Here is a 119,303-nt window from a genome sequence, read left to right as displayed (position 1 = left end):
AGAAAATATTCCACCCATACTGATCATATTTTCTTCCATCTGGATGCTCCAATGTTTGCAATGGTAAGTAACTATTAGCATTTCTTGGAACCCTTGATCTTGAATGAATTAAAAACAAATTGTCCTCTTATCAGGCATTGTAATTTAAATCACATTACGGAACTTAATAAATATTACACAGAGAAGCACATTATTAGAATATCCCAACACAACCAGTATTATATGGCATGCACATATAAACTTAAGATTTTAACATAAATTACTGTTTTGAACATTTTTGAATTATGTTTGAAATTTTCCATGTTTGTTGATAATATGTCTCAACATCATTGAATTCTGGTCTCCTTCGGTTTAACTCGACTATTTTCGTTTCCAGTGGCCATCCATACTAAATTACATTAATCCCAACCGGGCTGACGCTAAAATATTTTAAACTTACTAAATTTAGTGGTAGTTGAAACCTCCCCTAGAGGAAGTGCTAGTGGTCACTAGATTTTTAATACATGTGCATTCTAGACTAGGAGACTCGAACTGCGATCATATCTTTGTTCTTGTTATGCAATCGGTTTTGAAGTTTCTTGTTTTTTAAATTGTAAATGCTGAGTGTACGTTGAATGCGAATTGTTTAGATTCGTAAATCACTATTAACGTAACACGCATTCAGCCAGTAGCACTTGTAGTGAATTAGGATTTTTTTTAAAAATTAATATGTGTTCTTTGGAGGTAGTTTTAAACAATCGCAACAAAAAATTTCCCTTACTAGTGACATGTGACTATCAGTGACATTTTCGTGCCGAAATGTGCGATCGTGTGATTAATAGGAGTAATTCGTGTAAAATGTGAAATAAACATGGCTCAAATGAGTGTTTTGCTGCAAATAACATGTTTTATTATATTTTCTTTGCTGTTCAAATGTATTGGATGTGCGGAAACCGATATTGCTCTTGATGCAAGGGCTCAACTGACGCATCGCCTTGACAGTTTAAACTTATTGCTGTACACGTTCCTGCTAATACTTACAGTATTGACGATATGGTTGTTCAAACATCGTCGGTTGAGGTTCCTGCACGAAACTGGTCTTGCAGTTATATATGGTAAATAATTGGATACTTTGTTATGTAATCTCGTAAGTGGCACTGAGTTAATGTTGCGGCGTAGACCTCTGCAAAAATGATCTGGCCCCGTAGGCCCTGTTCCTAGCCATGTTATAGTGGCTCTATTGCGATGGTTCAGGACCTGTGTACCCTGCTAGGCTATGTACCTATTTGTAAAGCAAATCTAACTAGCATAATGACACTTAGTTTCAATGAAGTTTTTTGTGTATCTTTAAGTTAGTGTAGTTCCTGACATTTCGTGCATGTTTGTTATTTGCTTATAAACTTGGTGCACTAAGCTGATCTGACAGTTTATCCTTTGATGCATTTTCTCTCCAGCTGTAGATTTAGACAATCACAGGAATATGGGGGTTTTGGGTGGAGAACATTTACATGGTTTTATTTTTCTTTCACAAATTTGTTTATTAAGGAAATTCCAGTTTGAGTATCACAAGTACCTATACTTTAATCCTACCTTTCTAATACAAAACATGAAAATGCAGTATTTTCCTTCTAAGACTGACTTTTTTACACTTTCATCCAACTTACACCACCATTTTACTATTTTACTGCTGTTGTCTCATTAATAATATAAACGTCTTATAGACTATGTGTAACTATACTATCACCGAATCACGATATACACTAATAACATTGTGATGCTATGTTAACTCGTTCTAATACTTTCCTACATTTTTTTTACAATACCCACTACAATTTAGTACCGCATCAATCAAGTATACATATCTCATATCTCTTTTCCCTTTAGAGCATTTGTTATATTATTACATATTTAAAGCAAAAAATATGTTGTTATATTATAACAACATATTTAAAGCAAAAAATTAGCCTTATCGTATAATTTTGAGAATCAGTTTATTACATTATTTACAGATTCAGCTTGCTTGCCTTTAACTAATACTTCTGCACCATTCAAAGAAATTCTAAACTACTTTACCTCATATTGATGTATTAAGAGTCCTGTACTACATACCCTAAATTATTTTAATTGCAATAAAGTCACGTTTTATTGAACAGTCCTTTCTCATCACGTATAAGTTGTAATTTCATTTATACCATTCCTGCTTTACACATTCTTTGAAGTAAATTACATTATAATTTAAACACCAGAACACTATGGCTAACATTGTCAACAACTCGTAAAATTATATGCTTTTAATTTTAATACCTTTTAAACATGCTTGTTGCTTTGCTTTGAAAGCACTAGGTAAATGGAACGATTTCTACAATATGACTATTAGTATTCCTATTATGGTATTAACCAATCAAACAATCACATTTTTTCCCTAAAATCTTATTTTCCTTGGCCAACATCCCTGACAGTAATACTGCCCATACTTATTTTCCCACCAAAACAAATATCAGTGATGCATTGTATCGAGATAATAGACAACCCTTACAGCTCTACAAATTTTGGGGTTCCAGTTATTACAACCTAGCGTAGACTAAATTAAAACATAAGGTCATTATGAAGTATACCTTTAGGTACTCATCTAGAAAAATTGCTGGATGGTTAAATGATTGGTTTTACAAATAATGCTTAAGGGGCCCACTTAGTCAGGGGCGTGTCTGTGTCAGTGAGGCGGGATGATAAGTGCGACGCTTGCTACTGTATCTAGCGTGGTGTCGCCTCTAAGCGAAAGGCTCTACTAATGCACAGTCTTTTTGTCATATATGCCAACCATGAAATATGAGCAGTAACCATAACAGATGGTGGAGAAATAAAGATACAGGTGTAATGCAAGGCCCTTGAGTGCTTTTAAAAATCTGAACTGGGCATTTATGTCTAAAAATTATTGTGAAACATGTGTTTTAGCCCTTTTCACTCACCTTAAAAATACATTTTAAAAGTTAAATATGGAAACAGTACTACTCATTTCACCATCAGTACATTCTAAATGCTTTTTGCAAACTTACATCACTTGAATATCTTGAGAATTTTTTTTAAATTGCTTGGTTTCTACTGAAGCTCTGAACACCATATGTGTGCCCGGGTAGGCAGGGGCCTTAAGAGATCCCAAGTTAGTATTTTTTATTCTTTCTGAATCCGTACATGATGACTACAAAAATCAGACAAATGGTGGTTACAAAGGCTGTTAACAATTGTTATGCAAAATCACTGTTTTTACAGCATTCTAGGTACACTTTTAACTACTTTAATCAAATACGAAACTAGAAACATACTAATAGGATGAAACTATTCAACATAAGGCTATTGTTAAATATTAAAATTGAATTTTGCTAAAAACTAAGTTATTCAAAAATTTTGTTTTTAAGGCTTTGTCTCATTGACGGTGAGGTCATTAAAGACACACACGCAGCTAACAACATACAGGGTAATTGAAGAAATAGACCAGGGGTTTCCAAAGTGTGCATCGCATCACCAAGTGTCGCAGTGGCTTTTTTGTATCACTGGCTCAATTGACTGACTGCGTGAATATCGTAACTAGCAATGCAAGAGAGCATAAGCTTACAATGCTTAACAGTACTGTTATGTTAATGTTGTTTATTTATAAAATAGTTGTATTACGTACTAAAGATTGCCAATGCTCAATTAAAATTACAAATTTAAATTTTATAAAACAATTTAAATTTAAGTTAGACATTATAGTTTGTGTATTTGGGGGTATGAAAATTGTTTTAACAATATTTGAGACAAACATCATATCGGTTTGTTTTGGAGGCACTGGTTGAAATAATATGTAGATTAAGGGATTCGTGGGTGTAGAAAGTTTATGCAAATATAAAATAAACAATGGTCTATTGTAATGAACTGGTTATAAGGTTGGCTGGACCAAATGTATATCCAATATTATAATTGTTGTTACATCCTCGAACATTTTAATCATGGCTTTGTTTCTCTTGAATTTGTTTTGATATCTATGGCAAGAAATTAAATGTCCTGTAGATGCCTTAATTTTTAAAAGTGAGAATTGTTTTAAAATTTTTTTCTTCAACAGGTTGATTTCAGTCTTTTGTTTTATGTGAAGAACTCTTATTTGTAATTTTAATTGTGGTGTTTTATTTAGCATTTCCTCAAATTACAATAACACGTGACGTGATTAAGTGCAAGTATGCAAATTTTACTATTTTGTTAGTTTTAAATCAACTAATTACATAATAAACCTTCAAGACATAAGAGGCTTGGCATAACATTTTTGCAACTAATTGAATGTGATTGGTAAATTTAAAATTAATATTGATCTCTAAGAATTATATTGTACAGACCAGTGAAACAGCATTTTCAATAATTTCTATGTTATCAGCATTTACCAAGTTATTTTTATTTCTAAATTTAATCTAATATAATAAAAAAGTTATGTGGTTTTCAGGACAAGTTTGTTTGTAAAGCAATTTTTATTCTGAACAATGGCTATAATAGTTTCTCGTGAATGGGTCCTGTGGTTTCTCCTTTTAGTTCAATTGATGTGGCATCTGCAAATAGAATACGCTTACTTTTGTCAGTTTGCAGAGTTATGTCATTGATATGTATTTAGAACAGTAGTGGGGCCAAAAGTGTTGCCCTGTGGTACCCCATTTTTGATAGTTGGCCAGTCTTAGTACTTCTTGTCGTTGGCAGAGTTTATTTATACCCTCTGCCTTCTTTCCTTGGGATAAAGAGAATTGTATGATAACTACATTGAAGGCTCTGGATAAGTCACAGAAAATAACATATTCGACCAAGTAAAGCGAGGTCTCTAAATCAACTTGAGAGATACTGCATGTATGTATTTATTTGACTGTCCGCCAATAACTTTTGAACCATTAATTGGATCTTCGTAAAATTTGGTAGACAGGTATGTAGGTAGGGGCCAATAGAATTTTTAAGTTTGTATATGAGCTATATTGGTCGAAAGTTAATGGATATATTGCGGACCCGGGGGGGGGGGGGGGGGAGAGAATTTTAATTGAGTTAATCAGATCAAGTGGGGTATGCAATGAAAGTTCTTTGTATATTTCAGAACTATATATGGGGTATCATTTAAAAGGTTTTATGTTATAGGGTTAAAAAGGCTATTTTTATACATATTTATTTTGAAAACTTCTAATGAAAATAAAAATAAAAAGGTTCTTTGTATTACAATATCCACAACTAGGTGTCACTAGAGAAATGTGTCAAATGCTGAAGTGCGCTGACGAAAACACACGCCGAAGTTGCGTTAACTTTGAAAATTTTGCACAATTATGTACATTTTGTATTATTTTGTGAGCTGTTTGTTGCTTGCTATGTAAATATTACTTTTGGGTTAAAATTTAAGTACTTAGTCAAATAGAAATCAGGTTATAAGGTATCCCTTTAAAAGGTTTATGCTTCAAATAGTTCGGAAAAATCACATATGACGGATGGTTTCATTGAAAAACATAGCAGGAGTTCTGATAATAAGTATGTACTATCTTTGGTCAGAAGTTACTGACACTAAAAGAAAAGAGGGACATCATGATATCTCAGTTCAGGGCGAACTACTAGTGATATGTAATATTTCAAACTGAAATTATGAAGTCATTTATAGTAGCCTAGCTAATGTTATATTATTTTGAAAACTGTACGGATGGTAGCTTAATATTGGGTTCTGAGTAAAGAATGAAATAAGACATTTATACAGTACCCGTCAGTAGTTTAATACCATTATGAATTTTGTACAAAACGTGTCATGACTTTAGTGAAACATTTTTTTGCCATTGTAGCCATCAGCACACGTTTTTATAAATTTAAATTATTTAAATTGGTTTATTAGTATGCACGTGATAAAATTATACAAATTTTAGAAAAGTATAATTTTGGCACGTAAAAAAATCTAAACACAATTTTTCGGGTATCTAATTATTCAGTTTCTTTAAAATTACCTCTAGTATGTATTTAAGAAAAATTAAAACAAGGAAGAAAATAGATTTGTATCCTGGTTTTTTAAAAGTTTTAAAATTAACATTTTACAAAATAAAATCAATTTAAAATTCACCAAAATGAAATATGCAATCAAACTGTAATAGCATTGTTGGTGATGTTATACAAGAAAAGGTACGAGAAATGAGAGAAGTGATGGAGATGGTAGAGAGTAATGGTGAGAAACAGTAAGCCTTAAAGGAGCTTGTCAAGTCAGTCGATATATATATATACTATCGGCACACACACACACACACACAGACACAGATATATATGTATATACACACATATATATATATATATATAAATTTTGGCAAATTTAAGGCAAATTTTTTTAAAATGTTAATTTCAAAATTATTTTTAAAAAGCTGTATGCCTGTGAATTTTCTTTTTTGTTCAATTTTTTTTTAAATTTATACTAGGGGTAATTAAAAATAGATACCACAAAAAATAATTTTGTGTAAATTTTTTTCCACATAATGAAATTTACAGAAATTGAACTTATTTAAGTTTATAAAAGTATATGTTGATGGCTACAATTTTGGAAATGTTTTACAAAAGATTGCACCAAATGTTAAGAACAGGAACATATTAGTGCAAAAAATTTTTAGTTACTATGGGAAATATCAAATATATACTTCCTTGCTTATATTTCTCTGCATTTATGGGGTTACCTTTGTCTACTTTTATCTAGTCAAACCATTTAATATCTAGGTCTATGCTTACCTTTAATGTAATAAATGCAGTAAACTACAGAACTGCACAAAAAAAGTATACAAAATTTAAGAAACAACGCAAGAAAACAATCACAATGATTGCTAGCATGGCTTATGCATACATTGTTAGAAAAGTTATATGATGCACGATGGATTTGTTTAATATTTAAATAATTTGTTCAGTATCATGGCGATGAGTAAGTAAATTTAGTATAAAATGCACTTTTATGAATTTAGCAATAAATCTTTTTAAAATAATTTTGCATGAAATAAACTTTAAACAACACATATTTTGTAATAAATAGTAGAACTAATTCTTTTATAAATCCCATAATATCTTTAACCGGACCGAGTCTCACAAACATGTTTTCTGCAATATTCTGGCATGTGCAGAAGTTGCTAATATTAAGCTTCACATCTATATTCAGACAAGAATATGGCAAAAAGGTTACGATAACCAAACAAACAAGCAGAAAATGAAATCATTTACTTGTAATAAACTGTTTGTAATATCTCAATGCCCTGCAGAAACATAACAATGTCTTAATCGTAAATGCTGGAATAAATTATTTTGTTGGTTGATACCATCTTTGGTAAAAACCCCTATCTGGGAAAATTACTCACATTTAAAAAGAGGAGATACAGTATTATGGTGGGCAGCCATCCATGAGTATGTGTTAGGCAGCACGTGAGATACATGTCAATTGCAACAGAAATGTGGTGGTGGAGTTGATCACTTTTTTGGATCACTCTTGTACCACGACTCTAATAGTCACATGAGCCATTTCCTCAATTGTAAGAAGACATTCTCTTCAGTATTCTTCATAGTATGTGGCAGCAACATGATTGTGCACCTGTATACTTTGCAAGGAATGAACAAAGGCACTGGTCGGATAATTTTCTGCTTCCTGTATTGGTGCAGAAGGTTCTGTGCCACCGATACTGCAGACGTTTTTGTGTGGGGCCATTGAGCCATTGTGTATATTCGTAAGTTGACTCGCAGGATCTTATCTTTCAGGGGCTATGTGCTACTGCTTTACAGCATTCAAGCAATTTCTACTGTATTGAAACTCATGCATCAGTGTCAAGGTGATGCAATGCTTACAGTTTTTTCAGTGGTCGTACTTTGAACAGTTTTGTCAAACAGTGAGAATAGCTTATTGCCGAACAGCATTGTGTCTGTGTTGTTGATTATGATGATGATGATGAAGCGAGTTAAGTTTTTTTTCAGGTCATGTTTATTGTCATATTTTCTTCAAAAATAGGTGGATTTACAAGTTTTTTTTTTAAAGTATTGTTATCAAGCAAGGAGATAATAAAATTAAATATTTTCAAACTTTTTACAAACTTAGAACATACAATTTTTTTGAGCGGGCATGAAGTGTCGGATCATGATAACTGTCCAAAGCTATGTAGGCAAATGGTGATAAAATTTGTATATATGTAATTTTTCTTAGTGTGTATATATAGTACAACACAAGTTTTATATACTCAAAATCTTCACCAGAAAAAAAAAACTTTATTTGATCAACTCCTGCCTGGTCAAAAGCTATTTATCAAATAATCTAAAAAGTGCATTCTAATATACACTTGAAGTGAAAAACTAAAGAAAACTATGCTGAATACAATTAACAAAAAGACCTTGCTGTTAGGCAACGACAGGAAATTATAGCCTTACAAGATTCATTGATAATGTTTTATTTTCGACAAAGGAAGTTCAAATTAGTCTTTTGCAGACAAAATATTATATGTGAGAACTGTTGGAAAAAATGTACCTGGTAGCACATGTAGCAGTCAGTAAGAACTAGCAACAGCAGCAATACACTAATGCAACCTAAGCACACACAAAAGCCCACTCATCCAAGCATTAGCCTAAACAAAGACATTTACAATGGTAAAATCTTTTAAGAAAAATACCACATAAAATCAAAACTGTTCAGCTGTTAGTGAAAATTCAAGGTTCAAATTGGAGTATGCAACAACTCTTCACTGAAACTATATAAAAAAAATTATAGCTTAAAGCATTTTTGTAACTAGGTTTAACTAACAAAGTCTCAGTTGACAACTTTGAATAACATATTCACCTGCTGGATGTTTACTAAATAAATTTTGAAGGAGATTAAATGAGTAATAAATATTAGGACATACCACAAACTACTTCTCCACAAAAAAAAATTGTAGAAAATTCTCATTAAACACAACAGCGGGTATTTTTCTCAGTTGCCATGATCATGGCTTCAATTCCAACATCCCGGCATCACTCAAATTTTCGAACAACTAATTGGATGAATGAATTGTGTCATTGGGTCATCAGAGATGAGAAGGTGTGATGAGATAAGAATGTAGCAATGACGGAATGAACTAGGAGTGATTACCCCGAGAAAACTGTCTGTCTGCAACGTCCATCAAGTGTACAACTTGTGAGAAATCGCTCTTGGTGGTAGGCTCAAACACCCAAGTGATTCGGAGTCTACTGTAATCTCAGGGGTCCCATTGATTTATTTTATTTATTATTTATTAATGTTGTAACATGCCCACCAACAGCCGAAGGCTTTAGCGGTGTGCACGGCACATATATAAAGGACAACATATAAACAATACAAACAAAATACAAACAAACAAATAAAGTTTAAATTATAACTATTAAAATAAACATCAAAATATAAAACGCATAAAAAGAAATACAAAACATAGACATTATAATGAAATTACTCATTACCGACATTGTAATAAATTTGATAAGAAAATAACAGCTACACTTTTACAGATTAAGATTATCAGCCTCTGTGTGTAACCCTGTGATGTAAAACTCTGTCGAACAAACCTAACAACACCTAATCTCTATTCACTAGTGCACATACAGTGGGTTGCTCCTCAAGCCGGCTGTCTTTTTCTCCACGCAATATGTAATCCGGCATTTGCGTTTGTTTGGGGGATTCTGACCTTTGAAATCCAATAAAAAATGAAATAAATAGCTTGAAAATTGACTGACCATATTTTTGCTAGCTAACCATGATCGATCATAGGTTTTTTTTTGTCGCTACCCTTAATTCATATGCCCCGTATGTTAAAGAATAATTTAATTAAAATTTTACCAATTGAAAAACTGCATTCATGGTTTAGAACATCTTGGGTAACACTATTCATTTTGCCACCTGCCTAGACGGCAAAACCATGCACGCTACATCGCAGTACAAAAGTTTCTTTGTTCTACACTCGCCCCTTTCTTCCCTTTGCAGTAAATATGACCAGCTGCTGACAGTCTCTCTAAACTGGCTCACAGATCACTAATTCACACACACAAAACTACCCGAGTTGCAGATAACCATGCCAAACACTCTCAAAATTCATTGCTACACTCAGGAAGTGGTCAAGCATATTTTTTTTTACACTTGAGGTTTTTATTGTTCTATTGCGGTGTGATTTTATTCTTAAGATTTCGATCTATTGAAACAAATTGTTATCTTCATAAAATATTCTTGAACTTTACTTCAAGAAATCAAGGAAAATAAACTTTGCATGCACATAGCTAAATTGTATGCATTACTCTGTGATGAAGATGAGATGTTTTCGTGATAGAGACACGTCACTAACTGAATTATTTTAATTTATGATAGTAAAACTTTGTGTACTGTAGCAAATGAGCTACAGAGAATGGATTATGTGCTGGCCACTTGCTAACAGTTGGGCGTTATTCTTTTTTATGCTTCTTCTTTTGGTCACCACTTAGTCGTCTTAGCCCTTGTATAGGATTTATTTATTTGGGAGATGTATGTCTATTCAAATAAGTATATATTTAAACATGACTTTGATCACAGTTTCTCTTAAAAGCCTCTGAAAATGTTTCCACTGTTTTCCTCATCACCACTTCCTTCGATAGGTCTTGAATCAAGCATGTTCGGGACCACGGTGCATATGCTTAGAGTAGGTGATTGCTTTTTGTTTGGAAGGCATGTGGCTAGTGAAATAAATTATATAAAAAATTACTTATTTCATTGCAACAGGCTATTTGAATAGACTTTGCGCTGACTGCTCGCTACAAGTTTGGCACTAATCTGTTGTGTTTATGCTTCCTTTTGCTATGAAAGATATGATTGTATCTATATAGAATGTTCCAGAACTAAATGTGAAACCAAGAACAGTTGATAAACCAGTTAATTATGGTTTTAAATAAAAAAATATATTAAAAGTGTTTTAATGTTTGAAAATCCCTACCCTGCACTAAATTATTTGATACTAGGACTGCAAATTTTTGTTACCCCATCATGAATAACCCTACTATTGATAAAAATTCAAAATAAAATCAAACATGCTATACTTTTAAGGGGAAAAAGTATTTGCATGACTTAAGCAGCAAATATTTTTAATGTGGTAATTTTGACTATTTATACCAAAAATATTTACTTTGTTAACATACCTATTCTCCGTTCACTCTTAGCTGAGTTCTGAAATAAACAAACACCGCCGTATCACTGCGCCGCGTCAGCAAGTGATAGGCTGAATTCTTCTGGCACGCCAAGCACTAGTTGCAACACACACACTTCAGTACAGTCGGTGCTAATAAAATAACGGAGACGTAATATAACAGGAAGCACCGTAGCACTTTGTTCAGCGTAGGGGGATCATTTGCGAAGAAAAAACTATGCACTTTACGCCTAATAACCGTCTTCACAAAATCATCACAAGTTTTTATAACAGGATACTCAAGTTTCCTTTTCTTCCCGGAAGATGTTAATGTCCCGGTGTCCTGTAATTCTTTCCTTGCACGAAGCACACTGCTCTTCGAAACACGCCTAAATTCCGCAGTTAAACTCGTGATATCGTTCACACGACAATCCGGATATTTGTCTGAAAATGTTTTAAAAACATTCAACACAATAGTTTTCTTTGCACTTTTCAAAGGCTTTCTCGTTCTGTGTTTTACAAAACTCGGTCCGACGTCAGCCATAACAAACCGTGCGCTCGCGAATCCGAAATGCAACTGTTGCGCCGGGCATCAACTGTACACTGTACAGTACCTTTTGTCTATGCCACCGTACACACGGCGTCTGCTAACATAATTGTAAGTACATACTTGCTGACACATTAAACTGTATTGGAAATTAATGATGAATCGCTATAATGCTATATATCAACAATTGTTATAAAAAAGACAGTGTAAAAATACTTACAAATGGTACGTAACCAAGGGACTATTTCTTGCGCACGAATAATGTGCGCGGAGGCCGGCAGCCAATGAAAATGTTTGTTTACAAGAGGCTTTGTTTATTCCAAAACTCAGGTAAGAGTGAACGGAGAATAGTTATTTACTGAAATGAGCCATCTTTTTAAATAACTTGCAAAGTTAGCCTCCAAATGTTTGGGGGGGGGGGGGATGTTACAAATGTACAAATATAATAAAGAAATAGTCAAAGTTACTGGATTAAAAAGTTTTGCCACCTAAAGTAGATTGTTTTTATTTAGAATTGTTATCAATAGTAAGGTTATTCGTGATTGTATAACAAAAATTTGTGGTCACAGTATGTAATAATTTGGTGCAGGATGGAGATTTCAAAACTTAAAAAAAATATAACTCAAAAATGACACTTTTAAAATTTTTTTAAAAAAATTTGGCATTGTTAATAATTGGCTTATTAACTATTTGTGACTTGATGTTGAGTTCTGGGACACTATGTATATGCCCTTCTAAAGTTTTGACTTATTTGTAAGAAGTACTCTATATAAATAAAGTTATCTTTCACTACTAGTCCAACATTTCTATAAGAAACCAAAAAATGATCTTAATAAATGTTTCAACATAGTAAGATTGAATAATTTTTACACCTAGCCATGGATGTTAACTTTATGGATTATCAGCGGTATTCCAATTTACTATATTGACATTACTTGCTACAGTTTTTTAAAGGTAAATGCATTTGAAAACATTTTTATTACAGATTGCTCAATAATATGTCTCAATGAGACATGGCTCACAGAAACTAGTGTTAACAATCACTAGGTACATTCTAGTTTAAGTGGAATCTACCTTAACGTTTGATTATCATTGTTTATGAATTTTTGGTTTTGTAATTCCTGATGTATTTTTTTTTTGTTTCCATTTGTAGCTAATGTATCTTGTATGCCTACAATTTCATTACTGTGTGATTTAGTGTTTGAAGAAATACTGGTGTCTTTAGTAGTGATTTGGTCATTGTTTCGCAGGGTTGATAGTGGGTGCATTGATTCGATACTTAGGCAGCACGAGTACAGTGCTGCACATGTCTGTTGTACCAGAAGGAGGCACTCAGTACAACCAGTCTCTCCCACCGGAAACCTTGTGGCTGCGATTTCCCAACAAGGACACTGTACCTCTTGTTCCTAATAAGACTTATGCTTACACTTTTCGTGGCATTGAAGACAATGAAATTGACTTGAAGGCAAGTATGTGGCCTGATATATTAGGATCACCTTTTTAAAGATTATCTTTTATTGGGTTAAAAAAAGCTTTAACTGCCTTAAAAATAGGGGTTATTTTGTAAATTTTTTTGGAGAATTATTTAAAACCTTATCATCCAATTTGTGGATTAACCACACTAGGGAGTTGTCAGTTTTACTTGAAATTGATTAAGTTGTTCCATTTTAGGTAGCAAACTTGAATATATATTCTAGTGTCTTGTTTGTTAACCCCTTGGAAAGTTAAACAATATGTACTCATCTTTAAGAAGTAATAAAATAAAAAAAATCTTTTTTACATAATGGCAGCATCTTTAAAAATCCTTTCTTGTTTCGGAGAAAAACATGATCAAATTATTTTTTTACATTTTTTAATTAAGTTTTGTTTATCCCTAATGAAGTAGATATCTTAGTATATAGAAAATGTTATATATTGTATAATAAACAATATTTTTACACAAATATTCACCTGACATTACTGTGTGGAAAGAATAGAGAACTATAGTTAGCTAGGTAATATAATTAATTACATAAAAGTAATTATATACTTGTCAAAAGAAAATTTGTTTCTGGTTTTACTATAGTACTATTTTTTCCTTGTAGTTAGATGTTTATCACTTATGCTCAATAAAATTTTTTAGACTTCATATTTGTGAATGGTGAGTAGCAAGTTATACAGGGCAAATGACTGTTAGAAATGGTTTAGTGTAGTGAAACGACAGTGAAAAAGTTTGAGTTGAAATATTGTTTATTCCGTTTTCTTCAGTTATGCTGACACACTCAGTATCCAAATATTTAATTGTAGTTTTATTACTTGTGGTTTTTTGTGTGTTATTATTGTTAATGCATAGATAATATTCTACAAGGTTACCTACCATTACGTAAAGTATATAACTCACCATTAGTTAAAATATAGGGTAGGATTTTATGTTTTACACTAACGCAAGTAACTTTACCAATTTTTTTTAAATATCAGTTTTCTATTTGCCAAATGTTTATAAAAATTTTAGAAGTCAAAAAAAAATTGTTCCTAGCCTCCAATAGTGAGCATTCAGGCATTCTTGTCAACAGTTTGAAATACAATTTTCTCACCTTAAGGACTTTATTTGTTGTACTAGTAATTTTTTTCCATTAACCTTGAGAATACTGTATGTTGAATTTATTTTATGGATTTGCAAGATTTGTCTTAACAGTAAAACTCTTGATTTCAGGCTACATTTGATCCAGAAATATTTTTCAACATTATACTACCACCAATTATTTTTCATGCAGGATACAGTCTGAAGAGGGTAAGCAGATTATTAAGTTCCTTTGTGCTTCTGTTGGATATTCTGGAACAGTGGAACAGTGTGTTTTGTTGCAATCATTATTATATTTTTGTTGTTTTATATTTTAATAATTTATCTTTTTTTTTAATAAGTGGTATTTTGAAATAACTCTTTCTGGTAATGTTTCAGAAATATTTTTTCCGGAATTTGGGAGCCATACTTACTTTTGCTCTCATTGGTACCACTATTTCATCATTTGTTGTTGGGTAAGATATTTCACTTTAATTAGTGCAGAACCGAATTATTGAAGATAAAATACAATCATTCTTTATTGCGGTATTTTGTAGTATGTTGGTCTTGATTGTTTCTTTTCTTCTTTCTAGTGCTCTGATGTATGGTTTCCTCAAGCAAATGTCATACTTGAAAAACAGTTTCACTTTCTTGGACACTCTTTATTTTGGAGCTTTGATTTCCTCAACGGATCCTCTTACGATATTGGCAATTTTCAATGATCTCCATGTTGATGTAAACTTATACGCATTAGTATTTGGAGAAAGCGTACTGAATGATGCTGTTGCAATTGTTCTCAGTGGGTAAGTAAAGTTTATTCTTTGAATATTAATAATTATTATAAAATTCATTGAATAGTTTTTGTTGTATAGTTGGTACTGAATTTTTCTGTCAACATGTATTATGTATACAGGGGTGAGACCCGATACTGTGTGTTCCAATTTTAGAGGTGCCTCATGAGAAATGTAATTAACAATTTAGCTATGATTTTATTACAAAGTGAATGTTAGGGGAGCTTTAGATACTAGAAGAACAATTATATGTACAGTTAAACCTTGTTTATCCAGACTAACTGGCACCAAAGGCAATCCAGACAATCGAAAATCTGGATAATTCAGGTAATATGTGTAATAAGCAAAATAAAATTTTGAAATAAGCAAACTTACCGTTTAGTACGATAAAAAAACTACATTTTGTAACAAAATTTCATAGTATGTATATATATATATATATGTCCTATATTATTTACAAGTCATTAAATAATGTAAAATTAAAATTTCACGTAATTTCTTAACAAAGTATTCTTCAACTTTCTTCTTTTGCAAAAGGGTATGGCATTTGAATGTAGCATAGGCAGGTAAATTACCTTGTGCTAACTGTATTTATTTTGCATATATGTGGAATACAATTGTAATTTTTTATGTGAACATTAAATAAAATGTCTACTAATGTGATCCGGATTATCTGGAGATCCGGAGCAACGAAGGCAGGAAAAACTAGGTTTTACTGTAGTTTTATTTCTTAAAAAAACTAAACTACTTGAAACTAGGCAACATAATTGTGAACATAGTTTTAATAAAATTAAGAATTAAAGTTTACATTTATTTGATTAGTAGTGTTGAGTTCACATTCTCTTTTAGCCTGTAATTAGACAAAACCTTCCTGAAATCCATTTTTCACTTCACAGTATTAATCTTCAAGTGAAAATCAGGAAAACGTCTGCTTTTCAAAAATTTCTAAAGTAAGCCTTTTGCAAAATTAATCACATATTATTTGAAAGATGTTTTCTTCACTACTGAACTTTTATTCTATTTGTAACGCAAAATAATTTCATCTTACTTGCAGGTAGTGTATCCTTCCTTTAACCAAATTAATCCATAACCCACCTTTTTTTCTTTCACTGCAGCAACTCTGTACCAATGTGTGAGTTATTGTATAGAAAACAAGGCAAACCAACCAAAGTCAAGCAATTTCGACGTTTTAAGAAGTTTGTCATTAAATCGCGTGACATTATAAAGAGTTTATACTGTATTAGTTTTGAGGGCAAATGTACTGTAATCAGTGATTAAATGCATAAGTTTTCACTGTATCATAGTTGTTGGAAACAGAAGTGAGTTCATGTCATAAAACGTTCTATACAAGCTGTGTAATTTTTTATAGCTTATGGATCTCACTGAAAAAAAAAAAGGTAAATGTTTTGTTTTCAGGGCCATCCAAAACTATGGAGAGCGATACCAGTCGGGTTCTGGAGGATTTGAAACTGATGCATTTTTTAGAGCCTTGGGTGATTTCATTGGGATTTTTTCCCTTTCATTGCTGATTGGTGCTCTAATGGGCTGTTTCACATCTATAATATCCTTTTGTAACATCATGTTAACTACTTTGTAATTTGGTGATAACATAATGTTATTTGTTAAGGGGCGTGCCTGCTTTGTTTGAAACCTAGAATGGATATGAAATTAATGAACTTTATTTGTGTAAGAAATGAAAAAAATGCATTCAAAATGTTGTTGGATAATAACTTTCATTTGTTGCACGACACAGCCTAAAACACTATTTTCAGGTCTGCTGTGTGCAAGTGTATTCACTGAATACACTCATGCTCAATGGATGGACATAAAGTGGCTTGTTAACAATTTTATAGTATTGAATATGAAACCACAATGCCTACCATAAAATCAACATAATCCAAGAAAAGTTTAAATTACATATAGCAACCAATGGATTTAGCAGCAAACTAGAAAAATTATTTTTAAAATTATTACTAAACTAGGGTCACAGGAGGAGATAAGAAAGATATTTAGTTGCCATATGTGGTGGTACAAGGAAAAATTAATGGTATGAGAGTGATGACAGAAAAGGGTATATCTGTTATAGTCATTAAGAGGACAGATGTCATGATCATGTTAAATAATATATTTGTAAAATTTATTCCTATTCTAAACACAAAAAAATAAGAAACTGTGAAAAATTATTAATTATTGTAATAAATGTGTAAAATGTTAAAGTTTGGTAGTGGTTCTAAGATTGTAAACCATTCAAAGTATGGGTTGCTTGCATTTAAATGTCTACTTATTTGTACATGTATTATACAATACACATTGTGCATTGCTTTGGACCTCTGAGTTAGTAAGCCTTGCTACCTTTCTCAGCAGACCAGCAATTAGTGCTTGGGCATCATTAAATGCTTGTAAGATCACCAGTGTTAGTATATGCGTTCTAGCTCGTATCAGGTCAGGACATAGGCTACTTATATGACTCTGCCCTAAAATTATGTTGGCTACAATTTTTTTCGTAAGCCATTGATTTGTGTTGAGTGCTAACCCAGCATGATGCAACTGTCCTACAACTTCTTTGCTGATTAAATAAAGAAATGTACATTTCTGTTTTTGTTAATTAGATATATAACATTATCACTTAGTTTACTGCATTCAGGGGACCTTTTTTTATCCATACAAAGATATTTAAAAAGTTGTGTAGAATAAAAATTCAATGATATAATGACATTAAATCAAATAAAAACAAATTTCTTTTAGCTTTTCGCACTGCTACTGGCTCTGTAATGAGAATAGCCGATCAGCTATCTCCATTCGGAAAAAAAAATATAACGAGAAAAGAAAAATATGCCCTGGACATTAAATTTAAAATTACCTTTGTATATTTAGTGGTTATAATACAAATATTCATTGAAAGAATAGAGAAAATTGAAAATTAAGAAATCCTTTTATTTTTAAAGAGCTCTGTTTTGAATATGCATGATTCTTATTGGGTTCTGTACTGTTGTTATAGTTGTTGGAGGTAGGTACCAACATGGTTTTAAAAAATGATATTGTGTTTATATATATAGTATTTTAACTTAAATTAACTAATATTCGTTTAAATAATATATTGTCTTTGCCAATCCTATAAGATTTGTTTCATAACTTTCCTGTAATTATATAAATATAGGGAAAAAGTAAATACAATAAAGATTTTTAGAAAACAAAAAAAAATGGATAGGAATATCTCTTGCTTCATACATTTCAATTTTTGCTTATGCATGTGATATTTAAATAACTCTAATTTTGTAAATATATCAGTAGGTACTATTAGAAATGTTTCATTCTCTTTACAAAATGTGCCCCTTAACTTTTTTTTACCTGACCAAGTTCACACGTGTGCGGGATTTCCCTCTTCTGGAGTCAGCATTGTTTGTGTTGATGTCGTATAGCACATTCTTGATTGCAGAGGCATCAGAACTAACAGGTTTGTGTCTTTCATTATCTTGTATATATAATTTGTGTGCGTATGTTTGGGTGTTTCTCCTCTCATTCACATTCCTTACATAACTGAGCTTTATGTAGTCAGCATATGGGTTGTTGGGAGAACTGTAAAGTCTCTATTGATTTGAACATCGGTGACATTAAGCCTTTTGAGCGGAAAAAACTTGCGTTTACTATTATTTACTTTATATCAAATATTTCAGTAGAACAATATAGGAAACTAGTGTCTTTTAACATGTTGAAGGCTGGCGACACCCGACTGCAATGATCCTAGCGGCTTGGCCTGAAGACCGCCCGCGAAATTCAAATTTCCTTGTATTACAATGGGTGATATCGGCTCAGATTTTCTCTCGTCGCTCGAAGTATTGTAGAGTAATGAATTCAAACTCCATACATTTGTATGAAAACAATGTACCGGTATTCATAATCAAAACGAGTTTTCACAATTTAAAAAATATATATATATTGACTTAAAGGTTGTGAAAAATGATCTAACTTTAAACATGATGACAAAAGTGCAATGATCATACAACTTTTAACAATGACACATACTTAACTTTAAAATTGAATTTTTGAAAATAGTTTATTTTGTAAATAATTCCGTGAAACATGATAAAACAGTTTATCTCCTAGAATAGGTGCTCATCTGGAAAAAAAAAATCAAACTCCTAAAAATTTTATTTTTGATAACTTCTGTCCCGAGAAACACAGTTAAGTGTTAATAATGTTGCCAACTTAAATTAACCAACCATTTACAACAATTTACAGCATTTTAAGTGTAGCTAACAATTTTATGTCATATTTTTATAAAAGCACTTATCCTAGAAAAATAAAATTTAAATATTTACAGAAATGCTTTTAAAAACAATAAATTTATAAAAAGAATATTTTAAAAGCATTAATTGTTGCAGATATGTAACTTCTTTACTTCCTACTCATTGAGATTTCTTTCCATAAAGGTTGTAGACATGTAAGGGTAAATACATAAAATATGTTTTATTTGATGTAAAAATAGGCTATATTCCTCTTAATAATAAGAGTGATTTAAAATATCTATTTTTATAAAAAATCTTCAGCTTCTAGAATTAATTTTTGTGAAATGAGGTTTAACATTCTATTAAAAATATTTTTACAAAATTCACTAAAATTGTAATTTCATACTTTTGCAATAATTATTTGTGAAAACAATTTTGTAAGTGTTACTTATTAAAATAAATCATAAACATCAGGAGCTGAAATGTAATTTTTGGTTTCTTAAGGAGTGCCAAAATTTGTGAAAGAACCTAGGATTTGGTTTATATCATCTCAATTAGTTTGCAAACATTCATTTACTGGCAAATTCTGGTTTGAAGAATTTGGTTATGTGAAGTTTTACAAGGCAACCCACCAATATTTATACATTGATGTGTTGCTAAACAATGGACTAGGCCTGTTTTATTGTAATGATATTATTCCGTGTTTGACTTTCTTCTCTTGTTTCAGGTGTTGTGGCTGTTCTTTTTTGTGGGATCTGTCAAGCACATTACACCTACAACAACTTGTCGGTTGACTCAAGAGCACGTACGAAGAAGCTCTTTGAGCTTCTCAACTTCTTAGCAGAGAATTTTATATTTTCATACATTGGAGTTTCCATGTTTACATTTCCCAAACATCATTTTGATCCATGGTTTATCATCGTTGGCTTTGTATCCTTTTTTGTATATGTATTAAACTCCTGACATTTGATGTAAGAACCAGTGAACCTACTGGAGAAATTCATTTTGTAAAACTTACCATAGTTTGGTTATTGATAAATTTGAACTTTTGCTGTCAACTACCAATTTACCCGAATAAGCAGTGCCCTTGAATATCCCTTATTTAAGACCGTAACCAAAAATATTTTTTGTTTAGACTTTTTAAAAACATTACTTGTGAAGTATTTTCAAATTTATATTAAATTTTTATTTGGTACTTTACTAATATTTTAAAAATTAAATTTGCCTTTAAGGTTTTTTGTAAAATTAATTGCAAACTCAGTAGATACCAGTGTTTACATTTGCTTTTTATTATTTTCATACACTTTATTCTTGCCGGATGAGAACTATTAAATTTATGAATAGTTCCAGTAAAAATTGTATGTAAATACACATCACTAGAAATATTGGGAAGTTAATATTTTGTTTATGGGTTAGTGTGAATGATAACATGTTTACAGTGATGCAAGGAAAAAAAGTGTCATGAATGTAAAATGACAAACGACCAAAGCTGTTTTGTTTGCTGCAGTGTAGCACCATTAATATCTCGGCCATAAATGACCAAAATTAATGCTTTTTGCAAATATTATAAACAAAATAAATTGAAAAAGCGCTGAAGGAGTACACACTAGGAATTCTCACATTTCAAATAAAATTTTTATTGCATTACCATTATCACACAAAAAATTTGGTTGTCTGTAAAGTCGGTTTACGGACGATAGTTTAACGTGACGTCATAACAAAACATTGATGAAATGATTGCATACTTTTATGAATAAAATTGAATCATTTTTATTGAATTATCACTATTTTGTATGGATACAAAGAAGGAGTGAAATGAAATCTACAATTTAATTGATAAATTTACTTTTATTTGCATTCATTAATTAAAATATGTTTATTACTTTAACGAAGAGATTATTAACTGTAACTTGTATACATGTTTGCTATTTAACTTCCTCCAATCTGTGTGTTATTCTGTTAAGGATAGGACGATGATAGAAAAAGTAGGAAACGAATGGGAGTGTTTCAAGTTTAATGTGCCTCGAAAAAGTCAAATCGATGGTTGTTCCAATCGAGTGGAAGAGAGATAGATGCTGCGCAAGCGTACAATGAGCGTAATGGGACACAGCGTAACAGGACAATGTGCATTACGGGACACTTTCTTGCATGCAGCCGGCGTTAATCGATTTATTAGACGTTGTCACGCCAAAAAATCTTATATTTTTCCTCCAGTCATGCATACAACTTTTAGTGATAACATGCAATTTATAATTTTTTGTTTTTTCAGCACCCGTAGATGATTGTCACAAACCCTTGGTAACCACAATTTCTTTCTCACAAACAAAAAAAAACTTGCAAATCATGTGCATGATGTCTGTAATCAAATAGCAGGTTCACCAACCTTGCAGCTTTATGGAAATTATGCTATGCAGCGTTGCCATGTGGCATTGTCAATTTTTGAATAAGCTGAGCATTGTGCTTTTTCACCACTTATTCCATGAAAAATTGTGGACGGTTTATTCCGATAAGTACAGCATGTTGGAAAGGCCAAAAGTTTGTTATAAAATATATGTGGTCATCTTGAACTTAAAATATCATCGTCATCAATCAGGGTGATTTAGAAAGTGTTTGCAATGAATGTTTTGAAACAGTCATGATACGTAATTGAAAAGGACATGATTTTTACCAAAGAATGCCCTTCTATTCTTCAAAGTATGATTGTGATATTTAATTAACTTATAAATTTATAGGGAAATGAAAATTTCTTATTTTTATCAGCTATGGTTTTTTTTATATTTACAGTTCAGTAACGGCACTTAATGTTTCAATTTTTTTTTTATCAATAATTGATTTTATTTTTAATATTGGTCTGCAGTGGAGTGAGAGGGACTGTTGTAAGTACAGTGCTGCAAACTCTTGTTGCTTGCTGAATGCACAGCACTTGCTTGGGGCTTGTGAGCTACAGCGTGTTCAGACGATATGCTTACATAAACCAATAGGGAGGTGAGCGCACGACAGCGAAACTAGCTCTCTAGACACTGGCAGTGTTTCAAGTTGCTCTTGATGCCTCATACGTAGCCTTTTGGCAGACTTGTCCGAGTTGGTTGCCAACCACCAGGTTAAGCGATAATTCTCCTATTTCTGTTGTGTTCCAGATCGTTTTCTGTTTCATTTAGCACTCGACTCACCGCAGCCTTGTCCTACTAGGCCTTTCGCAACCTGTCCCATGTGCACATCTTATGTCTAGTCGTTTTATGAACGCTTAACTCAAAATACGGTCTAACAAATAATGCTATTAATAGCAGTTGTAATTTGAAACGCGCACTATGTTATTGGGTGTTATTTCTACAAACCTTCTTTATGAAATATTGCTCTGACGACTGACCACGGAACGAGGTAGCTTCTACTGACACCTGCTCTGTCTCACGCCGGGGTGTTTATTTTATTTTCTTGTCGTTACTGTTAATAAAGGGATTTCCCTGTGAATAGCGCTCTTGCATTTGTTGTTGAATCACGAATATCCTCACCAGACATTTACTAAATGTAATTTTTGAGCTATAAAAGGTCATGCAAGCAACCATAATCAAGAACAACTTGCAGAACTTTTTTTTTTACCGTTGTTAGATAATATTTTATAAATATCTGTGTGAATTTGAGGCCAAAAATAAAATGCAAGAGATCTATCGTGATAAATTTACAGGTAAATCCCTCATATCAGAGTAATGACATGAAAATGAATCGTGACGTGTGGGACCGGGTCATAAGGCCACAATGCTGACAGCACAGGTGGATGGCAGCTACAGCTACCGTGCAATGAAACTTTTCAAATTAAATATTTTGAAATTTACTTTAAGTTGCAACAAATGTATAGTAAAGAGCGTAGTATTTTTTTCACCATCGTGTATTCACAGTCAATTATTTTTCAAGTCATCTGAATTAGAATTATCTTCTCAAATAGTATTTGAAATACCTATCTTTCATTGTCACCTATTTTATTTTATAAATTCTTTTACTTTTATAATCTATATATAAGCTACTTTAACTGTCACCTTAAACAAGTATTCTTCCTAGAGTAAAGCTTGTGTTAATTTGTACAATTGGTGTAAACTAGTGGATGACACTTGGTTATTGCTATGCTCATTGTCGTTTCTCACATAATATACCCTGCCTGCAGATAAATTTCCTGATATTTTGAATTTTTTTTATTTTATATAATTCATTCCTTTATTTGATCAATTTTTAAATTTTTTCTTTATTTTTAACTTTTATTCCATGTTTGCATAGGTAATATTAACCACTGACATTTTAAGTCAGTTTTTATCAACATTTAAGATGACACATAATTTGCTATCATCATTAACATAAAATACTTATAAAAACAATAACATTGCATCTGTTCCTACTTGTTATCACACACACACACACACACACTCTCTCTCTCTCTCTCTCTCTCTCTCTCTCACTCACTCACTCACTCACTCACTCACTCACTCACTCACTCACTCACTCACTCACTCACTCACTCACTCACTCACTCACTCAGTTTACATACTGCCTGAATTTTAATTTTTCTATGACTAGTTTTGCTGCACAATAATGTAGACACTATTTAAAGAAACTGTATGCTAACTAGTTACTGATTTATTTTCTGCTCTCTGTTTTGATATGTTGTGTTCTAGCACTATATCCAAATAAACTTGCATCAGATTTTAGTTTAATTAAAATTATTTGTGTTTCTTAATGTAAGCTTAGGTAACATTGGAAGCACTTCACTTTGCTTGATACACAGAGGAATCTTTGCATGGCCAAACACTTTTTTTCTTCAAATCTTTGATTTTGTTATCAATATTAAGGGTTACTATTTTTTTTTCAAAGTTGAGTTGCTTTAATGCAGTACTTTATTTTTTCTTAATATTTCTTCACAAATGAACAGTCTCACCCCACGTAAACAAGTGTCTCTGTAGGTATGACTAAAATTGTTGTGATCAACATTGAAGATATTTTAAATAATTGGTAACAGCAATAAAATGCTAATTGTAGACAACAAAGTGGAACACAAACTTGCATGAGAATGACTTGTGAAAATTAGTTATGCACCTTTGATGCTCAAATCTTTTTACAGATTTTTAGATTTCATATGTGTTTCTATAACAGACTTTATGTAACAGACTGGTATTTGATTTTCACTGTAAAAATTTTGCAAATGCATTATAATTTATGATTTTGGCATTATCCTTTAATTTATTTTGTTGACCTAAACCTAACAAAGCTAACTGTAACTTCACTCTACAATTGTAATTTTGAATTTCATAAAATTGTTTAATTCAATACACATCTGTTACAGAGAGTTTTTGTAACAGAGATTGTGCAGCATTACCTTCTTCTTGTAACCTTATATTTCTTCAGTCTATTTTCTGTCTTAAGTTCTGCATGAATTTTGTTTGTAAATTTTTTATCTTTTCATTAACATAAATTTACAGATATGTGCTATGCTTGGCCGAGCAGTGAATGTCTACCCTCTTGCTTTTCTGCTGAATTTGGGTAGGAAACCCAAAATACCCTTCAACTTTCAGCATATGCTGTTTTTTGCAGGTTAGTTTTATACGTTTGTTTTGTTTTAATTTATAAGTTTTACTTTCCTAGTCTAGTTATTCAAGTTAGGGTTAGTTAAGTTTTTAATTTGAAAATGCTGGTTTCCCAATCATTAATTTATGTGCAACTTTGTAAGTAGAGTGAAATTGTTTGATAAAGTATTTTTTTTTTAGTTTTGCGTTCGTTCAAATTCAGTTATAGTTAAATCAGTTTGGTACGAATAATTATTGCTGCCCATTTATTAGCACAACTGATTAAAGGCCAAATCTTAATCCAAGGTCTCTGGTAGTAGAATTTAAATAGTCAGTCTGTAATAAAAAAAATAAGAGTGAAGTGTAGTTTCAAATTACTTCTGATCATCCGGTTCTGTTCAGCACACATACTCCTGTTTTTTTTTTCTTATGTAAATAATGAAACTTCCAATAGATGCATGGTGTTAGCACAAAACATGCTGACACAGTTTTCTGTGAGCTTCACCATGTCTTTGCTTAATAATTATACCACGGTGTTTGTGGAGGATTCGAAGTGCTACTGGAAAAGGCATTCTAGTGATTTGGGATATCACATCGAAGCTGACCAAAATATGTGTGAGAGAAAAAAAAGGTTTTCAGAGAAATGTGTAGAAATGAAACCACTTAACAAATATTCTCTTTCACTGCTAAACATTGTTTTGCTTTCTAATACTCAAAAGAAGAGCGAGGAATTCAATGTTAAGTTAAATAATGCTGAACTTTTGGTTAAATTTGACGTTTTCACTAGTTTTATCTGTATAGTTGGTTGTCGTTTTACTCAGTACTTGATAAAGTTTGAGGTAAAACAATATCTGAGACATGCATCCATTTGACAATAATGTAATTTTACCGTCACATTGCAACATCATGTTTTTAAGCGGGTTTTAAAATTTAATTTAAGTAAATAACATACATACTTAAAAACATGAACTAATGAGAAGAGCTCATTGCTAACATATGACTATCTCTGAAACATATAATTGGCTTTTATTTTTATTGAAACCAAAAGCCTAACCAATTATTGAAAAGATCCAAAAAACATAATAAAATTATTTATGTCAATGTTTTATATCTAGAGAGGGTAAGGGCTTGCAATGCTATACTTTATTTATCTCTATACATCTAAAATGGATGGTTTGTATTTAATCTAGAATCTATAAAGCATTTTAAATGGTATTCCATTTTAACTCACCCACCAAATACTTATCACTGTCATGATCACTATTTGTTGTTATTGAATATTAAGGACAATCAAAATCAGAATATATCAATTTTCATGGTGATCAGTTGAATGGTATAGAAGTTGCTGAGTTATTGCTAAATGCATAGCATAAGAATATTCTTCGGGTTCAAATACCTATATAGTCATATTTTTATGGCAATCGGTGGAACTGTGTAGAAGTTGATGCGCTGCAGCGTCATCTAGTGGCAAGTTATAGCAAAATGGATATCGCGAAAATATTCTCTGTGTTCATATATTTACGTATACCAATTTCCATGGCAATCAGTTTGAACAGTATAGAAGTTGATGTGCAGCAGTGCCATCTAGTGGCAAGTTTTAGAAAAATGAAATCTACATAAAAAAAAACTTTGATGTGCCAACTTTCATGGTGATCGGTCAAATGGTGTCGGAGTTTATCAACGTCATGTATACTGACATTCACTTTCATACTTAGATAATATTGAGAGTAATAATGTATATAATATAATAAATGATAAAGAAAAAATAAAATTTAATTTGAGAAACTTTCAAGTATTAAATTTGACTGGAATTGTAAATCAGAAGCATAAAGAAGTTAAATATGGAGGGATGGGGATTTACAAAGAATTATATGAATGTTATCTAATGAGCCATTTTTCTTAGGAAACTAATAACACTGGTTACTACTCGCTACCAAAGTTGGTAAACACTGGGAGTAGCGTTTATGTGTTTAAACACTTTCTTACAGTATATTAAATAATTCTTAAATACGCATGCAATCACAACCATGCTGTCCCACCAAAGGGATGTCCAAAAATAAAATATGTTAAAAATATAAAACAAATTTGAAGAAGGGTCAAAATCAGGTTAGCAGAATTAAAGTATCCAATTTTAATTTTAACAACAAATTCAAATAAACTGTTTACATTAAACGTACAATGGCTTTATAATAAATTTGACTTACTCTATCAAAAAAAGGCTAAATAAAAATACAGTTAAATTACGAGCATACATGCTTACTAAAGTACTTCAAATTGACACTTTAGTTAGAACATGTAAATGCCAATAAAACTGTGATAGCATTGAAAAGCCTGCAACATAAATGCTATTTCAAGTAAAATACTTTAATAACAAATAATAAGTTCTTTTTATTCCTAACCCCCACTGTGAGTAGGAAGACCAAAAGTGAAATCCTAAAATGCAAAATATTTAAGCGACCTGAAATCATTCAAAAATATAATCTAGTTAAGGTTAAGAAGGTAACAAAGAGCAATATATATTAGTTAGGGACATCATAAAAAAGTACCACTGCTTCGTACTGTTTCTACACAAAATATTTATCCCGTTTAATATGCTTCCACCTAGTGTGGTTTCTGTGAGCACTAACAAGAGGGTGTTATTCTATTGTTTTCTTTCAGTAGACAAAAATAATTATTCGTTAAGCATTTAGTGTTTGACACTCAAAACTTTGGTGACGTTTCAGCGAGTCTTGACGAAACTTTCGTTCAACTGCAAAACTAAATTCAAGCATAAATCACTAGTCTGTGGAAGTAACTAAAAGTTAATGAAGTCAGTGCTTTAAAATGGTTTCATACACAGCAGGAACGCGCCGATATACCCGCGGTGTTTGCAAGTCCTGCTTACCCCAGCCGTGCAACTGCAGAGGTCAAATGTCCTTGCGAGCGGAGAGAATTTTGCGTGCAAGTCTTGTCCTGGCCCAAATCGTAACGTAAAGATTTATGCAACAGACATGTCAGTCCCGCCAACTAATTAACAATGTTCATACCGCTTGCAAATGAGATGATAACTCGTCTACAGTGGCTGACAGTTTAGTGACCAGAATGTTTGAACTGTTCTATGCATACGTCACTGTCTGTGGCGAAAATCCCTAAATGGGCCAAGATGACTTGATGCAGGAAATACGTGGGAGGTGGTCTTACTTGATAGTCTGTGGCTTTGGCCGGACGTGCTCCACATGTGACTCGAACTGGCGGGGGGCTGCAGCCACATCCCGCTGCTTATCTAGGCCCCTGGTCCACACCTTCCTCCGAGCACCGAGGTGATAGTCGCAGGAACTGACTCGAACGCACCTCTGCACTTCACGCAGGAACTCGTGCCGATGCAACACACCAAAATTGCCGCAATAGTTTAAGGACACCTGACGCCAAGATTTTGGTACACACCACAGCCAAAAACCCGCATAATTATGGAACTCCCCTCGTAAGTGCGTGAGCCAAAAAATTAAACTAAAAATAAGAATACTAAAAATTTTACAAGTCAAACCACACACAAGCCCACCGCTAAGTAATAAAACATAATTTACATAATATGAAATAATTCAATTTAAATATAAGCAAAAACCCACGATGGTACGTAGAGTAGGTGTCTAATTAGAAGAGCAGCAAAAGTTAACTGTTTAAAGGAACAAATTCACTAGCTCGAGGTGGAACAATGCCTCATATTTATGCCCAGGCTTCTGAGTCCAATTGCTAACGTCGTTTCCGTTTGGCACATGCATATTATATTTCATTAAAATTTCTTGTTTCTTGCAGCATAGCTAAAGTTCCGCCTAAGGGTTTCTGAAAACGTCTCGTACTCTCTCAAAAAGATTTCCGCCAATTTTGGGTCCTCGGTAGCAGTTTTAAAATTACTTGCAAATAAATACTTTGTGCACCGATAATGGCTTTTGCTAAATTTGATGTTACGTTCAGCCAGACTGACACTGGGTAAAATGGATGACGCAAACGCTGCGGGCCGTAATTCTTCAGCGGGGGCTAAAAATAGAAGACAGACGTCACTTGTAGTCTCGTAGTAGGCAGCGTGCAAATTGTGTCTCATCCTGGCATACGCAAACCAAAAGGCTTGCCCTTGGAACATCGCCAATAGCCGACCAAATATGCATGTCGATGGAGACATTTTCAAAAAGTACTAGCCCTACGCTCCCACATTTTGGTTACACTTGTGGACTTGATTCACGTGACCGCAACCAGTCTGTTGACCCTAGACGACTTCACCTCCTTGCGTCATATAGGCCACCTGCTGTTCTGATGTCACTCTCGCTCACTATTCTACCTCTATGTCTTTAAAACGAGTACATTTCTCACCTAATTTTATGATGCCATTTAATCCATATTTATATTTCAATAACAAAACTTTAAAATCATATAAAAATACATATATTTAAAATATACCTTTATTAGTAACCAGTACTTAACAGTTTACCAACTTAAGAAATATAAATCTTAAAAATATTAAGTTTAAAATTAATTAACTTAAATAAAAAAACTTTTTTAGAAATGACGTTATAGTTACATTTCAAATAAAATAAATAAAATAATATTCTTTCAAAGCCAGAAATCATTAAAGGTCAGTATGCACTGGTGACCAGGAGTCACAGCACCTAAGTATACTCATGTACTTATTACATTTGTTTTTTTAGTTAAGTTTTAAGTATAATTTTAACAGACTGTTTGCAGACTTGTATTTTTTTTTTTTTTTGTGTATTCTTAATATTACAAGATTTCATTTTCATAATCTAAATAATTTTAAGAGTTTGTTTTGAAAGTTGCTGACGTTATGACCTTACGGAAAAATAAAGTGAAATGAAACTTTTTCTCTAATATTTTTTTTATTGTTAATATGTTAAAAAATTGGTGGTAATCAGTTGATAATTTTGCTAACCATATTGGAAGAATTAAAAATATAATTCAAGTTATAGCCTCATCAAAATTTTAAAAATTATTTAATATAATATTAAACTTATTGTTTTAGACTTGCTTGCACAGTTGTAACTCTATGCAAAAGATTACTCAAATTGAGCAACCTGCAAAGATTTTGCATAGTTTTTCCTTACCTGACTGCAAGCGGGTGAGCTATAATATTACTGTGCGTAGCTAACTTGAAAGTGGTAATGTTCAATAAGGTTATTTGTTGTAGGTTTGCGAGGTGCCATGTCGTTTGCGTTGGCCATCAGAAACACAGTTTCGGAAGCCCGCCAAGCCATGCTGACCACCACCTCGCTCATTGTGATAATCACAGTGATTGTTCAAGGGGGAGCAACGATGCAACTCTTGACCTGGTTCAAAATACCGTAAGTTTGATCCACCGTCAGTTTTAATTTCGAACTGAAAATTTGCCACCGTGTTCGTGATTTGCTTGAAAGGTTTTTTTTTTTCTTCCAGAGTGGGCGTGGAAGAAGAAGTGGAACTGCTGCCTTACACGGGAGTAAGAAGTGTGAGTACTGCACTTTGATGAATACTAGTTTTGCCAAGTTTATATTTTTGAAACTTCTTTTTGCTGGTTGCTTGGTTTTATGTGAATTTTCCCACATTGCCCATATGGTAAAAATAAAACAATGTATTATCTGTAAAATGTTTACTTCTTTACATTATTTTTGACAGTAAATTTTTATACTAGGTACTGTGTAAGTCCGGAAGTTGATCATAACAATTGAAATAATTTTAACTATCAACATATATTTTGTTAAACTTATTCTAATGAATTCTTTAATATTTCAGTATTATAATTTTGAAATTAGTAAGCAAATTTTGGCTAAAAATACTTATCGTATAGCTAAGTAAACACTGAAAACATCTGTGTGCAATTAAGGCCATGCACTGTACATACATGAAGAAATAATATAAAAATACCACGTGACCAGACACGCCACAGTGAAAGCCATGCCCGTTCTATATTTTGTATTATTTCTTGGCTTTATAGAGTTCAGAAAAGCTATTTAAGTGAGGATTTATGTTTGTATAATAATTTTATGTTTGGTTTGCAAAATAAAAATACTTATTACAAGTAATCCACAGTTCATTGCAACACTTGACAGTTTTGTTTTGGAAAGAGTTTTTTTTTTGTTATGTAAGTAAAATAATGTAATTATAAAAGTTAGTTTCATGTCTTATCAAAACATGTATGATTCAGTACCACACTTGTTTCTTTGTAGCAGTGCCAGTTGGGAGGTTTGTGTGGAGCGCTAAAGTGCAGTCTAGTGCAGCTAACATTGTGTCACCACGACCCTCAAGGCATGGAACTGGTGTGGTCTAATCCTTGTGCATTAAGACTTGCAGGGTACTATTCTAGTTTTCTATGTATCCTAGTAGTGTTTTTGAGATAGAGCAGTTTTAAAAAAAGTAATGTTTAAGGGTAGAAAAATTTTATGATTCTAATTTACTTAGTCTTGAAAGCACTGTTTCTAAGCCACTGAACTGTGTGTTTTTATAGAATATTATTTTGCAGCTACTCTACTTTCTTTAATTGGGAAAATTTTTTTCAATCTTGTTGTTACACAGTTAAAAACACCCAGTAGATCTTAGGAACAATGTATCAGAAATATGCTATCTCTGATATAAATCTTCTAAAAACTATTCAGTATTGGTTCCGTCATTTTATCTTTTATGTTCTTGAAAGCATGGAGTTTGCCAATTCCCAGTAGGGTATGAGAAGTAGGTGGAAGAACAAGGCACAGTCCTGACTCTTGCAACATTACATTTTGAAAGAAGCAGCCATGTTCTAATGTGACACAGAATTTCTTAATGTATATTACTTAACAGAACCTAAGATTTATTAGTGACAATTACAAGTATACATCATAATTTTACTGCATTTAACTATGAAATATATTAATAATTTTTTTACAGTATAACAAATGATTTTTTAACCATTATTTTTTGCAAATTTAATACATTTATTGGAGATGATGACCTGACTGTCTTGAAAATCATATTGCTGCAGAATCTGAAATTTTTTTATATATGGTGATTTGATTTTCTGCCCAATTGATATATGTTGATACTCTATGTTGTTAACAAAATCAATATTTCAGACAGAAATGCCCACTCATCGAAGTTACGAGAAGCAGTGCGACATTTCCTGTGGTTGTTATTTCATGAATTCTTCTTCCAATGACTATTTAATTTCACCAACACGTGGTGGTTGCCAAAATAAGTGTGTCTGAACTCACTGTTTAGAGGAAACATGTGTTGTTCTTACTTACTCAACAGGATGCCAGTGTCTTTCTAGTGTAAGATTCTGCTAGATGTTTTGGTATAAGCATGCAGAGTTTTGAGATAGTTGCTCAAGTAAAGAAAATGGTGGAAACAATGTTTGCTAGCCATCGAACCAGTCGTGAGCTAAGAGGGAAATTATTAGACAGACACAGTGATACTGTGCAAGGTAATCAATACCCGAGATCCTTATGTTGTGGGTGTATGGGAAGGAAATGGATGTGTTTTGTCAGGTTATTTAAATATTTAATGAAACAAACACTTCGCAAATAGTGGCAAGTTCTTTAAGAATAATTATGTTACAGATGAGGGTTTTGTCCACACTGAAAATATATTAAATGGCTACCTAATTGACCTTGAAATAGTCTATCAAAAACTCTAATGTCCTAATTTTTTTAAGGTAGCTAATTCCAATTAAAAGCTCTTTGTATCTAGTTTGTTTATTTTCTTTGAGCAGGTGTAAAACCTTGAAGTGTGGAATACATCCAAAGAAATGTGAAACAAGTTTTCAGTTGATGAATTATAACCTTCAACTCCTTACAGCCTTGAAAGATTAAAATACTGAAAATCTATGCAAGGATTCGTAGTAAACTAGGATATGGAGGCATATGAAAATTTTTTCAGAAATTAGGTCTTGTTCATCACATATGAATTTATTGTATTCAAATTAAATATGTATGGGTGTGCTGAACATGTTTGTAGCCCATTGCCTTCAATAAATACATCATGCAGGTACATGTAATTCGCTTTGTAGCATGAGGCACACACAGCTACCTGCAGCAAGGGAAGGTTTACTTTTTGCTTTTTGAAAATAACCTGGAACCTTGTAAAGACCTGTTTTCTGATACACATGTAAACTGGGCTGTTTTTTTGTTGTTCCCTCTGCAGCAGTGGTTGAGCTCAAATAAGTATGTTGCAAAGCAGTGCCATGGTATGAGACAGCCATATTTCTCACTGGCTCTCAACCGAATCTTTGTCATCGTAACCTCGTATCTTGGACCCAGAATGCTTACTTCACCCATCACCCACATCATGTCTAAACACTTGATATTCATAATAAAGTATCAAAATAAATCAAAATGCCTTACTGCCCAATTTTTACAAAAGCTATCAATAAGACAGTCTCTTATGATTCTAAGAAAATTTGTTCATTCTTCTGAAATATTCATTTTAGATTGTTTTTGTTAATATATTTGTATAAGTATAGCTAAAATAAAATTTTTTTTATTTTACTACATAACCCTTTTTTATTAAAAAAAAAAAACAGAGCTTCAGGCTGTTTGATTCTGTTTCAAGAGGAAAATGGCAACCACTGTAGTGCTACTAGACTTGTTTGTAAACTTTACTTGTAAACAGTAGTTGGAGAGATGTCTGTGAAATTGTCACTGTAGCGTATTTTGCTAATAAGTACAGCTAAGCATTTTTTTAGAGTAATCTAACTGGTTAGGGGGGAAGGGGTTGGAAATTATAAAAAAAAACACTATTCATTTCAAATTATGTATGTTCAATGAAGCTTTAGAGTCAACTTATATTTCCGAGTGTAAATTGTCCTTTGAACAACATTCATTGAATTTGAATTTAAAGAAAACAAATTAGGCAACAACTAATTCTTTAAGTCAAAGTGCTTGACAAAAGTTTAAGGTAATTAAATTTAATGTTGGTTGTTGGTGTTATGTAAAAAATATGGTTCATGAAAAAGTCTTTCTAATTATGATTTTTTCAGAGGTGGCAGGTATGACATTACATTCACAACATGCAATAAAGAAAAAATAATAATATAAGATAGTAACAATATCTGGCTGAAAAATACAGCATGTCTCTAAAGTCTGCTCGAGGTTTTGGTGAATTGTGTTGAAAAACTAATTGAGCTAGCTACATGTTGCCTCTCTTGGTAACACGGAGATAGTCCAGACGATATTTCAGCCCTTGCTAAGTTCTGTGGAATGTGTCTGCTGACATAGTTGAGATCACGTTCCTGATAATGGTCTTCAGGCTTGGAAAACATTGCTCTTGACATAACCCCTCTGGGAAAACTATGATGTCAGGTGGACATGGAGGCCAATGTTAGGGCTGTCTTTGCCGATCCATCTGTCTGGAAATGTGCTGTCTAGGTACCCTCTTGTTGCAGAATCATGTTGGGCTGAAAGTGCTCAATTCAATCCACTTCTGTACGATCGTGTATGTGCTAGCTTACAACATGTGGGTTTTAGGTGCCCCATATGCACACATTATGCCTTTAGACTTAACAGGATAAATGAAGTATCTCATCTATAAAATAAACTTTTTTAAGAAGGCACCATCAATTCAGTGTGATTCACATTTTTTTTGTGAATTGTTTATTTATATCATTGTTTCATTTTTTGCACTAACTTATTCTTGTACACACATAATCTCAGTCTATTATGCAGCACTCTGTGTGCATTAGCACATGGTAAATCCCATTTTCACAAAGCTATGTGTGTGGATTTTGTAGAGCTTTGCGCAAAGTCTCATTATTTCAAAATTTTTAGCACCAACATCCGGTTGGCCACTTATTTAGTGTTCATGGATGCTACTGGTTTCTGGAAAATGCTGTTGCCAGCCTGTCAGAATCTCTCAATACATAGTCTCACCAAGGTTGCTTATTTAACTGTGTGTGGTAATTTTGTGGAGTCTAGGTGACTGACTTTTTAAAGTAATATCACACAATGTGCAAACTTTTGCACAGTTGCCATTTAACAAAAAAATTGACTGATAAATTATATTTGCTACGCCATCTGCTGATGGCAATAAACTTCTAGAATTTTACATCTGTATGCCAAAAAAACAGTATGTTGCTAGCTGTTAGTTTTTCCACCATACTGTTTCAAAAACCTAGCCTACTTTATGACACACTGTGCAACTAAATTAACATCCAGCCACTGTAAGTAAGTAGTAATAAATTTACCAATAGCTCAAATGTACACTTATAAATAAAAATGCTTTCAAAAAGTTAGAGCTATTGTTTATCATCATCTTTGACAACTTGCATTTATTTTTGAATCCATACAGAATGGTTTCAATAGCTTCTGCCAAAACATTGTGTTGGGTGTGAAACAGTAAGGGTTAAGCCTGGAGCTGGATAAACGGAAACAACAGTTTTTATCCAATCTTTTCTATTTATTAACACTTATTTTACAAAATAATTGTTTTCCACAACAACTGCTGCATAAGAATGTTACAGAACATGCAGCGGATACCTCCATGACACGTCACCACCTTTTAACAAACATTTACAAGGATTTAAGATTATACTAATAAACAACATAATATGGTTATAAAGTGCATTGGGCTGAAATTATTCCAACCTTTAATGCAACAACAGTGGCTCATCACAGAGACACTACATTAAACTCATCCCACATGCTAACTAAGCAGGATTACACATATGAAATCAACATTTTACTCACTAAATTTGCGTACCTCTGAATACTGCAAACATAACCTATTTAGGGCACAAAATTATCAAAACTCTGTTCATTAACTTGAGGTCACGAAGAAAATGCTAATGTTCTGCCGCTAAACTCGCTCCGTCATGTTGAGTTTGTGTATTGCATCGCCACCAAGCGACGTAACCAAGGGACTTGCCTCGGTTGTGAATGTCCATCAACTCGCTCAGGGTGTACTGTCACCGAGTTGCGTGTTGAGTCCGGCTTCTTGGTGCAGTCATCCGTCGTCGTACCAGCTCGCTGCCCAGCGAACTAGCAGTCGGATAGCTTCATTAGCAAACCGCACTCCACTCTCTGGGGACTCGCTGAGCCGTGTCTCTGCGCCGACAGCCCAACACACCTGACCAATGTACTCACTGCTCCGTGACTCGCCGCTAGGATGGCACCCATCCTCTCGCTCGCTCTCCGAGTAGAAGCCCCTCTCTTGCTCGGAAACGTACTGAAATCTGGAAATGATGATAGCGATGTGTAGACAAGGTTTTAGGAAGTGGTGTCAACCCTGAAAGTTGTTCGCATCTACTCACTACGGTTCCGGGTTCCATTGGTAACTTCCTCCCTTCACTCCTGAGCTGCTGACCATACCTCTAGCGGTCTGACTCCGCCGCCCACGGTAGAAATGTCTGATTTGTTCTCGGGAAGGCTGGGTTTGTATACTCCCCCAGAGTCTCTGATGTCACTTGTTTTGGCCAATATGTGGTGCATATTGCCAAACAGGTCAGGTGGTGCCACTTACACTAGGCAAATCTTGGCACGATTTCACCGTTTAGGGTGATTAAGAAAACATTTGCCAGTAGCTAGATAGCACTGGGTGTAATGGACGTATGCCCTATTAAAATTGTAATGTTTTGGTTTGTCATTTATAGGCAAAACATACAGGAGAAATAGTTTGTAATACAGCTTCTTTATTAATTTTTTTGTCTGTGCAGCCGCCACTCTTAGCGTTTGGTTGGTTAGATCGAACCCCCACGATGTGGAAAACAAACCCTTTGGCAAAACGTACCAGAAACCTTCTTTATTAAAAAAAAAAAAATATGCCAATGAAAATCTTAGAAGCTACACCTTATTCTTTTCTTCTTCCTACCAAGATTCTAAATCAGCGTGTGCCCAACTAGTAAAGCAATTTATTAAATGTAAAAACTAAATAAACTGATATACTCTATGCAGTTACTACTGTCAACTTGAGATGTAACCTTTTTACAATACTACCTAACTTCAATACGGTACCTTAGATACCAAAATACTGTATAAATACATAAAAAATTAAGTTTCATAAATTATACATAATTTCCTTAACAAAATTTTGTACATTGGTTTTAATTGCTTCTTGCAGCCTGGATTCCATGAAAAAGGTGTGTGAATCTCTCTGAGGACTCAGCTTCCATAAAAAGAAGTCACTATTAAATAAATAATGGTTTACCTAAATTATTTCAAATGCAAACTCCTTAGCTATCCAAATCTAAATTAAAATTAAGTAAACGAAGCACGAAAAGTTTTCAGTGAGACCAGGAATACTGGCTGTCAATGCGTGTGGCTAACTGTTAATATACGGACTCATAGCCTACTTCCTGAAGAGCGTTTAAACGTCACTGCGCTGAGATTGCACATCCTCTCATCACTGTAGTGGTGCCTAGTTGCGTACAAAATTCAAATTTGCACGCTATTGTTATCGCCTATAACTTTGCAGGGTCGCTTTGCAGATGTATGTACCTTAAAAAAAATTGCTTGTTTTGGCATTTCCTATCACCTATTAAATTTATGCCTAGCAATTTCTGAATATGCTGTATATGAATGGAGTAGTTGTAAATGAAGATTTGGTGCATTTACACTTTGGTACATGTGAAAGACACTTAAAACCCAAGTTATCGCTACCATCTTAATTTCTGTTTTTATTTCTCAAAGGTGGTGGTAGTTTCTTGCCACAGTACTGATGTAATAGGAACTTGAAGGAGATAGTGACGAGGCTGAGCTCAGAACATATTGCATAAAGCTGTGAACCGTGACATACAGGGGTGCAAAAACTTATTCACTTGCAGCCAGCTATTGTTTTAATATTGTATTTTAAATACTGTTTTATGTTATAATTTGGCTCTTCCACTTTTAAAATCATACTGCAGTGGGCAGTGGCAAAAATATTTTTTTATTCAACTTTATAAAAATATATTTGTTGGGTAATAACAGTGACGTGTCAGGGAGAGCATGTATGCAGGAGTAAGATCTGATAGGGTAATTAAATGGTTAATAAAGATTTCAGTCTTTCACGGCCATTATCTGAAATAGCTTGGCTTCTGGGTTGTAGCCACGTCCAAAGCGAATGTATCACTGACATTTCGGTCAATGTTGCAGTCGCCATTATCAGGATGGATTTACCTACTGAGGTTATTACGAGTTCTCCTGCCTTTTAATACTCTCGCCCGAGCGGGGAGTGTTTCCCGGTTGGCTGCAACTGCGAGCCAATCACAGCACCCCCAGCCAAACACAGGAACCCGGCTCTGATTGGCCAGACCAACAGGCCAACCAAATGAAAGGAAGGCTGTGATTGGCTCACAGCTGCAGCCAATCTCAGGCGAGAATATTAAAAGGCAGGAGAACTCTTAATAACCTCAGTAGGTAACTGCTCCCTGATGATGGAGACTGCAACGTCGACCGAAACGTCGGTGATATATTCACCTTGGTCGCGGCTATAACCCAGAAGCCAGGCAACCAATTAAATGATTGTAAAGGGGATGAAGCTGGAACTCTGGTGTTTCGTAATTTATCTACATGTCATGAAAAGGTAATTGCTGAACTACATATTTTCGTTCATAAATTGGCACTGTTTGAGTTCTGCATTAGCAGCACCAACATATTGACAGAGCTAGATGTGTATGGAGACTGTATATGTCTGTGACTTGAAAACTGCCACCTTGTCAGTGTATATAACAGTAACTTATGTCCCTGACAAGTGCCAGACTCATGTTGTTGAGCTATATAGTGAGGACGGGGTTAGTCAACCTTCTTGCAGCACAGTTGATGAATGCCTTTCACCATTCAGCATTGTCTATGGTTATAACATAATCAAATCCTTGTGTCTATGTGACATACTGTCAGTGCTGCTAATGCAAAACTCTACAAGTGTTTAGGCACTCTAATGTTTCCTGATTACTTTAATGCTCATCTAAGTGCAGGTAAGTTTTTTTGCTTATGCTGTTTATTGTCATATTTTTTGTGTGTTTAATTTAAGGTGCTGGTTAAAATCTTGTGGTTTGCTTGAAATTAAATGCTTAATATTTTTATATTACTTAAGCTAATTCTATAATTGTAAGTTTATTTAATATTTTACTTAAGCTTTATGTCTTAGTCATGGGAAATTGAAAAAGGAATCTCCCAGCATTTGCTTGGAGTGATTTTGGCAAGCCTTGGAAAAAGGAAGTCGGGGTGGCTGAATGAGGATTGGAACTTGAATATTCTAGAATGCAAGTCTGATGTTTTATAGCTGCGCTACTTTTCTTAGATGAATGAGTATTGCTTTTAAATATTATTGTAGAAGATTTTAGTGTACTTTTACAGATCATTATCAAGGAGTGCAAAGAAATAGATGTGTTTTTATATTTTATAATGAGATAGGTTAGGTAAATTCAAAACTAGATATTAATATACTTTAGTAAGGAAAAATACTTTGAACGTCTTATAATAAATGCACTTTTTTTTTTTTTTTTTTCCAAGATACGAAAGTTCTATACCACAAATTACTCTGTGTGCTTCTCTCTTAAATTTTTCAATGGTAAATAAAATTATTTTCAAATGTTTTGAAGTTAATGACCAAATTAGGAAAAATAATCTATCCCTTTTGAGTAGTAATGCAGTAATTTATTTGCTTTAGATTTAACATATCTTCTGGACAGCATTCTTAATTAGTATCATTGCTTTATGTTATAACCCATAATTAGCCTATCTTATCATCAGACTATAAATATATGTTCAAGTTTGTGACTTGTTTTGTTTCAAGATGTAAGGCCTTGTATTACCACTTTCAAATATTTTATATCTCCTGCTTTAATGTATTATATGACCTCTGAAAATCAGGCTGTGTGGTTATTATTCGAAAGTTGGTAATGATTTGCTTTATTCTATTATAGTGGAAGATTTAGATCTTTGTTGAGAAAAATGGTAATATGATTCTTTTAGTTTAAATTTTGTTGTCTTGTTCATTTTTTTGAGAATATTTGTTCTGATATTCATGAGAGAACAACTTGAAATTATTGTTTAAATTTTCAATAAAAGATTTGTTTAAGTTTTAATGACTAAACAAAAACCAAGATACCCTGACTAAAATCTGTTTATTAAAATAAAATTGGTTTGATGGTATGTATAGGGTTAATTATATTAGTTACTTCTGAAGTAAATTAGTGCTTCATTAGTTAAAGCTTTGCTACATTGTAGTATTTTTAATTTTAGTCATGATCACTATACAGGCTAGTAATAATACTGGAAAAAGGATTATGATAAACATTTTTTAGAATATTTGTACACAAATTCATAATATTTTAAAGAATTGTTCATTGATATTTGATACATGAATTATTAATAGTGTTTAGGGAGACTGTAAATAATGCATAATTTTATAAGAAAGGTTTTTTGTGTCGAAAAAACATATTTTAAGAAATATTGAATAAAATAGAAAAGTTTATTATTTACTAATTTAAAAATAAGTCATTCATCCCTGTTTGAGTTCTAAACCTACTTAAATTTGATTGGATTTACATGCAGACTTGTATCCACTGTAAACTAGTAAATTAAATTTAGCTCAGAAGTCATATTAATTAGTATTTTTTTTTTTTTTTTTAGATTTTCTTACTATAAGAAATATATGTTATTTACCCTCTCATTTAATTAAAGGTAATTATAAATCTTATTTAGGTATTACACAAACAAAAATATATTTTATTAGAAAGACATTGTCTTCATGCTGCCATTTTATCTAGTATTTATTATCTTAATAGCTGTTATCTTGTGAACAGAGCCGTGAAATTCCTATCTTTTCTGACAGACTGTTTAATAGCATTTGTTTGAAAAACATAATACTCCTTTTGAAGCTATCGAGTAAATAAATTTCAATCAGAACTCTATTAGGCAGTGGCAATACAGTAACCTTGAAGTATCTGATCAAAATATGTGTAAGTATTGTAAGTTGATTTTTATTTTCTGCCACATAGTATTGTTACAAGTGGGAAAACAGGTTCGAAAAGGATATCCCAATTAATTAAATACAGTTTTATTTATTAAGTACTACCAACACTATTAATTAAATTACAACACTTAAAATGTTTGTCCACAAATTAACCACTCTTTCATTTAGTCCACAGTTTACTCTCCCCACTGACAGTGTGTCTCCCTATTGCTTGTCTCTTAGCGTGCCCATCTGTCCCAACACACTGTCTCTGACTACTCACGTGTCCATTGCACACAACACAGTCCTGATGCAGTGTTAGCATACGAAGCCCATCGCTCGTCATCTGCCTTAACACCAAGGGATCACTCGGCCCCCTCACTTCACGGCCTCTGAGGCAGTCGTCACCATTTTTATACCCCTCAGCCCCCTTCTGGGATGGTCTGCACCTCTTCTAAGTGTCGCGTCATCAAGTTCAACTTCTTGACACTCAAAGCTTCCAGAACAGTTGCATCCTTATTATGCCTCTTCTTCATGCAGGTGGGTCTCTGGGAACGTGCTGAACCCTCCAAAGCTGTAAAGAGGGGGTGGTAGCGAGGTGCCATTGGTAATCAGATTAAGCGTAAGCGTGTAATACTAATGGACAGTGCCCCACCCATGGGCTAACAAGCCAGCTGGCTGGTTAGAGGGCGCTGGCCTGCCTCGTGGCCTCGCCTCTAGTATACTCATAACAATGCCCCCTCCTTAAACCTGTTTGTCTCATACAGTTAACAATGTGGTGCTGTTGTCCATGCTGCGATGTCATTCTACGCATCTGGCAATTGCATTGGATATGGCCCACTTCTTGACGGATGTAACATTGCGGCCGTCCTCCAACTCTGGGACCATAGGTCTACTTTGAAATCATTCTGGACCTCACCTTTCTCTATTTGTTGCTGTGGCATCTCCTTTTTCATCAGGCAGTCCCTCTGGATACGTTCCCGTTCGTAGTACCTCCATTGAATATGCCCTAGTCCCTGGCAGACAAAGCACCATGGGCAATTTTCTTCCCTTCGAACCTGCACATTTTCCTCCTCAACCCCATTGCCACATCGCTGTCCTCCTTACGTCAGTTTCCTCCCATGATTCGGGCAGTCGTGCTGGACATGCCCCCTTCTCGGCATGCAAAGCACAGTGTTTCTTGAAGCAACATAGGCACCTTCAATTTCCAGGGCATGAACAAAAGAACTGCAGAAATTCTTGTGTTGGGCCAAACGAAGGGTTTTCTAAATCTCTGCATCCCTGAGTCTATCTATAAATGCGTTAGTAGCTAGCTGCTTTCAGAACTCTGCAGCAGCCTGTGGGTAAGCAAGGTGCACAAGCCTCTCTGTCAGCCTCAAACTCCTGAATTGTTTCTGAGGATCGCTGTTGACGCATCTTCAGGGCAGTCCTGTACACCTCGCCCATGTGTCGGTCACCATACCTCAGCTGAAGAGCTTCTACTTGTACAGCATAGACCTTCTGTTCTGGAACTGACGTGGTCTGCTCTAGGGAAGATCCTCGCAGGGCCAAGACAAGTGCTGTAGACTTCTCTCTTCCTTGCTCCAACCATTCACCTCTGCAGCTGCCTCAAACTGTCGCTGGCCACAAACATTGACCAACGAAAGTGGGTGGCTTGAATTTTGGGCGGTGGTTGAAAGCGCCTTTCACCTTGACTTATCCAGGCACACATTTCCGGTTAGCAGCAGCCATTGTTTCTTTAATCATCTGACAGAACTTCTCAGTAATAGCTTCTACGAGCCGTTCGGTTGCCTATATAAGCCGCATTAGCTGTTGTGCCACTATATCTTCATGTTCGGCTAGCTGTTGCTTCTGTCGGGCAAGTTGCTTTTTCTTGCTGTGTGAGATGCTGCTCCAGACACTGTACTTTGACCTTCAAACTGAATGCTGGTTTTTTCAGTCTTCTTCATTTCATCAATTTTGCTCTTCACGGCATTCTTCACCTCTTCTTGACTGTTCCTTATTTCACTCTTCATTTAATTCTTCATCTCTTCTTGGCTACTGTTAATTTTATTCTTCATTTCCTCCTGATTGTTTTCTATTTTATTCTTCATTTAGCCTTATAAAGCTATTAAGTTCGTTATCAGCCATCTTCCTTGTTCACTTTCACTATCAGTCTATTACTATCACTACTGTCCTATTAACTACACTCAAATTTCACCTATGAGCTAGCCTATACTTCTTTAAAACAGCAAAATTATATTTTTTTCTGTTTACTTTAAATTTAAAACTCGTCTTTGGAATTTACGTATTTGATCGGGATAGTAAATTGATCATGAATTTGGCCGCCACCATGTATAGACCCGGCTAATGACTCCTTCTCTGGGTCGTGACGTGGCCCGTGTGGGTGCTAGGCCCCATTCCCATATTTATAATAAGACACTACATCCACTCTCATCTGTGGGCATGCCCACACACCTCAGTCTGCCAGTGCTTGCACGTGGTAACCTTCACAAAACACTATTCCTATTCATGATTTTATTCACAATATTACATCCACTCTCCCTCCACATCATTTTACACAGTTAAAAAGCTGGTGGCACGAATCTGTGTAAGAGTTGGTCTAGGACACGTGTGCTGGACAGAATAAAAGTTCATAGTGCATGACAAAAAAATTCAGTTAATGAATCAAAATAATAATTATGTAAAGCAGTCTACTAGCCGAGGTAAGCCCTGAAGTTACGTGAAAGTGATTTATAGAATTTAAGTGAACAGATGGACGTGGATCAGTAAGTTAAAAAGTTGAAGACGACGGGTGCGTGGAGTTCCTTACCTCGGGCAGTGGCGGCGACAAGAGGCGTGCCCTAGAGGAAGGTCAACTGCCCATTTCCGAGTGATGACCGTTACAAACAAGCATCACCGGGAAAAGGAATAACTACATATAAATAGAGACGGGAAAATTTTGCGAATTCATTTCGCGATAGGCTAAAATACAAATAGTTATACCTCAGTGCTGCCTCTGCTATTGGCTCACAACTCACCTGGATGACACTGGGCCAATGAGAAACACCCAACCAAAGCTTTATCGAATCACAGGCTGCTACGCTGGGACGTCTCACAAGACAGCAGCCAATGAGTGCGTGATATTTGACCGAGTGTACGTAGAACTATGGAGTTCATCCTGGAGGTCATTGAACCCGCAAATTTTTCCTGTCCCAATGGCTGCAAACAACAATATTAATTAAGTTAAATGTTTAAAAGAAACTAAAATTTTGTTTAAGGCCCGCTTAGGGACTGTTCGGCAATGCTCAGGTGTCAGAATATTTATTGCATTGTAATTAAAAGTATCCGTCTTGAAGTGGTCACTCCGTCCACGCTAAAATCACAAAACACTAGGGAAAAATGCCCTGCAGATTATTCCCTTGCATTACATTATGTGGGTTTTTAGACTTGCATTTTCGGAGCATTTTGGATAACCAGAGTTTTTGTTAACCTAAGTTCGGTTAATAGGGGTTTTACTGTTATGTCATATACTTGCAAGGTTGGCTGCTTGGGTTGATTTAAAAACTTTTGATGTACGCTTGCTAGTATTGTTTTGTTGTAGTATTTTAATAGTAGGATATGATCTACTTACGGGATATCTTTTTATTTAGAACCACAACATAGAATGGTCAGGGGTCTTGACATCTTTGTTATCTGTGCTTATGGGCCTCAAACATGTAAAGTATTTGAGTCTAGATGGCACCCCAAGAGTGCAGTTATTTCTGAATTCAGCCAGAACAGTCTTCACTAAAAAATATTATATTAATATGTAGGTTTTTGTTGCTGGTTTTGATAATGATGGTCAGCAAGGCACGGACGACAAATATTCATAACTTTATGAAACATACAGATTATTTGATTGGCTCATGTGTGTCCTTATTCTTCATAACTTGTAGTAAGTAAGTCCATTTGTTATAATGTGGTCACAGAGATTGGGTAGTCAGATCAAATGCCTTCTACCAAGGCATTCCAGATTATATTAATGGCCTGCTTAGTTTTGGATTTTCCACAAATGAAAAAAGTGGATATTGCAGCGTGCTGGTGAGGTTTCTTAAGGTACTCTCATTTCTGCTACCAGTGCACTTTGTTCGTACTTAGGCTCACTATTTCCCTCGTCATCTGTTTCTCATGACCTTAATTTTGTCGAGATATTTAACATTATTTCATTTATTCAACTATTTTTTGTAAGCCTGTACTGCTCCGGGTAATTAGATATTGAAACCAACCGTTTAAACCTCCTTTACAAGATGTTTATCCCATTGTTACTCCTTGCTACACCATGCTTGTTATAATTGTCACTGATTCTCGTGGTCCTAATTGCCTGGATTGCTATGCCATTATGATTCCAACCCAACAAAATACCATGGTTCTATAGACAAATGAATTGAATATAACATTATTACTAACATCATTTGTCAGAGGAGTTTGTACAGTAAAGAGAGACAAATGTCATTAACTGCAACCCACAGTTGTGTGTAGCACTAGCCCTGAAGCTGTGCTATTTTTGTTCATTTCCAATTCTGATGGAATAGTTAGGCATACATTTACTCCATTTTTTTTTTATAAAATATCAGGTATTCAGTTTACATTATGGATTTAGTGTTAATACAGGAGACAATAGCTTTGTAAGAGTGTATAGTCTTATGCCATTGAACTTATTTAAAAGGGTCCAGCATGGTAATCTGGTGAAATGGCCCGTAATACCAATATTTTTACTAACATATATTGTAATATTGGCCTGCCGTGAGAATACGATACACACCATTTTGGTTCCTTACTTAGAACTGTCATTGAAATAATTGAGGAAATACTTTTAAGTTGGTTATTATTCAAACTCATTGTTCTCAAAGCAATATAGCTAGCAATATAAACCCAACGATATTTATTAGGGACTACTTCAAAGACTAATATAGATTTTTACATAGGTGACAGCAAATAAAATAAGTAATTATATTTTGAAAAAAATTTTTTATATTTCTGATACTTTTACACCAACCAAATATATTGACAGTATTGATAATAGTATGTAATTTTACTACAGAAAGTTTTACTAAAATCAAAGAAGCTCTTTTTAAGCTACATATGAACATATTTCTTTAATAACAACTGTTGTTTTTGACTTTCTCATGCTTAATCATTGATTTTTTTATATGATAAATATAATTAGCTTTATATTTGTTTTAGTTACTAACTTATTTTAAAGAACAATGTTCTAGTTGTAGTTGTTCCACATGTTTTGACTCTTACTTTGCTTACTTGCACAATTCATCTACTATTGTACTGTATTGTACCGAGCACAGAATAAATGTGTTTGACCATGTTTTTTAGTACTCAATGCAATTACCTAACTTGCCTAGTGGAAACATGCTATAGTGAGAAAGTATTTTAAATATTTATTAATAAAGTTTGTGATATGTAAAAATTGCAAGGAGTCAATGTTGAAATTTTTTACCAAAAATTAAATTATCAAATCTGATGAATAAGCAAGACTACATAGTATTTGCACTAAAAATACCATTTTGATTGTTGATGTTTTCTGTGCATGGTGTTGACTACTTCAATATTCTACCCATGCTTCAACAGCTTTTACCCTGGTCAAAAGTGATGATAGTGAAGATAGTGAAGACAATATGAGAGTTATAGAAACTGATGAGATAAATTAAGCAGCTCCAACCCAAGTTGTAAGTGACCAAGTAAAACTAACATTCAGTCTTATGAAGCGGGTAAATCTGAATCCGTTGATGATAACTCCATCTGGAGTGTCGCCCAAGTGATGAATACATGCATGTAAATATGCTGCATGTTATTTTCACGCATAGATACTGTTTCATGTATGGATCTAATGCAAACCTAATGTTCCTTATAGTACTTATGTAAATGGAAGGAATTCATTGCTTCTGTTGTGATTGTCTAAATGGAAACAGGATGGTTGGATGCTGTGCCGATGCTGAAAGTTTAACATATTACTTAGCGAATGGCAGATATTTGTCTCAAATAATACGTCCTGCAGAAATCATGTATAAAATTTTTTCAACTGATATCAGCGTTGTAATGAAAGATAGTGATGATGATTGAAACAACCTGGGAAATATTATGCTATCTATCTATCTCTCTCAGAATAAAAATTTACTGTAGAGCATCTAAAATAAAAAATCAGTAGTTGTTATTGAAAAAATATTTTTTCTTTTTAATTTCAACATATCATATTTTATTTAGTACTGAAAAAGTGCCTCTTTGATCTTGGTGAAACTTTTTGTAGTACATACTATCAACAAGATTGTAAAATTTTTTTGGTTTGGAGTAATTGCATAACTATAAATAATTGTTTTTAAATATACAAATTATTCTTTAAATTATTTCCTAATGGATGCTGTTTGTTTAATTTTTTAGTTCTAATAGAGTTTTAGAAATATTAGCTTGAAAAATAACAAACCCTACATGTACTTTTTTGATTACCTCAAGGACAATGATATTTCAGGCACCAAAAACAGCTTGTGTCATATTCTCATGGGGAGCCAATATCGTGAGATAAAAGTTATTTAAAATACTGGCTATGGGGACCATTTCACCAAGCTTACCACACTAGATCTTTCAGTAGTTTTCCAAATACATAGTACCAATGGTGTGTATCATTCTGCCACTGTTGCTTTGTCAACAGTGTTTGGACACTGCTTCAAGTAGTTGTCATTGTTTGTAAACAAGTATCATTTGTTGCGTTTGGAAGTGACGTTTGGGAAGTTGGTTTCACTAGTACTAAGTATTTTGGAGAATGATCAAATTTGAACAAGTTACACAACATATGTTTTGATAGCATCAAATCCTGGTATGTATTTTATAAGGGAATTACTTTTATATATTTCATTAAGTTTTTAATGGCATACCTTATGATAAATTATTATATTTTGCTGTATGGTGGTGTATAGTTTGCTGTTTTTAGATTAAAATTTTTAAAGAACTTTTTTTTACAGAGTTATATCACAGTTAAGAGTCAAAATCTGAATAAAATTGAATAGAGATTTCTAAAACTCTGAATTGGAGCTGCCTGTCCAAACAAGCTTTTTAAATATAAGTTCACATGGTCTTGCTCCAAAAGTACTTTACCTATAAAAAAAAGTCCGCAAATTGCAGGGTACAAATTTAGTGGATGGCAGGAAATGCCAAAACAAGTTGTTTTTGTTAAGGAACATATGTCCAGAAACGAAACCCTGCAAGGGTACATATGGGAACAGTAGCACACAAATTTGAATTTGACAGGCTTCATGGTACTACACCAATCCCTTACTTAGCATGACTAATGCATTCGTAAAAATGTGTATGCTATTCAAAATTGCATATTCTCAAGCATTAGTCTCCATAAATAGCAAGGCTAATTTACTTAATGTGTTTCAAAATGTAAAGTGAAATATTCTTTACGTAATATAAATACGTAGAATAACACTCAACGATAAATATGTCACACCATTTATCTTTATAAGCCTACCATTGAATACTTTGAATGACAAATATGACACTGTGTAATGGGAGATTTGTGGTTGTTTTTATCATCAGTCTGCTGTTTGGCTTCTCCGTCTGATGTGCCCTTTAACTCACGTCGCGTACCTTCCCACAAACTTTCCAAACCATCCTTCAATGACAGTGAAACCAATATTACTCTCTGGGTATTTACATTTAAATTTTTAAAAAGGTAAAGTGCTTTTTTGCATATCACTGCTTGGTCCACACCAATCCTGTCAGCCCGTGATTTTTTTTTCTTCGTTGCACCATTCATTTAACAACCTTTACCATGTGAATCGTCTGTTCATTTCTGTTCCGGTATCTATTGTCAAATATACAAATATATTCCCGCTAATACAACCAACAGCATCTGACTTATATAAATGTTTGATGGAGTCCTTATTTCATATGATTGTGCACACAGTTGACTTGCTTAAAACTAAGTGTGGCCTTCATGACATCCTGCTTGCTGTAATACTTCTAGTTTTGTCTCAAAAACTTGAATATGATGCATTACACTCTTACTTGAAAGCCTTGATTCCAATATGATTTCCAACTGCAGGTGCTTGTGCATGTAGAGTTACCATTAGACGAATGGAAAGACGTTACTTTGTGTTTGAGCAGGCGAGTTCCCTGCCACTGGCTAGACTGAAGTTCATCACGGCCCGGTCTGTGGCCGGGCGCAAATGGTATGGCCCGGCGGCATACGTGCGGATGTAAAAACATTTGGTCCTTTACACTCAATAGCTGTAACTGAACTTACCATAGCTGATATTTGTACAACAGACGATAGCGTTGTCAGACCTGTGCATGCGTCTCTTCCCCCCTCGCATAGCTAACTGTATGCCACGGCACATCTGTTGTTAGTCAAATGCATAGTGGATGGTTGGTTGTTTTACGTTTACACTTTTGGCTTTATGCAATCAGCTCAGTGTTGACTGCTGGTGAGTACAGTGCTGCAATCACAGGTGCGATGAACAGCAACGTCATGTCAGACTTTACTTTCATCGAGATGGCCGATATGTAGAGACCTGCAAAATTCGCGGATTCATTGACCTCTAGGATAGACTCCACAGGCCTTTAAATACTCGCGGAAATGACACCTGTTCATTGGCTACTGACGCGTGTGACGTCTCAACTAGGCTGTCCGTAGTTCGGCACTTTCTTGGTTTAGTGTTTCCCATTGGCTCATAGTTCCCCGGATAAAATGTGGGCCAATCGCAGAAGCGGTACGAAGGTATAGTTGTTTTGATGCTAGCCTATCGCGAAATGAATCCGCGAATTTTGCATGTCTCTACCGATATGTTAATGGTGTACGGGCAGGTGAAGAAAATTGTAGCAGGAGCAGTGTGCATTTACCAAGGGCGCTTTCACGACAGATGTGTACCGAATAGGAAGACCTTCGTATGGCTTAACCAGTGACTACCTGAAACTGGGAGTTCCATATTTCGAAGGTGATGCAACCAAACTGCATACTGCTAACTCTGTACGTCTGCACACGGCTTGTTGCTTGCTTCCTGTGGAGCATTTGACTGTGGCAGCGCTACGATCACGTGTCCTCTCAGCCAGTGGAGTAGTACCCTGAAGCCCACCAAGTTCAGATTTCAGCACAACTGTTCGCGTTTCGCGTTGTTTCATTTCTGGACGTATGTTTCTTAATAAAAAAAACTTTTTTTTTCATTACCTAAAATTTGTTAATTTTGTGCCCACAATTCATGAACCATTCTGTATAGCATTTAAGCCTTTAGCCTTTTGTGAAAGTTCATCTTTAACAACTAGTTTCCAACACCTTGTCTTAGGAGGCTTACCTTGGATTAATAAAAAATGAATTCGAAAATGAGTTAAATAGTTAGAAAATACAGATTTGACAATAATATTGTTTTCATTGCCTGTAAATCATTATAATTAGCTGTAGGTAAAGGCTACTACTGATGATTTTTTTCCCCCTTGTAGTCGTAGTGCATGAATGAATGTGTGCTGCATGTTTTTTTTATGTCTAATATAAGTGGTAAGATATTAGAATTATTGTTAAAAATTTTCTATTAAATCCTGTATTGAAATATTTTTTTTTATATTTTATAATTTCAAAAAATCTTCTCTATAATTGATGCTGGGAAAGTTTTAGTAGACTGAGATTTTAATGTTTTTTTAACTCATTATTTATTCTTCTTAATCTACTGTTAGATGACAACTGGCAGTGTGGCAGAAATATTATGAATTATCAAAAGTGTAAACGTAATTTTAATTATTGAAGGGGTTGTGGATGTAGCTGTTAATACATAATTCTTTTAGTCATTAAAATGTTCATTAATTTTTTTTTATTATTTAGTTTAATGGTAATTCATTTTCAAAAATATTCCCCATATGCTGCTTCAGTTTAATCTGAACCAGTATATAATCGCATGGCCATATATGCCTTTATTCTGTGGGTATAATATTTTGTTTGGTTTGTGACAAATGGACAAGATCTACTTCTAGTGTTCAGGAGGTTTGTGAAATTTACACACTTCAGTGTATGTACTGTGCATCACTATATTTAATAAAATCAAGAATTTTCATACAATCATCCATTATGTTTTCAGTGACTTTCTAATTTAATTTTTTCCGAGTTAGTTATTTTCAAGGCGAATAAAAATATTGTACAATTGTACTTAGTTTCTGCAGAAATAAAATTGTTCAATCGTACGTTAGTATAAAAACTCTATTGAGATGATGATGGCAAAATTTTGGCTGATTGAAATATGGAGGTTTTTGATAGCTTCTTAGGTACATTTGTTTTTTGTGGTTGTTAAATGTTTTCAAGTTTTTTTTGTATTCACATAAAACACTTACAGCAAGTTGAATTTTTTACTATTTGTGTAGTAGTTTGATCTTGCATTATCAATAATCTGACTGTCAGAGACTCCTGCTTCAATGAACGTGTTGTGTGTGGTCTTTCAAGAGTGAATACTTTTGTTAATTATCTATGAAGTTTTAATTGCTTTTACATTTTCAAACATTTATGAAAATATTTTTCATTTCTAAATATTATTGATTCTGTTTCTGCTGGACATTAGCCCTAAATTATGTGCAAAGTTGATACTCATTACTTCCACCACACTGTGGAAATTACATGGAAGCAAAAAGCAGTCTCTCTGGTATAATTTTGAACTGTTACTTTAACAGAAAAATGAAGTGTGGGGATTTGTTCTTCTCATTGACAGTCGTTATTGGCCTAAACTCTGTAATTTTGGTTTTAGATATAACCTCAGTGTACCCTATGTAATGGTAGTTGTTAAATTCTAGAAGAGGTTTTTCAAAATTGCATTTAAAAATAGTTAAGGGTAAAGATAATGTTCTTGCAAACTAGGTGAAATAAATTAAAAATTCATATGTTGATTGACTTGAAATGTGTTAGACAATATTGGATTTATTTAAGAGGCAGTTCCCATCAAATTGTTTCAATCCAGATCTCACTGGCTAGCTATGATCTGTATTTCTCATACATAAACACTTAAAGAATTTTGCTGGGCAGCAAGCTAAATTTAAGTTCCAGAGGATATTACAATTTGAGGTTAAGTCTGTTCACTATGAAAATAGTCTTGCAAAAAAATAAAAATTCATGAATGAAGTTAGTTAGTTTATTTTTTCCTTTATCAAACACTGGACATAGCCACCATTTACACACAGTAACCTTTACATCAATAAAAAAAACTCAACTGCACAACTACTCAAAACCAATTGGTTCATAACTGGGGCACGATATCTACTTAGAGTTTGTTGACGAAAATCCTGCCGTTTACTTGTGACGCACTGCACAAATGGCAGAGAGACCATTAGTCTGCTCAGATGGCCACAGATTGATCAAAAACGGCTCCAACTGGGCATACGGTGCCGCCTGTGGTTGAAAATTCTAGCTCAGCCCAGACCACAGGTGTGAAATTATTCTCTTCACTAAATTAATATATTCAATTGGCGAGCCGCCACTCAGCGTCTACTTTCGCAGATGCCCAAGCACTAACATGTCTGCCTACGAGCCCAGCTTCCTGCACACTGGACGATACTGCACTCGTGATGCCATAAACCACCAATCATAGTGCAGCTTACCCTTTCCGCCAACAACAAAACACGTTTCGACCGTGAAAACGTACCGTGGAGCTTTACGACTTTGCCCAAAAGACACATCATGTCATCCGATTTCCCATACACAAACTGAACATCACTCTCTCTCTAGTTCTCTCTAATGACGATGTAACTGGCAAAACCATTCCATCATCCTGTTTTCAGACAAACATCCCTAGCAAATGATACAAAAGAAATACATAAAAAAATTAAAGGAGTAGGCAAAATTTAAGTAAAAATATCTTCAAATTACATTTTACATAGAAAGTAAACAAACCATCAGAATGATTGAAAATCATTCAATAAATGTGAACTATGTTCATAATACATGCTGTTACTTACATAGTGATAGAAAACCTAACCAAGTATAATTTCTGATCATAAAAACATAATAACTCTTTAATAAACTTACTTATTTAGAAAGTGGAGAGAGTTAGTAGCCTGGGTTGCTACATTATGTGTGTATGAGACATAACACAAACCCTTAGAATGTGTATAGGTAATACCAACAAATCCTTAAAATTTGCATACAAGAAAACGCAAACAATCCCTTCAATATCACATATACACTACCACATTTGAAAGTGCACAAATGAATTCCGTGTGTACTATCTATGAGGCTTTTAAGTTCTGTATAGGTATTTAGTTCTTAAAATAATAGTGGTTCACTCCTATTTAGGAGTAGGAAGTTGATATTCAGTGGCGTAAAAAGAAAATTAATTGCTGTAGCTAGCTAACTTTGTGTCATGGACCTCCATGTATCCACCAAATCTAATCAGTGAAAATCCTACTATCTCACTCAAAATATTATATCACTCACAACTTTAAATTTTTTAAAATCTTTTTTAAGTTCCCTTGGACTGGCAAATTTTATAAAAGTCCACCAAGTACACTGTTCAGTGAGTCAATCAAATACCACTCTTTAAACACTGAAATAGGTATTTAAAGTCAAATACTTATACTAACACATTACTAATAAGCTTAAAATGTATGTAAGAGATTAGTTGTAACTATATGTGAGAGATATTACAATCTGTTACTGATTTGAAATAGAGTATATAAGCCTCTTGAAGTCACTAAACTTTCAGTGTTTAACACTTGATCATTATAAACTACAGCGCAAATTAAATATGACTTCCATTTTTATGTCATTTTGTTTAAAATTTGTACTAGTCTTAATCTTTGATGGTTTAGAATAATATACATTTATTCCAGATTGCTAGAGAAAAGATTGCCTGGCCTCTGTCGTTTCAGTGCACCACACCAGAAGTGATGCATGCCCAAAGCATTCTTAATTTTTAAGGCAAATTATCAGTGATGACACTCGTTAAAGAGTCAACGTTCACCGACTATCATACTAATCTGTCCACTTGACTACTTGAAGTGCGTGCCATGGCTACCCAACTAGTAAACATGAGAACTCAATGTCATTCCATATTGTTTATAAAAAAAGTCCAATATCTTGTGAATAATTTAAACAATTAAAAATTCAAACATAACATGAAAGTATACCTTAAAAGTCATAGGATTACAATTTTAGAAAATAATATATTCTGATGTTAAAATGCAAATAAAAAAGTTAATCAAGTTGTACCATGTAGAAGGCACTTACCCACTTCATGTAGTTTTTAATGAAATCTTTGCCGAAATTTTAACTGCTGTTTACTGACAAATACAATCTGTATCAGCAACCATAAATATTTACTTTCAGTAGTGCCATAGCATTATAATAGTTTGCTATTTTGCATTACAACATTTTCCTTGCATCAAATTAATATTTATTTGAAAATAAAGTTATGTCTTTTTATTTCATAAGCACTCTTACATACCTTTTGAGATGAATGCTACTTCAAGGGTGTGAATCCTGTTTTATATCATAATTTTATTTTTACGTTAAACACTTTGATCGTGTAGATTTTTTGAGTGGCATAACTTTCAAAAAAAAAAAAAAAAATACATATTGTACACTGTGTACATAATTAGCTGGTAAAGTTAGATTTTTAGTTTTTGGTAAGGATTTTGACTACTAAAATAAACTTGTGTGACAGAAATCCAAACTGTATCATGCAGTTGCCTTTAAACCTAAAACGTTTCAGTTCTGTAATACGTTTGATTCTCTTTATTTTTACACTCCATAAACATTACAAATGTAATTTGCAAACTTATGATGCAAAAAGTGTATAAATAATTATTTATATACCTATATTTAATTTTGTTGAAGTTGAGCCACTCCAAACATCTGCAAGTTTAACAGTGATTAACTTAAATATAAAACCTGAAATGGGGTGCTTATTCGTAGCTGTTTCTGAAGAGAATTCTTTTTGTTTGCAAAACATACTGAAAATAACTTGTAATTAAATGTCATTTTTATAATTACTTTTGAAACCTCAGTGAACGTAGTTTGACTAAACACTGCTTTTTGCTCCTTGTGTTGTCAGGCGTCTTTCAAATTTTTGTACTATGTCTTTTATACATTTTTATTTTAGCAGGATTCTCTGTGTTGATCAAAACAATTAATGTGTTTAATCTTAACTTGTGTTTGAAGAGTAACATTTATCTTTCCTGCAACTATTTGTTTTAGTGGTGAGTTTTTACTTAGTTTCTGTCATGTGTGTTGTTTGTGTCATAGTGACGAGTGTGCATATCTAGTTGCTTTCAGTGAGTCAGACAAGTTCTAACCAAGGTATTTTTTTTTCCTCTTCCATTTCTACGTGACTCTGTAGGCGTACAATTCCATGGGAACAACAAACATGGTAGGTGATATATATATTTTCTCCATAGATTTCATTGTGTTAGACATAACATTTATCTGCTTGTACTGATTGGGTGATGGGGTGGTTAGTTCAGGAGAATCCTAACTGAATGTTCGGTTTAATGTTGTGTGTATATTTATACAGAAATAACTAGCATGAATATTTCTCTTTGGCTCTGTAAATAAATTATTGTTAATAATATATATTTACTATAGAAATTCATGACTCAATAGATATTTGTATAGTGATTAATAATGTAATTGTAGCATACTGTTGGTTCTGGCCATCAGATACATGATAAAACTAATCATATTAGATGTAACAATTACTATAGGTTATGAGTGTAATGGGTAGCTTAGTTGTAACTAGCTATAAAACTCTGCTGATTTTCTTAGTTTATAGTGCTTTTCATTTAATTCAGTTTAGTAGTAGTGTATTTTCTTGAGTAATTCCGGAATCAAATAATAATTACCGCAAAACCATTGTCAGTTTTAAATATTTATAATTTGTCACAAATAACATATTTACTACAGCCCAATAATGTTGGTATCAGAAATAAGTGTAGTTGGTTATACCTGAACTATTAAATGTTCATATTGTTTGTGAACAATGCACAATCATTCTCAAGTATCAGTAACCTTGATTTTAATGAGGGATTAATCCATAGCCTATTCTGACTCTAGCTGCAGATTTTTATCTAGTACTACCCTTCATGAATGTACGCAGAATATGTTTGACCATGTAGTGTGTGAATGGAGAAATTATGGGTTTGAGTCTGAGGTCTGATAATACATGGAGAAGTTTTTAAAATATAACTAAAAGTAATTTTATTTTTCTGTCTCATGTAAATGCTGTTGCATTTTATAATAAGGGCCTTCTTTCTTTCATCCCTTAGTTTAAGATGTTTGTACCATTAATGATCTAATTTTGTACTGCTGTAAAATAAATATTTTAGTCTTAAAACTATTTTAAAGTCAGTTCTATCACCATTTTCTTATTTCATTAATTAAGATAAATTTCTTAATGGCTTTCTTTCTACTTTGCTCGTTTTGTTTTTAGAAAACAATTATTTGTTTTTTTTTCTTTCTTTTGACTGACTGGTTTGCATGTCGTGAAGTCTAACTGTGGCAACAAGAATTCAAAATAATCATTAGTTTGGGTATTTATCCCTCAACTATACACAATAATTAACACAGGTTTCATTAAAAATATGTTGATTGAGTAGAGTTTTGTAAAGAAATCACATGAGTCCATATCATGGTTTGATAAAATGTAAATTTTGCCTTAGTTGGGGTGACTGGTAAGTTACTCGATATGATTATTATTGATATGTAACTGTATTGCTATAACCATCAAACACTTACCCTCCCTTCATACATTCGTTTTATCTGGGGCAGTCACTGGATTCTGGTATGTAAGACTGTTGAACATGACACATTGCGTCAAAACACAAGAAATGCAAAAAGCAGATTTTCTATAGCTCTAAAATGACACACAGTTTCAAGTATCTTGGATTTTCGATTCTCATACTAACTTCAGTTATTGTTTGTGTGTATACAAATAAAGCAGAAGCCCAATATTCGTACAGATACCCAAGGTTAACTGTGCTATATGCGGGAGAAAACAGCCAAACTGTTAAAAATATATTTTAACTATCAAACACAATACTTGAGTTAAGTATTTCTACAAAACAGTTGACACCAGTGTAGGTGTGGAAATTTTAAGTTTTTTTTTCCCTCGTCAAGACTCTTGAGAGTTAAAGGTTTTACAATTTCAATATTTAGTATCATCTTCAGTTACCATATACTCTTTGTTAGATTTGTTTAACAGTTCATAGAGTAGTAGCATGGAATGCACACTCCTTTGTAAACACCCAGAGAACTATTACTTCCTGTATGTGCTGACGTAACTTGAAGGAAACTATTGTGTATGCTATTCGCACAAACCAAAGTATTTATTAGTTAAACCAAAGTATTTAATAGTTTTCTGTGTCGAATAGGAATTCATTAGTCCCATATGCACTAATGTTAAATCTCTTTTTAAAGTTTTGTCAAAATTAAGTACTTGAATAAAATAATTATGGTATTCATCAGATTTAGATGAATAGAGTTGATGGCAGTAGAATCTTTTTATTCTGGGTTCTAAGGCCATAGTGAGTAATTTTCAGTTAATTTTTGGAGACCTTTGGTGAAGGGATGGACCAGTTGCGGAAGGGAGAAATGTTTAGTTTTGAGAAGTGGTAAATTCCACTGTCCTAGTATACTGCTTTTAAAGAAACCAAACAGCATAATGACCAACCTGTATTTGCACGTAATAGGATAAAATTGCATTTTTGTGAAATGCATTATCAGGTAGTGTTAGTGACTAGTGATGGGCCTAGATGTGTACCACCAAGTGGAGTGCTATATTGGATGCATATTGTTATATAAATGACGTGTCTAATGAAAATAAAGTTATGATACATAATTTTGTTCAGTTTGATTTTAGAAATTAGTTTAAACATGAAGAAGGAATCATTAAAATGAAAGCCTGCGTTCTGAGAAATGGAATATATTATATAATATGCTTATATTGTAACAATTTTAGAAGAAAAAGGATGTGATAAATTCCAATTATTCTTAATGCTTGGTTTCATATACAATATATACACATGAAAAATGTACAGTTGCATGACGTATAGCTTGTCATAGTATTATGGAAATGTTTAAACTTTTAAAAATTTATAATGCTTAAGGAAATTGGTGTAAAGCAAGTTTAAATGTTAGTGTATACACCCACTCTTCAAAGTAATGCTGTTCAATTTGTGTGGTTTTGAAGTAACCACACCAATAAATTACACTCATGTTTTGAAGTAGCATGGTCATAGATTTTAAGTAGACCTCTTTTTCTTCTACATGAATCTTTTTCCATGCGTGCACAATGGCATCATACTTGTGTAGCAAACTCACAAGGAGAAGGCGTGAACTTCAGGTAGCCGATTTTGAGGTCCCCTTTGCGAGAGTAAGGTACTTCCCTGTAGCATTGAAAACCCAACTCTCAATTGTTCAATTGGCGATCAGAAAAGAGGCATTACTTTTATGCCCACAGTGTTGCATTCAGAATTGTTAAGGCAGTGTGGCTCAGCAATCAAGAGCATCTGTCCACCATGCTGGTGACTCTGGTTCGATCCCATTTTGGGTACTTTAATTTTTTTACTACAAACTGTCAACTACTAGGGTGAAGGTAATGTGAAGAAAGCAACATGTGGTTATTAAATTCACTACATAATTTATTTTTAAAACACCTACCAAAGTGTGACAATATTTACACATCGCTGTTACTGTTATTTTCTACAATTTGGTTCACACTTGCAGGTGATACTTATAAAAAAACGTAGAACATATTTTCTGTTTTTACCATACCCATTGTATAAATGTGACAGTGTTGCATGAAATTTTTTTTTACAAAGACAGAGGGAAGCAGATTTCTTTTACATTTAGGAATGTCTCTTTTGGTTCTATCAGTTTTGCATCATACCAAATGTATTTCAACATGTTAGTAAACTTTGGAGTGCTCAATTGGTGAAGAATTATATCTTTGCGTGGTGCTTTTTTCTGTTCTTGTAATAGAATAGGGGCATTTTGCAATCCCTTTATGAAAAGTTTAACCTGACTGTAAAAATACACATCGCACGGCTGACAAACAGGCGTACACTTTGGTGGAATTAATTTGAAGATGCAAGTCACTTTGCCACTACATTTTGAAAAATCTCATCATGCAAAATTCAATCCGTTCGCCCACCCTACGAATCATTGATGAGCATAAATTTATCTTTTTTTGATATAGGGGACGAGAATTGTTTCAAATACTTCCTACAGAGTTCTTTAGTGAGTTTGCGGGATTTTTAACATGTTACAACAACATTTTTGAAATCATTCATCAGTCTCTGTACAATCTTCGAAACAATGACCAAATTTATTTGATGGTTCCTGGAGGAAAATGAAAACTTTTGGAGGAAATTTTCCTGATGCCGTGATAGAGTATTGGGTGGTGTATGAATTTGTGATTTTGTTCTAATTTTGTCTTTTAACGTACACACTTTGTACACTCTATAGGTCTAACTATCTGTTGTATGTTGTTTGGTCTTGGCAGCCTGTTTGATCAGTGTTAATTACAATGTCCAAATAAAAATTTGGTGTGTTTGGAAACTCTCCGCTATTTCATTAGTTTCTTGCAAAGTTGCGATGTCCCATTTACTGCTGTATTTCATAATTTTTCCCTGTTGTATCCTGTGCTTCATTTGAAAACTTAAAGACAGGTTGAATTGGCTTCAAAATTAAAGGAATCGTTTAGGAATGGAAAGGAAGCAGACATGACTCATTGCTGAAGCAATGCTGAATCTGGTTCGTACTGTGGTGATTAAATTTTTTTTTCTCGCATTTTCAATCAATAAACAGGGATTTTCATGTTATTGATGAAACATCAATAAAAAAAAAGTTTTCAAAGTAGGATGAAACCTGAGTTGCCAGTGTGGTTGTCAGACACTAATCACTGAGCCATGCTACATTAACGATCCAGAGTGGAATGTTATGGGTATATAAGTTGTGCCTCATTTTTTGATTGGCTGTTTCTTGAGGAAAATTGAGAGTTGAATGTTCAGCTTTACAGGGTAGTTGGCCATTGGGAAGTTTTTTACTCTCACAAAGGACGTCAAAATAGGTGACTCGAACTTTGCACCCTCCCCTTGTCAGTTCAACAAATAATAATGTCAAATTAATAAACAATAGTTTACCCCTTTTTTAATAGTTATTTCCTTCCTTCATTGCATATTTACTTGTGCCCAATTGCCATAGTACAGCAGTTTATATTATGCTGTCCTGCAAGTCAGCAGCAGATCTGGGGAAAAAAGCCAGAAGCTTTCCGGACAAGTTTACCTCTTGCTAACCAGGATGCATTAGTGGCAAGTCACATGGTTGGCAGTTCATGGCAGATGTGCATTTACTAAACATCAGTGTCAGTAATTATGGTAACAGGTTAAATAATCTTTCTTGTTCATAGAAAATGTTAAGTTTATGCCCTTTTAATCGTATTATAATTAAAACATATTTTCTAAATTAATAACATTATTACTTTGTAACTCGAAAACGTTGGTAGCTCCTAATTACGAAATGTTATGCCAACACCTGTTATGTAAACAATGTGGCCGTGATTTTTTTACACTGTTATTTTTTTTGTTCCATTCTCAAATTATGATTCATACATTTATTTTAATGCACTTTAAATGTATGTAGACCTACAATAAGTACTGTAAATTGATTTTTACGGGAGCAGTGTCTTGATTTAGATGGCAGTCATCAAACACACTTACATGGTTGAAAAACCAATTATTTTGTTTAACATACACTCTTATTGGAAATATGTATGTATTTGATTACTGCTGTTTTGATTGGTGCTTTGCTTTCCTGGAATGAGTTAAGGCTTTACTACTAGGAGTGGTTGTATTCAAACAGTAGTTTACACATAAACAGGCATCCAAACCTTTAATTTTAGTTCAAAGCGTTGACTTGAAAACATTTATACTGGAGCTGATTTAGTTGGGCCCAGTGATGAAACCAAACTTACTTCAACTGTCAATTATGTTTATTTTATTAACTAATTTTGGCCTGTTAAAATCTATTTTTGTAGAAAGGGCAATGACTTCACCTGCTGTGAAAAGTGAACACACAGTAGGCCTGATTCTTAAACCTTCTTAAAACATTCGTTTCTCCGTAGCTAATAGAGGCATTAGATAAAAAAAATTGGTTGTCTGTAAAGTCGGTTTACGGACGATAGTTTAACGTGACGTCATAACAAAACATTGATGGAATGATTGCATACTTATGAATAAAATTGAATCATTTTTATTGAATTATCACTATTTTGTATGGATACAAAGAAGGAGTGAAATGAAATCTACACTTTAATTGATAAATTTACTTTTATTTGCACTCATTAATTCAAATATGTTTATTACTTTAACGAAGAGATTATTTTAACTATAACTTTTATACATGTTTGCTATTTAACTTCTTCCAATCTGTGTAATTCTGTTAAGGATAGTACAATGATAGGAAAAGTAGGAAACGAATGGGAGTGTTTCAAGTTTAATGTGCCTCGAAAAAGTCAAATCGATGGTTGTTCCAATCGAGTGGAAGAGAGATAGATGCGGCACAAGCGTACAATGAGCGTAATGGGACACGGTGTAATGGGACAATGTGCGTTATGGGACACTTTTTTGTGCGTGGAGCCAGCGTTCATCGATTTATTAGACGTCACGTCAAAAAGTATTACTCTTTATAGAAATTGTGTGCAGTTATTACTTTTTTTAAATCTTGAGTGTGTGTTTGTGTGTGTACAGGATGAGGTTTGATTTAGACGGATAAACTTTGGCTGCATGATCATCATGACAAAATATGTTGAAAACATCTGTACAATTTATGGTCTAAAGTGTTTCCCAAGGCTGATATATGATATACATCTTTGAAGCTGGATCTGAACAACATTTTTATTGTAAATAATAGAGAAAATATTGAAGATAAAACAATGAGTGTATGGAATAGGTTTAATTGAATGAAGTTCTACAACCACCGCAAATTTTGTCACTGTAGCAAAATTATTTCATTGAAATAATTGGGAGTAGTAACATGCCATAAAAATTTGTGAAAAATAAAGGCGTTAACCCCCAATTATTTCATAAAATAATTTTGCTACAGTGAAAAAATTCACGAAGGTTGTAGAACTTAATTCTATTAAACATAATTCACATGCTCAGTGTTGTCTCTCTTAACTACTTTCTCATTTATTTACAATAAAAATGTTGTTCAGCTCCAAATTCAAAGATATACCAGTGTTAGGAAGCACTTTAGACCATAAGTTGTATATATGTTTTCATCTTATTTAGTTGAGCGGGAACATGCAGCCAAAGTTTATTGGTCAAGTCAGATTCATCCTGTGTATACACACACACACATGTATAACATATCTCCTGTATTCATGTGTTATGTACCCTTATTTTTACCCTTCTGCAAAGCAGATACCTGTAATGAAGTAGTCACAATTACTACAACTGTTTTAACACTTGATTCGACTTTCCGATTGTTTGACTTTTTGAACTTTGTATTTATAAAAGCCTGCAATAAATGGTTTTTAGTGTATATGGCATTGTCGTTCAACAAAAAGATGTTTTTGATTCTGTGAAACAAATAATTACCATGTAAAATTTTCATAGTGTCAACAAATACAATTTTATGGTTTCATAATGGCATTATTTTGAAGTGAAACAATACAGAAATGATTTGTACGATAATAATCTTAAAGTGATGCATGATTTACATTGACAAACTAAAATTTTTGCATTTATCCTTGTACGATTTTGAGAGGGGCCTTACTGTCATTTACTTATAATTAAATAAAGCACTAATTTTCTTGTAGATTTATAAACACTGAAACATAATTTATATTTTATAGTATGTATTCTACATCTGCCTGATGCCACCTCAGGATGTCCCAGCTGAGTGACAGCTGCTACTCGAGTGTGGCGAGCAGTGTTTCTACTTCTCCACTCTGGGTGGCAGCAGCCACTGCCTTTCTTTAGAGAAGTCGCAGATCAGATCAGATTAAACATTTTTTACGTTTAAGGATTTTTCGTTCTAAACTTTCTTTTAAAATACATTTTTCCATTTAATTAATTATTTTGAATTCTTTACTTCTTTTATTTTCCTGGGGCTACACACGCAAATTTAGGTGTGGTACAAAGACTTGAAGAATATTGAAGAGTATGCAGTGCTAATTATTTATTGAACACATGAGGAAACATTTTATAGCGGCAAAACATTAAGACATGAACACATTTAATACTGCTTGATACGTTGGAGACCGAGATTGCACACACTCACTCGGTTGCTCTGTGAACATACAATTATGTTTTGTCAGTAATAATATCACAAAATTTATACAAAAATTTTATGTGAAATAATATCGCATTACTTATGTAAAACAATATTACAGGCTGAGTACAAAACAATTGAGCCATTACAATTAAAATTTAGAACAATGATTAATAGTGCATGACTAGGCTTCTTAAAAACAATAATCAAGTAAGACTTGAATTAAAATATTAAAATGGGAGTAAGAAAGACAAAAGCCCCTGATGAAGAAGAAGCTAACTAAAGAATTAACATATTTCTATAAACGGAAGCTAATTATAAAAGAATGCCTCTCAAGGAATATAAATATGAACAATACTTGAGTCTTAATGAAAAATAATGAAGCACTGAATATATAGAGTCTACCACCAGAAAATGTGGTCATAACATGTGTGATTACTCGCCTCTTAAAACTATCAAATCTTTGGATGTGATGCTTCTCCACTCGCGACACGAGCAGGGGGGACTCGCTTGGCTGCCGAGCGCTGCTGAATGGCGACACCTGGGCGTCACGCTCTTAACCTTGAACTGTTCCCTCAATTACCACTTCCTTACGAAGACCACAACTCGTTCATCGCCTAATCCCAAGGCAACGACTTTCTCTGTTCATTGTCGCTATGTAGCGCATATAAAAATGTAGCTAGCGCTAGTTGGTAACATTCATGTTTGGTTATGTTGATGCCCATGTAGAGTTTGTGCACGTAGTCGAATATAGATAGCTCGCCGAATGCAAATTATGCACTGTGTGCCCTCTGTCTCGTACCAAGTAAACTACATTTGTTAGACTGCACTTGTGGTTAGTGCGTACTACAATTGTTCCGGTTAACGTTCTGTCACAGTTTTCATTCTTCTATTTTAAGTCGGAACAAAATATGTTTTTGTTGCATGACTAATTAATTTTAATTGTTTGTCTTGCTATTGTATACTCTTGTTTTTTAATTGAACCTACTTTCCATGCAACATGTTTAGTTTTTATGAAAAGCTTAACACCAACAAAATGCTTTTCTCACATTAAAGTCACACCCTTACTCTGTAAACTTGATTTGAGCATAAAATGTGCTCTGATTATGCGTTAAAACACAGTATATCCGGAATCGCAACTGCACAGCTACAGGCTCAAACAGTAGTTTGCAAACTTGAATTTTCTGCACATTAGGTGCCACTCCATTGTCTGAGTAGACATGCGAACATAGCGCTGTTACATTCAAATGCTCCCTGGAAAGCAGGTATTCAGCTCGAAGATTTAGAGTTAGCCGTACGCACTAGCAACCAGCTGTTTGGTTGCATCACCTTCGTGGTATGGAACTCCCAATTTCAGGCAGTTGCTGGTTAAGAAATGAGAAGATCTTCCTATTCCGTACATTTCTGTTGTAAAAGCACCTTTGGTAAATGCACACTGTTTCTGTTACAATTTCTTGCGCCTTCCTGTACCCCGTGTACATATTGGCCATCTCTGTGAATGTAAAGTTTGCCGGGTTGTTGGTGTTGGTAAGTTTTGTAATCGCATTACTGACTCACTAACAGTCTACACTACGCAAAACGCTAAAGCAAAAATGTAAACATACCACACGCAACCAACTATCCACTGTGCTGGCCACTGCAGGTTGCTAGTGCGTACGGCTACTATAATAGTCTTGAGCTCGCAGAGCTGTTGAACATTACCGAGCTGAGATTGCATGTCTCAGCCACTGGAGTGGTGCATTATGCATGCAAAATTTAAATTTTTGAGCTACGGTTTGCGCCTGTAACTTTGCAGGTTTGCGATTCTGGACATTGTTCTGTAAAAAAAAATTGCCTATTTTGGCACACACTACTACCCATTAAATTTATGCCCCGCAAATGTGCGAACATTATTGCTAAATGTTTATGAATATAATTTAAAATTAAAGCCAAATAGCCCACAGAAAAAAATGTTACCAAAGCATACACTGTCAACACAAAATTACTAATATTAGTTACAAACTTAATCCATCAAATGATACAAAGCCAAAGGCAAGATACATATCATGAAAAATTGTGATGTGAAATTAAGTCTTGCATATGCTCTACATCAAAATATAGTAATCATCTTAGCAATGAAATTTAAACATTGATTTTGAGAATCTTAAAGTTACATTTCTCGTGTACATTTCTCACAGCAATGTGCACGATGGTTTGAAAGGCAAAACTGAGGATTTCCGTAAATAGGAAACTAGGTAACAGAAAACTCAGTACCTAAGGCATGACAGAATGTCACGATCGGTCTTGTTAAACTAATGTTGTCCTAACCACTCATTGGCATTCATACAAACAAAAAAACAGTACAGAAATTTGAAATGTGGTGACTTAAGGCGTGGCTTATTTAGCAGAGTCCCATTGCTGGCAGAGTGACCAAATTTAAGACTTTCATGGAATAAGTTATGCTGTGTCACCGGGCACTTATGTATATCTCTGAATGTCTTAATAAAAGTTCATTTAATCTTTGGCTCGACACAAGAGTATTTTGTGTCTTTACGTCCAACTTATCAACACTAAAGTAGTTCAAGCAGCTTATTTATAAAATGATGGTTAAAGTTAGTCAAGTGCTGCATTTCTGCATATTGGCTTAGTTCAATGATTTACGTTACAAATTTAATGACGACGACACAGCTGTGATTACTTAACAGATTTTGAGGTCCAGCGTTTTTGCTGTAAGGTGTAAGGGCAGGACACAACTCGTGGCTAGTTTAAACGGCCGAGCACTTAGTTGGTGTAAGAGGAGTCTCAACCCTTATCATTATTCTAATGTTTTATAACTCAGTTCTATGCTATTCCATAAAGACGTGATGCTGCGTCTCACAGTGTCGATGGTAGGACAATTGTACGAATTCCCATTGGCACCTCTGCTGTAGATTGACACCTGTGGTTACCTAAAGTCACTGTTCAAGACAGTTACCGAGCTTGTTATTGGAATAATTTTGCAGTGTAAAAATTTTGCATGTAAGCCTCAATAATTACAGTTACAATGTTGGCAAGGAATTTTGATTTAACTTATTGGAACCAGAGCTAACTTTTTTTTTTTAGATGATTCAATTTTCATTTTGTCAATAGTTTGTCCAAAAATCCAATATTCTTTGGCGATATATTACGTTTCCATACTCAAAATGTCCTGAATCACTAGCTTTTTCTAGTAACACAAAGTTGCATAATATTTCTATTAAATTACTACTTTTCCAAGTTAATAATGACCTGTTATTTTTAAAAAGGCTTTCGTGGAAATATTTGTTCAGTCGGCAATACTGTAAGAATTAAGAATTAAAAGTGTCCCCCACTTCCTCACCCCACACCCTTACTCCCTCACACCCTCACTTCCTCATACCCTCACTTCCTCATACCCTCACTTCCTCATACCCTCACTTCTTCATACCCTCACTTCCTCACACCCTCACTTCCTCACACCCTCACTTCCTCACACCCTCACCCTCACTTCCTCACACCCTCACTTCCTCACACCCTCACTTCCTCACACCCTCACTTCCTCATACCCTCACTTCCTCATACCCTCACTTCCTCATACCCTCACTTCCTCATACCCTCACTTCCTCACACCCTCTCACCCTCACTTCCTCGCACCCTCACTTCCTCGCACCCTCACTTCCTCGCACCCTCACTTCCTCACACCCTCACTTCCTCACACCCTCACACCCTCACTTCCTCATACCCTCACACCCTCACACCCTCACTTCCTCATACCCTCACTTCCTCACACCCTCAAACCCTCTTACCCTCTTACCCTCTCACCCTCACACCCTCACACCCTCACTTCCTCACACCCTCACTTCCTCACACCCTCACTTCCTCACACCCTCACTTCTTCACTCCACACCTTCACACCTCACTTCCTCACACCCTCACTTCCTCACACCCTCACTTCCTCATACCCTCACTTCCTCATACCCTCACTTCCTCATACCCTCACTTCCTCACACCCTCACTTCCTCACACCCTCTCACCCTCACACCCTCACACCCTCTCACCCTCACACCCTCACTTCCTCACACCCTCACTTCTTCACTCCACACCTTCACACCTCACTTCCTTATACACTCACTTCCTCACACCTCACTTCCTTATACCCTCACTTCCTCACACCCTCACTTCCTCACACCCTCACTTCCTCACACCCTCACTTCCTCACACCCTCACTTCCTCGCACCCTCACTTCCTCACACCCTCACTTCCTCACACCCTCACTTCCTCACACCCTCACTTCCTCACACCCTCACTTCCTCACACCCTCACTTCCTCACACCCTCACTTCCTCACACCCTCACTTCCTCACACCCTCACACCCTTACTCGCTAACTTCCTCACCCTGCACGTCACTCTTACATCCTCACATCCTCACACCCTTACTCCCTCACACCCTTACTTCCTTACCCTAAAGCCCTCACACCCCCAAGTCATTGTTGTGATAATGAAGTGAAGTAAATCATTGTAATTTTTTTCCACTTTGAGCAGCAGCACTGTCACTTGCGAAACCTCTTACTTTGCTGCATGTGTGGTCAGACATCTGTGGCACTTCACCAAGTTTTTTGTTATGTACTTGTACTGACATTTCACCAACTTGGAACACTGTGTACTACAGTTTGATGATTTCTTACCTACATCCCAGTTATAAACATTTCTCAATACATACAAAGAGACAATTTTTCCCACAAATGGACTAAAATCCCACCCACATTACATTGTCAATAAATCTTGAAATGTCTTTGGTAGTGCTCAGTTTAATCTCGAGGCTCTGTCCCAAATGCATTCATAAGTAGCAGTGAAAGAAAATCCTAAAAGTAAATATTCAATTGATCTTCTTGATCAAGCCAAGCTATTTTGTCCCGATTCAGGCTGCAGCACTGTCCAAACCATTTCAGATGTTTTTACTTTTTCTGATGAAAACAATTCACTTTGTTGAGATCTGAGGCTCCAATCCATTTACAATCATCACCCCTTGTTTCTGACGTATAAACTATTTGTATGCTCATTTTATCCAAACATTGGTTTAAGTTAGCAAGACTTTATTATTGTTGTTATGGTACACTTACACATGGAAATAATACAACTTATTTTCATTAGTACTTGTTGGTATCACTTGAGTTATGTAATATATGATGCTTTTAAAATGATCAAAGTTGGAATTATTTTAGTCCTAACATCCTAATATTGGTATATGGGGTGTACCCACTGATTATAACTCTTATTGGGTTATCAATTCTATAGACTTATATAAATGTTTATTTATAAATTTTTGTTAATCTTTTCAACATTCCATTTTTACCTGTTAAACTTTGAGTTCCATGTGAGATCCCTATAAAATTACAATCAACACTTGATTAACCACTGATTGATGAAACTGACACTGCAGGTAATACAAAATATATGCTAAGCCAAGTACTTAAGGTAATCAGTGTGAATGCCATCAATTAACCCCTTAATTTATAAAATAAATTTGTAATATGAACACTTTGTTGCAGATCTATCCTTAAATATTTTTTTGCTTCTTTTTATTTAAATTTTGGCTGGCTTTTCTCATGTATAAACCATAATCGTACATGCTACAAATCTCCATAAATTTTTACAATGGCATTTAAATAAGTGTTTATTTGAGTTAAAATAGTATGTATTGTTGGTGAATAAATGGTGATTCTGATATGTTAAGCAAATTACCAACATTAATTTTCAATGAAGAATACATATTACATAGACATATAGGTATTTAAAATTGAAAAAAAAAAAATATTTTAATCTAGTGCTTGAACTGTGGAAACAACGAAGTTACAATTTCTTTTCTGCCGCTGAACTTTTCTATGCTTGGGATACATGAACACAACCAGCGAGCTTGCTAGCCCAAGTGCCTGTCATGCGGTCATGCATCATCCATAGTATGCCTGTCAAAACATACCCACCAATGAAGTCTCTAGGTGTTGATCTGCTTAAATGGCTACACAAATGGCTTGCAGACATTCTGGGTTGAAATTGACTGACTGTAATACCTTCGTGTGTTTTCTTCTACATGAGATCACAAGAGAGCCATGTAGCTATTGGGCATTTGCCATTTTATGTAACTATCATTAGACAGGTTTTCTTTGCAGTTATTAAACTACGCACCGTTGATCGAATTGAATCATGACATGTGTATGTCTCAAGTCCCTTTTGTGCTTGCTGTTTTGTTATTTTGCATTTTGCAGGTGGCATGTTTTCAGGGCAACATGTATACTTTGTGAAAATAATAGTAAAAGAGAAAAACTGTGTCAGTGATGGTAAAACATTAAAACATTTTATCTGCATTAATACTATGTATCTACTTCAAATGAAGCATTAGTACCGCTTGGATGGAAACCTGTTTGAAACTACTGATACCAAACTGTCATGTGATTTCCATTCTGACATTAAGGCATTTTTCTCATAGCGAAAATTAATTTGACACTAAAAAAAAGGATGCCCGTCACTGAAAGAACCCACATGTTCCTGTAATTCAGCAGGTGTTAGGCAGTAAAGACCACAGGCCTCACATATGCCTTACTCAAGGCAGTGTATGTACTGATAGCCAGTGGTATGGTACAATGTCAGATGATGACTTGTGTGCCACACTGTAGGATTGCCAAGTCAAAGCTGGTGTGCACAGTGCTCATTGTTTTACTGGGAAACAAATTTAATAATAATACAGTGAAAGCCCAAACTCATAACACTGTGTTTTGGGGTATACGGCAGGTAGTCACACATGTCACACAATGAGTGATAAGTGGAGAAGGTTTTAGTTTTTGCATCAGGAATCTTTTACACTGTCACCCGATTGGGGGAGGGGGTTGGTTAACTGGCACTAGGAATAGCAGCTGTTGACTGTCATTGCAGTCGGCTCCTAAGTGCGAAGTGATTTCAGAGAAAACAAAAACTTATTCAGGGAATGTTGAACTGAGTTTAGACACTGTGAATAAAGCAGAACTAAAAGAACGACTGAGAGTCACAAGTGAGTGTCTCGCAGGCTTGTCACACTCAATCTAAAATTTGCTCGATATATCTAAGCATTAACAAAATGTTTCATTTTTACTGGTAGTTCTGTACTCACATTTATACTTTGAAAAGTTTTTTTGTGTGAAATTGTTTAACATGGTGGATTTATAAATAATTTTTGTACGAACTTGCAGCATTGAATCTTGAAAGCATCGTACGGACTTCCTTTGTGACTGTATCTTTATGTCTGTGGCATAAAGTTTGAGTCTCCGTTCAAAATCCCATAGTTGCTCACTACACGAGGGAAATACTGCATACCATTGTAGATTCTTGCACTTAACAGATAATACAGTGTTACATGCACCAGCAAGCATCGCACTTATTGTTTTGTCTCATCATCACAATTACACCCCTGGCTAGGTAGCGCACATAGGGAACAGTAAGAGAAATTTAAAAGAATAATATACACATAGTATTTGTTGGTGCAGTTAAAAAGATATAGAGATGCATGCATAATTGTTAGCGAAAACCTGCAGGTCATGAGAAGCAGACAGCTATGTAACTGAGGTTATTATATTTAAATTACTTTTCAAAAATTTGTATTGTGATTTTACTTAATTTTTTTGGACCTATTGCTAGGTGAAATGACTGTCCCTGTAATTTGAAGTGAAGATGTATGAAAAAAATGACCATGGTTCAAAAAAGGTGTGAGTTTAGCCCTTCGACACTTTGTGCGAGTAGCGAGGAGATATCCTTCAGTGTCTTTCACAACTGCCCAAGTATGTATTCACAGGTCAGTTATGGTGATGCATGCTAGCATCAACAGTGCAGCTGTGTTGTCTTTCACAGATACATAGATACATACCAGGCTTCATCACCTAGTCCACAGCTTGAACTGATTTTTAGTGGCTGTTTCCAGGCCCTGTGCGTTATTAAAAACCGGGCGAAGTTATATCTACTTCAGAATGCGGTATTCCACGTACCACAATTTCAAATTAATTGAAATAACACCTGATATCATAATTTCTAAAGCACATTCCAATATATCTATATTTTAACTCATATCGGAGAATGTTGTGTGTTAGCGAGCTCATTCTGTCAGGGTGCCGCAGTTAAGCTGCAAAGCTGATAATCCAAGAGTTGTTGACTGTGGTTTTCAGAATTACAGGCCTTGTTGACCCGGAAGGGTGCTTGATGTGTCGTGAATTGGTGTAGCGTGAAAGGAACGTGTTGTGTGCCAGAACATGCAAGATCCCACCATGGCGAGGGAGACCAACAGCGGCAGTGCCAACTCGAGCAACGAGAAAGCCCTGCTGGCTCGCATCTGGGGCAACTTCGACGTGAAGTACATGAAGCCGTTCTTGACGCACGCCAGACCGACGCTGCTGGAGACGTTGCCCGTGTGCTGTAGCTCGCTGGCGCGAGTGCTCACCACGACCGAGCAAATGACTCAGGTGGGCGGCATTCCTGTGTGATGTGTTTGTGAAAAATGGCCAAATTTATCATGAAATGTATAACCAACGACCCTGTTTCTCAATCAGATTTAATCAATTTGTCCAGTTTAAATCGTTATTTAAGTCAAATGAGATCTTGGAAGGTGCGCTCTTAAAAAAAACTTAATTTTTACAGGAAAAACCGTAACTCAGATGCTGTTGTTTTTTTTTTTTTATTATTTAATTACATGTCCACGTTACATAATCAAATTTGAAGGTCACGAAATAAAAACTATTTAAAAGTTTTCCATTTTAACCATTTTTTTTTCACCTCAAATCATTGCAGTTTTGGGAAACTGCTGGTTTTTTTTTGGTGGCTACGGTCTGTATAATAGGTTGCTTTCCTGATGTGTTTATTACCATCCAAGTACTGGTAATAACTTCGTAGTCATTTACAGAGCCAGCGAGTATATTGGTGTACTGGAAGACCACCTTTCCATTCTTTTATGCACTGCATGTTAATCGTGCTGGTTGGCACGAGGTGTATATGATCATAAGCAGATTGCTTCAAGTACTTTGACAGTGCTGTCAAAAAACATCATAACTCCATTTACATTATTATCCAATCTCACAATTATTGCCAACAAGAGTGGGGCTCTGTTATACTGCTTTTAATAAAAAGTTTATAATGAAGCTTAACTTAGCACGTTTCTATGACTTTTGAAATTACCCATGGACATGCACAAATTTTGGTAGAGTTCTATTAATATTATTTCTGGACTCTCTATTTAGCTAAACATTATGTGCTGATTTTTGAAATATTTGATTGGTTTGCAGGAAGGATTGGGGCAGACTCGTATTGATTCCGACTCTGACCTGTGCTTAGAAGACAATGATGCTGGCTGTGGCGATCACCAATCAGCCATTCACAGGGTGAGTTTGAAAAAAAAGAGAACCATACATTTACTGCTCATTTTTACAAACTTTTATACATACTTTTTTTAGACAGTTGCAAAAGTTAACAATATGCATGCACCTTTTTCTAGTTTATTTTAAGTATCTCACTATAATATGTCAGTTAATGAGTAGTCTTGTAAATATTAATTGTATGTATTTCTATGAAATGTTAGATACTTTTATCCCGTATTACTTTTTATGCCTGACGCCTGCCTAGACATTTGTTTGTTGAGCATCCGGCTGAACAAGTGTAGAACATGAAGCATGCGGCTACAATAGGTGAGAGCAAGCTGTAAGGGTCAGTTTGTGTCCGGAGCCATTTCAAACACTTCAGCATTCCATTGCTTGGGGTCGTTAAACCTTCGTTATTCATTATTACTGTCTCATTTTACTTTTCCTTTAGTTATTCACAGTGCACAGTCTATGTTAACAGTGCATTTTATTCATATTATTTTTCATTACAAGAAAATTAGGCTTCCTGTGAATTACATTTTTATTTCGCTGCTTCTGGTATATTTTTTCTTGAACTGATGGGTATATATGTTTTTTGCACTGAAAAAATCTTTCTTTGCCAGTGCTATAAGGAACACTTTGTTCTGTCATATTGCATAAATTATTTTTTTTATTTTTCTATGTCATGCTCTGAACTGCAATTTGGTCTCTCTCTATCCATATTGATCTTAAGTGTGCTGAAACTATATTGATTTGCCTTGGCCTAAACTCTCATAATGTACCACAGTTAACAGTTATTCACAGTAGCAATGTTTTACTATTCAGTACATATACAATTGTAAAATTTTTTACATAAGCCCTAATCTTATATGCATAGCAGTTATAGTAAAAAGATTGCTCTGTTAAAAAAAATATATATATAAAAATATTATTTATCATAAAGTGATCGTAAAAAATTCAAAGTAAGTTATTAAGTATGTTTGTAGTGAGATTATTTTAAAGTTACCATAAATTTATCATTTCTCGTTAGTTATACTCTACCCTTAGTTACCATCATTTGTGCAACCCTTGTACAATGTGAACTACTGGTTCTGCATTCTTCAGAAAACTCATGAGTCTTATTGCGACCACTGAGACTTAGTTGGTAGAACTTTCAGAATGTTGGCATCAGAAGGAAAACTGCCTCACAGTTGCTGAATACAGCCAAGCAGCTGCCATAAGATGCCATGGTGCTGAGGGACCCATCGGCTACGAGATGATGTATGTGAACTTTGTCATACGTCAGTTCAAAAACTGGACAGTTACTATCGGTCGGCCGACCAAGTGTGTCACATCGTGCAGTGTTTCCGCTCACTAAATGTCAACTGTGCTGTGAGGTGCTGATAGCATGGGCTGTCTCGCAGACATGCCTGCTCTGCTCTTGTCTGCCGGGTGGTTTGCTTCAGCTCTGCCGAGAACACACTGTAGCCTCAACAGTAAGCATCGCCTTGCATGCAGCCTGAAAGTACTTTGCTTCTAGACTTCCAGAATTGAAATACGAAAAATTTGGAAATCAAAAGAATTTACAGATACACTTTTAGACCAGTTAGAGCAGTCTGAAATTGTAGAACATTGTCTGAACAGGCTAGAAATTTTTCTTCTGGGGCCAAAATTCACAGCATTTCGTGATAAATTTGATGATAATGCAATATCATTTTTCATTAATCATTTGTCAAATATTTAGTTGAGCAGGGAAAGAGATATTGAACTTTGTATAGCTTAGAACATTGGCAGTCAACTCATGGCCTGCCACAGTAACAATAAATAACTTGTGTTTGCTAAATAAATTGAAATGAAACAAGGATATCACAAAAAATTTCAATTAAAATAATAACATTACATAGTAGGTACTTTTTTTACACCATTACACATAGATGAAAATGTGCGTGTAATGATTTATGCACAGACTTCGACAGACAACTAATTGTTTGAGACATGATTTTATGGTTTTATATTTATAAAAGCTGTTATATTTATAAAAGCTGTTATGTAATACACCACCAAAGTAGTGGTTAAATTTATGTGCTGCATTTTTTAAGATAAAGTTATTTTTAATAATTTGGTCTAAAACAGATACATTTAGAACAATAAAAATTAATTAACAAAAATTTTTTGTTTAAAAGTGATCCAATAAGAACTGCACAATAAAAACAAATTAAATTTAGTACAATTTTTGGTCCAGAAATGACATTCCTTGAATTTCAAACATTGTGACTGCCCTTTTTTTATGTTTTGAATTAAGTTTTGGTTAAATGCTACTTAATTCCATCATAGAACTTGCATTCTGATGCTCTGTGGTGTATTAACTTGTGTTTCAGTGTAATGCAGTGTTATCTCGGTTTTATCACAATCCACCATATAATCCTGTCCCCACCAATTGTTGATTTGTCATTTGTTTTGAAACACATCCACTTACAAAACAAACCTTCTAGTTATCTGACAACAAACAGAGTGACATGAAATCACCTAGTGGTGTTCCTGGAGAAGAAAATTTGAAATATTGCAAAGTTGTTGCCAGTGTGTCAGTGTGAGCATGCTTAACATTTGTTGCTATGCGGTGGTTTTTAGCTTTTATATTTGCTTGTAGTTTGTGTTCTTGCTTTTGATGCTTTGTGTAAAAGAGCTCAAAGTATGCGTAGGTCAATGAAAAGAAAGAGTAAATGTGATGTACTATCAAAACATGTTTTTGGCTATACTAACAATATTTATTGATGATAGGCAAAGGAAGATAACACCTGTGTTTGTAGTGTCGCAGTATCAGTGCCATAAAAATACAACATGGAAATCATCCTGTGGATGCTCTCCTAAGGGCAAAATATGTTTCAAACAAAAAGAAAAAATTTCAATTTCAACAAAGTTTGTTTGTTAAAAGGACTAAATAAATTAAGAACTTGGCCATAGCTTCATATGAAATGTTTCTCCTCCTGACCTAAGTTGTCCAATCTAAATGCAGTGACTGTACACAGGAAATGTTGAAGCACAGTGCATGCGTGGCACATAAAGCGGGAGAAAATGCTTTAATAGGAATCCAGTCACAGGGTCACTGCATGAAGCATGATGGAGAAATGCTTGGGAAAGAATGACTGGCTGCTGAAACAGAAATTTCAAGACTAGATCAAGAAGGCCAGGTGGACTGGATATTTACATAGTAGAAACTAGCAATTAGGAACTGGAAAAAATTCTAAACTAAATTAATTGCCCTAAAGAAAAAAGTACAAGGGAAAAAATTACAAAATAATCAAACCTAACCTGTGATACCTTATTAGAATCCTCATTGGAAGTGACATCTTATCCTCTCAAGGGCTGGCTTTGATGTCATATGGCGTAAATTTATAAGAAAAAAACTTGAACATTAATAAGGAGGCTGCAAAGATTTAAAAAAATTTACATATATGTATATGCCTCGCAAAATAGTTGAGATAGTGTATGGGTAACTATTTTATAGAATTTTTTATGTGGCATTGATTTGAAAAACTGAGGAGGCAACATGGGAGTAGGCAAAAGAATGTTTTCCATGAATATTGAGTGTAAAAAAATAATTTGGATGGTTGTGGCTGCACCCTTTTGTTACCAGAGTCTTCGCAGTCAAGTTTCTGTTCTCACTTTCTGCCTGGAAAGCATTTGTAAAATGGCCATGGCAGACATACCTCGGTCCAGTTTGTAACAGTCCAGACCATGTCCGGCCAAAACAACTATATACTATTACATATAGGTAAACACATTTTAATTCAGTTGAGCACTTTCTAAATTTTCCAAAGTCCAGAAAATTAATTTTGATGACTTAACTGTAATTGACAATGATTTTCTTGCATAGATAATAAGGTATGCTTTAAAATTTCTAAATTTATTTTTTCCTGTATTGATTTATCAACATGGCCACCATGTCATGCCGAAAAATTTACATTATGAATAAATATTTTTGTACCAAACAAATACACAACAGTTCATGACTATGAAACATATTTACTTCTGTTCTGTTGAACCAGGTGGGGCAAGAGTCACCCACCTGACTGCCTCAAAACGTCACAAGACACAATTAATACAAGAAAAAGGAGATAAATAAATAAATAGTGCAGAAATCCCTTTGTATAATGTGAACAACATCATTGATTAGTACATTAGTTAATACTGAAAATACTGAATACATTAGTTAATACTGAAACGGCACATTCATCATACATTGTATAAGGTATATAAGGTTACTTATAAGAAAAGAGTGCTTTACACAACATTAAAACAAGCAAGTATAACAGATCGTAAAGTCAATAAGAATTTAACATTTAAAAAAAATAAATAAAAGACAAATCATAATTTTGAGTCGCCCCTGTGTACCTGGTTAGGCGTGGTAACAATCCAATAAAAACACGAGATGACGAATCAAAAAGGGCAGAAGGCCTGAATCATGCTGCCAAACAAGTGGCCAAGCATCAAAATTAATCAACGCAGATTCGGCCGCAGGGCGAACAGCGCAAAACAAATGGGCATGGCCGAGCACGCCTGCAAATACGCCTTACCAGACACAGGGGCGACGAGAACCAGGACCGCTGCCGGCCGACAGACGAGTGAAGTGGCCTGCTAACTCACGGTAAACAAGTGGGCGAGACGAGGGGAAGAGAGGAGAGGGGGGGAGGGGAGGCAAGGAAGGTTTAGATGGCCGGAAGAATCTGGAAGGTTGGAGGAGGAGGAAGGAAGGAGGGGAAGGGGAGAGGAAGAAAAGGAGGGGAGGGCGAGTGAAGGGAGGGGAAGGTAGGGAGGAGGACTAAGAACGGACTAGAAGAATCTGGCCATTCTTCACTGTGTTGCTGGACTTCATCAAAAGGAAACGATGATTATGTACTGCAGTGGCCTACAACTCAAGATACAAACCAAAAGACTCGGTTTTTGGTGTTTTTCCGAGATAACTTCGAGATTCGTCTTGGGTCAAACGCTGCTGCCTGTAGTCAAAAATTAAAGTTAAAAGTTAAAAACAAAGTATGGCCTAAAGATAAAAACCTGAACTTTTCTCTCCACTTCATTAAAATATCATTGGTGAGCCATCACCAAAAACACGTTCTTCTTTGTCGACTGCGGCACGATGATTGAACACAGTGGCTAGCGACATTCACTTTTGTCTTCACAAGAGGGAAGTGAACGGTTTTTATTCTTCCTGACCGAAAATTCACAAAACACAATGACGGGCATATTTTGACCAAGAAACTTAAAATAACGAAAGCAGATTCAGCAGAAGAAACAACGTAACTGGCTCAAACAAAATACAGTAGTTCACCGCTCTGAAACAATATTTACTCTGTATCCTATGTTACTTCTGATGATATAAAGTTCCACAGTCACTATCAACTCACGGTACAAATGGCTGAGAGAGCATAACGGTCAAAATTATCAAAAAGGCTCCACTTCGGCCTACTTTTCTAATAACCGATACGACCCCTCCAACCATCCATCACATGAATTACCTCCATAAAACAGATGTAAACAAACTATAAAAATTTTAAAAATTTTTAACCTCACATAACTATAACTTGCCATATGGTCTTAAAAGAATCAAAAACAACTAATCCACTTAAATCCACAAAATAAATATTAAAATTAATAAACAAATATATTGAAAAATGTTTTAATTTGTATTTTTTTGTCCCTATTTAATATCTTGTTTGATTTCCATTAACATTTGCAATACTTTTGATTCCTCTGGACTGAAACCAAAATTATTCCCACACCTAACTACCTTTTTTATTGTTACTCATGTTTGTCCAAAATTACGCAAAACTTTCAGACTAAATTACTGCAGCAAAATTTACATAGACTATATAACCTCAATTCAGAAACTATTACAAAATAAAATTATAGCCTCGCAATTTCGCTAAACAAATACACAATACATTTTTAATCAACTTAATGTTCGCATTGCGCCCCACAAAATAGTGTTTGGAAATGTTTACTGCCAACAACATACCTTTTTGATGATATTTGTTTTGTGTGTTTGACCTGTTGTTTACCCCAATCGCTTGCTGGCGATGTTCTGATGTTTTGACGTCTTTGAGCGCCTTAAAGCATAGAAATTCCTGTTGACTCGTGTACAGCACATGACGAAACTACCACTCACAGCTAGGTTGTAAATACTACGGTACCTCGATAATGTTGCCGAAGAAAGTCTCTTAAAACTACTTCTTTCTCTGTAAAAGTTCAACCCGAATCACATTCAGCAGCCAAATGTAACAGTCCATACTATATTACATTTCAAGTTTGGCCTGCCAATGCAATATGATAGAGTCATCTAAAACTTGAGGCACAGATGAATACTGTAATTAAAAAAAAAAATTATTTGAATTTGGAAGTTAGTTTCTCCCATTAAAATTTATGTTGTACTGCAAAATCAAATAAAAAATTGTATAATTGTTTATGGATTTATTCTTCAATATAATACTGTTGCCACAATATATACCAGCACAGTTGCATAGTTATAAGCTAAAGCATACTTTGTTACCATATCTAGTCTTATGATAAATTCCACAGTTAGGGCTTTAACCGTATGATTTATTATTAGAGCACATATATATCAATGGTGGGGGTTGCTGTCACCCTGTGCCTGGAATCAAATTCTATTTAAAAATAGCCAAAAATTCCACTAAAACGTTTAATATAATGGCTGTGTCCCGACCAGTAAACATAACATGCTTCAACACATTTCTTCTAATAATTTTTTGAGAGCTGCTGACGATGCGACTGGACAGTATGATGATGGAGCGACAACTGCTTGAATGATGAAGCTACCTCCCTCTACAAAGGCGAACAGGGGGGAGGCAGCCTCGTGGGCCAACAGACCAATCACAACAAACATCACCTTACATGGGTATAAATCATACCCTCCAGAGATATATTTTACGTCACTGTCAAACGTCAGCTCCCTTAGGGTAACAAATGCAACAATTGTTCCATGAGTTCCTGAAGTTTAACTTTACACAAGGATGTAGTTGGTCATTATTGGCCGCCAGAATAGTGTCCGGTGAACATTCAACTCTACGTGATTTCATAGCTGCGCAGTCACGTGTGCACATGCTGGGGTTTTCAGGTAACGTATTTCTAAGAAACTGACGAAAAACACTTTCACAACTGTGCCACTACCTTGTACATCTGCAGAGCCAGAAATGTGTCCAAAATTGTGCCAGACACTTATTTCAACACAAACATTAAAAAGGAGTGAATTATAACCAAAAATAAAGCACATCTAAAGTACAGAAACTTAACTTAATACACATGTCAATCCAACTAACGAACATGAAACCTAAATGGGTTTTTGTACAAATAAAGTTCACCAAACCATATACTGTAAACATTTAGGCCTAATATGAAACAAAGCATCAAAAGTCATTGCAACATTTTGAAATAGCTCAACAACCTAGTCTATTTTACTAACTCGGTATAAGCAAATAATAATATTATATATTACAAGAGGGCAGAGTATCTGTAGTGCTACAATCGGCTATGACAATGATCCACTTCTGTTACCTACGTAGTTTCATAAATTATTGCTCTCAACTATTTATGAAAGAAATAAACACTCGAAAACAATACTAGTTAATTGTTTTTATTCTTTCTGACCGAAAATTCACAAAATACAATTGCAGCCATCAGCCGGCCAAGAAACTTCGCATGATGAAAACAAAACTCACGGAAAAATGTCATTGGCACAAACAAAATAGTTTACCGCTCTGAAACAATATTTACTGAATATCTTAGGTACTTGTGATGATACAAAGTCCTGCGCTTGCTGGTAACTCACTGTAGAAATGGCAGTGACCATTGTTTTCTCGTTTTGGACACAAATTATCATCAAGGCTCCACTTAGGCCTATGCTGCTGCCTGTGGTCAAATATTCTAGGTAAAAATAACGTCCAAAAAATGTTCAATAGCACGGCCTAGATCACAGGCATGGAACACACTACAACTTATAAATAAAGTTAATTGGCAAGCCATCACTTAAAACACACCCATCGTCTTACAAACAATGACTGAACAATGGTGACCGACAATTTCACTTTCTTCTTCATGACAAGACAGTGAAATTGTGGGCCAATCATAGAGATCCTTTAAAAATCTAACCAATAACAACACATTTTACAGTATGAAAATCTCACAAGATTATTTGCGGTTTCCGTTCAACACAACCTTTTCCATGATGCATATCACGAGTTCTTGTTCCCACACTAAGTACATTTATTCATATATTTGACGCCCCCGTAAGCCCCAAGGGAGCGTCGCAAACCGCGAACAACTGCCGGGAATTACCTGGTATAGTTATCGCCATCCGACATATCAGAAAAATAGGTTACGGCACACAGTTCACCAAACCTCTCGGCATTCAACACGGGTATAAAAAAAATCAGGGCTTAAATTAAACAGCGAAAGAAAGGAATTTGCTTGAGAAAGCACAACTTTTGCGGCAAGTACGACAAAACATTATTTATTAATCTGAACCTCTGAAATCAAACTATTACAAGCATTAAAAGAATATAAGCATTCGCCGGTACATATTAACTAAATCGGGCCCGATGCTATAAACTATATATATATATATTCATACCCAGCACATGATAAGGAAATATAAAAATACCCTACTTAACATCAGTTACAATAGACACCTTATAGTGATTTAAAATCTCTGATAAACCAAGTTCAAGCTAGTTAACACCTCCCTTGTTACGCGACGTGCTGAAGTGTTCGGGGGACGGGTACCCTTAAAACGTTCAACGCGAGTCTCTACCATTTGAATTTCATCATAAGTTTCAATTATTTACTTCACGTGTCCATATCATAAAGTTGTTAAATGTAGCTGGGGGAAAAACAGACCTCCGACGTAAAATAACACTCTCAGGCTTGACGTAATTATTTCTGCCACCAATCTCTTGCAGCATAACCCCGTTGCACTAGGGGAATCACAAGGGAAGTCACTCACGTATCGGTTCGTCGTCTCCGTTGGATTAGCAAATCCTCGCTAAACCCCACTGGTCCTCAGGCCAGTCGGTGCTGACGGCTATACTAGCCGGAAGGAGCCTCGTTCCGCCGCGATAGAACCGCGACTATCTTCTTGACGAGCTTTACAGCTACTCTTGCACACTTTTACCAACGAGTTATTTTGCTGCCCAAGCCGGCCCCACACTCGCAAAAGTCATTTTTTGCGAGGCCGCTTGCGCGGACCACCTCACACTACGGCCCGTCATCCAGAACAGCTGATCGCCTGGTTCCCCTCCCCTCCTTCAAAGAAGGGAGGGGAAAAAGTCTGTCTCCCTCGCGCGCATGCGCGCTGTGCTCGTGATTTGTTTCATTTTACCCCGATCACCACTTGTCCAACTTTGCTATGTCGCATTAATAATTAAAATAGTTTTATACAAATGCAAATATATAACTACATTATAAATATAACTAATAAACACAATTATTTAATGATATTCTCACTAACTGTTACCAGGTGCTCCCGGGCGACACTAGCGCTGAAAAACGTTACCAATAATTCAAAAATACCGCCGTACGGATAACACCAATACTCAAATAAACTATACTAAAGGAAAACTATAATATAAACTTCCTTTTAATTTCCTTGTAAAACGGTACCCCGAGAAAGGGGTACATATTCCACGATATGAGAGCATTGCAGTGTTTGTGCTGTAGCAAATTTTGCCGCTAAATATGTGATACTTGTAACCTTCAGATTGTAATAAGTCTGTAAAATTTTGTAGTTAAAATTTTTGCCTGTCCGATTAGTTCGTAATCACTCTTTAGAAGTACATTTCCGGAATTCAAAGCTATGTAACACAAAATTGCTTCTGTAATGTAATTTTTGAAATATTTCTTCATAAAATCTGCACTTGTGAAAGACCAAAATTCCGTACGGCAGACAAAGCTGAGGCGTAAGATGTCAGAGAAGGCACCGTGCTTCAAGATAAATTGTTTCGTACTACTTCCAGCCTGTCAAAGCAATTTCACAAGATGAAGATCACCAAATCTTGAGCTGTATTGCTGAACGAATGTTGCAGAATATTCATGATTGTAAAACAATACCATTCTGGCTACTTATGCTGTATGGCATGTATCATGTTTATTCTTCGTGCTTCAGTAGGCAGCTTGATGATTTATTAGTAATTGACAATAATAAAAAAAAATGTGTATCATTGAAGCTGAAGATAAATTATTGTCCTGATTGATTTCAGTCTGAAAAATACAACATGTAATTATAACACTTTACATTTAAAAGTGTCGAAGCTTTTTTTTATAGTTTTTGGTATAATATGATCTACAGCTAAGTTTGTTACATTCCAAGGTGGCCCGGCTAAGCAACCCAGGGTAGTAACAAGACACTTTGATCCCCTGGGCCGATGCCTGGGGTAGAATTTATAGTTTAAAAAAGTCCGAAAACAAAAAAAAAAGTTACTCTTCGGCCTGGCCCTGACCAACAGGCATGAAATTATTTATTCGTAAAATGTTAATTCATTTTTGTGAGCTGTCAATGATCACGACCACACGCAGCGAAAATTGAGCAACTACTTTGTATTATGCAGTTGCCTTCCCTTACAAAGGAGAGGAGGCAACCCCGTGTTTCAACCGACCACTCACAATACAGAATCAGAATCATGACTATATAGGCAATAATACTGAGAAAATATTGTTCTCTGAAGGTCTGGAAAGACACATTACACCACTTCAAGGTTCGTTCTGATTGGCTGGCGAGTCAGCACCCAGCGAAAGTTCTGGTTTATTGCTGCACAGTCTTGCGCCTACGCTCTGGGTTTTCCCAACAATGCACTAACTTGAGGCGTGAAAAATCACAAACTGGCGACAGAGTGTCGCGCCTTTGCCTGCCATTGTCCTCCTTTCTTTTTAAAACTTCTATAATGTTACAGCCTCACTAACCAGAAAGTGCTTTCTAATTGTAAAAATGTTAATTTTAACTGATCAAGGAAAATAGAGAAAAGTTAATGATAGTAAAATTAAAAAAATACATTCAACTTTGTATAAAACCTAACCAAAATTAATAATAATATTTAAGCAGAAACAAAATACCTTTAATACCTATGTATAATAGAATAATCATGTGTATAAATTAATTATAAAACATGAAGAAAACATCATTAACATAACTCATCCTCAGTTAATTGTTTTTAGTAGCAGGGGGCAGAAATTATGCTATGTTACAAGTTAACTGAATGAGAGTAAAAGTTTACTCTACGTGTTTGGAAACAGTCACAGCCGTGAGTTTGTTGCTGATAGACCTGTGTGCGTGCACACACGCTCTCGTAACTCTTGTTGTTGAAGTAGCTACTGCAGTTTTTTTCTTGTAACTGTAATTAGTGGGTGTTAGTCAAAATGGATATGTCTTGAGTTGATACGTCATTAATGGATCAACCTGAATTCTATGAATCAACCTGAATTCTTGGTGTTTTTGATGCTTTGTGATAGTGAAATCAGTTTATATTTAGTATAGGGTGATGTTAAACAAGTACATTGGAATGATACCAAATTGTTTTGAAGAATAAATTAAGTCAAAATTGTTATGGGACTTATTTCAGAATTTCAAAGTATTAGGTCAAATTTTAATACAATCTTTGTATAGAACTAATAACATATGTTTGAGAAAGTATCCAATTATCAGAAGGTACATATAATAAGTATAGTAATATTAGAACAGACATTAAAAGAGATAGGGCATAAAAAATTAATTGAACACAATCCTTATATTTTTTGGAAAACACAGTTGCCTTCTTCATGCATAAAAACACTACAAACAACTTGAAACTAAATATAAGCCAGGAATACTTGTAATGTATATTTTGTTTTGAATTGCGTAACCGTCCTTCCCTTCTAAACAAAGCCAACCTATGGTAAAACATTGTTCAATTTGTGGGGTTTTCTTTTCTTTTCGTCTTCTTTTTTTAAAATATATCAAGTGTTCCAAACCTTTGCTTTGGCCATCATTATGTTTTGGTAATGTGCAAATATTTTAGAAGTTTTTTTTAAATTTGAAAATTTACAGTTTACCAGTATTAAGATAAAAAATTCAATGATGTATCTGCCCATTGGTAATGATAGGTATAAAAAAAACTGTTCATTTACTTATTCTGTGTGAATTTACACAAAGGTAACATTTTTGTAAAAAAAAAAAAAATATTTAAGAAACATTGCCACTTTTGTCAGTAGAATGATTTCCGTTGCTTTTTTTTTTGAAACAGCAAGCAGCAATTAGAAAGAAAATGAGTAGAATGGCTGCAGTTGAAAAGCTGTGTGTCAGAAAGCAAAGAAAGCTGCGATGTGTGAAGGGGGAGGGAACAGAAGCATGCAAAAGCAGGAGGAACCCAGTGACAACCTCCATTGGAACGGAATCCCGCTCCTCCTTCTTCTCTCGTCTGTCATAACCTCCCCCGTACGCTTGAGGGTCAGGAAGTTGTGACAAGAGCCAACTAAAGTTGCAGGCAGATCATGTAGTTTTTCAACTAAGCGAAGCTTCAGGAGGCAGTAATTAACGTCTAAATTGATTTAAGTGACTGCAGTTATGATGCAGTGTGTAATTTTTCAACTAAGCTGTTCCCATCCCTGGTAAAATACAGTCTTTAGCAGCATGTTTGCTATTAATGCGGCTCAAACTTTTAGTTTCCGCAGTTTTGGTAAAAAAATCATCACATTATTTTCGGTGAATATGGTAGTAACTTTTCTTGTAACTTGAAATGTGTGTAAGCAGCACAATAAATATCTCTGTCACAAAATATTTACTTTCAACTTATTTTGCTGCTGTTCAAATTTTTGTGTATAAACTATTTCCCAGTAATGCTTTTCAGGATATTAGTTTTACAGTGGCAATATTTGTGTAACTTATAAAGTGGGAATCAATATTGCCTTTGGTATGTTATTGAAACGTTACCTATAGACACCGCTGTTTAGGTGGAACTTGTGTTTTCTTGTTGCATGCATTCAACCACGCAGGAGGACCCTGATATCCACAGCCAGCTAAGTGTAGAGGCCCACAATTTTATGTAGCTAACGTTTTCCTTTCTGTGCTATGCTTGGATTTCTCTTTATTTTGATATGTAAGTTCTGCAGACCTTATTTATAGAATGCACTTGATTAAATTTATGTACCAATTATATATAAATGGTAGTAAATTTGTATTGGTATTTATTTTCTGCCTTAAGTATTTTCTATTTACAAGGAAATATGTTATTATGAACATTAATTTCTTCTGAAATAAAACAGAATTGATGCTAAGAACATGTGCATATTAATTTGCTTAGGTATGCAGGGGTTTGTTATTTTGTCAGTGTTTTCTACCCTGGCCTATTGAACAGTTGTGATTTATTATGAAAAATATAAAATCAGTTGCCCATTCCAAACAATAATTTGCACTCTTATATCCTCGACTCTCTAAAGTATCCCTTATTTCTCTCTGTTATCATCACTGTTTTGAAGCATATCAAATACAATATTTGAAAGCAGGATAAATAATAGTATTGCCTAACAGGGTCAAAAATGTTTCTACAATTTGCCAATTGCACTAAGTTGTATGTAAATGTTGGTTAAAAAAAATTGTAGCCACCCTAAATTTAGTATTTTGTCTCGCACTGCTATGCATAGAAGCTTAGGCAAAGGGACGATTGGGACATAATCAGAAGCAATTGCCATGAGTGTCACACTGAAGATAACGACCATAAAACACCTGCTATGCTAATAGAATTTTTTCTTACCTTTGAGTATTTGATGATTTGCCAAACGTCTACTTGAAATTGTTAAAAGATCTCTATCATAGGCCTTGTGGCCAGAGTCAGTAGCTACATTCTGGCTTCTGGGTTGATGTCACGTACTGCCTGGCATTTTGGCAGGCCTTTATGCAGCTATCTTCAAGGGTGGCTGACAACTGAAGGCTTGGTGTTCCTAGGGTCAATTCACAGATAGCTCTGATTGCTCTAGGTTGAATCTGCTTTGGTTGATATAGCAGTGTTGACTATGGCTAAGTCACGAATGGGTGACTGTTCATGGTTGCTATATTACTTCATCTGTAGTCATCTTCCCTGTTACTTTTGTTGGATTATTATTATTATTATTATTATTTATGCGGCTGCTTTGATTAATCTGTGAATAGTTGGAAATATTTGCAATTTGTTGGGCTTGGTATAATTGGATTGCATGTGCTGTTTTATTGTAGTGTCATGCTATGATTGAATTATTAATGTTGTACTCATCAACAACTGGTCTCATATTTTATGAATACAGTAAGTTGAAATTTTCACATATTTGTATAATGCACAATTCACTGTGGTGAACATTTATGCCATAAATGTTTGTATGTCTTTTTGTGTGTGCTGACTACTGTTTTGGCAATGTGTAGTCTCTGTTATGTTAGTGGCGTGGCTGCTTTGTACCTGCACAAACATATGTCAGGGTTGGTACAGGTATAGAAAAATATGAAAAATGTAAAGGTAATGGAAATGAAAGTGGATAATACCTGAGAAAAGTTAAGGGAAATCACAAAATATTTCTGTAATTTTTTTCTTGTGTTAGCAAAATGGAAATTGAATATACCACTTTCACTGATGAATAGAGAATATACCACTTTAACTGATGAATAGGGACCTCAAAAAATGGTCAAATGTGAAGTATCATGAAATTTGGTTAATTTTCTCTTTTTTCCCCAAAATCACAGGGTTTTACCATATACAAAAATAGTTTAACAAGGGGAAAAAAAGTATTTTGAAATGTTGACATAAGAGTGTTACAGTCTACATTCAGTATTTTTAGACCAATAGATAGCAATTGTTTACAAACACATGTATCTATAAACAGTGTTAATTTTGCCACTCAGCCACTTAATTTTATGTGCCTGCATCACCTTTTGACTACAAATCCATTATGGGCTAGCATCTGAACAAATGCCAGCTGACTAATGTGTTTTTCATTTTCATGTCTCATTTGATTAAAAATTTTATCCAAACAGTAGAATTATTGCATGTGAAAAAATTTTAATAAATTTTATTGAATACAGATCTCATGGGAAGGTGATCAAAACTGAAGTGTTTTCAAATTTGTTTTTTGTGATTTCTTCAATGTTCGTGATGACTGGATGCATATCATCATCATGTCAAATGAAAAAGACTGTACATGTTTGGTGCCAGCAAATAAAATGTCATCGATATTCATTTAGAAAATAGAAACAAATGTGAGACCAAACAACATGAAGGGCTATGAATAACCATTATCGGCCAATTCGCAAATGTATCGGAATGAAGTCAGTGACTTGTAAAACGAGCAATCGGTATAAGTTAACCGCAACTTTTGAAACTGTCCACCTTTGGTATTGATGAAATAAGATAATTATAATTTAATAGTGTTTGTTGTCTAAATTAAATTACAAACTTTGTGATCCTCATCCTAATTCAGTAATACTAATTTTTTTTTACTTTTACATTAATTTTTTCTTTCTTATTGTGTAATTTTAGTACCTATAATGGATAGTTCTATCAAATTTTTTTTCTATTCCTTTCATGGTTTTCCTTATCTCAATCTGATTGTTTTATTCTTTGCCCTCCTCCATTTCACAGACATTTTCTCTGTCTCTTCCAACACTATGAGCACTGATATTAGTGCATAAATACTATGCATGATATTGGTTTTCAATTTTATTACAATGGTAAATAATAGGTATTGATATAACTACTTCATTAGGGAAATCTATACAGAGTAAAACCATACTGTAGGATGGCATCTATATCTCTGATTGTTGCTAACAAGTGTAGTTATTACTGAGACTTGCAGGTAAGTAGTCAGATTCTAGTGTTTTCTTCTTGGATAAGTGGTTTTATAATGCAAATATTAATTTTTTTTTTTGGTATTCATATATTTTAAGATTAAAATGACACCTTTGAAAAGGCATATACAACCTTCTTTCCCCCAGAATATTCTTGTTTGGATGGTTAGGAAAAATTGTTGGTTCACGTTAGAAAAATATAGAAAAGTTAATTTTGGAATTCCTAACTTGTAGTAACACAGATATATGCTGTTCCCCTCACAATCCAAATGAAATTTAGCACCCTTATTGGCTAGCAGCCAGCATGCTATGTGAGTATTATTCTTAGTTGCATCTTACTAATAGCTAAGCTTTGGCATACATCAGACAGAAAAAAACATTCCTTGCTTCGTAGAAAGTTAGTTTTGTGTAGTATAGATGTTTGTTAAAACTAAATTTAGTACCGTACTGACTTTATAATTTAAGATTTTTTTTTGCAAGCATGTGTTATTGTCCAAATTAAATGTTTACTGTTTTGTTAAAGGGCTTACTATTATATTTTATCCAAATTAATTACTTACACATTGGTATGATCTATAACAAATGTTTATTTCCATGCATTGAGTATTAATTTTATCAACAAGGCCTGCAAATCATGGTGTTTCTTTGAAGACAAGCAATCTGTTTGAAAAGGATAAGATTTGGTTCAAAAGTTTATGTCAAACCGCACCAAACAGCAGACATATCTCCCTGCCGACATCACAGAATGCTGTGTCAAGCATCTTGATACAGAGTACTCATGTTGAATACCTACTGAAAGTGCTGTACTGTAATTAATTTCATTTTTACTGAGTTTATGTTGCACAAAACCGTGAAACATTTTGAATAATATATTTCTTGACAACTATTCTGCACATACGAAACTCTATATTATTTCTTCTGGATTATAAATTTTTTTAGTTTTTTTTTACACAATGATGATAGACAACAAATGTTTTAAAGCAAACACAAACATTACTTCAAATGACTAACATTTAGTTGTTTAGGACTTTTAAAAAACATTTTTTTCCATACAAAAATTTGTTGAAAGCTTATGATTCAGTTTTTTCCCTTGCAGCGTAAATTACAACCTAAACATGAGTTGGGAAAAAAGCAAAATATGTACAGTAGAATCTCGTTATAGCGAGCACGGTAATAGCGAGAACACGGCTATAACGAGGTATTTTTGAGGAATTTACGGCGTGATCGCTTGTAGCGCACTTTTGTTATTTGTCTGCTTTATCTCCACCCCTCTCGCTCGCCACTAGACATCCTGCCGTTGACGCGTCACATTCTTCAGCCCTGCAGTCGCCATCTAAGTGCGTGGCTTAAAAATAGAATCCCGTCCTTTCTTTCTTTTATCAAACTTCCGTTAGTTATCTGTGCCGTGTGTAGACAAAGTTTGAGGTTGGAACAGAAACAACGTAAGAAAGTATTTTTTACAAATTAGAAATATGTATGTTTTTGTTTTTATAATCGCGTATTTTCACGTTTTTTTTTGTTATCTTAAAAGAGATAATATTAAAAAGCCGCTCTAATGAGATTTAATTGTTTCTTGGTTAACAAAAACTATTAATTATCAAATATTGTTAATTGTTTATATTCTATTTATTATTATTTACAAGACGTCATACTGTACGCGTACGCAATACGACTGGATTCGTTGCTAAAACATAACCTAGCATGTTATGTGGTATCAGAAGTAAAGAGTAACGTAACGATAGTAACGAGTACTAATTGTTATAGTAACGAATACATACGGTTACACATTTTTTCGTTACTTTTACACCTCTAGTCGGCACTACCGTATTTATTTCCGAATCGCTAGGGCACTTTTCTTGTAACTTTTGTTTCGGTCAGTTGTTGGGGTATCTGTCCAAGAAAGGGGTGGTGATGGTTTGAGTTTAATCCCAAATTTATTTTCTAAAAAAGTTGACAGGTTTCTTTAAATGAAAAAAGTATAGTTTTCCAGCGCCTATTTCGTTTGAGGCGTACGTGCGTTGCCGCAGCCGCACTCCTGCTTTTTTGTAAGGAATTAAATCGTCGCGCTACACTAGCACCACCTGTTAAGCAACATCCCGAAGCAACATGGCCACCAGCAGACAGCACGCGTTGGCAATAGATAGCAGGACAATGCTGCGTCGGCCGCGGGCTGAGATGCTATACTTACGTGGCTTGGTAGGGTATTCTGGTTATTTTGACGCAATCAGTGATCGCATCCGTACATATGGGGTATCGTTTTAAAGAGAATTCACACATCTGCTCACAGAAATTAAGATTTCGTTAATATAACCTGTTATTTTCCAATTATACAGGTTTAAACACAATTTTTATGCTATTTTCTGTTAATTTTTATTTTTTGGGGGCCAAAATTTGTCCAATTCGGTTATAGCGAGGACACGGTTATAGCGAGGATCAAACCCGGAACCGTGACACCTCGCTATAACGGGACTCTAGTGTACTTGAACAGTTTAAAGAGGGTAATTTGGTATCATAAAAAATTGATTAGGTAATAATTTACAGACATAAACCATTGCAGAGTGCTTTGTTATGTTTAAATAACTTTTAAATATTTGGTTTAAGGGCTTGATGAATAACAAATATGCTTAACAAGATGGTAATTTAGCATTTTTAGTTTTGTGTGAGAATAAATAGACAGTTTAACAAGTGTAACTCTTAAGAGTTAATCCTTTACATAAATATTTGAGTTACTCAAATTGCAAGGGGAGCCTAATGGACATACATTACTAATCATGAGTTCCTTGCTCCAGTCAGCATTACCCTGATGGGGCACTGAACAGCAGCTGAGAGACTGGCTCCTTGCGGTCAGCTCTGTGGTCCGGCCACGACGAAGGTCCTGTATTTATCATCTTCGACTCAAGCACAGGCGATTCAGCCAGGGATTCAGAACACTGCTCCGAGAACTGCCTTCCGCGTTCCACGTGTGTGAAGCGTTGAGAGAACTTTGCCTCACAACAATGTGTCTATTGTAGAAAACCTTCTGAACCAAATAAAATATATTAGCATGTAAAAAAAAAACACAAAACAAACCAAGATTAGCTATAGTCAAAAACAAAATAAGTAAGCACACATGTAATTTCAATGAAGGAATTGAGTCATTAAAACCATATGAAACAACACAGAAAATAACTGAATGTGTGATAAAATGGACAAAAATGAGGGCAAATTACTGACAACAACAAACAGCTCTGGATAACCCAATGAAGACAGCACAGACAACAGAAATAAAAAACTTAATATGCACAAGGGAGGACAAGACAATGAAAAAATCACAGTAGATGTGCACAGTATGCTTCTTACAAGGAAACAGCTGCGACTCTTCAGGCACTGCAACCTGTTTCCGTCATCAGAAGCACGGCATACTGCAGTGTTATTTGGGGCTTCAACTGAATAGAAAACTTGAAGAAGTTAACAAAATTGAAAATGGTCAAGGAATATGGGAAAAATTCAGGGAAATCACAAAAAAATAATAATAATAATAATCTCCATAATTTCTTGCTGTGATGAAAAATGTTCTAGTACAAGTGAGTGTGGTAACTAAATAGGTGCTGTATTGTGCCCTCATTTGTTTATTTTACCTTTTTTTGTTTTATAGCAGCTTGATTATGTATAAGTTATATATGACATAGTGTCCTGGCTCCGCGAAGTCTGGTGAGTTGACCAGCTAGTCAAGGAACAAGCGCCAGATAGGCAGGGTGCAAGTCTAACCATTTGGCTTAGAGCAGTCACCTTGCTGCACTTTGTTCCGTTTTATATAATACCAGCTAATAATCCGCGGCTTCCCTCGTGGCAACTTCAGGATATTCAATATTGCACCACTGTCAGAAATTTTTGTGAATAATGCCTATACTTTAAACTAAAAATATCACATTATATGTATATATATTTAAGATTTCATTCATGACAAAAATATGCATGGCTGAAATTTAATGATGTAAAAAGTACCTGGAGAATAAAATACAGCTTCCCGCCTGAGGCAGGGTGTAGATGACTGACATCACAGGAGCCAACTGCATGAGGGGAGATGAGACGAGGTATGAATTGGTGGGGGAAAGAGGAGTACCTCCAGAAAACCCACAGGCCATGGCATCCTCTGCCACATTTCCCACTTGCAAAAATCAAGGTTCGACTCCGTCGGAATCGAACCCGGGTCACCTTGAGTGAATGTTCTAACCCCTAGACGACCCTCATGCCTCGTACTGTTGTAAAAAGTAGTATCTATTAATTTTAAATATAGTTTATGTACGCCTATTTTATAACTCTCATTATAGGCATACGTTACCTTGATTAATCACACATTTTTGTTTATGAAATAGCCTATTTTAAAATTTGTGAAACAGTACTTATTTAACATTATTTATATTGCTACGCCCGTGCAAGAAGCTGGGCTTGTAATGGGGCGTACCAGCCAGACCGAGTATGGACGCGCGGCCCATTGACGTCAGCATGCCGCGTGTGCCTGGCGGGATTACAAGGGTCATCACTGACCCCCCTCCACTCCTTGCGCACCGTCCACTGACCCTTCAAGCAGCCTGGGAACTCTCCGGGCCTGGAATACGTGACTTGGGGCCATTCTCGATGTTTGGGGCATCGGGTCGGCCCGGGATGACGCGACACGTCACAGCCGCTCCCGTCAGTTCCAGAAGGACGCCACGGGTATATAAGCGATGATGCCGGCCTCCGTGAGAGTGGAAAAGTTCTGAGAGTAGGAGAGAGTTTCCCCCTCGGGGAGTGATACTGGCGATACCCGTGCGATCAGCGAGAGGTGAAGAGGGCAGGTGGCCCTTGCTGAGCGAACCGGACCTATCGGGAGGCGACACCTGCGAGAAGGCCTGGCGAGCGATAGTCGGGGACTGTGCTGCGGTGCGGCGTGGGTGAGTGTGCGAAGGAAGCGGACAGAAGAGCGAGCCACTGTCGAGACAAGCTCCAGTGGAAAGTGTTAATGTTTCAATGATCAGTGTGAGACTAGTTGTTGTGGACAGAAATCTTGAGTGCAGTAATTAAAATTATAGTCTATACATTAATAGTAAATAAAACTGTACTAATTAATTGAGCTATCCTTTACGAACCCAGTTTACTCCCCACATTACTTGTAACAATATTTTGTCATCTCTTGACATTTCCACTTTCATTTAATTTGATTATATTACCAGAATGATTAAAATTAAACTTACCCCTTTTTCACTTCAGTACAGATACCTACATTATTTTAAGATTTTTGAAACAATCATATTTGAATTTGAAATGTATAATACAGCTATCAATTTTCTTATTTTATGTGTAAATAGATTAATAGTTATGCTTAGTATGTACTAATAAATCAAATCCCCCCCAAAAAATTATTCACCCTCCCACTTGATTTGATTCGTTTGTATGATTTTTATAAAAACCAAAGCTGACTAACTTTTCACCATTCTTTGAAGGATGTTATCTCTCAGTTATACATTATTCGCCCTTGATTCAAATATTAATTTTTTATTATCAAACCAAATTTTTCAATTGTGTGCAAAATGATACATGCGAAATACAAAAGTAAAAAAGTTAAATTTTCCTGAATTTAATCCGTTTCGTTCATTTATCACCCTCTGCATTAGATTTAAGAATTCTACATTAAATTTTTGTTCGGTAAGTTTATTTACAACATGAGAACACATTAATCCACCCGTTGAGGTCAGATGTTTACACTTCACTAGCAAGTACTGAAAGACTCTCACATATTTTTATTTATTTTTTAATTTATTTACAGTATTTTAAAATCATCTTGCCTTACAACATTAGCCATTATCAATTATAGCCTGTCAGAATGAAAGCAATCGAGGACCAATGGTCAACATTCGATAAATCTCGTAGTCTCGTAGCAATTTTTGCAAAGTGTTCACTGATTTCATCGGGCTTAGGGAGGACGTAGGCCCGGTCTACGTCAAATGTCTGCTATGAAAATGTGAGCCGTCTTGAAAAGTGAGAAGCTGCCGAGAAGTTTAATTTTGATGGTAGGGTAAAATAACTGAAATATCTTCTCTAGTGCATGCAGTAGCCAGAATAGAAACTGTACATACATATTGGTTTCCGATCGCACGGGCTTCTACTTCACTGTTTGGTAGTTTAATTACTTCAACAAATTTTGGCTTAGCAAAACATACGTTTGACTTTACACTTTGGAGGAATCTCTAAACACGTCTTAGTACATATAATATATAAGAAATGTAATATAATTTTACTGAATTAAAAGTGACATGTTGTAAGGTCAGGATTCGAGTTAAGTGTGTGTGTGTGTGTGTGTGTGTGTTTTTTTTTTTTTAGCTAAAGAATATCACAACAGGAGAGTAGGCATCACTTACTTTATAACATAATTAACTTCATCAGTGCTTTTTACTGAAATAAAACTCTGCTTTACAGCTGGTAGATTAATTTGAGGTGATGACTGAAAGCAAGGCCTGTACAAATGTCAGTTTTTAGTTAGAATCGAATATGGATATCAAATTATTCTCATAGACAAATATTGAATTTGAATAGTAAGAATTAGAATAGCACTAAAAATTTTTTTCCATATCATAACAAATACATATTGAAAGAAAAAGTAAATGTGTAGTTGGTGGCTTCTGGGAAATTAGATAAATAATACTAAAGTGAAAGGTTGGTTAGGTTAAGTCAGCTATAATTATCATAGGTAAAATTTTGTTGATGTATATAATTTTGGAAATAAATTATAAACAAATATTCTTCATGGTAATCAAAATAGGAACTGCAAAAAAAAAAAAAATATTGTAATAAACAGTGCAAAGCAAATATGTAAGTCAACTGCAGTGTATTTGAAGAAACTTCAAGAGTGCTTGTTTAAAAAGAATGTACAGTGTGCAGTTTTAATCTATAGTTAAATATGATGTAGGTAAAAAATAAATTAAAACTTTTTTGTTTAATTTTTTAACTATATGAAAATAAATTATTATTTATATTAACATTTATGGATTATATTTTTTGACTTGTTTTAACTAAAATGTAGGAACACAGTAGCTACTCAGTACGTTCCTCTCTTTTTCTGTCCAGTGTATGAGGAGAATTTTCCCCCCCTTATTGTGACTTTTTTTTTGGGCCATGTGTGACAAGATAATTTCCTGAGCTGTCACTGCGCTAGGATGGTGGGTGTGGGCCTGTATCAGATCATCGTTCTCTGTGTATTATCCACTAGAAAAATGTTGTCGTAGGTTGTTAGGCTTTAGGAGTCTTTGCTGAGAGTATGTGACCAGATGTTTTCCATGAGATCTATACAAGTTTTTTTCTCTTCGCCACCCCGTTCTGAATGAAACTAATCACGGAGCTGACATGCCCTGTTTCTATCCTCCGAAGTGTTAGTATTCGAAATTGAATCGAATACAAATAATAAACTATTCATTTTGATAATCGAAAACGTACAACCCTCAGGACTGTGCTGCTCGGAGGGGGAGTGAGGCAAGGGTGGGGGAATAATGAATAAAGTAGAGTCGGACAACTGTAAGACTCTGTGCAGGTTTTCCAGCCCCATGTTTGTCATAATTGTAAACCTCCATTGTGTTATTTATTGTTTAGATTTATTGTTCAGGCGAATGATTGAACTTTTTTTTTATATAATTCAAGTGTATTACTGATGTGTGAAGTTTCACTTAAAATGTGTGGGGCAGCCACTTTTTTATTTTATTTTATTTCGTGATTTAGTGGTTGGCAACCAGCTCAATGTCAATTACACACACTCCATGTTGGGTTATTTAATTTTCACGTTACAATTTAACTGTATCACTATTATACATGTTATGTTATATGGTATGGATGTATAGATGTTATACATGTTATCTGCTATTGGTAAAAGATGGGATGAATATTCAAACTATGATTTTAACCTGACCATTTACAGCATAATCAATCACTATAGGTTAGTTTTATGTTTTTCCAGCTGGGTCATGTATAACACTTTACTTCCATAGTTCCAATGTTGGAATTTCTCTTTATAAAGATTATAATTAGCAGAAAACCCAAAAACCTAACATACTGGCTGAATCCAAAGCTTTAAATTTATAAAAGTTTATTCAAATTCCACCATAGCATTTACTGATATCTATCCTTGAAAGAAGGTTGAAGGATATAAGTGTGTTTGTTGTTTGGTGTATTCTACAATGTATCGTTCTCAACAGATTTAGGGTTTAATTTCTTAATATGAGTAGGCATATCGGTTTTTAAGTTGAAGCCATAGAACATGAAAATGACATCTGATGATCTTATGATATATAGTTCAATAATATAAGCTATTAATAATAATACATATAGCCCACCTGTAAACATTTTACACAGCCAACATAACAGTTATGTACTGTAAACCATTATTTTTTTTTTTGTGTTCTTGAATCAGAAATTCCTGGTAACTCATGTGTTTTTAAATGTTACCATTTAATCTACTACATGTGTTGAACATGTTATAATAATATTTATTTTTTTATATTTTTATTTTATGATTTGGGTTTGTTTTATTTTGTTTCAGAACAGTCTCACTAGTCAAGCAGTTAATATGCACCATTAATGCACTGATTTACTCTCCAGAAACCCATTAATGCAACAAGGTCCTACTCAAAATGGTTAGTTTTTTGTTTTATTTTTATTTAGTTTTATTTTTATTTGGATTATTAATGCCTCTACTTTAATGCCGGTAGACTTACTGATGGGCATCTTACAAGGCAACTATACCTAACCTTAGTTTTTAGAGCACTACACACTATTGCAGTTGACATTACTCTCAATACGTTTGCACGGCTTAACGATGTGACAGAGCTTAAAAAATTTACATCGCGTCATCTTAACCTGTTCAAATATATCTCATATTAAAGTCATACACAACATAAGACCTATTGTTCTCTTGCTGATACGTCGGACAGCTATTTTGGAGAACACTTACCGAAATTAGAGATCGTACCAAGACAAATACAATGTTGCAACCAGTGTTTTCATAGATTCTACCGTTTAGCCATATTGGTACTCCGAAGAAAGGTTGGCACCGACTTTGTGGGTGCATCGCAAATTTGAATTCTTTTCGGGGGTTTAAATTTTTTAACTTTTTGGAATTTTTTCGTCATTACGGATCGAGATGTATGAACCTGCAAAATTCAAGTTTCTAGCTCGTCTGGAAGGGGGTAAGAATTTGTATGGCAGTCATTCAGTCATTCATTCATTCAGTCATTCAGTCAGTCAGTCAGTCACTCACTCACTCACTCACTCACTCACTCACTCACTCACTCACTCACTCACTCAGTCACTCAGTCACTCAGTCAAACGTGTGGCTATATATATAGAGATGGAGGAGGCTGCAAATTTTTTATTCAAGTTGAGCTTAGTTCAGTATTTATAGCTTCGAGTCCAGACTTGATTATGTTTTAGTCTAGTCAAGCTCAAGTAGTTGCAGAAAGCTTTTTTTTTATGTGTGGGATATTAAAATTGATTATGGTATAATACTATCAGTGAAAATAATAAATTCATATCGAAACATCATGGTAAGATTATATTTTGTATATGTTGAAAGTAGTTCCTTACTGGTACTAAGTGGGATAAATTAACAAAAGAATTTTTATCAGCATCTAAGTGTAATAGTATGTTTTTTGCCTTATTTATTAATTTATTTTTGATATTCTTTTGAGTGGATTTTGGGGAGAAAAAAAAAGAGGAATAATAGCTAGATTTAAAGGTTGGTTAGGTTAGGTCTGCTATATTAATTTTACATAATTTACAAATTATCATGTATTTAATACATATTATTTCTTTAGCTAAAGTAACTTAAATATTAATACTTTTTTATTCTTCTTCCCAGAATTTGTAATGTTTTCACTATTTAAATAACATAATAAAACCTTTTTAACACCATTTAAAGAACATGTAAAACAACTAAGCTTTAACAAAAAAATTACCAAAACGAAATGTGTAAACACAGCAAGGGGAAAGTTTATCTCCAGTATTATTATTTTTCTAATTTTTTTTTATCACCATTTTATGGTTAACAATGATACATTCCTCTTCAAAAATTATAATACGTAATCATTTTCAAATATCACATCACATATTTAAAAGAAATTTAAAAGTATTAACTAGAAGTAAAATGCATAATAGCCTCTTTCAAATACAAACACTAAGCCAGCTGAAATGTTGACTACATAATTAAATATATGAAAATACAATTCAAAGTCACATTACTTTTGGTTTTGCTACGTTCGTATTCAATATCAATACTATCAATTGATGATGCATTAGAAAAAAAATACATGGGAAACGTAATATTTTCTTCTCAAATTTTTTTTTATTGTGTTAACAAATGCATGGTGTACTGCTGGCCTTTCGTTTAAAATGGTGTTGATTTCTAGTGTCTTAAGACATAAATATCAGGATATACATTTTAGGTCAAATATACCATACTGTGAGAAAACATACATAGTAAGAACGTAAATACAAAGTTTCTGTGTGACGTGTTTGCATAAAAGTGGTATGTGATTGTATGTTTGTTGTTCATGTCAAATATGTAATGAGTTTTATAAAAGTACTGTCGAGTCTCGTCCGGTCGAGTACGAAGAACTCGAGTTTTTTTGAGCCTCGGCCTGTCTCGTGCACGCATCGGTCTCATTCCCCCCCTCCTCCTGTGTCACAATTATTTCAAGTGTCAGTAGTCAGTCACTGTGTACGGTACGTTGTGATAGCTGGTGTGTTGCGCAGGTTGACAGTCTAGGTGCGGCTGGGGATCTTGGTCTCGGGAGTCATCTAGTCGTCACCAGGGTCCGTCTGCCCGGCCCTGGTGGGAACAACCTTTGAGAATCCACTTGTCGAGTCATCAATGTGATTGATAGCTTTATTTTTAAAATTAATCTGAGGTTTCAGTTATTTTTAAATTTCTTGTTATTCTTTTGAGTGTATTATTTGTGTTGGTTGTACATGTTTACATATGCGTTTGTTTATGAGTTATTTGTTGAAATTAGTTATTTAATGTTTATTATCCCCACTGTACCTGTAAGTTAGTAGCATTTTAATGTGTGTGATGTTTGTGTTTCATGTGATTTCATATGAATTGTAATCAATTGTGAAAGTGTTTTTATGTAAAAACAATTTAACTGAATAATTTTAATGCATTATTGTGATCACAGAAATTTGTATCTTTATAATTTAATATAATGTTATGTGCCTTAAAGTGATTTTAAAATGAAATTTCATTGTCATAGTATTTGGTTAATTATATTTACTTATATTATAATTATTATTTTTATTTTGTTCATTTTAGTGTTAAAAAGGTTCATTTGTGAATGCAAGTCTATTGTGTACACAATCTGTATTGTTACACAATTTCACTCAAAAAACTTCAGTGTTACTAGATTTCATTGTGAACCCTATTGGTAATGAACATTATTTCTAGTATTTTTTGTGTATATTTTCATATTTTTCTCGTGGATGGCAGTAAGTATTTTAATTTTACTGAAACTCTTCCTTCCTCTTCTTAGGCTGTCTGACTGTGTTAAAAAGGATTGTGTTTAGTTATAACAAGATCTGTGATGTAATACGTGATATTGCTAGCCAAAGCAAATTTCATTTTTCCTAAGCTTTCGTCTTGTTAGTTTATTTTCGTAATTTTGGTTGCCTCATTACATAATGTACTAAACATCATATGTTTTCAATGCAATAAAATTAGGAATTTTTTTTGTAATTGACAGTTTTAACTAGAATTTAGTTTACATAAGTGCTGTATTCACGGTTTAAAATAGTTTTAAATTATTTAACCCACATACCTACTTGCTATTAGAGACCACTGTAGTAATATTGCTTTTATTTTCTCATTAGAAGTTTAGTTTGTGCCAGGCTTTTTCTAGTCATTTGATTAAGTTTTGGCATTTGATGGTTGTTGGTTTGCAACTTGGTGTTTTTTTGTATAAATGTATGCTAGAAGTTACTCCATCGCCAATCATTCCATTATGACTTTTTTTGTTTTGAATGCAAACAGGGTATTGTTAAATTATAAGATTATCGAGTGAAAGAATACATAATTTTATGTACATGCTCCTTTGAATTTTTTAAAAAGTGAATTTTCTGAATGATAAAACATTTGCCAAACATTACCCATTCATGATTAGTTTCTTTGGCCTTGTGGTAGTGATTATTTTGTATATATAATATGAAAAATATCATCATAGTTTTTTGAAGCTTTCTTTGGAATCTTGGTCACAATTTTCATATGCTTAAAGATTTTATTTTTCACAAGCAAATTACAATAAAATTGAAGTAAAAATTTATTAAGTCTGCATGCAGTTCTCACACGGTTATTTTCCCGAATTATCTGTTCATGATGTAGAATGGATGAATGAACGCCACTTGGTGACGTAAAGGGAACAGTTTATAGTGTTGCAAAGTAAAACATTGTGATGGTATTCCAGAGCTGAAGAAACCACTAGCCATAATACCATGGCCATACATATTCTTTCATCTCTATTGAGTAGGTAACATTTGCATGCCTAGTGTTGCCTATAATTCAAGTCACCAAAATTGTTTTGGCCTTTTACACTTACAAACTTAACAAATCTTTAAATGAGTGATTTCAACATTTAGTTGTTTCTTTATACAACTCAGCTTGAATGCAACCTTTAAAGATTATATAATAAAATTTGTTTAAAATAATAATCCATCAAATCACATAAATGTATCACATTAAAGACAATGCTTTAAACTATGTTGTTAGTTGGCTTGCGAAATACCAGATATGGCTACATAAATGTCACAATATTAATGGTTAACATGCATATATTTTTCCTGATGGTATTTTCAAATCATTATTGTACCAATAAAACACAAAAGTTTATAGACTGTAAAATTTGTTTTCAAATATTTTGAACAAAAATTAAACTTTTCTAAGTTCAGGGAATGTCCATCTATGTCCGTGTGAGAAAAGGAGAGAACAGGGAGAAAACAAAAGTAGTACATGATGCTAGAAGATATAATATTAAGAGAGCATTAAAATGGTGGTTTGCTATCTGCTATACATTTAATGCACTAAGTTTAGTAGTAAATACTTGAGATTACAAAAAAAAAAAAAAGAGTAGAAAACTGGTTACATGGATTATTTATTTTTATTTATTTGTTTATTTGAAAGTGTGACATGCCCACCGACAGTCGTTAGACTTGGATGGTGGACACGGCAAATATACAAGACAAACAGGAGGTTATCACCATAAACATATGGACTCCCACCCCTGTCGCTACCATAGCAGTAAGAACCGCACATGGTGGCCAACACATGTATTAGTGGTGACAACAAATACAATAATACCACAAACATTAAGTACATACAACACAAAATAATACAACAGAGATTTGTTCTTCTCTTTTTTTGTTGAACTATTTATCAAGTTATTAACTAAGGCATTTACTGGATTGTAAAATTACAAATTGCAATTTATTCATTCAATAGAATAACAAATTAATTTATTGTAATTAGAAATCAGTCTAGAGATAAGGTCTTTTTGTTATTAATTGATACGGGGGCCGTAGTCTCTGATATTTTATAACTGAATTTGAATGTGTGCTCGGGTTTTATGGGCGCCACCGTGCCACGTGCACGGACCGATGCGAGACTCTTTCCCGGGGTCATGCCGTCCCCCATGTGAAGCGTGATTTTAATTTCCCCCTGAATACACCTAGCACGAATCCCTGCCCGCTCTCAGCGTCGGGCACGCTATTACCTACGCAGTGGGCTCTCAGGCGTCCCACACGCCGTCACACTCCACGTGGTCGAACAGATATAAATAACAAAATAATACGTCGAATTTACACACCTGATTTGTTCGGTTACTGCAGCTTACACACGTACATGGTTGAAACTGTTTAAAACGCCCGCGGCACAAATCGGTTTAGGAGTAAAGACCCGCCACGTGGTCACATCTCAAATTACGTAGTAAATAGAAGGAAAGACCGTTACTGGTCGTAATACAATTAGTTATGCAGTCCCCCGACCGAGAGGAGCTCCGAGGACGAAAAGAAAACGATTTAGAAAGAATTAAATTTAAACAGAATTACTTGGCGGTGAAAACAAGCGGTGAGGTCCCCGGAGTGCTGGCGCGTCTACTCTCGGTCGTTGATGGCGGAAGACTGGGATGAGATCATGTCTCGGCTCGACTAACATGGCTTCCTCCCGCCGAAACAATTGCTGTTAAAGATATTTATGAATTCGTGCCACGGGAAACTAAATTAACATGACAAGAATGATTTAAAAATTATGTGACATTTTCTGAATACTGCAAAAGAATACTACAAATTACAATTAATAAGGAGAAAATTTAATTATTGTCTGGCTTCGGGTTTCCTCGGGAATGTCCGGAAACGCTATTATATTTTGTTACCATACTTTAATTAAAAGTACATAAAACCCTCCCGGCCGATCTGCCGTCACGTTGCACATAGGGAACATAAAAACAAACAACACAATTATAATTAATTACGTTTTAGGGGTGCGGCGCACTGACTCGACAGCGCCCTCTTGCCGGGCGAACACACACGCACGCACACGTACGCACGGGTAGGCGGGAGGTTTGAATGGAGGGTGGGTGGGCAGTGGCATATCGGACTTAACAGGGGCCGCAGGCCCGGACGATATCAAATTGTGCATAAAGTAGATCTTAAATGACTACTGAATTGTGGTACTCTAGAGCCAGAATTTTGAAGCATAAACTTACATTGAAGTTAAGAGTTGTAGAAATTTCGAATAAAGAGTGTCTCATTATAGTCCCTCAAACTGAGAGAAGTGTAAGGATAGAATAAGGAAATCTCTTTAGATTAATTAATTAAATTCTAAAAGGGTAAAAAAAGCATAAACTCAACATTTTTACTAACAAGCAAGATTATTTAACCTATAACATAATAGAGGGGAAAAAATAGAATCTGAATTAATACCATAAAAAGTGATGAATTTATAAAATTCTTCAGGTAGTAGAATACAGATAGTTTACATGCTTATGAAAAAATAACTTGGGAGTCTAGGAAGATTCAAAGATTTTTTGTTAATGTAGTTCTGATGATTTGAGAGTTCAACAAGTTATAGTCGTACTTAATTGGGTAATATTTCCTCGTAACGTATATTATCTTAGTTTTATCCTTGTTAAGTCTAACTAAATTGTGTATGCACCACTTATTATTTTATTAATATCATGTTGTAATAATAAGCAATTATTAGTAGTACTAATTTTCTTGTAAATTTTCAAATCTTCTGCAAAAAGGATTTTTGTGGAGTAGTTTAAGACACTGGTGACATGCATTAATGGAAAATAATAATGTGGGATTGCAAGTTAATACAATGATTAAAGTAACAAAAAAAGAAGCATTTTATAAATTAAGTACAGATGGTAAAAAATCACAGTTTCAATTGAACTTTTATTATTAACATTTCTTAGAACATACCAACTAGTGTAACGCTGCCGGACGTACATGACCTATATTTGATAATCCCTCACACTACACATCTTGTGAAATTTTACATAGGTATCGAAGATGTATGCCATTACTATTCCCTCAAATAAAGTATAAAGTGTTGAATTGGCAGTTATAAACAATAATTGAAAAAAAAATTAAAAGTTTTTTTTAACTTATGAAACTCAAAACAATGCAAAGTAATAAAGGTTATTTAAAAAAAAGTAAATAACTGCGATAAATACGCAGCAAACATATTTATGCTTGGAAAAACCTACTTTTATAGTTATTTTACATAAGTCCTCAATAGTAATCACGAAAAGATGGAAATACAAAAAAAAAAATGTACTTAAAAGTTTGCGTAAAAACAAGGCTAAATTAAGAGCCAGGCACAAACATACATGGTAGAAAATCAAAGTATAATTTAGAATAAAGATTTCTGAAAATGTACAATTAAACAAATACACCCGCCACTCGAAGTAACACTGTACAATTTGCACTGTTTTGAAATAATGATGCCAATAAATTATGGCTTTCTTTAAAATAGTGCAGTCATAGATGCGAAGTAGTGATCTTTTTCATCTAAGTGAATTTTTATTTCTGTGTGCACACAATAGCAATGGGTAGAATTGAACACCTTACAGTGAATTAATAATACAACAAATAAACAAACGCTAGTTTTGCCTTTCCTTAAAAGTCATTCACTTCCTTCATTGCATATTTACTTTAGCCTAATTAACATAGTACAGTGTTTATATTATGCAAAAATATGTTCAATGCCCGAGTGTTTAGCCAATATTTATATCACGCCATCTCGCAAGTCAACAGCAGCTCTGGGAAAAAAAAGCCAGAAGCTTTCAGGACAAGTTTACCTCTTGCTAATTAGGATGCATTAGTGGCAAGTCATGTGGTTAGCAATTCATTGCCGATGTGCATTTAGTAACAAGTGTCGGTTATTACATTAGAAGTTAAATAATCTTACTTGTTATTAAAAAATTTGAGTTTATACTTCTTTAACCCTTTTAGAACAAATTATGACATACTTATTCCAGCCTCAAAGACATGTAGTAAATTTTCGTATTAAGATTAAAGTTAAAAAATAATCAACTACTGTGATGACCTTCGTCAAGTTTGAGTCTGTTGCTGCAGAGTTGAAACTTAAATAAAATAAATATACTTGGGGATAAAAGAAAGCAGGATTACTAACACTGACACTACTGCACCCTGTTGCAGTAGTTTGTGGTATTTTTGGCACATCCCGTATGTCGCTGGTGGGCGGTACAAAGTGCAATGAGGATAGGAGGGTGAGAGTGAGGGGTGGTGGCATATCGGGCTCTGAAGGGGCGAAGCACCAAACAATTTCAACTTTGAATATGTTTAGACTTATAATTAATTTTCTAATTTGATTTTAATGGGAGAAATGTTTTTATTAAATGGTAGTCACCAAGCACACTTCTGTGGTTGGAAAACAAGTTATTTTGATTAACATACTTAAAAGGGGGGGGGGGGGGGGGGAGAAATTCATTTGATTATCGTTATTTTTATTAGTGCAGTGTGCTCCTGGAATGAATTAGGAAGTTACTCTGAGGGGCGGATATGTTATTGCCACCTATCTTGATATACTCATCAAACAAGCTATGTAGTTACAAACTTTTGGCCATGACTCTCGGATACTCGTGTGAACGAAAGCTAACCTCAAATAAAAATGTAAAGTAAATTAAAGAGGCGGGGCCCACAGGCCCTTAAGTCTCGAGCAGGAGCAAACCCAGTGCATGCGCAGTTCCACAAACTGGCCAGAAGGGAGGATAACCAAGGAGGAGGAAACTGGCATGCTGGTTTGTGGAGTACTGGTTCCAGTCACTTTCTTACTGTCCGCTTAACCCCCTTGTGATGTAATAACTCATGTGCCAGCTCACATGTTTACATTGGCTATGAGCTGTTTCCCATTAAAAGTGCTGAAGAAACAGTACTCCAGGCTCCGGAACATAGTGGTGTAAATAAATAATATTTTATCTTTTAGTTAGCTACAAATTTCATCTTTGAAACGATGAAACTATTATTTGGTATGGCAAATTTAAATCTGCAAAATTCTTGACTTGCACCACTATGGTTTGGCCCTTCACATGTAACAAAGCACTGTTCAAAACATTTTAAACTGTACCAAAATATATAGCAATAAACATAATAGATGGGCATGCGGGACTTTAAAACATTTACCAGAATTGGTCATCATTTTGTGGAAAGACAGTGGTGACAACTTGTGAAACGATAAATCTATGCTTCATACCAAATACTGATACGATTAATAAATTTTTATAGTCTTTCCGCCACTAATGTGATACACTTGTGTGATATGATGCTGGTCATCTTGAGCACTTACGCGGGGCCCGCTTAGTCGGGGGTATGTGTGTGTTGGTGAGGAAAAATGATAAGGTCCACGCTTGCTGGTGCTTCTAGCGTAGTATCGCCTCTAAGCCCGAGGCTCTGAACTGACGCACAGTCTTCTCATTGTGCGTAGAACTATGAGATTTGAGCAGTAACCATAGCATATGGTAGAGTAATAAAAATAAAGGTGTAATGCAAGTCCCTTGAGTGCTTTCAAAAATCTGTATCAGGTGTTTCATGCCTAAACATTATTCTGAACACACACATTTAGCCATTTTCACTCTTCTAAAAATACAGTTTAAAAACAAAGTATGGAAACAGAACTACCCATCCACCCTCCACGTATTCTTAAAGGTTTTTCGTAAACACACCCCACTCTGATATCTCGAGCAGTTTTAAAATCACATTATTTTTTCTGAAGATCTGCACAGCCTGTGTGTGCCCGGTAGGCGGGGCCCTTAAAATGCAGTCAACAATTTTTTGTTACACAAATTGATTGGCTTTGCATTCAAATTAATGCTCCAATAAAAAAATTTTGCGATAAAATTCATCGTAGCAATGATACTACCCCAGGTACTTAAACTGTTTTAGCATTACATATTTATGTTCCTGCTATACCAGAAGTATTTTTTGTTATAATATTTTATGTGAACTAAGACATTAAACAAAAATAAAAGCCTCACAAGTAATTTTTCACCCACATGTGGTTAAGTATTGCATAAGTATTATATGTATTTGGCTTACAGTTCATAGAATAACTGAGAAGCTATGCTGTAAACCTAAAGTACATCTCAAGTTTAAAATAGGTTTATAAAGTGCAGTGAAAATAATCTTTGAGAGATGAATATTGTTTGGAGCTGTATTGATGATGTGAACAATTCTAGTTTCGTATACACAGGTATAATGTAAATGGGAATTTAAAAATGGTCAATTCTCATGTATATATAATAAAACTTGGCATTTTATTGTTTCATGTTGTTATATATTCTATATTAAAATGTATGGTGAAAAGTTTTTAACATTTACAATCATGTTAATACTTTACCTGGTAATTTTTTTATTATAGATAAGTGGGGTTTTGAACCCAAGCCCTCAAAACTATTCATATCAGAATGCTGAGTCACTACACCATCACCCAAATTGTACAATAGAGGTTTTTACAGAGTAAATTACATGTTTGTCACACAAAAATTTCTGCTGAATGAAGTCATTGGAATTTTCTTTGTCCGTAATATTATTAAATACGTTCACAGTATTAATGCTAGTCCTCAGTACTAACAGTATGGAGGTAACCACTGCTAAATAAATATCATGTATTGTACCGATACTGTTGTGAATCTTACTAATAAAGTATTTGTGTGAATACATATGTGAAGTTTCTTTTGTGTTGGCAAATCCATTTTAGATGATAGCATTTACCTGTATTACACACAGATGACAAGTTACTCTTATGTCATGTACTGCAGGTTTTAATATAGTAAGTGTGAAAAGATGAAAAAATTACTTTGGGTATATTACTTTCGTTTCAGCTTGATTCACTGGAACTAAATAATCTTTTGTTTTTCTTTATCAGTTCATATTTTTGTTTTTCTTTATCCGTTCATATTATTTTGTTGGATTGATAGTGATGACAGCATCAGTAAATATTTGTTATTGTAAATAACATGTCAACATCAATTTTTATACAATGAACAATGCATGTCTACTTTCAAATTATTTCAAAACATTTTTTTTTTTTTTTTGTAAATTTCAACCATATCTATTACTTGACATGTTGCCTATTGCACACTTAAATAAAACATGCAAGAAAGTGAGTACCTACCTACGGCAGATTCACGAACAAAATATTGAACATACTTGAATTTTTAACCTGTGAATGACACAGCTACCAGCAGTCGTGTACTAGATCTATTATTATTAATTTGACGCTTTTGAAAAGCATATCCTGCACTATTATATAGTTATTTATATTTATCCCAACACAAATAAATATGCCATTTTTGAAAATGTTTCTCTTTGAATAAGAGGAATAATTATTTGCAGAATACTATAATTATGCACAAAAAATTGCTCACCTTGTTGGTGTGTGTGTGTGTAACTTCATTATAAAGACTGTTAAAAAAGAGCTTCAAATATCCTTACTGGTTTTCTAAGGAATTGCTTGAAGCCGAATAGCCAGAAGTGGCACCCGAAGGACTTGGACGTCAGTACAAGAGTTTAGAAATAGACACTGGAGGAGACGTGAGAAATGCTCGCTGGAGAGTGAGTGGTAACTTGTTCAGCGAGCAATAAATGTTTGAACTCGTGGATCGAGTTGTCAGGCTGGTAAGGCATGCACCTCGGCATAGGCAAGGCAAGTGCGGTAGTGAGGTTGTCTAGGTATTGGTTCCATAAAACACATCAAAGAGTTGTCGTCTTGTCACACGGGCTGACCACAACACCTGACATTCGCTTCATGCTTGTTCACGTCCGAAAGCGAGTTGAAGTCTGCCGTTAGTTTCCACTGGGAGTTGCAGGGAGGAAGTAGTGATGAAAACAGGAGTTTTCGTTGCACCAGTTGTCCTCCGGGAAGGACAAGATAAGTGTCACAAGACGTTGGCTACGTGGATGGCCCAGAGTACTTGTTCCTGGCAGGAGCTGTGAGAACGAGTGCACTATTTACTTGGCTATGCTCCGCAGGGAGCGATACGGATAATAAGCTGCCGGAGACGAGTAATCCTAGAAACACATGGCCGCAAATCAGGTAGTGGTAACTAGTACATTTTACACGCCTTTGCCACGTTTATGATTGGGTACCTATACAACTGACTTCATGGTTTAGTATTGGTAATAATATTGAAGCATTATCTCCTGTGATTTGCAACCAAACAAAATTTGTAAACATGTTATTAAATAATAAGTGGAAGAGTCAATTTATTTTGAAAATTACTTACCTTAAGTTACTACTTTTATTAGTTTTGTTATTGTTGATTGCAAATAGTTCAGTATTACAAGGAAACAACTGGATACACATGAATATTTACGTAGTTACAAATGCTATCAAAATATAGCTTTTAATATATTATTGTTTAATATCTACTAAACTGAACTTAAGAAATTACCAGAGAATATTTGACTGCGACTCTCCTGGTGAAAATAAACTGAACAAGAGCAATTTAATTTTCAGGTTGTCACCCAAGCCGTTAACCTAAAATACTTCCGGACCCATTGAAGATGATGTTCCGTTTTCACCCAGATAAATTGTAATAAAGGCCTCACCGAACGACATCTAAGTTGATTGTATTAACTATGTTAATTTTGGAAATATATCAACTTAATTTTTTTTTCAATTAGAACTATCGTCATTTCTGCTCCTAGTATTATTGTTCGTACAGAGTGAAATTCAACGGTGCATCACACTTCCGAATCTGGTATTTTGAACATACTGTTAGGACCAAACGTTGTGATAGCTGGCAGCGCGGGGATGAAGGGGCAAGGTGGTGGAGGGGCAGGCGATGCGCGCGCAGGTCGGTACGTGTAGCGTTCAGCATGAAAACATTGCTACGTGACCAACTCGCAGCGCGTGTTACGAGACGTACGGAAATGGACGGACGTGGACGTGGACGTGGACGCTGCCGACGGCTCATAAAGTTATTCATAGTAGAGAAAGAGACATTATTGCTAAAGTAGTGAGCAATGACTTCAATGCCTTAAGGGGGAGGTTATCAATACATTGTTTATTTATACTATACCTTTATATTTTTGTTTGAAATTGTATTTATTCTGTAGACATTGATACTTACGATTTTGCTATTGTGAATGATATTGTATCTTTCATAATTTTGTATAGTGGCATTTTATAGTCTAATTTTGCATTTTACAGTATTATGCATTGAACCAAAACCGGCGACCAGGTCAGTTTGATTTTTAAATTCCTGAGATTTATGTTTTATTGTTTCATGTAATTTAAAGAGTTAATTACCCATACAGGGTGATTTTATTTAATTTTCTTTCTACAGCATGTGGCACTTTTACCAAGAGAGTATTATATTTTCATGTAATTGATTTTTTTAAAGTTATACTTGTGACGAGGTATATTAAAAATACGTTTTTTCCCCCAGCAGTAAACTTCATTTGCTAAATTTATCTGCGCGTAACATATTTATTTCATTACACATTCCTTGATACCGACTCAGATCTATATTTAACCTTGTTTTTCAGCTAACATCATTTGGAGACAGATGATTATTGGATAAAATATCTGTCGAGGTGAAATTCAGACTACTGGTAACGTGTGCATTGCATTCATATGGGTTGATTACATTGCCGTTTTTGGGTTGCTAATATCAATCACACCATCGGTTTTACATTTCTCGTTATATAGTAAAAAAAATTGTATGGGCCTAAGGTGTCATGATAAGGACAAGTGAAACCCAGCATTGTGGCCTGGGGAGCGATGAGAAAGCGATACACGCATATGTTTTTGTAACAGAGACAACACGTCCTAGCCGTGCCGGGCCGTGCCGAATGTGCGCCGCGTGTGACCGGGTCGTGCCGAAATTACGCGCCTACAGCACTAGGGAGTCCAGCTACCACAACGTTTGGTCCGGACAGTAGGATCCCTCTTTAGTGATGGGCATTCCAGCTTTAGTTCACAACTGCATTAGACTGCACATTATCTCCTGTCCAAACAGAGGAACCGACTAATTTCACTGAGCGGAGTGTTACGCTCATTGCCGCAGCTTGCCAGCTCGTAAAGCTGAAGGTGGCAGTCCAGCCTCCAGTTCTGGGAGAGTTTTGGTTTCAATGGCAAGTTAAATGGAAAGTCAAAAATAAAACAATTCCATTTAAAATGCCATTTTAACACATTTCTGAAGCCTTTAAAAGTTTAAAAATAAAAATTAAATCTTTTTAAACTGATCTATTAACATCCGCCGTCTGTATTAACGTATCTACCTTTTTTTCCCGGTGCTTTGCGGCCCGCTTCGAAAAGGTGAAACAAGTATTTCCTTTATGGATTTTTGACATTCTTTTAGACAAACTCTAACTCTAGACAGAACACGACATTTCCTGATCTGCACCACATACTGATTACGTGCCATTGGATTTTTTACCTCTTCAGTATTTGTTATATGGGTTTTACTGTCAAGAGGCACACTCAATAAAAACCCCCCCTACAAGAACCAACCGCTATTCTTTCAAGTGACCACGTGTTCGACTGCAAGACTGAGGCGTGTGAAACGCTGGAGATCCCACTTAGTTCCCTTCTATATTCACCATATCCGTCGATCAGATGTTTTTGTGGGGATATTCCAAGCCTAGCGCCACATGGACCACATCTAGTGTTGTGAGTTGGGTAAATACCCGGTGGGTAGGGTATTTATAAATGGGTATTGACCTAGGTACTTACCCCTGCCTCTGGTAAATACCCAAAATGAGGGTTTTTAAAGTAAACTCATTTTTTAAGTGTATAATAATATGGCATATTCACTATTTTATTGCTGTAACTTTATGCTTATCTGTTACTAAATTAACCTTATAAAACCATTTAGTAATCATAAATGCAGTGAAAAAATACTCAAATTTTTAATGAAATATAGCAGCATGTATGTCAATATTTTAGATTATAATTTTCACAAAATTTGCTAGTTAATCTAAATCTAAAACATAAATTTTTTTAAGTGAAATTTTTGTTTTCATTTGTTTTTAGAATATGGCTACACTAAACCACTGTAGATTAGCAGCCATGTTGCTCATTGAGTTACATGATGCAGTGAAGGAAGTTAAAAATACATAACCCCTAGGGCTGATCGGTTCCCACATTTTCAGTTCGGTTCGGCTCGGCTCGGTTTTTTGTTAAAAATGTCGGTTTTCGGTTCGGTTCGGTCACTACTTCAAAATTTTTCTTTGAGCTGTCATACCAAAAAAAATTCCACTATAGTATTTGATTACTTGCAATATCTTGCAAAAGTTTAATTTCTTAGGGGAGTCACTTTCTCAGCAATATAAAAGTTATTTTCAACTACTATTTGTATTTATAAATAAGTTTATATGCTACTGAAACAACCATATGTGTAAAAAGGAACAGAACAAAACAGTTTAGAACATTAATAATTAGTATTACATTAACCTTGTTGCCAGCTTCACTTTCATTTGAGTTTAACACCTAAATCTATTTAAGACATAAGTATAAAATCAGTGAAACTTACAAGTATCACATGTAAAAAAATAATTTATAACATTCATAAAGAGAAAACCTTGGAATCACCTTCACTATCATTTCAGTCAAACCCCTAAATAAATTTAACAGAGAAGTATAAAAACAATGTATCTTCCAAATGTTACTTAATTGTGTGTAAAAGTAACAATAAAAGTTAGCCTCTATGCCGGGAGTTAATGGACAAGCCAACATAAACAAACGTCTTAACCAAGAAAACGTCTTAACCTACCAGTGCATCAAAGGCAGAATGAATCATAATGACCATATTTTCAAAATACACAAGTAAAGTATTCATATTTAGTATGCGGTATTTACTAGGATTTTTTTTCCGTCACGTGCGTAACATCATCATCTTTGCGGAACACGGGCGGTATTATTTTTAATTCCTTCGTCACAGATGTTCATAGTTGCCTCCAATTACCAAGACGTAGTGGCAAAAAAGAATTTTTATTTTACGAGAAATCAAATACTCTAGACTATAACGACGCAAAGCCGCAATTATCACGCGCGAATAGTAAACAAACTACATCTAAAGGGTCTGACGACATGCACATTCATTCTCCAACTGCCATTTGGAACGGAACTTGGAAGGCAACTAATCGATCCTAGCGCACGTATAGCGCATTCTGTGATGTGAAAATAGAACTGAGTGACGCCATGCGTCGTGAGCGCCCTGCAGAATACGAACGGAACTAAGCAATGCTACGAAACTTCTACCGTTTTAGCTTACGAACCGGAATTAAATAAATATTATTTTAGTAACGGAAGTGATATATTCTTTAAATAAGAAAAAACCATATATTTAAGAGAAAATAGTAGTATTCCGACAGAAACTTCCGACGTTAAACATAGGAAATAGTGAACTGTAAGAAACGCTTAGACTTTACTATCCCATGGTTAAAATGGCGAACATTAAGAGAATAGATGATTTAAACGTTTTATAGTGAAAAACTTAGCATGCGTCTTAAATGTGTTTTGATGTATTATGCAAGCGGTACGTTTATTATCCAATATGAATGTTAAATACATTATTTGGTAGATACTTGAAGTTAGTTTTTAATGCCCTAATAAAAGCCGAATCATCGGTTTTTTCTGGGAATTCGGTTCAGCTTCGGTTTTTACTAAAATGACCGAACCGAACCGAAAATTCGGTCAACCGATCAGCCCTAATAACCCCACTACTTCTTGTGTTCAATTTACCATGTTTTCATTCTAATTTTCATTGTTAAAGAGTTTCTCAATATGGGAAAAAGAAAGGGCCAACTTGGAATTTTTTTAAAGAGAAGAGTAAAGGAGTGGAATGTAAATACTGTTGTAAAACATACAAAAATTCTAATGTTAATAAAATGACAAATCATATAAAAAAGTGTTTCAAGTGTCCTGAAGATATGAAGAAAATTCTCTATTGCAGCAGTATTGTAAAACCTTTTCAAACAGTGATATGTACATCCAAAAAATGCAGTGAAAAAGTATTGCAAAGTCATGATCATAACCATGATGTGTCACTGACAGAGTCGATACCATGATCAAGTTTAAGTATTAAAAACTCTATGTTTTCGTCACCAGATGAAAGTAATACTAGGTGCTTAGCACAAACTTCAAAATTCACATCTTCACGAGAAGGGTTTGGCATATCATTTATGGACCACATGGAAGAGTATTATTAAAAATATTAGTCGAGATTTTTTTTTTTTAACTGTTAGTCCATTTTGCACAGATGAAGAGTGAAGAACAAATAAACATGCAATTAATTTCTCAGCTATTCTTAGAAAATTTTGAAAATACATGTTTACTTTTTATTTTGATATTGTGTAAGTTAAATAACATTGTAGGTTAATTAATGTGAGATTTAAGTAAGGACTGGAAAGTAATAACAGATGGATTAAAATAAAACTACAAAAAGATAAATTAAAAACAGAAACTTAAAAAACAAAAAAATGTAAATATGATTAGTTATGTAATATTGTGTGCTTTTGTGTTGAATGCATGATGTTAATGAAAGTATGCTACAACTTTGAAAGGTGATTCCTTCTTCCAAAAACAAGGTAGTCAAGTCTTAGAGTTACACTACGCCATTTATTTTTGCGTAGTAATATTCTCTACGGAAAATTTGTAGTTAAAAAATTTAAAATGGTTAATATTGACAAAGTATGGAAAATGATGTGGAGTAAAATTACAATATTTTGATAAATCTTTAGTGTGTTAAATTATCCAACCTTCGGGGGGGGGGGGGGGGGGGGGGGGGAACCTTAAAATAAAACTCTCCCCTTCATGGCTATTCCCCAAAATAAAAATTTAGTTGTCTGGTTTTTCTAAATATTTCACACTGTTGCTTTCCCCCCATAAGAATTGTGCTTGGAAAAAATGGTGGCGTATAACTATTCCATGTTTTTGATAAGGAATCACCTGCTAAAGTTTGCAACATACTTTCATTAACATTGTGTATGTAACATATTACTTTGTGAAATTATTAAAACTCAACAAAATTTAAATTATCATTGATTTAATGAAAATACCTAGGTATTTATGAAATTTGGGTTTTACCTGGGTAAGTACCCAAGGTATTTACCCTTAATTATATATACCTGGGTATTTTACATCTCTAACCACATCACTTCCTGAGTAAGTCATCGCCAGGTGGACCTTGCAGACATACCGCCATTCAAAACTCAATTTCAACTCGCCCGTATTAAGGTTAATGGCATGGGAAACTTTTGGTGCTATATTAGTCTCACGCTTTAGGTGGTAAAGTCTTCCAAGCCCTGTTATCTTGAACAGGTTTTACTGTATTATAGATATATATGGGTTACAGATACCTTTTCAAATGGCTCAATATACTATGTAATTAGCATTCAAGTTTCACACTTGTCTTCACCTCTATTCATGTAAAATACTTTGAAACACACACATCCAAGGGCAGAGTTCTCTTAAGCAGTTAGTAGGAGGGGGGAAGGGGGTTTGTTTAAAACAATGCATTGCTGAAGGAAAATGGAGTGCACCAGGATGACTCAACAGATCTACATTTTCCACAATGAAAAATACAGTGATTGGAGGTAGTGTTCCGTCCACTCTACCATCATGCCTCCCAGACTAAGGAGATGCTACGCAAATAAGAATGAATTACCTTTTTTCCCTTCATATAAATTAAGTGACGGCTATATAAATAAGCTGACAGAGGTGAGACTTCTGGAAAATGTAAACCTAAATATTAACAAGATCTTTTGTCTAAACTTTTTTTGTATGTGCAACCCTAAGTACAAGGGACAAATCAATTTGTTTAATGCTTAGCTTATGGGACTAAATGGGTGTGTGATATTAATGGGAGTTTCCACTAGCAGCATGACATAGAACGTACCCACCTGCACCGGGCCAATGTAAAGCTGATGACAATTATTGAGAATATTACTTATATATATTCTACAAAAATTCTGGATGCACTCAATTCAAACATTCAAAACATTTTTGCTCCATGGAGTATGCGAATTTGTTCAATCTAGCCATTTGGAATGTTTGAGTTTACAGTCAAACCTCATTAATAAAAATCCGCTTAGTACGAAATTCCAGTTTATGCGAAGAACTTTTACAGTCCCAGGAAATAAGGTATGCTTTCCTATGTTATTCAGTACTTTTAATACGAAATACGATTAATATGAATTACGAAGTTGTTTTGATCCCTCAAGTAGTTGTTAACGTGTATAAGTAAACGGTTGATACGAATTTCACAGCCGAAGTTTAAAGTAAATCACGTCTTCATAACCGTCATGTAAACAAACATTTCTCCAAAGATACATGTATGTATCCTACAGCGCAAAATGGTCGAAAAACCAGATGAAAAGTTCAACTCTAGTGGCGATGTTAGTAACTAAACTAGAAAAGATGCCATGTTGTAAACGGAAAACGAAAAGGAAAGTACTCTATACCTTATTAATATTAGTCGTCGGAAGTGTACATACGTAGAAGTTTAAACAATCTATGGAAAAAAGTTCTGATATTTTCCATTGTTCACGCACGTGTGTCTTAACCTCAATTTTGAGTGTGAGTTGTTTTGTAATATGACTGCGAAACGTAAACGCAACGACCTTACATTGCAAGTTAAAGTTGAAATTATCGAAGAAGTAGACAATGGAGAGAGAAAGAAAACTGAAATTGTGAGAGAATTTAACATCCCGCAATCGTCGTCGTCTTCAATACTAAAAAATCGTGAAAAGATTGAATCGGCTTTTGCGAGTTCGTGCAAATTATCAACAAGAAATTGAAGCTACCTTGTTGCAGTGGTTTGAAGAAATGTGTGCAGCAAACTTGCTTATTTCTGGAGCTATGATTCAGAAGGAGGCAGTCTTCCTAGCATTGAGGTTAGGAATTTCAGACTTCAAGTTCAGCAATGGTTAGCTACAACGGTTTAAGGATCGCAACAATCTTGTTGGCAAAACTATGTGTAGGGAGTCTGCAGCAGTAGATACAACCAAAGTTAAATGTGGTAAACAATGCCTATAAGAAAAAAATAGTGCAAACCAGAAATGATGCTTTTTTTAAACCAAATGTTTGAATAGAAAATGTGTCATGAATGCAAGTTTATTGAAGTTTGTATTATGAATTATTCTGTAAGTGTTGCATTGTGTTTGTTTTCTTGAGTGTTTACATATTGTTATGCATGTAGTGAAGCCAGCTTATACTACCAACAGTGTATATAATTTTCTTTATAATTGTAAATATAGGCAATTAAAGTTCAATCAACTTTTTTGTCATGATATCCCAATAGTTTGGTTAATACAAACTCTCGATATTACAAAGTGCTAAAATTATGGTCCCTTCAGGTTTGTAATAATGAGGTTTGACTGCATAGTTTCCAGAATTTTCTAGAATTTTTCAGAATAAATATGTATTTAAAAATCAATCTACTAGCAACTGTAAGCAGAACAAAAAGGGACTTTTAAAATTGTACAGATTTCTAAAGAGAAAATTCAATGTACAAATGCTTTTAGTTCATTAAACTGACTTCCTTGACATTCACCATCTGCATACGTGAAATACAAATACTTGTGAAACTTGTGGCAATTAATTTCATGAGGATTTTGATCCATAAGTGAAAAGATATTTGTGATTGCACAAAGTGAAACAAAAAGCTGTAAACATACTAACCACTGCTGAGAATATTCACCTGCAGATATATTGAAGTCAGTTTTACAAACGTTTACAGTCTGTATGCAACAACAGAAAGTGTGTTTCCAAGCTTTAGGGGGACAAGAAATTATCGGTGCTGTTTAGAATGTAAGTAGCTACCATATTGATGAAAAAAATTTAAATGTCTGTAATCTGACACAGCAAAGTTCCAGACATAGTGGAATTCTCCAATTTAACTAGAGTAAATTCTTTACCCAGAAAAATGTTAGCCAGAAAGTGACATGAAGCCATTTCTTAGCTAGCATTTATAGATAAAACAAAAATTAAAATAGCAAAATGTTATAACCGCAAACTTTACTCGCATGACCGCACCTACCACAGTACCCACATATCGTGGGCTCAGTGGAAAAAGTTGGTAAGTACACTTTTTTGTGAAAATGAGTTAACTTCACAGATGAAGTTGTAAGGGCAATATCTTCACCAAGAAAACGTTTGGAAGTCCAAATAATGAATGATTGTGGACATTTTCTTCTAGCTTTATTTCGGCAAGTCCATTATAACGCTATTCTAGGCAAGCAAAACTATGTAAGTGAACTAACAGTCTTTTTCCAGAAACTGGACTTACCAACTTTTTCCACTAAGCCCACGATATTTGCTCTTTCTTTTTTTGTTTACACAATCTTTTTACATGTCCTACCTCTCAACAGTAAAACAAAAAGACTTTATTCCCTCGCGCGCAAACCAGCGTGCTGTATCGCAATTAATTTTTAAATGACCCTGCTCCCCGCAGTAATAACAACGCCCTTTAAAAATGTTTTGAACTACTCCCGCGTTTCATGCTTGCCTTACGGGTGTATTCCTCCGCTCTACTTTACCGCCGTCCACAGGATTATCTTTCTTCCTGCTACGGTAGCATTACATTCTTCCCAACTTAATTTTTCCTCAACACAACTACTTGCTATATTACGTGTCACGCCTTGACATTTACTGATCACACAACGTAATAATTCTACATCCGTCGCAAAAAGTTTTAACTCCATTATACGATCTGTTTCGAGGCAAAATTTTGTTAATTCCTCGGGTTGTCCGCTATGCATACTGGGAATATTACCAAAACTGTCATACACAATCTTACTTTCCAAATCTGCGATCATATTACGCCTTCCTAACTCTATGGTGCCTTAACCAGACTCTGCACCAGCCTCGCTTAAATCTTTTTTCAGGTATTTAGAAAACTTGCGTCGTAATTCATCCACTGCATCCTCGTCTTGAAACGGGATTCCGGCCGCATTTAAATTTACCTGCAGGCCGTCCTTACTAAGTTGATATATCCAGCTAACAGCCATGATAGCACCCAAGTTAATCACTAGCCTTAACCCCATTTGACTGCTGTTGCAAACAGAGTGGCGCAGGTAAATTGTAACCGCCCTGTTACTTTACTCCAGCAAGACCGCGGTCAACAATCTGTCCTCACACTCTTGCCCCAAGGAGGGTCAAACGTTGCGCGGGTAGCACAATCCCACCGCACGCGACTGTACAAAATATAGCTCCCCTTTTCATTCCGCAAGTGTGAGATGCTTTAAAACCAAACAATGTAAGAACAGAATTCAAATTCTTTAATTCTCTCATGGCTGCTACTGAGTAGCATGATTCAAACTAACTCCTAAGAACATTTAACTATAACCCTACATTTGCATTTACATTTAATTCACTTGATTGGCAAAACAAAAAATTAAATGAAAGGTCCTTGAGTGTCTATAGTTCCTGTGTGCGCACTTTTACGGTATTTATGCATGAACTCGTTTGCCTGCTGTCTGTCTCGAGAAATCACGGCCTAAGTGGGTAATGTTGCACCTCTCGTAGAAAAGCAACCAAAAGAAAGTACGTCCAGTTCAATAACTAGCAAGACACGGGCCCGCCCTTCGCCTGTTCTGGCAACAAGGTGTATGTGCGTCGACTCCTTACTTTACCTATATGCGTTGACTGGGCCCCAGCTGGTCGTCCGCGCGGGTCGCGGCCGCCAGCTCTCGCCGGCCCATGCTGCTGTC

General features: G+C 34.7%; 1 protein-coding gene across 4 annotated transcripts; it reads left to right on the top strand.

Annotated features, from left to right (window-relative positions):
* Positions 1-515: 515 nt before the first annotated feature.
* Positions 516-107,302, top strand: LOC134529095 (sodium/hydrogen exchanger 6). 4 transcript variants are annotated; one of them, XM_063362820.1, is made up of 16 exons: positions 524-1,094; positions 12,915-13,129; positions 14,357-14,434; positions 14,603-14,679; positions 14,797-15,006; positions 16,411-16,555; positions 18,343-18,448; positions 19,948-20,150; positions 24,683-24,794; positions 29,943-30,096; positions 30,188-30,239; positions 54,970-54,999; positions 71,147-71,359; positions 72,176-72,271; positions 96,616-96,709; positions 98,826-107,302. In XM_063362820.1, exons 1-15 carry the CDS (start codon positions 851-853, stop codon positions 96,652-96,654), a joined length of 1,974 nt encoding a protein of 657 aa, XP_063218890.1. In that variant the 5' UTR covers positions 524-850; the 3' UTR covers positions 96,655-96,709; positions 98,826-107,302. The 4 variants fall into 4 exon arrangements, with proteins under 4 accessions (XP_063218892.1, XP_063218890.1, XP_063218893.1 ...); XM_063362822.1 differs by lacking the exon at positions 98,826-107,302 and having other exon boundaries at positions 516-1,094; positions 96,621-96,706; XM_063362823.1 differs by lacking the exon at positions 54,970-54,999 and having other exon boundaries at positions 525-1,094; positions 96,621-96,709.
* The last annotated feature ends 12,001 nt before the right edge of the window (positions 107,303-119,303 follow it).

This window comes from Bacillus rossius, chromosome 2, assembly GCF_032445375.1.
Source record: "Bacillus rossius redtenbacheri isolate Brsri chromosome 2, Brsri_v3, whole genome shotgun sequence".
Lineage (NCBI taxonomy): Eukaryota > Metazoa > Arthropoda > Insecta > Phasmatodea > Bacillidae > Bacillus > Bacillus rossius.
This window is presented reverse-complemented; position numbering and strand designations above follow the sequence as displayed.

Bases quoted from the DNA above. Each gene is read 5' to 3' on its own strand.
- LOC134529095 (XM_063362820.1), top strand. From the start codon at position 851: ATGGCTCAAATGAGTGTTTTGCTGCAAATAACATGTTTTATTATATTT. The intron at 18,449-19,947 runs GTTTGTGTCTTT...CTCTTGTTTCAG, and splicing joins AGAGGCATCAGAACTAACAG to GTGTTGTGGCTGTTCTTTTT. The intron at 71,360-72,175 runs GTGGGCGGCATT...ATTGGTTTGCAG, and splicing joins CGACCGAGCAAATGACTCAG to GAAGGATTGGGGCAGACTCG.